General features: G+C 51.3%; 2 protein-coding genes across 5 annotated transcripts in view; both read right to left on the bottom strand.

Moving 5' to 3' along the window:
- ZBP1 (Z-DNA binding protein 1) overlaps positions 1-7560 on the bottom strand; it is a 9796-nt gene extending 2236 nt beyond the window's left edge. The window contains exons 1-6 of one of the 3 annotated variants that reach the window (XM_043884918.1): positions 7339-7560; positions 4834-5043; positions 4014-4079; positions 3437-3610; positions 2116-2274; positions 774-977 (exon numbers count right to left, since the gene is read on the bottom strand). In XM_043884918.1, the coding sequence (XP_043740853.1) occupies positions 774-977; positions 2116-2274; positions 3437-3610; positions 4014-4079; positions 4834-5043; positions 7339-7372 (847 nt within the window). In that variant the 5' untranslated portion in view covers positions 7373-7560. Of the gene's footprint in view, positions 1-773; positions 978-2115; positions 2278-3436; positions 3611-4013; positions 4080-4833; positions 5044-5445; positions 5742-7338 lie in introns of those variants that run through there. The other 2 variants (XM_043884917.1, XM_043884919.1) reach the window with 2 other exon arrangements.
- Positions 7561-26068: 18508 nt separating this feature from the next.
- On the bottom strand, positions 26069-83379 carry PMEPA1 (prostate transmembrane protein, androgen induced 1). Of its 2 annotated transcripts, none has more exons than XM_043884915.1 (4): positions 82783-83379; positions 33717-33871; positions 30750-30803; positions 26069-30258 (listed from the first exon to the last, which is right to left on the bottom strand). In XM_043884915.1, the coding sequence occupies exons 1-4, from the start codon at positions 82874-82876 to the stop codon at positions 29710-29712; spliced, it is 852 nt and encodes a 283-aa protein (XP_043740850.1). In that variant the 5' UTR covers positions 82877-83379; the 3' UTR covers positions 26069-29709. The 2 variants fall into 2 exon arrangements, with proteins under 2 accessions (XP_043740850.1, XP_043740849.1); XM_043884914.1 differs by having other exon boundaries at positions 82823-83377.
- Positions 83380-142635: the final 59256 nt, after the last annotated feature.

Genomic DNA, 142635 nt, shown 5'->3' with positions numbered 1-142635 from the left:
CCTCCTGCTGCCCATCCCCGCTGACCTGGTCCTCTGTGCCTCCCCGGGGACTCACCCACTGCCCCCGCGGACCCCTGCTCCCTGTCTCTCTGTGGCTGCCTCTGGCAGCTCTGGAACACCATCTCCATCTTCACTTAGAATCTTCACGTGGCCCCGGTCCAGTCCCCAGCTCCTGCCATCTTGCTGCTGCCTCCCCTGCCAAACTTCAGAAGAGAGCTGTCCACACTCTGTCTCACCTCCTTCCACTGCCTTGCCCCTTCTGTCCCCTCAGGTCACCGCAGATCCCTTGCTGCCAGACCCCGTGACCCTCCCTTGATCTCACAGCCTCTTCTCTTCTGGACACTTGTACCCTGGCATCCCCAGGGCTCCTCCTCTCCCAGGCCTCTCTGCTGCCTCTCCTCCAGCCTGTCTCTGGATGCCCAGTGCCAGGGAGGACATCGCCTCAGCCCTCTGGTCAACCGCACCTAGGTGGCTCCTTAGATGCCTTTCCAGTCCAGCCATCTCCTTTGTCTCTGCCTCATTTGGCCCAGGAAATGATCCCTGCCCATTGTAGAGATGAGGACATCGAGGTTTCCTAGGTGGGTAGTAGGAATGGGAACCCTCATGCTGACTTTGCCAGACCCCCTTGCTCTACTCTGTGGACAGCCTCCTGGTGGGATGGAAAGAATTTCCCATCATGCCTCTCTCCCCACAAGGACTGGCTCAAGTCCCATGTATTGAGGAGGCCAGATGGGGTGGGGTGGGGGCAGGATGGCAGCCTACTGTCCCGTTACCTGGGGGACTGTCACAGGCGCCGTGGGCAGAGCCCTTGGCTGGGTTGCTGTGAAGTCTCATCTCATTGCCGTGTCCCATCTGAACTCGTCTGAGCACAGACTTCTCCATCCGGATGTCCTGGGGCCCCCAGGATCCAGCCAGGGAATCCAGAGTTGAGGGATCAGCAGGAGCCATTGGAGAGAGGCAGCAGGGAGCCGTGGAGCCTGGTAGAGGACATGGAAACATGACCCTTAAACCCCACCCTCTGATACTGCTCTTCCCACCCCCTCCTCACCACGCACACAGATAAATCCTAGCCAGACAGAGGAGACAGGACTCTGAATTCTTTCTGGACACCAGCAGACTAGGAGTGACTACTTTAGGCTCTGGATTGAAGAGCAGGAGGATCGGCAGAACAATTAGCGTGGGTTTCCAGGGTTTTATAACTGGAATGCCTGGGGTGTCAATGGGGCATTGCAGACCCAAATACTGAGCATGCCCTCTGTTTCCCAGCCATTCTCACCCCTCTGGGCCCATTGGGAAATAGTCTCCTTGGGGGTTAACTTGGTGTTGACCCAGAGCCCTCTGAGACTCTGGCATTGTTTTATTTTCTCAGCATTTCTTTTCATGGTGACATTTGTGGTTTTCAAGGTAATGCTGTAAAAGTTTACTTTAAAATGAATTTGAGTAGAGTCAAAGGTAAACCATTTAGCAACACTGAGTAAACAGTCAGCCAGGGACTCGGCCAAAATTATGGAGGTGGAGCTCAGAGGACTGAAGGTTGGGAAAGGTTGATTTAGATTCTAGAACAAAGTTCTTCCTTTCACAATTAGGGAAACTGTGGCCCAGAGCGGGGTAGGGCTCTCTCGAGGGTCACAGGGGGTGTCCCAAATTTGGGGTCAATGCGTTCACTCAAGTCTCATAGCTGGACTGAGAGGTGGCCCTGTCCCCTCTCCCCACAGTGCCTGGCGTGGAGGAGGCACTCATTTGCTTCCTGTTATTTCATCAAAGCTAAGATGCACCCAGTAAGAGGGATCCCAGTTTATGAAATGTTAACATGAGGGAAGAAATAGTGTCTTGGAACAAACACAATGTTACAATGACACCTTGTGACATCTTAGTGAGAGAGAATGAATGAAGTTATTTCTTGTAGAAAATGTGGCAAAAGATGGCAGGGTAAAAGGAATGCAGGAGGGGTTTGATCCAGGCACAAGGAGAGACAGCCTCATTTTTGGGAAAGCCAGAAAGGAGCTTGGAAATCTGATAGCTGCCCTTTCTCCCTGGAGAAATATCCCCCCGCCCCCACTCTTTACCCCACCCAGATGGACAGGTCCCCTTTCCTAGGCATCTCAGAGGACTCACCGTTTTCCCCAGAGCCCATTTGTCTCACTAGGAGATTCCCGTGTCCAATCTGGATATCTTCACAGTGCTGGATGGAAATGTGGCTGTTTGGTCCCTTCTGACAGATCATGTTGACTGGATTGTGCTGGTAAATAACTGGGGTGGACTGATTTCTAGAACCTTCTGCAAAATAATATTCTACTCAATCCCTTTGTGCCTCTCAAGGGGTTGGAAGTTCCAAATACTAGTCCACAGCACCAGAATCTCCTGGCGGGGGGGGGGGGGCTGGTTAAAACACGAATTCCTGGGGGCCCACCCTGGGGTTCTGAGTCAGTAGGCCCAGGTGGGCCCCAGGAGCCAGAGTGTTTACCAAATGCTGCAGGTAAACTTGCACTTTGCCCTGCAGGCCACCCTACCCGTGTGTCCTCTGCCTCCGAGGGAAGGCGGCAGGTGCCTCGCTGCTTGCACCCTCTGCCCCCTCCCACTGCGAGAAAACCACAGTCCTAACCCCTGCTTTCCTTTAGGGACCTTTCCTCTCTCCTTTTAGGGAGCTGTCCACGGGCTGCTTCTAACCATGGGGAAAGCTTTGTTTGGTTCACAAGGCATTTTAAAGAATTTGGAGTAGTGACCACTGTTTAACGTCCAGCATTTAAGATGCTGAGGCCCTCCTTTGGTGCCATAAGCAGGGGTATCAGCTCCACATGGGCTCCACACAAAGGGCCACATTCCCAACTTCGTGGGCCCTTGGCTCTTGTGTCTTTGTGAGCCCCCAACTCCATAAAAACTATTTAAAATGGCATTTTATGACTGTGTTGGGATAAAGACAAATATAATCTCAGCTGAAATCATTATTAGATATTCATTCTTACTATGATATCCATTTTTTTCTTCCAATTTAAAGAGAAATTGGAGCATTTGGTGACCCCCTAAAAGTAGTGGAGGCTCTAGGCCTTGGGCCTGCTGTTTATAATGCCTGAGTCAGTTCTGGGACTCCACCTGTGGGTATGTAAGCCCAGCCAAGCTGACTCCTTCAGCAACTTTACAACTCCAAGTTGGGCAAAGTGCTTACAGAAAACTGTTAGCAAACTCAGATTGAGACCTGTGTCCCAGGGCTGATACAGTCAGGGATGGACCCCACCTCCAGGAAGCCCTCCCTGGTTACTCCCACCAACATTCCCCTCCCTCCTGGAATCCCATGTCAGAGACAGGTCAGCAAGACTCCAGCTTCTGACAAGGTTTGGCATCCAGAGTACTTAGTAGGAGCCCAGCAAGGACCAGGGCTTGAGTGTTACAATTTCTCTTCACAGCTCTGCCCTCTGCCCTGTTCAGAGTAAGGGCCTACCTGATCGATAAATTGTCCAAGAGTTTGATTTCTGGTCAAAGTCCAAGAGGTGCTTGTCCCTCATCGCATACAAGTCTGGGTTGACTTCCTTTGCTGTCTTCATCCCCAGGGCCTTGGCGATCATCAGGGCTTTATGGGGCCCGTGGGCTTCCAAAAACTGATAGATCTCTTCCTCTGGGAGGCGAGAGGCCAGTGGTTAAACAGGACCCTGGAGGGCTGGATCTGCTCCCCTGCTTACCAGCCCCTGTGCCTATCTTCCTCATCTGTGAAATGGACACATTAATAATACTGCACCACAGAGGTTGTTCTGGGAGTTGGGAATTCTCATCAGGGGCTCCGAACAGTGCCTGCCCATGCTAGGTGCACAACAAATGCTAACCATTAATCAGACAAATGATTTCTCAGTCCCTTAGTCTCTTTCCCCAAGAGACAAAGCCTTGCCTCTGAACACTGTGTGTTCAGTGTGGGGACCTTTCAGTGGGTGGGGTGGTTGTCCCTGGCCACGTATAGCTTCCTGAGTGACCATGAGAGTCTGGAGACAGAGGGAACCGGTGCTGAACAAAACCAGGATGCTTACGCTGTCCACTGAGCTCGGAGCCAGGCTTCTTCGGAACTGCAACTGCGTCTTGCTGGGGCCTCTCCGCTGGAGAAAGAAAGATGGTCAGGGGCTGAAGGGACAGGAGAGGGGACGCGGATTCTACCAGACAAAGGCGGGCTGCTTTGTAGAGGCCCCAGCACACGGATCTCCAGATTCGGATTCTAGAGTTAAAGGAACTTAGCTTCAAATCCTGCTCCACCCGCTTCTGGGCTTCCCTGGTGGCTCAGACTGTAAATTTGGGAGACCTGGGTTCAGTCCCTAGGTTGGGAAGATCCCCTCGAGAAGGGAACAGCTACCCGCTCCAGTATTTTTGCCTGGAGAATTCCATGGACAGGGGAGCCTGGTGGGCTACAGTCCATGGTGTGGCAGAGTTGGACACGACTGAGTGACTAACACTTTCACTTTCAGCCCCCCTCCCCCAACCCTGGTCCTGCAATGGCTTTTTGTAAGTACTTGACACATGTCAGCTATTTAGGTCCACGGGCTGCAGAACCAGAGAAGTGGATCTCGTGTGATGCTAAGGCTGTTCGATTATTACCGTATCATTGGTACTGTCATAATCATCATTAAAGTTTTGCTGAGCATCTACTATGTGCTGGCATGGGCTTAGCCCTTTGCATCAAATCCTCTCACCTCCACTGGCCAGAGAAAGAAATCAGGATGCAGTGAGAAGACGGCATGCACCCTCAAGGGCAGAGCCTGCACTTGAACCCAGGTCCAAACCTGGGCTTGGCCGCTGCCAGGACCGCTCATGCTGGGTCCCGCACCCCCACCTCCCCGACCCGGGGTGACAGGTTACCCCGCTCTGCGAGAACCACTTCTTTGGTCCTGCTGTCGCCCAAGCACCACGTCGCAGGGCCTGCGAGCGTGACTCCTTTAGACTCCTCTTTCATCTTGTGGAGAACCTGGTTGAGCTTCTTCTTGGGCACTTGGCATTTCTTTAACAGCTGGGCGGTCTTCACAGGGGAGCCAGCATCCCTCAGCACCTCCAGAATCCTCTGCTCAAGGTCTGGGAGAGGGAGACAGGGGCAGAGGCAGAACTGAGGTACCCACGACCCAGCCTGGGCCAGCGGGCTCCCCCAGAGAGGGGTCCAGGGCAGAGGGAGGAAGAGAGGTCAAAGCAGACATCCATCAGTGTCTGTTCAGGGAGGGGCGCATGGGCTGCTCAGAAATGACCCGGGCCGGACAGCCTGGTGGCCAGAGGAGCTGCCAGGCCTTCCGAGTGTCTCCCGCCTGTGTGAGCACTGGAGGACAGGTGGGAACAGTCAGCTCTCAGGTGTCCTCAGAGCAGAGGAGGCGGCAGGATGCAGGAGGGTAAGGGCAGAGCAGAGGAGTGGGGGAGTGAGGCCTGTCCCTGGTGCTCTCCATCCCCCATCCACCCCTCCCTGTGGAATCTGCTCCTGGGGCTCACCATCCACAGGGGGCAATGTCACTGTTCATCCCCGCCAGAAACCCAGCAGGCCTTCAGAAACGGAGGTGTCACCCGGATGCCCAAACACAGAGTCCTGATGGTACCGCTCCAGACTCTCTCAACCCCTTCTTCTCCTTTTCTCTGCCTCCACTCCCCACTCCTTGTCAGCATCCCCTCGATGACAGCAGTTCCACCAGTTCCAGGTTCCTTCCAGTCCACCTTCCCCTTCGCCAGCGGAACGGGTTCTGCCAGCCTCACTTTTACCCAACCTCAACTGGCACCTTCAGGTGCCAACCTGTTTGAATTCCTTTCAGCCGCGCTCACCCCCGGGCCTTTGCACATGCCGTTCCCTTTGTCAGGCAGGGTCTTCCCCCGTTCCACCTGTCCAGTGTCAGTTCTCACTCAGACGCCAATGCTGGGGGGCTGTCCTGAGTGTCCTGAGCAGGTGGGCAGCTGGTCCTGTGTGGGTCCCCTGCAGAGTGTCCCCAGGGATCCCCTGCTGTGATTGACAGGTTCACTGTAGTGGTTCTGTGTCTAGCCGTGGGCCAGGCACACAGTAGGGTCTCAGGAAATATTAACAGCATTTGAATGGAGGAGGGACTGGATGAAAGAATGAGTGTCCGCTACTGGGTAGGTGTCTGCTCAGATGACCTGGGCAGGGGATGGGCACTCCTCCAAGGCCTCTGTTTCCACCTCCCCTCTGCCAGAGTTAATGGTCCTAAGCAGGATGTCTCGAGGCTCAAGGAGGAACTTTCCAAGTGGCCCCTACTCCTCCCAGGCAGGCTCCCATAAACCCAAGCCAGCTGCCCTGCGGGGAGTGAGAGACCTGGTAGATGCAGAGTCAGCAGTGCATGGAGCTGGGAGGGAAAGTGTCTGTCCCCGAGGACCCTGTGGGAATGCAAAGCAGGGCCTTTCTTGGGAAGACCAGGTGACCCTTCCAGGGTAGCAGCCCAACCCTTTGACTTCTGGGTTCTTCCTGGATTCCGAGTGGGCAGCACTAGGGAATGACCTGTTTACCAGCTCTGTGCTGGGCACTGTGGCCTGCTCTTGTGGGTGGAATGTTTGCATCCTGCTGGGGGCAGGTGATATGCATTATAACCCCTGGGGTCACCCAACCCTTCACTCACTAAACACTATCCCTGAAACTGTCATACCCATTCAACCCACTGATGCTTTGCCTAGCCTTGAAAAGTTTTTTGATTCCCGAAAAACCTGCTCTTGGGTGAGCCTCTCTCTCTTCCTTCTCCTGCAGTCCCCTGACCCCAAAGAGGAAATGGGGTCCGTGCAGTGAAAGCTAGGCTGGCCACACCCACTGAGTCTTCTGGCTGGTGAACCAGAAATTGCAAAATGGGATGAGGTGTAAATGATACATCAGGTAAAAGGAAAACCCGCTGGGGAACAAGTTAAATTCAGTTACCCAACGCTCCTGACGTGTCTGCTTGGGAAAGTACAACAGGAACCTGGGAACCAACCAGCCTGGGATCCTGGGCCTCCCCCAGTTAACCACACCACCCCCCTCCCTCCCGACACAGCGTACTTTCCTGGGTTTGAGCCAAAGCTCTGCCACCTACCAGCTGTGTGACCTCTCTGGGTCTCCATTTCCCCATCTTTGAAATGGTGATATTCATGATTACTTCAGATCGTGGTGAGGTTCAGATAGTTACAGATCACAGAACAAAGACAGACAAAAAATGCCTCAGCCCCCAGCCCACATGCTTTCAGTGGGGACCCTAGAAAACAGCTCTGTTCAGTATCAGTTAAGTTTCTTTCTTGTTACGGTGGTGCCTTCAGATATTAGCCTATCGCGGTTGTCATCTGAACCAAGAAAGGAACTAGAAGAAAAGCTAAGTCCCACCCAGGCACTCCCATGGGTCCTTAGAAGGAAATAAGTACCTGTGTCTCCCGGGTCGGCAGGGAGCTCAGCCATGCTGACAGCAGCTGCAGGAAGCCTGGGAGACTTGGAGTCAGCAGCAGGCTCTGACCCTGGGGCCTGCAGAAGGTGGGTCTGGTCAAGGCTGGGTGTACTCTTGTGGGCCAGGCTGGTGCTTCTAGCAGCTGTGAAGACACTCTAGCTTCATCCGGACAACTGTCAGCTGTCAGCTGTTCACACTCCGGAAATGGGGCCCTAGGCAGTCTCTGGAGAAAACGAAAATGAAACTTCCTTGTGTGGTTTTTGAGAGAAACAAAATCGAAAGCTGAATTGAGCAAGACACAGGTCTTCCACTAGATATTGGTAGGGAGCTGCTGAGATGGAGGAGACCAGAAGTCCTTCTGGGGCTGGGGGGTTTCCCACTGCTGTCTACCTTGACTCCCCCAGCCACAGGCCAAGATATCCGGGTGGGTGGGTGGCTGAATGCCTGTGATCATCAAAACCACATATGTGTGTGCATATCAAACCGATGACAGTGTTGATGTATGGCAGAGACCACGACATTGAAAAGCAATTATCCTCCAATTAAAAAAAAAAAAAAAAGAGGACTCTCTTTAATGAGTACCTACCATGTGCTTTCCAATCTCATATGTCCCTGACTCATCTACAGGTTAGGGTCTATTTAGGGTCTCTTTTCTCAGGAAACTGGGGCTTGGATCAATGAGGCCACTTGTCCAAGGTCACAGAGATGCTCAGGTTCTAACTCAGCCCCACCATTTACTGGCTGCGGGATCTTGGGCAGGTTATTTTACCTATTTATGTCTTAGTTTTCTCATCTATGAGATGGGCTAATAAAAGGAGTGACCTCAAGAGGTGGTGGTGAGGACTAAAAGGGTTAATTCAGGCACCTCTACAGCTATGAACACAGTTGGGCACCCACTGACCTGGTTCTGGGAAAAGGACCCATCGCTTCTGAAAATTCTTACAGGGGCCATTGACCTCCCCAAACAGTTCAGAGACACTGCTCAGTCCAGGTGACGGAAGGGGAAACTGAGGCCAACAGAGGTGAAGGGCTTTGTGTGAGGCAGCCCAGAGGGTCAAGGGCTCGGGTCTCAGCTGAGGTCAAGGAGTGGGTGCCAGTCCCGGGCTCCCAGGGGGACACTATCCCCAGCATCTCTACAAAGGGAGGCACTTGGGAACAAGTACAACCATGGAAGGGCCCCGAAGGCTTATCTCAAAGTTGTCTTTGTGTTCCCGAGTCCAAGTTCTACTGGCTCACTGCACAACAGTGATGCCAATGAATCAGAGACGAGGTGTTGAGGCAAGAAATACAACTTTATTTGGAGAGCCAGCTGACCGAGAAGATGACATACTATTGTCTTAAAATAACCATCTTATGGGGTCTGGATGCCAGATTCTTTCACAGATCAGAGGTGGAGGGAGATGAGGAAACAAAGTAAAAAGGCCATTAGTCTTGCAAACATCTCCTAGAATGGCAAGCCTCAGGCAGGGGATGTGTTCATTTCTTCCTTCCTGCCATCTACAGGTGGACAGGGTTCTGAACAAAGGCACTTGAGTTTAACAGTCAGACTGGGGGCAGGATTCTCTGAGGCAGGCCATTATGTGTGATTATAATAACAAAAGCAACAGAGAGGAAATTAAAGAAATAGTTCCAACATGGAGCCAGAATTAGTTTATCCCTGCAACATTTGCAGAGCAAGCAGGAAAAATCCCGATGCCCTGTCCACTCTCAGACCAATTAAGTCCCCATCGTGGGAGGCAGAGCTGAGAGTCCTAGAGGACTTCACTTGAACCAGAGGTGAAGTGTTGGACAACTCAATAAAAACAGGAAGCCGCAATGATGCTTCTGCTCCTTTTTAATGTAAAAAGAAGAATAGTGTGTCTCTATGTGCGTTGACAACGTTAATTTTAAATGAGGGTTAATTGGGTGTATTGGGAGAGATTGCCAGGTGTCTTCTGGGCTCAGGCTCAGGCTGAGTGACTGTGGGCGGCTGGGAGGCGCCATGCCGTGACTGGCCACTAGGTGGCGCCCGCTCACCAACCTGAGTCCTGGCTCCCCTTGCCCAGTTCCTCTGATTTAGCGGGGGTGGCTCTCACCCGTCCCCCATTCTAGGATAACCCCAACTCCATCTGACCATATTCTGGCTTCTCAGCCATGTTGATCTTAGTGTGGACACTCCGACTTGGGCCTAGACCTGGGTGCTTGGTGGGTTTGCAGGTCACACTAGAGTCTGATCTGAGGGTCAACTGCTTCTGGTCAGTGTCTGTATGCACATGTGTCCCCATTACCCACCTCTGAGCTGCAACCCTTCTTCTCCCTAACAGTGAGTCACTTCCTCTCTATAAAACAGAAATAACAGATAAGAACAAGCATGTTTTTCTGACACTTAGTAGGTGTTTACAAAATTTGCATTATTTAGAAAATGCCATGTGATTCATAGAGCTCCATAACATAACTTTAGACACTGCTGTGCTTAATTGCTCAGTCGTGTTTGACTCTTTGTAACCCAATAGACTGTAGGCTGCCAGGTTCCTCTGTCCATGGAATTCTCCAGGAAAGAATACTGGCGTGAGTTGCCACGCCGTCCTCCAGGGGATCTTCCCAACCCAGGGATCGAACCCAGGTTTCCTGCACTGCAGGCGGATTCTTTACTGTCTGAGCCGCCAGGGAAGCCCAAGGATACTAGAGTGGTTGGCCTATCCCTTCTCCCAGGGAACTTTCTGGCCCAGGAATTGAACCGGGCTCTCCTGCATTGTAGGCAGATTCTTTGTGAGCTGAGATGCCAGGAAAGCCCAAGTTTAGACACTAGGCAGAAAAAAAAAAAAGCAAGTGAGAAAGAGGGAGGAAAAAAACAATTTAATGTGAGTGGGTTCCACCTTCCTTAGCATTCTGTGGTACACCTGGAATTCATGGGAACCATGAACCTGCTGTGAACATCTTACCACATTGAATGGGATTCTTACTTTTAAAGTTTTAATTAGCTTACATTTCCTCTCCTCTACTTAAGAGACTTTCAAGGTTATTTTGACTATAAGGATAGTCTTTCACTGAAATATCAGTGACTTACACTATACAGAAACTTCTTTCTTTCTCCTATAACAGTCTGGTAGGTAGCCCAACACCATAGTGTTGGGACCCAGGCCCCTTCTATTTTGTTGCTCTGCCATTTGTGGGCTTTATGTTCTAAGATAGCTGCTCAAGCTCCAGCCATTGCAACTCCATTCCTTACAGGAGGAAGGAAGCAAGAGAAGAAGAATAAGTATCTCTCCTTTAAGAACACTCAAGAGTTGCACAGACATTCCCCTGACATCCCTCAGTCTCAGAGCCCAGAAGGGAGGCTGGGAAAGAAGGTCTTTATTCTGGGTCACCATGCTACCTAGCTAAAATTGGGGGATTGATTAACTTCCAAATAGGGGATAAGATATTGGAAGATACTTAGCTGCCCCTGCCATTTTGAAGTTGTTTTCACCCCCAAGAAAGGAGCAGTGAAACCTCCTCTATGCTTTGAAGTATATCTGTTCAGCAGAGCTTCAGCAGAGCTTCAGCAGAGCAGGTCTGAGGCCGAGTTCACAGGTAGTTCCCACATTCTCAGAGACTCCCCTCCAGTGTGGAAGACAAAAGGGGAGAGGATGCTCGGGGCTCCCTACTCTCCCTGGGAAGGAACTCAAAGGCCACAGGAGTTTCAAAATGGCGCCACTGCCTGCTGGAGCCCAGGTCTTTTTTTGCCTTGAAAAGCACACGCCTTTTTCATTGCTTGTGTTTTTCTGGAAACTATTAGAACTCTCCGCCCCAACCAGATGATAATTACATGTTACTGATCTTGAGTCTTTAAATTTCTCTCTCTTTCTCCCTTTTAAAAGAGAGATATTTTTGCTGCACATTGTGTTGGCAAAACCCAGTCTCCTTTCTACCAGGCAGCCTGAATGTTATGATCATGGTTCCTCTGTGAATTCACCTCAGGGGGTGGGAGTGGAAAGGTCTGAAGGCACCAAGGGGGGACAATAATTATTGCCTTTGTCCAGGGGCAAAGGTCAGAGAAACAGAGGTGGCCAGAGGGAGACAGAGATTACACAAGATCTCAAGAGCTATGGTAAAAAAAAAAAAAAGGTGAAAACTATGGCAAGAAACAAAGATCAGACCAGGGACTATGGGAGGCAGCAGGTTCTCTGTGCAGCTTCCAAAGGTTCTGCCCCTAAAAGCATCTCCCTCAGGCTCCATTCACTGCCCTTCAAGGAACAGGTCAGGGAGGCTCCTTGGGCCATCACTGTCTCCTGGAGTTGGACAGACTTGGGATTCTGATCTGGGGTCCTGAGCTCGTGGCTCTGTGCCTTGAACCCCTTACTACTTTTCTGAGCCTCGATTTCTCCCTTGGAGAAAGGGGATCGTAGCAGCTGTGCCAGGGGTCTTTGCAAGCTTCCCTGAGATGGTGCTCTGGAAGGTCCCAGCAGAGCCCTGGGAGCAAAGTGTGTGCTCCATGAGCAGGCACTGTTGTGTCTTCATAATGTGACCTCCATCTGTTCCTCTCTGAGTGACAAAGCAGTCCCATTCACTCATCTGGTTTTGCACCAAGCAATTCCTTGGGCCTCCTTTATCCCAGACTGCGTGCTGGGTGCTGGAGGCGGTGGGGAGTCGGGGGTGAAAGTGAGTCCTCCCCTTGCTGGTTCCTGGTTCCACTTCCCATTTCGACTGCAGAAAAAGCCAATCTGCTCAGTTGAGGCACTGATGGGTGACCCAGGCCAAGTCCTGAATCCCCCACCACTCCTGGAAGTGTTGGCTGGTAAGAGGAGTTGAGCAGCGCAGTTCAGTTCAGTTCAATGGCTCAGTTGTGCCCGACTCTTTGTGACCTCATGGGATGCAGCACGCCAGGCCTCCCTGTCCGCTCCTGTCCCAGAGTTTACTCAAACCCATGTCCATTGAGTCGGTGATGTCATCCAACCATCTCATCCTCTGTCGTCCTCTTCTTCTCCGGCCTTCAATCTTTCCCAGCATCAGGGGCTTTTCAAATGAGAAAGTTCTTCGCGTCAGGTGGTCAAAGTATTGGAGTTTCAGCTTCAGCAGCAGTCCTTCCAATGAATATTCAGGACTGATTTCCTTTAGGATGGACTGGTTGGATCTCCTTGCTGTCCAGGGAACTCTCAAGAGCCTTCTCTAACACCACAGTTCAAAAGTATCAATTCTTCGGCACTCAGCTTTCTTTATAGTCCAATTCTCACATCCATTCATGACTATTGGAAAAACCATAGCTTTGACTAGACGGATCTTTGTTGGCAAAGTAATGTCTCTGCTTTTTAAGAAGTTGTCTAGGTTGGTCATAACTTTTCTTCCAAGGGCTTTCCTTGCAGCTCAGTCGGTAAAAAATCTACCTGCAGTGTAGGAGACCTGGGTTCGATCCCTGGGTTGAGAAGATCCCCTGGAGAAGGAAATGGCAACCCATTCCAGTATCCTTCCCTGGAAAATCTCATGGACAGAGGATCCTGGTGGGCTGCAGTCCATGGGGTCGCAAAGAGTTGGGCATGGCTGAGCGACATTTACTTACTTTCTTCCAAGGAGCAAGCATCTTTTAATTTCATGGCTGCAATCACCATCTGCAGTGATTTTGGAGCCCAAAATATAAAGTCTGTCACTGTTTCCACTGTTTCCCCATCTATTTGCCACGAAGTGATGGGACCAGATGTCATGATCTTAGTTTTCTGAATGTTGAGTTTTAAGCCAACTTTTTCACTCTCCTCTTTCACTTTCATCAAGAGGTTCTTTAGTTCTTCTTCGCTCTCTGCCATAAAGGTGGTGTCATCTGCATATCTGAGGTTATTGATACTTCTCCCGGCAATCTTGATTCCAGCTTGTGCTTCATCCAGTCCACTATTTCGCATGATGTATTCTGTATATAAGTTAAATAAGCAGGGTGACAATATACAGCCTTGATGTACTCCTTTTCCGATTTGGAACGAGTCTGCTGTTCCACGTCCAGTTCTAAATGTTGCTTCTTGACCTGCATACAGATTTCTCAGGAAGCAGGTCAGGTGGTCTGGTATTCCCATCTCTTTAAGAATTTTCCACAGTTTGTTGTGATCCACACAAAGGCTTTGGCATAGTCAATGAAGCAGAAGTAGATTTTTTTCTGGAACTCTCTAGCTTTTTCAATGATGCAATGGATGTTGGCAATTTTGTCTCTGGTTCCTCTGCCTTTTCTAAATCCAGCTTGAGCATCTGGAATTTCACGGTTCACGTACTGTTGAAGCCTGACTTGGAGAATTTTGAGCATTACTTTGCTAGCATGGGAGGTGAGTGCAATTGTGCAGTAGTTTGAGCATTCTTTGGCATTGTCTTTCTTTGGGATTGGAATGAAAACTGACCCTTTCCAGTCCTGTGGCCACTGCAGAGTTTTCCAAATTTGCTGGCATATTGAGTGTAGCACTTTCACAGCATCATCTTTCAGGATGTGAAATAGCTCAACTGGAATTCCATCACATCCACTAGCTTTGTTTATAGTGATGCTTCTTAAGGCCCACTTGACTTTGCGTTCCAGAATGTCTGGCTCTAGGTGAGTGATCACACCATCATGATTATCTGGGTCATGTAGAACTTTTTTGTATAGTTCTTCTGTGTATTCTTGCCATCTCTTCTTAATATCTTCTGCTTCTGTTAGGTCCATACCATTTCTGTCCTTTATTGTGCCCATCTTTGCATGAAATGTTGCCTTAGTATCTCTAATTTTCTTGAAGAGATCTCTAGTCTTTCCCATTCTGTTGTTTTCCTTTATTTCTTTGCATTGATCACTGAGGAAGTCTTTCTTATCTCTCCTTGCTATTCTTTGGAACTCTGCATTCAGATAGGTATATCTTTCCTTTTCTCCTTTGCCTTTCCCTTCCCTTCTTTTCTCCGCTATTTGTAAGGCCTCCTCAGACAACCATTTTGCCTTTTTACATTTCTTTTTCTTAGGGATGGTCTTGATCACTGCCTCCTGTACGATGTCCTAAACCTTCACCCATAGTTCTTCAGGCACTCTGTCTATCAGATCTAGTCCCTTGAATCTATTTCTCACTTCTATTGTATAATCGTAAGGGATTTGATTTAGGTCCTACCTGAACGGTCTAGTGGTTTTCCGTACTTTCTTCAATTTAAGTCTGAATTTGGCAATAAGGAGTTCATGATCTGAGCCACAGTCAGCTCCCAGTCTTGTTTTTGCTGACTGCATAGAGCTTTTCCATCTTTGGCTGCAAAGCGTATAATCAATCTGATTTCAGTATTGACCATCTGGTGATGTCCATGTGTAGAGTCTTCTCTTGTGTTGTTGGAAGAGGGTGTTTGCTATGACCAGTGCATTCTCTTGTCAAAACTCTGTTAACCTTTGCCCTCTTCATTCTGTACTCCAAGGCCAAATTTGCTCGTTACTCCAAATATTTCTTGACTTCCTACTTTTGCATTCCAGTCCCCTATAATGAAAAAGATATCTTTTTTGGGCGTTAGTTCTAGAAAGTCTTGTAGGTCTTCATAGAACCATTCAACTTCAGCTTCTTCAGCATTATTGGCCGGGGCATAGACTTAGATTACTGTGATATTGAATGGTTTGCCTTGGAACTGAACAGAGATCATTCTGTCATTTTTCAGATTGCATTCAAGTACTGCATTTCGGACTCTTGAGCAGGAGGACACAAGTCACGCGATGGGCAGGGATCAGGGCATTGAAGGCTGTGATTTGCAACTTTCCCTGAAGGCAGAAGAAGCCCCACTGAAAGGTGTTCATCCAAGGTGAGCTGGGGATTTGGAGAGGTTGCTGGGATGCCGGAGAGTGTTGGCAGGAGGTCAGCAGGGGAGGGGGCTGCCACCTTAATTGAGGCTGTGTGAGTCCAGGTGAGGGGGCTTAGCCAGCATCAGGATGTTCTCAAACCCTTCCTCCCTGTGCCCATGACTCTTTTTAGAAAGTCCTTCCCCACATCTCCCCCAAAATAGATTGAAATGAATTCACATCTAACTCATATATAATCATCTAACTTGTTTATAATCAAAAGATTTTTTGATAATGCTTCTAAAACGCTTTGCCTACAAGAAATTCATTTAATTATAATTGGCCACAACTCCTCCACCAAGGGTTCGGTATTCTTGGGCATTCTGGCACAATGAAGAGATCTCACCGATAAATTTGTTTCAGACATAATGAAGTATCCTGAAATTTTTATGGTGACTAAATGGAGCAATTAATGAACCTGACACAATGTTATGTCTTCTAGATGTTTAATTAAACATTTACTGATTCTGATTTTGCAAGGTTTTCCCCCCTTATTCTGGAGCTCAAACATTTTCATGGGCTCTTGAAGCATCCATAGGCCTGAGGTGCTAAGACTTCTACACCCACAAGATAAAATGTGGAAGTGTGGGGACTTCCCTGGTGGCCCGGGTGGCTAAGATTCCATGCTACCAATGTAGATGGACCTGGATTCAGTCCTTGTTGGGGGCAGCTAAGGTCCCACATGCCACGGTAAGACCTGGCACAGCCAAATAAATGAATACATTTTTTAAAAAAGGGCTTCACCTTTGAAAAATAAAATAAAATGAGGAAATTCAGAGATAGACCGTGAGGGCCAGGGTTCCTGGTCTTTGGGGGATCATGGCCCCAGGTGAGTTGTGCCCTGGGGTGTTGTCAAGTATGAGATAGAAGATGGGGCAACAGCAGAATCCTTTTACATGTTAATTTGTGACTTCTTTTCATTGAAAAAAAAATGGGAGGAGTATGTGGGAAATTTATGCAGGTAGAATTTTGTTTTTTAAAGAATGACTAATTTAAAATGTGCTGTTTTAAAGTAGGGCTTAGTTGAAATTCCCAGGTGGCTCAAGAATCCACCCTGCGGTAAAGAATCCACCTGCCAATGCAGGAGTGGCACGTTCCATCCTTGGGTTGGGAAGATCCCCTGGAGGAGGAAATGGCAACCTACTCCAGTATTCTTGCCTGGAAAATCCCATAGACAAAGAATTCTTAACAGACTATAGTCCATGGGGTCATGAGTCAACATGACTTAGTAACTAAACCACACCCTACAATTTTGACCCAAAGATGTTTCTTAAAAGACTTAGCAACTGGATAGCAACTGATTTATTTAGTGCTTATCATGGACCTTACTTCCAGTGTTTTACATTATTTTTTTCAATTCTTCTAGCAATCCTATTGTTGTATTTGTTCAGGCACTAAGTCGTGTCCAACTCTATGACCCCATGGTCTGTAGCATGCCGGGCTTCCCTGTCCTTCGCTGTCTCCCTGAGTTTGCCTAAACTCATGGTCATTAAATCAGTGATGCCATCCAACCATCTCATCTTCTGTCGCCTCCTTCTCCTCCTACCTTTAATCTTTTCCAGCATTCCATGAAAAAGTGAAGTGTTAGTCACTCAGTCATGTCTGACTCTTTGCAAGCCGATGGACTGTAGCCCACCAGGCCTCTGTCCATGGGATTCTCCAGACAAGAATACTGGAGTGGGTTGTCATTTCCTCCTCCAGGGGATCTTCCTGAACCAGGTATTGAACCTGGGTCTCCTGCAGTTCAGGCAGATTCTTTACCATCTGAGCCACCAGGGAAGCCTGGTTCTTAGATGCTGTCTTCTCAATGTGCCCTCAGCAGGTGGGGGTGAGGTGGAGCAAGCTCTCCTGTGATTCTGTTACAAAGACACTAGTCTCAGGATTTCCCTGGTGGTCCAGTAGTTAAGATGCTGCCTTCCATGGCAGGGGTCAGGGCATGAGTTCAATCCCTTGTGGGGAGCTAAGATCCTGCATGCCACACAGAGAGGTCAAAAAAATAAATAAAATGAAATAGCTTTTTTTTTTTAAAGACGTTTATCCTATCATGGGGGCTCCCCCCTCATGACCTCATTTAATCCTAATTACCTCCAAAAGGCCCCACCGCTTAACACCATCACGTTGTGGGGTAGGGTTCCACAAATGAATTTATTGAGGGGACCCAAATATTTCAGTTCCCAGTAGTGTCCATATGAGCAGAGCACTGTCCTAAGTCCTCAGGGGCAGAATCCTGACACGTTAGTAGGAAAGAGTCTGATATTTAAGACTGTTGTTCTCATTAACAATTTTTACATTCTTTCTGTGTTGAAATGGTATTTTGGAGATATCTGGTTGAAAACAAAACTTGGTGACTGTATGTCCACACCTGAGCAGACACACACAGCCCTGAACACAGACACACACACACACATACACACACAGAGGTCCGTCCATGCCTTCCTCACAGGGGACCCTTCTCTTCAAGGTGCTCTGACCTCACGTTATAGTTTGGTGTCTTTGCCAGCACTTTACAGTTTGTTGTCTGAGCCTGGGAGCCCCAGAAGCACACCCTGAGGCACAGAGTTGAATGCAAGTGATTGTTTGGGAGGTGATGCCAAGAAACCTGGGAGGGCAGTGGGAACCTGGCGCCAGGGAACAATGGACCAATCACCAACAAGCAAGCCGCCTGGGTACTCTTGGGGGTGTTGGGAATGCTGGGGACATGGGGTGCATCTTCTTGGGGTTCCCCACAGAGGGTGGGGAAGCTGGTGTGCTCACCCTCCACTCCCATCCCTGGAGGAGGCTGCTCACAACCGTGTCAGTCCCCCAGGCTATCTGGACTGCAGCATGGTAGGCAGAGAAGCTTTTGGACCAGAGAAAGCCTCAGGCACCAGGGCAGAGGTGTGTTGGCTGGAAGCTGGACCCACGTGGACAGACATGGAACTGGTGAAGCAGTTTTCCATACAATGGGGAAACCAGTGGCATTTGCTACAGTTCTCTGGACAAGTCACTTTTCTTGGGACTGAGGCCCCAAGGGGTTAACCAGCTGGACAGGGACAAGGGCAGATCAGATGATTACAGAGCCAGACCCTGACCCCATCCTTCGCAGCTTCCCCTGTCTTTGCTCACGCCCAAAAAGAGCAGGCAGCAGTCTAACTCCATGAATTTTAAAAATTCATTTTTGCATTTGCTCACTCGATCAAGTTAGATGCTTTTAAAGACAAATTTAATTATTTTGAGCTCAATAAAAGCCTTTTAATAAGCTGAACATCATAGTTTCAGCCTTCTGCTTTCAGGGTTATCAGTCACGGCAAGGAGAGGGCACGAAGAGGGGGAGAGAGGTGGTGGAGGGATGTGGAGAGGGAGAGGGGCAAATCACACACGTGGGCATGAGCACACACACACACCATTCACACATACACACACGGAGGGATATTTATTTTAAAATTTTATTTGCACATGTAAACCCATAATTTGTTCTAAATCATTTGATTGTATAGCTTTTATAATATTTTGTTTTATTTTTAGAAAAAGTTCTTTTACTTCGGGACAACTGAACAAAGTGTTAAAGAAAATGCGATGCTGGTTTGGCACAGACTTCTTGTGTGTTCTGTCTCCCCCGTTGGCTCACACATTCTTCCTCACTCTGAACGTTCCGTCTATGCCTGCGACTAAGACAGGAAGCCAGACACACATGCTGAAATAATTTCAACAAATATCAACTCTAAACCAACTTCAAGCAGTCAAAATGGCAGGGCTGGTTCAGGCACTGCTGCCTTCCCCAGCTTGGTGCAAAGGAGACGGCATGGACCACACAAGGCAAGAATGTTGCCGTGTTCATAAAAAGCTTTCTTTTTTCATTATTAATGCATATACTTGTCCATCCAGTGTAATGGCACCTGCTGGTTTTGACTGCCCAGCACCCAACCCTCTTCTTCTGACACAATCACTCCAGGTTTCCTTTGGTGAACTCCCTCACTCCCATCTCATCCACAATAGATGGGAGTAAGTTGACCTCAGCTCCAGGTCCAGAGCAGGGCATACAAACCAGGCCAATCAGAGCACTCTCTTCTTGTGACTGCAGTGATTGGCTGAGAGATGCGGACATGACCTGAGCCAGCCAATAGGATTCTATTCTGGGACTTATGATGGAAGACTGGGAGCAAATTTCTTCTCACTTGACTTAGAGCTGTCAGGAAATGAATTTGGAGAAAAGTCAGTGAGAGGATAATCTGCCTGAAAGAGAAATCGAGAGAGAGGATGACCAGTTTGATGGAGCCAAACACTTTCCTAACATCATGGTGAGTACATCTGGACCTGGTCTAGCCCTGCTCCCAGCCAGTTACAAGAGTCACCAATTCCGTCTTCTGCTGAACACAGTGGCAGTTGGTTTGGGCCACTTGTTTCTGGCCACCTGCATGGCATGCAGGATCTTAGTTCCCAGACCAGGGACTGAATCTATCTACCCTGTGTGGAAGGGCAGAGTTTTAACCTCTGACCCAGGGACTTCCCTGGGTCACTTATTATATAAAGAATTAATGAGAACATACATTATTATCAGACAGAAAACTAAACTACTGGAGGACCTGATTCAAGGCCACTTGGTGGACATCCCTAGATGTCCACCATTTTTGAAGGAGGATAGACAGGACAAGAACCCTTTTGCCACATGCTTGGTATATGGCCTCAGCTTTTTCACCCTCAGTTTGGAACACTCTGTTCTGTAATAACATTAATATTAGGTGCTTCTTTCTTTTATCCTGATGAGATAATATTACCTATTGTATGCATGAACTATTCATCACAATTTAGTTTACAAAGCTGTTGCTGTTCAGTTGCTCAGTTGTGTCTGACTCTTTGTGACCCCATGGACTGCAGCACCCCAGGCTTCCCTGTCCTTCACTATCTCCCAGAGCTTGCTCAAACTCATGTCCATTGAGTTAGTGATGCCATCCAACCATCTCATCCTCTGTCGCCCCCTTCTCTTCCTGCCCTCAGCCTTTCCCAGCATCAGGGTCTTTTCCAATGAGTCGGCTCTTTGCATCAGGCGGCCAAAGTATTGGAGCTTCAGCTTCAGTCATTCCAAAGAATATTCAGGGTTGATTTCCTTTAGGATTGACTGGTTTGATCTCCTTGCAGTCATATATATATATATATATATATATATATATATATATATATATATGAAGGAATTATAAACCTAGATGTCCAACCAAAGGGGACCAGTTAATTTGGAAATCTGTACAATAGATGTTCTGGACGTATGAAAAAATGTGATATATAGAACTGATTTATGGAGAAAAGTGTTCATATTATATTAAAGAAAGATGTTTATAAAACTAGAGTGTGATTCCATTTTTAAATACATGTGATTGCGTATAACACAGAAAAGTGCCTAGAGAGAGTATGGATTATCTTTTAGCAAAACATAGGTGATTTGTATTCCATATTTTCTAATTTTTTTCTACAATAAATGTGGATTGCTTGTATGTCTTGTTCTCTGGGGCTGCCATAACAAAATATACAAAGGAATGGTGGAGAGGAGGTGCTTAAAGAACTGAAATTTGTTTTCTCACAGTGCTGGAGGCTGGAAGTCTGAGATTAGTGTGCCGACCTGGTTGTGTTCTGGTGAGAACTCTCTGCTTGGCTGACGCATGACTGCTTTCCAACTCTGTCCTTGGAAGATTGAATGAGAGAGAAAGAAGTAGAGAGAACAGGAGGTGGGAGCTTGAGGGAGTTCTCTGGTGTCTCTTCTTGGGCTTCCCTGGTGGCTCAGAGGGTAAAGCATCTGCTTGCAATGTGGGAGACCGGGGTTTGATCCCTGGGTCGGGAAGATCCCCTGGAGAAGGGAATGGCTCTTCTCACAAGGACACTAATCTCATCCTGGGAGATCCACAGTCACCATCTCACCTAAACCTAACTGCATCTCAAAGGCCTCATCTCGGGGTTGGTTTTGTTCAGTCGCTCAGTTGTGTCTGACTCTTTGTGACCCCATGGACTGCAGCACACCAGGCTTCCCTGTCCCTCACCATCTCCTGGAGTTTGTTCAAGTTGATGTCCATTGAGTCGGTGACACCATCCAACCTTCTCATCTTCTGTTGTCCCCTTCTCCTCCTGCCCTCAATCTTTCCCAGCATCAGGGTCTTTTCCAATGAGTCAGCTCTTCGCATCAGGTGGCCAAAGTATTGGAGTTTCAGCTTCAAAATCAGTCCTACTAGGGGCTCAATATTTGAATTTGGAGGTGAGGGACAAAATTTAGTCCATAGCTCTTTGTAATAAAAAATAACAAAACAGTTCTTTTTACTGAATGAGACTTTGCAACACAATGAGCAATATACACGTAGTCACAACAATGTAAAGAGCATTTACTGAGTTTCAGTTTTAGGATCAGCTCACAGATAAAGCACAGAGGACTGAATTATGATAGAGGGCAGAATAGAAATGTCACTTGTCTTGATAAGTTGGAGGTAAAAATGGAGAGAAGTCAGGGAGAAAGGAGGTGAAAGAAGATTGGGAAGAGGGCGTGAGCTAAAGACCAGGCCAGCGGCAGCACAGTCTCAACTTGCCAGGTGGGGCGTCCAGAGACCCTGTCCCCTTAGAGGGAGCACAAAATAGTGTAGATAACAGTAGTTCAAGTCACAAAGACAATCATAAAAGGAACCCAAAATGAGAACATTTCTTTATTGCGAAATGGGGAGATGTGTCCATGTGTTAGATCCTCGTCTGTCAAAGCAAGAAGCCAGGAGGCAATGTCTAGACTTTGGAAAATCACAGACTCAGAGGTAGAAGATTATTGTTTTGATGATGAAGTGGTCATTCTCAGAAGGAAGAGGTCTAAGGACTGTCATCACCTCCAAGAACTGGGCTGTGAGTTTGGGAAAGATGGAGCATGGGCCATCGCTTTGGACTTGTTGCTTTCCTTTGATTAAAACTGTAAAATATACACAATTTAAAAGAACTATAACTTCACCTGTTACAGATGATAAGGGGGGTTCTCAGTGAGGGGACAGGACTCACTGACTCACTGCCCAGGCCTGTTTCCCAGAGGAAACTAGGATTCAGGTTCATAAAACAACCCATGTCTGCAGGACCTTGGGGGGTGGGTGGTGGAACAGGTCAAAGAAGCCTAGGGGAATTTTTCAATACAGTGAATCTCTTGTGTATGATACTGTACTGGTGGATACATGACACCATGCATGTATCAAAACTTGACAATAATAGAAAGAATGAATCTTGAGGTACGTGAATTAAAAAAGCATTTAGGAGGTCAGAGGATCTCAGGATGGAAGAATGCAGCAAGACAATGTAACTATCTGAAAATGTGTGTCACAGCTTCAGGGAAATGGGTTTGGGGAAATGGTGCTGACCTGAGTATCTTTGGAAATGTGTGACCAAGGGGTTGGGGGAAATGGTGCTGACCTAAGTACCATTTCTTTGAAAATGTGCGACCCTTGATAGGATGTGATGAGAAGGGCACTTTACCTCTGGAGTCTTCCTCCCCCCAAAAAACCATCACCCCAGTCTAAACCATGAGAAAAACATCAGTCAAATTCTGATACATCAGACATCCTACAAAATACCTGACTAGCACTCCAAACTGACAAGGTCCTCAAAAACAAGGACAGTCTGAGGCACTGTCACAGCCACGAGGAGCCTGAGGAGACATGATGAGTAAAAGTCATGCGGTGCCCCGGGTGGAATCCTGGACCAGGAAAAGCATGGTATGGAAAAGCTAAGGAAATCTGAATGAAGTTTAGACTTTAGTTAATGATAGTATATCAACATTCATTAATAACTGTAGCAAATATACCACGTTGGAACAAGATGTTAATAATAGGTGAAGCTGGATGTATGGAAACTCTACTATTTTATCAGTTTTTCCATCAACATAAAAGTGTTATAAAAATAAGGCTCATGTTTAGCTTTATGTTTTTTAATAAGATGCAAAGAAGAATGGGATTCTCTTTTACCTTTGAGTGTGATGCCTGGAGCTGCAGCCATGTGATGTTCTAAAGCAGAGACTGAAAACTTTCCTGTAATGGGCCAAATAGTAAATATTTTAGGCACTGTGGACCATTTAGTCTCTGTAGCAACTCGTCAATTTTTTCATTATTGCACAAAAGCAGCCATAGATGATACATAACTAGACTGATATGACTGTGTGCCAATAAAATGTTATTACAAAACCAGGCAGATGGGGATTTGATCCATGGATCATAGTAGGGTAGAAGGCACTGGCTTTGGGTTATGCGGCTTCCCTGGTGGCTCAGAGGGTAAAGTGTCTGCCTGCAATGCGGGAGATCTGGGTTTGATCCCTGGGTCAGGAAGATCCCCTGGAGAAGGAAACGGCAACCCACTCCAGTATTCTTGCCTGGACCATCCCATGGACAGAGGAGCCTGGTGAGCTACAGTCCATGGGGTCGCAAAGAGTCAGACACGACTGAGCGACTTTGCTTTTTGGGTCATGAGGATGGTGGGTGATGAGGTGACCAGTTGACTTGATTTTTAGGTAACTGCTAAGGCTCCAGTCTCCAGGAGGGCCCATTGCCTGGCCCCGCCCCATCCCAAGTCAATGTGAGACCTGCTGGAGGCCAGGGAGGGGCTCCTCCTGTTTCTTGCAGCACACACCAGCCTTGGGGCTGCAGAGGGCAGGATGTGTCTTGTCACCCAGTGTCCCTGGCTCACGGAAGGTGTGAAATATCTGCTAATCAGATTGTCTCTGAATGAAACTTTCACGCCTCTCTTGGTCACGTGGTCCACCTGGTGTTGCTAACCCTGCCGGATTTCTCTGTGCCCCCACTTCCACCCTGCCCCTGCTCAGCCTCCCCCCTTCCAAGGCGTCACGTTGCCTGGTGAATCCCCTTGCTGCCTCTGTTCATGCCGTCACCTGGTTTGGTCCCTACCATCCTGGGCTTCCTTTCTCATGTCCCTAAACTCCAAATCCAGCCTTCATAAACCTCTCCTGGCTCCAGACAGCCCAGTCTTCTTGTCCTCACTGTACTGAGCCATCCCAGGCTGTGACTCTGTCTCACTGAGTTCAGGGTTGGGTCTGATGCACTGGCAGGCCCCAGCAGGGCTCAGAAAATGCTTTTTTTTTTTTTCTTTTTCTTTTTGCAGGGGCCGAAGGGCAATGAGTGCAAGGTGGAACTGCCCCCTTCACTCAGATCTTAGCATCATGCTTGGCAGCTTGTAGATGCTCAGTAAGTATTGTTGTGTCCGATTCTTTTGTGACACCATAGGCTGTAGACCTATTCTTTTGTCCATGGGTCTCTCCAGGCAAGAATATTGGAGTGGGTTGCCATTTCTTTCTCCAGGGGATCTTCCTGACCCAGGGATCGAATCCAGGTCTCCTGCGTGGCAGGCAGATTCTTTACCACTGAGCCACCTGGGAAGCCCTTCGGTAAGGAACAGTTATAGTGGTTTCAGCCATTATTGGGCCAATACAACAATGTCTGCTTTAGCTAAACTCAAAGTGGGGAGAGGTGTCATCTTTTTGGTTAGAACTCATGACTCCCCTCTCAGGCGGGGGACAAGCTCTCCTCTGACACTACGGCTTGGGGAGGTGGTGTTGTCTGTGTGCTTGGGACCTGAAAACTAATCCAGAAACTTCAAGGGATATTAAGTATTATGAAAACTGTCCCAGAGAGCCTGTTATTAATAAGTGGCTAATACTTAACGTCTGCCAGGCACCCTTTGGCATTATCCAATCAGACCCCGCCTTACAAGCACTGCTGTTAACCCATTCTGCAGACCAGGTGACCGAGGGTCAGCAAGGGGAGTGGCCACCAGTGAGAGGCACTTGGGTTCCAGAGCTGGGCTGGGCACAGCACCGTGGTCCCCACTCTCACCAGCCGAGAGTAATGAGCTCTCTTGGTGTCTCCCCAGTTCTTTATAATCTGAGGCTTATCTTCACTAGATAAGGGGAACAGGTAAGGCAGAGGTGTGTTCTGATCATAGGGCTCTATGGCCCAGAAGATTACAAAACCCTGGAATGAGGCCAAAGTGTTCATCCCTGGAGATCAACTCAGTTTTGGCAGATTAGAAAAAAAGAAAAACAACTTTGACCAGACATGAAAAGTGTTAGTTGCTCAGTTGTGTCTGACTCTTTGCAACCCCATGGACTATAGCGCGCCAGGCTCCTCTGTCCATGGAATTTTCCAGGCAAGAATACTGGAGCATGTTGCCATTCCCTTCTCCAGGGAATCGAACCTGGGTCCACCCACATTGTGGGCAGATTCTTTACCATCTGCACCACCAGGGAAGTATAAGAACAGTAAGTGTAGTGGGCACTGCCTCACCCAGACCCTCTGGCATGTCATCCCTGCTTCCACGAGTGGCTGCTAAGGGTCTGCACCTGGAAACGTCTTCAGGGGGCCACCCTGGGACCTGGGGGACCCCTTTCTGCCCCCTCTCTTAGGCAGGAAGAACCAGGGCATCTGAGAGACTGCCTCTCCTGGGGGGAGGGGGCATGGATACACATCTCAGAGCTTCCCACAGATTCCCTGGAGATCAGCCTGAGGCTGGGGCTTTGCCTAAAACAGTCCTCCTTGCACAACTTCTCCCTCTGCCCTTTTCCTGACTCCCTTCATTGTCTCCCTTGGGAGCACAACCTTGATACGTATCTTCACACAAGTACACACCTCTGGGAAGAGCCCCACCTGAGACAGTTTCTTGCATCCCTTATCAGTTTTCATCACTTCCTGGCAGATGATACCCCAAGAGGAAATATACAATGTTTTGCAAACTCTTTACCCCCATGAGACCCAATGCCTGCCTGTGCAAGTGCTTTCACTGAGCGCCCTGAATGCTGCCTGAACTAAAACAGAGAGGTTGATGGAATTGCTCAAGGCCACACAACAGCTCCGAGGAATGTGCTTCCTGCCCTCGAAAGGCACCCAGGATTTGGTGCTGAGGGCAGCAGAGGGGACAGGGGAAAGCATCGCAGTTCAAGAAAGCAGAAGAGCCTGGCTCCAAAGAATTGTAAAATTTATTGTATAAGTATTGCAGCTTTTCAGAATGTCATCATTGCCACTAATGATTACTGATACACAACAAGCGATTTCATCAGGCCTGTGGATTGGCATCCAAATACAGAGTCTTACGCAGCAGCAACGTGGGCACTGCACCCAGCGTGCCACGGAGTTTACACACATGTAACTTGAACAGAACTCGGGAAACGGGGCTGTAAAAGAGAGCGGTTCCAACACCAAGGGAGCAACGTAAAAGCGTCGCCATCAGCACAACCACCGTGGAATCAGGCAGGCAAATGAGGGCGCAGCGGGTCCTTCTGAGCTCTATAGTACAGCAAAATTTGAAGTGCAGTTTCCGGAAAACCAAACTGAACAAAATATTTTTCTCTCCTTTATCACCGGGATGTTTTATGGATCTGGAAGCTTGGTGTTGCATGTAGGGAAAAAAAAAAATTCTCTGAAACGTACAACTCACAGAGCAGACAGACAAGGAGGGGAATGGGTTCGGTCCTCAGCCTGCCCCGGTGTTCGCTAGACGTGGAGGGGAGTCACTTTCAGCTCCTGGCAAAAACGTGAGGACGCGGACGGCTCTGAGTGCACTCTGCTAAGGCCGTCTGTGTAGACCTGGGCTTTGCGGGGGAAAGTTTTCCTCCAGAGGAAACGTGATGATGGACAAACAGGGAAATAACGCGAGTAGAAAAAGCTGAGCTCCGCCACCTTCTCTGAGCCCAGCCTGGTCCCCCTCCAACCAGCCACTGCCGAGCACCCCTCCCCTTCCACCTTCTCCTGGAAAAGGGGGCCCTCCCAAGGGATGCTCAAAGGCTTTTCAAGAATAAGAGCATGACTGCCAACACCAAGAGGAAGGATGTATCCTCAGGGCTCCGGGTTCGGCAGGGAAACCAAGAGCTCTGCAGAAACACACCCGTAGTCTTCTTGGGAGGTGCCCTGGCCCCGACAAGTTGCTCCACCGTGAACTTCTGCAACTGTCGTCTGCTGGGCACGGAGCCCAGGCATGATGCTGTGGCATTGAGGACTGGACTGCAATACTGGGGCACAAGGAGGGGGATGCTCTGCCCTCAAGCCAGCTGAAGTCAGTAACCCCCTCCCCTGCTTCCTTTTCTAATTCATCAACCATCTGGCAAATGCAGACCACACCTCCCCCGCCCCCAACCCCAGCAACAAGATGCAAGTTTTGGCTCAAGAGGAAGGACCTCAGGGGGACCTTGGGGACACCTCGGTCTGGCCTTCATCTAACGCTAATAACAAGGTCCGCATCTAGGTTTTTTGACCCAGATGGGAGTTAAGTACAGACAGGAGGCTGGAGGGGTGGCCTGCCCAAGGGAGGCACAGCCAGGGTGGAGGGAGGGCGGGTGGGACACGCACGAGGGTGATGGGTGTGTTTTTAAAGCAGTCACCTCTGTCGCCCACGAGTGGGAAGGCAGGCCCAGGTGAGTAGGGGCACTGTCCAGGAACGCTGCTGCCTGAGGACAGGAGGGTCAACCGCTTCCTCAGTAAGGCACTAGGGAGATGCTTCACATAAAGGAAAGATACGTTTTTTTAAAAAACTTTATAAATGTGTCCCTGTACCTTTCAGGACAAACTCTAGGGATGTCTCTGCATGAGTGACCTTTACAAAGAATCTTTGAGAGAGAGAGGCAGAGGTTAGGCTGAAGACCCCACAGAGAGGCAGGTTTTATTTTCAAGGGACCAGAACTTTCTGACAGGCTGGTGAGCAGGCACTCAGACACCTCGGTCACCTATTGGTCACCATGTTCTTAAAAGGTACATGATAGAAATAGTTCAAATGGTCAGAACTTCAAAACTGTTCTCAAGTTTTTCAAGTAATAAAAAAGGTTGTTTAAAACAATAGTTATTGCCTCTTATCCTTTTCTGTCAACCGGCTAGTTGGGATTCTGTTGAAAATGAAGAGACACCTCTGCAGGACGGGCGGGCGGGGTGGGGGGCTACTCTCTTGCCGGGGGCGTCACCCCATGGAATATGAGCCCGTCCTTGGTGGCAAGAAGGACTCTCATTTGCTCAACTCTCTCCCCATCATCTCCATCTGCACACACGCACGCCACCAGCGAGGGGTCCCACCAATATCTAAGCGGTAAAATCCTGGTAAACAAGAGTTGTGTCTGACAAAGACGCTTGTGAAAACACAGACACACAAAGACACCAAAAACGATGGTTTCCATGGGGAAGGGAATGAAATGCGAAAAGAGAGGAGAAGGGGAAGAATTCTGCTTCTACATCCTAAAGCTTGAGTCTGTGTTGGTTTGACGGTTATTCTCGTTTTCACCCTTTCGCAGTGTCCTGGGAGAAACCTGGGCATACCGCTCTTTCGTCTCTGGTCTTCTGGTTATGGGCCTGTTACGTGAGAACCGATATAAAGACAGGGGTGAGGTCACGCGGCTAGTCCTTTGGGCCTTTCCTACATGCCAGCAGGCTGCACCCACCTCAGCTGGCGCAGTGTGGGGCCACTGAACTGCCAAAGTATCCGGCATGCCTGAGCCACCTAACTGCCTCTGGCAGGGCCCTGGCGATGCAGGCAGGGAGCACCTTGGCGAGCCCCTTCCTATGGGGACCTTCATGGTTCAAAAAAGAAGAGAGAAAAAAAACAAACAAACTAAGATTCCTTCAGTAACAGTTAATCTTCATTTCGGGAAGAGCAAAGCCCACCTTCCTGGAACTTGGGGCCTGAAGTTAACTTTTCCTATTTCATTTGCGATCCAAAGGCTGTCGTGGCCCAGAGGAGGGCTAAACACGTCTCCTTCAGGAGGGAATGTAGACCGAGGTAATAACCTATCACTAGATGAAAGCTTCCACTGTGCAGGAGGTCAGCCCTGGGAAGCCTCTCTCCAGCCCAGCGTGGAGCCCACGCTCTGCCTGAAGTCGACTGGGAAATCCCGACATTTCTCCCTTAAAACTCTTGACACACGTGGATAGAAGTTTCCATCGAACAAGCACTGACATATTTATATTAAAAAATAGTGCAAAAGCTCAACATTTATATAAATAACTCTAAACCCCTGCTTTGTAGTTTTTTTTTTCTTTACAAGGTAATACACACTTTCTCAGTTGGCACTCAAAAATTGCCATTTTTTTTTCTCTCCTAGTTCAGAAAACAACTTTTTTTTTGTAATAGGCCTCTTCTAATACAAAAATACTCCTGCCCTCGCACATACAGTTTCTCTTATTTTATATATATTTATATATATAATATTGCAGATCTTTAAACAAAGGTTTTGTGCAAATATGTCTTTAAAGTTAAGTGAAATCATCATAAACAAACAAAAGAAAGTAAGCATTCACGCACGCAGCTCAACTAGAAACAGAAAAGACTAGTGTAGAATATTTTTTTTTCTTTTGCCTTCAAGACACAGCTCAACAAAGAAACGTGGGGTGTGTTTTTTTTTTTTTGCTTTTTTTTTTTTTTTTGCAAGCTTTCTTAGCTTGTGCATTCAGACCAGACAGAACACGTAAATATTTATACACAGAGAGGTGGGGGAGGGGGGAGGAGGATGGTTACGCGTCGCATTTTCTGTGTGTCGCCCCGGCCTCCTCTCTCTTTTCTTTCAAGAAGTGCGGAGTGATTTGCGGTTTTACCTACTGCGGCCCCGGCCCGCCCTCGGGACTCCTAGAGGGGGTGTCCCTTCTGTTTATCCTTCTCTTTGCTCCAGGCCGCTGTGCTCTCCAGGGGGGCGATGTGTGCGGGGTGCAGTCGGGTGCCCTCCAGCAAGGAGGCCGGCCCGCTGCTCTGCTGGTGCTGGAAGGTGGAGGCGCCGGGGTAGTGGCCGATGACCTCGCTGTAGGTGGGGGGCGGTCCCTCCATGCGCCCACCGCCCCCGTAGCACGTGGCGCTGATGCCCGAGTTACTGCTGGGGGGGCAGGGGCCGCCCAGCATGGCACTTTCCATCAGGTCGCTGTCGAAGATGGTTCTGTTCGGGGGTGCGCGCACCGACTCCCGGTTCAGCTCCAGCTGCTGCTCGGGGTCCCGCAGCTGGAGCGTGCAGGGGCCCTGGTAGGGCGGGGGCTCCTCCCCGTCCGACAGCGAGATGGTGGGCGGCAGATCGATCTCGTGCTGCAGGTACGGGTAGGTGGGCTGGAAGCGGTGGAAACGGTCCCGCTGGGCGAAGGCGGGCACGGCCAGGCGGTCGGTGGCCCGGGGCGGGGCATACACCTGCGGCTGGAGGGCAAGAGCCAAGTGAGGGTCCCTCCCCCAAGCGCAGCAGGGCCCAGCCGGGGGTGGGGTGGGGGTGTTGTGGTGTTGGTGGGGGTGCTGCCTATGACTCTGCTCTCTGAGGAGTGAGGATGGGGGTAGGGAGCGGAGCCCGGAGTCCAGCGCCTGATGCCTGGAGAGCCCTGAAGTGTCACACAGTGGCGAGACGGGCAGCCCAAGTCCTTCGGTGTAGCAGATACTGAGGCTGCTTGCTGGGGGTGGGGAGCGCACAATGTCCCAGCGGGGACCATCCCAGCTGCCCAGGAGGATTCTTCAGAGAAGAGTAGGAGTGGGCCTCGAGCAGCCACTCTACTAACAGGGGAGGTGCCTCCGGCCTGGGGAAGGGGAGCTACCGGGCAGAGGGCCGTCCACGACAGCAGCCTTGGGGGCAGGGGACGAAGGGAGTCCCCTTCCATCACTTGCGGGAGTGATGGAGGGTAGGCAGCGCTAGGACTCACCTCTGGAATTCCATTGCCTGACACCGTGCTCTCTGAGGGCCAGAGGCATCCTTCCTGTATGGGTAGAAGGCCACAATCAAGATAATGAACATATCCATCACCCCAAAGTTTCCTTGGGGACCTGTTTTCTTGAGGGTCCCCAGGTCAGTCGGTTATCACCTGCAGTCTTGGGGGATGGGGAGCGGGGGAAGCTGCCTGGAAGAGTGCAATTTCTTATGTGGCCGCTAGGCGGCTCTGTGAGTCTCAAAACCGTCCCATCAGGAAAGCAGTTAGCCGACACAGACTCTCTGGGGTGTAGTTTATTCCCGGTGTGTGGATACAGAGGGCAGACACATACCATTACTGTTAATATGGTCACCCAGGCCGTTTCGGTACTGATGTTAGGGATGCCTTGGTGCCAGACACTGTGCTCAGCTCTTTAACGCACTAACTCAACTCTCGTGACAAAACACGGTGTAGCTGAATGCCATCAGCCCAGCTGGTAAGAGGCAGGGTTGGGATCCAAACTTTTTCTGCTGCCTCCAGACTCATTCAGACTCAAGCCGGCCCTAGCAGGCTCTGTGGCCCCGGGTGGACCCCTGGCACAGCCCAGGGGCATCAAGAAAACAGAGGAAGCACACCCACCTGCTCCCCATTCAAGTTGGGAGCCCTGGAGAGCCGTGCAAGCAGCCAAGGTCAGCTTGGATCAATGTGAACTCGCCTAAAACCCCTCTGTGAGGCCCTCCATCCCAGGTTCAAACCATCTCTGCCCACCCACTAGCCCAGGGAGTCTCCACCAGGGAGCTTAGGAATACACCAGTCAATGCTGGGAGGCCCCACTGCAAACCCCAGAATCACCGCCATCCTTGTCACCTGACTAACCCCAACTTGTGCACTTGGAGGTCACCTCCTCCTCCAGGGAGGCCTCCAAGGACCACCCACCCACCAGAGGCCCCTCCCCAGGCTCCCACAGCATCTCTGCTCCTGTGCCAGCCCGGCCCCGCTGTGAGTAACCCAGCATCAGCTTGCTGCCCTGCACCTGCCCACCGGCTGAGTCTTAACTTACCCTGTTCCCTGACTCAGTGAATGGCCCTGACACCTTTCCAGGTACCAGTGCCAGACCCACATGCTGCTTCTGGCAGCTCCTTCTTTTGCCCCCTCCACTCCCCAACACTTCCTTCTCTTCCTAAAAGCATCCCTGGAAAGCCTGTCCAGCCTGCCCATGGCTTCCCCATCTAGATCAGGGGTCCGAAAGCCGACTCCATCAAGGGCCAGGGGGTCTGTCACGCCACTAACAAGCCTGCTGCTGGGTGAACGCAGCCACAGTAAGAGTCCATGGGGATGAGCCAAGAGAACCTGATAGAGCGGGCAGCTGGCCCAGGTCTATCTATACCCAGGTGACCCCCGACCTGCCCTCAACTGCAGACTTCAAGCTGCAGTCTGTCACTGCAGTGGCTGGCATCTCCGTTGTCATCATCATGCGGTATTTTCTAGCTTCTCTGGTGCAGCGCCAGCTGGGACATGCAGTCTCAGGGCACAGGGCTTACCTGAACATGAACCCCACCCTCTGACAGATGAGGAAATGAACTCCCAGGGGTCACCCTGAAAAGAGGCCACAGCAGGACGGCCATGTCAGGGGTGGGCCCTGCGCCAAGCAGACAACGGCTGTCTCTGGGTTCCTCTGGGAGGTCACGGGGCCCCAAGACTCTGCAGATGTGCCCTGTCTAGCAGGGGCCCCAGGGGAGCCGCCACACCTACTTCAGGTCTAACAAGCCGTTGTGTTTACCCAGCCGGGCATCCCCAGGGGCCCATGCAGGTGGCTGGTAGATGTCGAGGGGTACTTTCTTTTAGCCTCAGATGTTCAGGAACCAGACAGAACCTGGATCCTGGCCTCCATCTGGGCACGAAGTCCCAGTGCTGCCCACACAACTGTCCCCTTTCCATGGTGACCAGGATCCCTCACACGGGAACCTCTGCCATCTCCCCAGCTCTCACCACTAACATCACCCTTCCTATGACCGTGTGGGGGGCGGGGTGCAGGAGAGAGGCGAGCCCCTCCCATTTTACAGATGTGCACATTGAGGCTCGGAAGCGGTGAGATGCTGCCCTGGAGCACAGCTCGGGCTGCGGTCTTCCCGTTTGTCCAAAGTGCCCTCTTTTGCACCAGGATCTGGCAGGGGTAAAAGAGGCCTCAAGCTGTCGCTTAGAAGCTGTGTGGCCTCAGGCAAGTGTTCCCACCTCTCTGAGCCCCAATTTCTCCTCTGTAAGATGTGGCAGTGCAGCTGCTGGCACCATCACTTGGGCAACAGCAAATAAACCCACAGGTGAGCCTTAGATGCTTCCAAGCAGTAGCAGAGCGCCCTCCGGGCACACGGGGCCTCGGGGTCGGTGCACCCCGTGTTCCCGCTCGAGGGACCTGAGCAAACACGCTCCTCGCCCTGGCAGCCTGGTGACGCACGGAAGCCTGACACAGGCGGAGATGCCCGAACCTGCCAGGAACAGGCCTGCCAGCCCGACGCGGCTCAGTCCCACAGACTCTGGGCACCAGAGGTGTCCCTCAGAGCTGAGAGGCCACACTGGCCGCCCAGGCCTGATTCTCTCACTTTCCCCCAGCGCCCGGCCAACACAGGCTCAGTGACGTGCTCCCCGCAGAGCCCCCGGGCTGCCCTCTCTGTGATCCGCAGCCTGCCGGTCACAGCTGCTCCTGTCCAGGTTGTTACACTCCGCCTCACAGGTGTGGAGATGGAAACTGTTTAGTAATGGACTCTGCACCGCCTCCTGGTGCAGCTGCTGAGGAACACCCACCGGCGGGCAGGGGCGGCCCAAAGGCGCAGGCGAATGACGGGGGCCGTGGGTGCTGAGATCTGGGGGAGGGCGAGGTCCCACCCTGCTGGGAGCCGCTGCGTCTGCCCCAGTTGTGAGCAGTCAACCCCAACGCCACGCACACTTGATGGGGGCGTCCAGGCCCCTGGAAGCTCAGGCACTCACCGAGGACAGGGCATCTTCCCTCCTCCTGCCCTGGCTGTGCCGGCCAATGAAGGAGCGAGCGGACAGCTTGTAGTGGCTCAGCAGACACGTGATCACCACCACCATCACCATGACCACCACCACGATGATGGTGATCTCAACGAACTCCAGCTCCGCTGCAAGACCAAGGGCACACGTGAGACCCTGGGGACCCCAGAGCAGGCAGGGGCTCGGGGCAGTTTTCCTGAGCACCCACCCACCCCAACACACACACACCCCAACATCCCTGTACACCCCAACACTCCGACACACCCATACACACAAACACAGATAACACACCCACGCATAGACATATTTATCATACACACAAGACGCACAGAGACACCACCCTCGACCAGGACCGGAGGGTATGAGGGCCACCCCCACCTCCAGGAAGAGGCCTCAGAAAAACCACATTCTGGGAGGTTGCAAACACTGCAACTCTCATTTCTTTTTTTTCGGGTTGTTTTGTTTTTTCCCCCCCAGAAAGCGGAAAAACCCTCAAGTGCTGGAAAAGGAAAGAGGTTATTTTGATCCTGCCAGAGTCGGGCCGGTTTCTGCTGACTCGAGCGGGTCTGTGTCGGGGCCGATTGGCAGCTGGCCATGCGCCATGCCAGCAGAGCCCCCAGCAGTGGTGGGTGAGAGGCTGGGGGCCTGGGCAGTGACCTGGCTGCGGGGGGGGGGCCGGGGGCACAGCCAGCCTCCCCTGGTCCAAGGCTGCCCATGGACGAGCCAGGAAATGTGCCTCCCCAGATCCCAGAGGGCAGGCAGGAAGACCCTCCCCCTGCCCCGGCACTGACAGGCAATTAGCCGAGGTCTCCCCAGGGGTACAGGTTCAAGTTCGGGGCCACTGACTCAGCGCTTCCTCTTAGACAGACACACGGAAGTTGGAGGAGTGGGGGCGGGCGAAGGTGGGGCCTGGAAAGCAGGCAGTGAGGTGCGCTGTGTCACCATGTGCCATGTGCCACTCACCCGGGGGCCCGGCCAGAGCCTGCGAGGGCAGCCCCTTCTGTCACCAGCCTCCGCTTCCAGTGGGAGATCGACGCGTCCCGGGTGGACATTCCTGCTGGTTCAGTAGAACCCCTCCGCACGCAGCCCGCCCACAGCCCTCTCTGGAGCCCTGGGCACCCCTTCTTCCTACCCAGGCTCTGCAGGACACCCACCTTCTCCCACCATGTTAAACCTTTTTGCCCAGACGTGCCAAAGTCTGCCTGATGCTGTTAGTTGAGTGGGTCTGCCCCCTAGGGGACACGTGGCAATGTCTGAGGACACTAGTGGCTCAGACTGGTGATACTAGTGACAACCAAGGGTGCTCCCAAAATCTAGAGGGTGAGAGTCAAGGTGCTGCTTAATATCCTACAGTCCATAGGACTATAGGGAAAGAATGTGCCAGAGCTGAGCATCTCTGTGCAGGGCTGAGCGTATATACGGGTGCTTTTTCATCATCCCGTCTCACAGGTGAGGGGACCCAGGTTCAGGTCATGTGACAGGCTCCTCGCTGCTGACTCCCTCACTGGATGTCCACCGCTGCACCCAGAATTCCATCTGGAGCCTGGGCCCTGGCTCCAACCTGGGGGGTGGGGGTGGGAGCCACATCCTTATCTTGCCCTGGGAGGGACCAGGAGGGACAATGAAGTAGCCAGGGACTTTGGTGAGTCCTTCCTGATGCTTGAGAAGGCTGGGCCCCGCCTGGCGGGAAATAGGACAAGCCTCAAACCCTCAGAAGGACTCGTTCCCTTTCCCGCCAGGAGGGTGCGGGGCCTGAGCTGGCAAAGGCCAGGACGTTGGCCTGAGCCCAGTGGCTGTGGCCACACCTCCTGCCTCCCCAGACAGGCTGGTCCGGGGCCTGTGCGCTAGGGCCTGGGATAAAGCTGCCCATTCAGGGGACACACAGGCTGGCTTTGTGCAACACCCACGCCCCCTCCTCAGAGGGGCCTGCAACCCCTCCCCCAACAGCGTGCACTCTTCACCCCGGCCCGGGCCTGGGGGTAGGCACCCTTGCCCTCCTCCGCCCATCTCCAGGGGCCCTGCCCACGCCTGACTTGAAGCAAGGGAGGTGTCTGTGTCTCCGTCCCAGGCCTTGTGGCCTGAAGGCTCCCAGCCAGGCCGCTGCCCTCCTCCAGGTGACATCTGGTGGTGAAGGCAACTGGGCTGGAGGCGCCCAAATGGGGCAACAGATGAGGCCCCATGGGCTGAGTGGGCGTGAATACAGCCCACAGCTCTCCCGACCCCCAAAGAGCGGGAGGACCTGATTTTTGGGGTGCAGTGTCAGAGAATCACCCCCAGAAAGGAGCCCAGGGTGCTGAAGGCACTAACGCGACCACACTGGTTCCTGGGCCACAGCCGCACACAAATCCACATGGGGGACGATGGGGCGAAATTCTCAGGAGACCACGAAGCGCTTCCAGGCTCTATTCTGGAAGCCAGAGGCCTGGAGTCGTGGCCAGAAGGGAGGGGAGACTCCTAAGGGTTGCAGAGTCCCTGAGGCGGGTCCGGGGCCGGCACAGCACTCCATGGGGATGCCCAGGCTGGCTCTGTGACCCTCACTCACTCTGAGTCCATACCGGTTTCCCCACGTGGAAGGGGGAGGCTGTGTGGGGGCCCACATGGCCAGCACTCAGGGAACCATGAGTTGAACCAAGGTGACCGTGGTTAGTAGGGGCTCCCTAGCACACCAGCCAAAGCAAACAAGGGCAGTCCAAACCCACATGTCTGAAGAGAGAGGGTCAAGCAGGACCCAGCTGGATATTCCAGGGTGTGCAAAGACACAGGGTCTTCCTAGGTGGTGTTAGTGGTAAAGACTCCACCTGCCCATGCAGGAGCCATAAGTGATGGGTTCGACCCCTGGATCAGGAAGATCCTCTGGAGGAAGGCATGGCAACCCACTCCAGTATTCTTGCCTTAAGAATCCCATGGACAGAGAGCCTGGCAGGCTACAGTCCCTGGGGTCACACAGAGTTGGACACAGGTGAGCCACTGAGCATGCACAAAGACACGGAAGCACGGGGACGGGGGGATTGAGGGGGTCAGGAGAGGCCCCCCAGCCAGCAGGTGATTCATCCAACCCATAAGGCAAAAATAAGCCTAGGCTGGGTGTCTTGACCTTGGCCATAGGGTGAGGGGGCTCTGGTCCCCTGGATAGCACAGTGAACTTTCATACCCTGAGTGTGAAAGTCTGAGTCTCCTTCCTGGAGACTCTGCCTTCAGGGGACATGAACCCACCTCTCTGGGACATGCATCAGAAAGTTATCTGCTGGAATACGGGGCAAATGGGGGGCCTAAGGGCATTTGCATCCATAGTCCCGTCCCATCCAAAGTAACAAACAGAGCTGTGGGTGGCCCTCTTAACACGGGCTGTGCTGTCCACTTGCCCCAAGCTCCACCTGGGCCATAGTTCTGCTTGACCTCACCTGCCTGGCCCCTGTGGATCTTTATGCCCAGTTCCTCACTCCTGCTCCACTGCAGGCATCATTAATCGAGCAAGAGCTCCTCCTCATCAGGTCCACAGAGTGCTCCAGACATGCACTGCTAGCTGAAACCCCAGCAGACCAGACAGTCCCAGGCAGGCTGGGCCAGTGCAGCCAAAACTGCCAATCTCTCCAGAACCTAGAAACTGTTGGTGAAGCCGCCTGGCCTTTAACGCTGGCAGCATAGTCAAAGAGTTTTAAAAGCAACAAGCAGCCAAAGTCTGCAGGATGGGTGGCTTCTAGACTTCCAGCCAAGAGAGGAGCCCCCAAGACACGGAGCCACACAGATCCTGCCTCAGCGTCCTCGATCTCATAGGCTTCCCTTTACCTGGACATGGGGCCAAGTGCCCAGCACACTGGCGGAAGAGATAGGTCCAACCGCTGCCCCCCACTCAGTTCAAGTCTCCTGTGACCACGGGGCTCACAGCAAAGCCTGGTCACAAATAAAGGGGAATCAGAGCAGGAGGGGGTGGCGGGCTGGTTCCCAGCCCAAACTCCCTGTTGTCATAGCAACCACTCACTGGGACTACAGTCAGGATGCTAACATGTACAACACGTGCACCGCCCTGCGCTGAGCCCACCTCTCACACATCACCATGCTACTGTGCAGACGAGCCAACCAAGGCACAGACAGAAGTCCCTCCAGATCAAACGGCAGGGCCGATCCCAAATCCAGAGCCTCCTTGAGGGAACGAGAGGGGAAAAGGCCTTTATCTCCTGCTAAATGCTCCCAGCTTTCCCGAAGTATCTGTCAGTTCCCCCTCCTATGGGGGAACACCTCAGAAGATGCCTGCATCTGCCAGCTGCTGGCCGTGTGACCCTGGGCATATGCACCCCCGAGAGCTCCAGGAAAGATGAAAAAGTGCGTGTCAAGGGCTCAGAACAGGGCAGGAGTCAGTGGGTGATCCACTGTTAGCCTCGTCACAACCCTCTACATGCCTCTGGGACAGCAGGCACCCCTCATCCAGGCTGATGCCCTGGAAACACTGAGCATGCTTTCACGGGCCTCTGTCCCAGGGTCAGGCAGAAAAGGTCACCCAGGGTGGTGGCTGGACTTACGGGCACCGGTCCCTGCTTCGAGGACCTGCGCAGAGAACAGGAGCCTTTGGGGAGGAAACATCACACTTCCCTCATTCTGTTCAGGGCGTCAGGCCTGCTTACCGTGGGGGAGCGGTCCTGTCCTTTTTCTTGCTAATTTCCCCCTTGGGGTCGGTGATGGATGCGGCAAGTTCTCTGGGGGTGGCCAAGCCCATCTTCCACATGCAAAGTAAGGTCACTCTAATTTAATTGAGCGTCTTCTTTCCTCGTGAATAACTTCAAATTAACAGATTCGTCCGCCTCATTGGAGCAGCCAGACTCCGCTTTTGTGTCTCCTCCTCCAGAGACGGATGCAGTCACTTTGAGGTGTGCATACGGGCGTCTCTGGTCCTTTCCCAGCTCGCCTGACACCAGTGAGGGGTAGCGTCTGGGAGCCCCCTCAGGGCCAGGTGTGGCCCGAATCTCTTTGGGTATCATCGTATTGAACCCTCAGCGGCATTCTGTGAGATAGACACCAATATGACCCCTGCCGCCAACTTTACAGATGAGGAAACTGAGGCTGCGAGCAGGGAGATAACTGGCCAAAGGCCACACAGTTCAAGACCCCAGACCCCCAAGCCTGTGCTTTCAGGGATGGGTTAGGGCGACAGCCCCACACCCAATGGTCCTGGGTACCATAGTCCCAGAATGTCAGGAACAGTGTTGGTTCAAGTCAGGCGCTCGTGTGGAATGGGACTGGTTGCCAGGGTAGATCAACACTGCCTAGAGTATCACTTGCCATGTGGTCCATGAAGCCAGTATCTTGGCCAGTGGTCCCCACCTCCCCACCAGCACAGAGGAAAGTCACAGGATGGTTGTTAGATAGGCCTCGTGCCATGCATTTGGGGGAGCTCTGGGCACCTCCCACGAAACTGCATAAAGACACAGCTGCCTTCTCCTCTGTCTCTATCTGAGTGATAAGCACCTGCCCAGGACAGGACATCCCTCCCCACTTAGTCCCCACAAACTCCCGAGGGGCAGTTTCGGCTCTGTCAGGCCAGGAGTCAGAGTGCAGTCCTGACCCCATGGCTTCCTTCCCCAGCAGCTGGGGGAGCCAGGATGAGCTCTCAGAATGCACATTTTAAAATAAAATTAAACTGAATAAAAATTCATATGAGGCTTTAAAAGGAACCCAATTCTATCAAAATATAGTTCTCAAACTCTGAACCAGACTTTCGATATAGGAAGAACATAACAGGATCACACAAGTGACCTGGGATACTATCACATTAAATGCGACCCAGCAGGTTTCCATGAATAGGAAGTCTGTGGTTTCTACCGGCGACCAGACTGCAAGTAGCTGCTGATGCCCTGTGGTTTGGTACCTATGTTCCTGTTAGGGGTGGTTAAGGTAAAGAGGCAATTCTTTTGCAACCAAGTTTATGGCCCCCTGTTCTGAGTGATGGAGCCAGACTTAAACCAAACGCAGGAGCCTCAGTTCAAACCCCTGGCTGGCTGCTTCTCGGCTGTAAATGGGGAGAGGGCTGGTGCAGAATTTGCCATGCACCGTGTGGGCACAACCGTCACTGTGTTTTCAGTTAATCGTCAGAGAAGCAGCCGGATGCGGGAGATCTTTTCTCTTTCCCTGGCTGGAGAGCTGGGCCAGAGTCCACCCAGCTCCTGCCAGCCCACAGGAGGTTTCCAGACCAGACGACCCCCCCCCCACCCCCCCGCCCTGTGTCTGCTCCGGGCGGAGGAGCAGCCGGCGCGCTCCCTGGTTAACAAGCAGTCCGTGCAGGCGGCCCTGTCTGGCCTCCTGGCCGCACACTGAGGAATTAGGAATTGGCACTGTCTGAAATTTATGAAAATCTAATCTCGTTAGGCCTGCCTGGATGAGACTGGCCGGGGCAGGCCTCATTGTCATTCTGAGGAGCCCCAGCCAGCCTGGGGTTCCTGCCACTTCATTTACTGCCCCTCCCCCCCCCACTGTATTTGAATAAGAACCCAGCTCCTTCCCCCCCACCTGGAATTTCAAATAAAATTGAACCAGACGTCAAAGGAATAACTTTCTGATCACTCCTGGTGCCATTTCAAACACCCCTGACGGCACATTGATTTTCTTAGGGTAAGACCGTTTGTAAGTAAAAGAACGGATCTTTCTCTTAAGGTTCGGGAGGTGGGCAGAAATCTAGGCCAGTTTTCTCATTTTTAAAGACAGACTGTACGCTTACCCAGCCCCTACTCTGTGCCAAGCATGCAGCTGGGCGCCAGGCGCCTGATAGCGGAGCACATAACCATGAGATACTGTCCATGACGCTGTCCAGTGTTGTGTGTGGGGGGGCCGGGGCAAGCCTTGCACTGGGGCCCGGGGCTCCACGCATTGCTGCCCATGGCAGAATTCAGGGCACTGATTCAGAACACGAAGTGTGCCCCCAAGATTCCTGGGTTCGAATCCCAACTTTGCCACTTTAACTGTGACCTCAGGCACATCACTTAGTGTCCTCATTTCGGGGCGAGAACAAGGAGGGCTGACCCATTCCCCGTCCCATGTGGCTGTGGTGAGAACTGTGTGGGTCAGTTTGTAGCCACAGACTCAGGCTGACAGAACCTCTGCAAGGAGAACACCCGGGAAGCCTCATTATGTGGAACCCAGAACCCCAGGCCCTGGGCCACACCTGTCCTGAGCTGGGCGGTGGAATCACAGTGGCTGGAGAAGACCCAGCAAGGTGGGTCCTTCTGCCAGCACCATAGCTGATAGACAGTGCAAGCTGGGAGCATCTCCGAAAAGCAAAGTAACAATCTCTCAAAACTTTGAAGTGAGAACCCCTGACCAGACAAACCACCTCCTGGGTATTTATCTCCACATGCAGGTTTCCTGGGATTCTCTGCCGTTAGCTCTCTCTGCTCTAATGAGAATTTTGTTCTGTGCTCTCTGAAAAAAAGTGAAAGTGTGAGTCGCTCAGTTGTGTCCGACTCTTTGCGACCCCAAGGACTGTTGCCCACCAGGCTCCTCTGTCCATGGGATTCTCCAGGCAAGAGTACTGGAGTGGGTTGCCATTCCCTTCCTCAGAGGACCTTCCCCACCGGGGATGGAACGAGCATCTCTTGCGTTGCAGGCAGATTCTGCACTGTCTGAGCTACCAGGCAGGGAGGGAAGCCCCTGTGCTCTGTAAGGGGCCCAAACACAGCCTACCCCAGGGCCTTTGCATGAGCCCCTCCTTCTGTCTGGAATGGTCTTACCCACAAGCCTGTGCTTGCTCCTTCCTGGTCTCCATTCCAGTGTCACTTACTCAGGAAGCATGCTCACAGGAAGCATCCTGTCTGCATCAGTGTCTGCCCTGGTCCCTGGGACCCATGCCCCAAGCCTGCTTCACGGTTCTCTGTAGCTCTCATTAGGGGCTTGCACCTCTCCCTCCCAGAACGCCAGTGGTCCATCGCTCATTCTCTGTATCCCCAGCACCTTCCCCAGAGCAGGCACACAAGAAATGCATGGCATAAAGGATCACAGCGTTCTCAAGTATAAAGAGGCATGCAGGAAGGCCCACTGCAGGTGAAAAGGCAAAATCCCTGGAAACCACTTAAACGTCCCCCCTCCAAGGGGCTGACACAACCAAGGAAGGCACTGCCAGCAGATTTGTGTGCAATGACAAATTGTACACAGATCTGTGCTTCTCCCTGAGCAAGAGAAGCTATCCAATGAGACAGGACCATCCTTGTTTAAAAGCACAGACGTGTATATTTTAAAATAAAAGTGATTCGGGTGATGCATACATACTTCTGTGAGTGACTACATGCACCTACATGGCCCAAGGGCCAGGCATGGTTACCCTGGGAGTGCCGGAGAGGGGACGGCTCCTTCCTTGTAATACACACTCCTGCACACTCACCTTCAAGCACGTGCGATTACATTGACAGTAAGAGACAAAGCGTCTGTCGGTCTCCAAACCAGGCGGCTGATCCCCGGAATGGGGCTTCCCAGAGGTCCTGGCAAAGATGCTGTCATCTTGGGTCTGGCAGCACTTCTCAGGGGATGAGGGGAGGCTGGGTCAAGCCCCTCAGCGTGGGATTGAGGGCAGTAGAACCCTGGCCTCGGGTGCCTCTGATGGGCCCTGGGAGTTTAGGTGCTGAGCTAGGGTTGCTCTTTGTGGGGCAGGCGAGGGCCTGACCGCCCCTCCATGGTGCCCTGGCTGAGGAGCCCAAGGTGATACCCAGGTGCCAGGTGGTCATCCAGTCCCCTCGCCTGGAAAGGGGACACAAGTGTGGCTGAACACAAAGCTGCCCTGTGAGACTGTCTCCTGTCTCTCTCCAGCACAGGCTGAACTGACGGCCACTCTGGGGATGAAAGTGTTGTATGGTAGAGCAAACGGGACGACAGAAGATGGGCCACAGTCACACCACTCCTTCCGTCCACCTGAGCCACCTCCAGCTTTTCCTTGCCTGGCTGACTGCTTCCCTCCCTTCCCTCTTCCCCCGCTGGACTGCACCTGCATACAAGAGTATGCATGAACACACACACACTTTCCTGCTGGGCTTCCCCCTGATCCCTCCCTGAGCTCCCCAGCATGCAGGCATCACCCTCTCAACTCTTGTCTACCCAACTCTGCTCAAGAGCATCTCAGGATGGGAGCACCAGATCTCAGCTCTGTAGCCTGTCCAGCAGAGCCTAACAGAGAAGGCTCCACACTGGTCTGTCCCAGTGTCGGTGGAAGCATTCGGAAGCCCAGGGGACCAGACAGTCAAGGTGCACTAATTAGCCAACAAATACAGGGCCAGGTTTAAAGGATGTGAACGATAAGTCATCAGTCCCACATACCCTTCTGTGCTGTGCATCTCCTTTAACTAGTAAGATGCCTAGTCCTGCATGTAGGCAAACTGCCTTCTTGAACCCAAGTGGCAAAGTGTGCAGCACTTCACTCATTTTTGGGCTTCAGCCCACACATCCCGAGGTCACCTTGCAGGAGGTCACCTGAGAGAGGGCTGCAGCTGGGTGATGGGTGAGCCCTGAGTCTCAAAGTGTGTGTGGGAATGGGGAGGTAAAATCAACTCCAGGGCGAGCAGAGGGCCTGTGTAATCATTTTAGAGCCTCGTGATTAAACGCTCCTTCAATAAGGAAAGACAAAGCCGTGCCTTTTATCTTTCTTGCTATTACCCAAATGGAAAGAACTAATGGGATTTTTTTTCCTGTTGTCACCGACATCGAACATCTTTAAACACCCACTGTCAGCAAAATATCAATCACCGTTCGAGAGTTATTGGCGGAATGGAGTGAATTTGCGGTGAGAGAGAGCGGTGTCTGTCAATGGACACGGAGGTGCAACGGAAAGTTATTTAAAATAAATCAAATGCGCTTTGTTAATTGAGGAGAGGAGGCGTGGGTGAGTGAGCTGTCTGCGGTGGCAGTGTCAATGACCGTAATCAGCTTGGAGGGCGGCGTGGCAGGACCTATCAAAATCTAAAAGGCACGCTACCTTTCCAGCTTGCAATTTTAACTTCCAAGATTGTATCCAACAGAAAAATCCGCAGAAGGACCTGAGAGCATACACGTATGAGGACACTTCTGCAGGGTTTTTTGTGACTGTGAACAACCAGAGACCATCTAAATTCCACTCAACTAACCGTCGTATATACGTATCTCACTGTCTTGCCATTATGTGACCCAAAAATCCCATTCTTGGGCATGTATCCAGAGAAAACCATAGTTCAAAAAGATGCATGCACCCCAATGTTCACTGCAGCACTGTTTACAACAGCCACGACATAGAGGCATGTCCACTGACAGAGAAATAGATAAAAAAGACATGATACCTACATACAATGGAATACCACTCAGCCATAAAAAGGAACAATATAGTGCCATTTGCAGAGACTTAGATGAACCTAGAGACTGTCATACAAAGTGAGATTAAGTCAGAAAGAGAAAAAGAAATATCACTTATGCATGCTCAATCATGTCTGACTCTTTGCGAACCCATGGACTGTAGCCTGCCAGGCTCCTCTGTCCAAGGAATTTTCCCGGCAAGAAGACTGGAGTGGATTGCGATTTCCTCCTCCAGGGGATCTTCCCAAGCCCAGGATCAAACCCGTGTTTCTTGCGTCTCCTGCATTGGCAGGTGGATTCTTTGCCCCCGTGCCGCCTGGGAAGCCCATATCACTTTCATGTCAAATATAGAAAAATGATACAGATGAACGTACTGGCAAAGCAGAAACACAGTCACAGCCGTAGAGAACAAACCTATGTGTACCAAGGTGGGAAGAAGAGTGGGATGAATTGGGAGACTGGGATGGACATATATACACTATGTATAAAACAGATAACTAAGGAGAACCTACTGTTTAGCACAGGGAACTCTACTCAATGATCTGTGGTGACCTCCATGGGAAGGAAATCTAAAAAAGAGTGGATATATGTATCGGTATAACTGATTCCCTTTACTGTATAATAGAAACTAACAACATTGTAAAGCAACTAAACTCCAATGAAAATTACACACACACAAAAAGACAGGTAAATCTGACAGTGGGGTTTCCCAGCCTTGGTGCTACTGAGATTTTGGGGCTGGATAATTCTCTGCGGTGGGGCCTGTGCACTGTAGAATGTTTAGCAACATCCCTGGCCTCTGCCCACTAGAAACCAGTAGCACCATCACGGTCAAGTTGTGACAACCAGAGGTGTCTGCCGACATTGCCCAGTGTCTCCTGGGGAACACAGAACCATGCGTGGCTGAGAACAGCTGACCTATATAGGTTTGAGGAGGGATGGCTATTTTTGCAATTATTGCCAAGCAGAAATAATGAAACTGGAACAGTATCTATAATATGCACCCATTTTTATAGCAAAAACAAGGATAAAAATCAAATTGTTCATGATGATGACTACTGACAGAAGTCATCTACCCTTTATACTTTTTGTATTTCTACATTGTTTGCATTTTTTATAACAAATATGGACAGCTTTAGTTTCACCAATCCTAATTTACATACCAAAGAGACTGGGGCGCGTGCGCTTGTGTGTGTGTGTGTGAGTTTCCAAACGTGGTGACAAGGTGACTCTGGTTTGCCCTCGCCACTCGGGAGTCACCGTGTGCTCCTTGGAAACCAGCAGTGTTTCTCTCAATTACTGATTTTCAAGAGCCTGGTGTTTCCCAACATGAGCTCGGAGGGGCTTGGGGGCAGCACCAGAAGAGGGGAAGTGAAGGGGGCTCAGTCTCCAAGCCTCTCTGACAAAGAGCTCAGCTCTGAATCGGCCCACAATGCAGCCGGGATTGAGCCACTGCTCAATAGCTCCTCCGTCAAAACGGCGGCCACATGCTGGGGGCCTTCGGGGTCGGTGGGATCGGTTTGGTCAGGAGGGGTCTCAGCGCCAGCCGGGGGTGCCCCTTTCCGTTAGGACCACGAGGGGCCCAGCTATTCTAGGTCTCACCCAGGGCAGAGGCAGGAGATGCAGTGATGGTCAAGGTCACATGGCAGGAGAGGCCGGAGAAACTGTGAGAGCAGAATGGGTTCTCCTGAACCCCTGGGCTCTCTGGAACTGAATCGGATTCAGCAAACACCAGGAGCAGGGTGAGCAGAAGCCCTGGAGCTGGCTGCCTGGACCCAAACCCCAGATCTACCCATGGCCAGATGTGTGACCTAAGGACATGGCTAAATTCCTTATCAAGCGCCCAGTACATGTCAAGTAGCCCATAAGCATCAGCTGTTATTCACAAGGACTAGCGTGACCCTCTCCTGGGACCCTGGCCTCCCACTTTTCACGCCTCCTGGTCCTCTCGGCCCGGCAGCATCTCAGGTGCCCTCTGAGCAGAACCTCAGCTTCCCTCTGGCGGGGCCTTTGCCCAGGCTGATCCACCTGCCTGGGACGCCCTCTCGCCTCCTCTTCCTCCTAATTCAGCTCCTGACCCCAGCTCCAACTGCCCCTGCGGCCACTTCCTTCTCTGGCTTTCTCTGGCAGTTGTAAGCTCTCTCACATAACACCCAGGTTATCTGCTATGACTTCCAAGAAAATGCATGTGTCATGACTTGGTCTGTGTCTTACTGTCACTGTCCGTCTGCCCATCAGCATGAGGTCTCCTTGTCCTGCAGCTTCCCCAGAGCCAGCATGAGACTGGCAAGCAGGAGCCTTTCTGCCCAGTCTTTGAAGGATTCCTCTTCAACCCTCAAAGTCCAGCTATGGTTGCTCCAGAGCAACTTTTACATCCTATTACAGCGCCAAACCCTGGCCATCGCCATGTGGGACTCCCAGCTCCAAGGAAGAAGGCATCCCCTTTACTGGTCTCTCCCTGGTATCTCGCCTATCCTGGGGCTCAGGCAGCAAAGAAACTTGCATTGGTCAACACACAGTCAGGCAAGCAGCCAGGAGCCTGGAACCTCCAGAGCAGTGCAGGGGCTCGAGATGTAGACCTACAGTGGGGGGCTGGTGCTAAGATCAACCAACAAGGAGTGGCAGTTCTTACCTGCCTTCCCAAATCCTCTGCTTGGAGCAGAAGGGTACTTTGTATTATGAACTGAATCTGTGTCCCCCCCAAAATAATACATTGAAGCCATAACTCCCAAGTGTGGCTGTATTTGGAGATGGGGCCTCCAAGTGATGAAGAATAACTGGGGTCACAAGGGTGGAGTCCTGGTCTTATAGGATTAGTGTCCTTATGAAAAGGGACATCAAAGGGAATTCACTGGTGGTTCAGTGGTTAGGACTCAGAGCTTTCACTGCTGGGGCCTGGGTTTAATCCCTGAGTTTGAGCAAGCTCCGGGAATTAGTGATGAACAAGGAAGCCTGGTGTGCTGCAGTCCGTGGGGTTGCAAAGGGTCAGACACGACTGAGCGACTGAACTGTGAACTGCACCCGGGAACTAAGATCCTGCAAGTTGCACAGTGTGGCCAACAGAAAAAACAAAAAGGAAGAGAGATCACAGAACTCACTTCCTCTGCACACATGCCAAGGAAAGCCCATCTGAGGACACAGCAAGAAGGTGGCCGTGTATGCCTGAGGAAGAGCCCTCAACGCGCACCCTGAACTTAGACATGAGCTCACTAGCACATCTTGAAATGTAGGAGCTGATGCAGGGAGACTGGCTGGCTGCAAGCTGTGGAAGGAGGGGACCTGCCCTGGGCGGGGGTGCAGATGGCAGGGGAGGGGGGATGGGTCTATGGAGACACAAGTGCACCTGTGGGGACAGCAGCAGTCTGCTCACAACCCCATGCACAACGCCCAGGGCCTGTGTGATCTTATTTTCCATGAGGGATGTTCTTTTCTGTGGTCCACCCTGCTATCCCACACGATCATTCCAGCAGCACATTCACCAAGCATCTGCTATGTGTTGGGCCCAGACTCTGGGAACTGAGGTTTCTCAGGGTGATAAATAAACCCTACTCTCCACAGCAAAAGGGTTCAGGTCTGTGCTGCCAGAAACCTGGCTAAATTTATTTCTGGGACAGACGACTGATGGTCTGGACTCTCCCAAGGCCATTCATTCTAACAACACACCTACATCAGGCATGGCCCCAGCTCCTAGGACTTCCCAGGTCTGAGCTGTCACCTCACGGACCTTTCCCAGCAGCTCCAGGGTTGGGGGGGCTTAGTCTTATGGCACCCTTGTTACACGGACAGGGAACCTGAGATTTGGAACTCACACAGACCTCTACGTGGGGCCTGGTATCCTAACTGCTGTCCTCTGGACCAGAAACTCAACACAAAGCCACAGCACAAACCACCGCCTCCCGGCAGCCCCAGCTGAAGAGGTCCCTCACTCTGGCTCACTTCCTCTTGTCTCGTAGCAAGAGCAGCAGCTGGCAAAGGCCGATCCACCAGGGGCCAGACTGCAAGGTGACACATCCATGCTGGCCAGGGAGGTAGGATGGCTCATCACCTGGATGTGGGATGCAGGTCCAAGGAGAGTCCGGACCCAGGAGAGTTTATTTACAGGCTTGGGGGGTTGGGTGGGGGCTCTAGGAACCAAGGAGGGATACACTGACAGGAGGCCACTGCATGGACCCCTGGCTGGGAGGAGCTCAGGTGGGGGGGTGACCTCACCCCTGCAGAACCCCGCCCCCCACACCCCAGCAGGTGGGAGCATCAGCGTCCGTCTCTGCCTCTCTCCAAGGATCCGCAGGTCAGGGTCTGTCTGAGGGTGTCTGTGCATCTGTCTCCCACTGTTGACTTCCTGTGTCTGTATGTCCTTCTCTTTGGGCTGTCTGTCTTTCTGAGGGTCTCCTGTGGGTGCACGTATGCACATGTGTTTGTGTGTGTGTTTGAGACTGTCTGGTGTCTAAATCTGTCCAATCTTTCCCTGTGGTGCTCATGAATCCCTTCCTCTTTCCTTTTCGGATGATGAACGAAACAAATCCCAGAGGGCAAGTGACAAGCCTCCCAGACGCCAGACGCCTCCCCGAAAGCGGTTTGCCGCTCCACGGTCTCCACCCCGTGGGTGAGGCTACTCCAGCCCTTGTATCATTTCCTCTTGAACATCTTCCAGGAGCAGAGAAGTCCCAAACAATGAAACAAGAACAAGGTTCTCTGAGGGACGCAGAGGCTCATGGTAGGACTGAGATGTGGACCAGCAGGGCCGTGGGAGGCAAGAGGCCTGGTTTCAGACTTGAGTCCAGACGTCCCACTTCCTGTATGTGTGACCTTGGCCCCCTGCTCTGCTTCCGTAACGTAAAAAGCATGATCAGTAACAGCATCACCTGCCAGGATGACTGAGGATTACCTCAGCCAGTGTTCACGGGGTTCTCAAGGCAAGCATACTGAAGCAGTCTGCCATTCCCTTCTCCAGTGGACCATGTTTTGTCAGCAAATCCTGACATTTTGAGCAAACTCCAGGAGATGGTGAAGGACAGGGAAATCTCCTGTGCTGCAGTCCATGGGGTCTCAAAGGGTTAGACACAACTTAGCGACTGAACAACAACACCTCTACCACCTCAGAGAGGCCTCCTAGTGGCCCCATCCCAAACATACCCACGCCTTACCTCACTCTGCATCTCCCGACGGCCAGCCTTGGCCATGAGGGGCAACGCAGTGTTAAGTTAGGAGCCTGGATTGTCTGCTCTTTCCCACAGGGCTTTCCCAGGTGGCTCAGTGGTAAAAAAAATCTGCCTGCCAATGCAGGAGACACGGGTTCGATCCCTGGGTCAGGAGGATCCCCTGAAGAAGGGAATGGAAACCCACCCCAGTATTCTTGCCTGGAGAATCCCATGGACAGGGGAGTATGGCGGGCTACAGTCCATCTGACTGCAACCCCATGGACTGTAGCCCGCCACACTCCCCTGTCCATGGGATTGCAGAGTCGGATATGACTGGTTACACACGCATGCACCATGGCTCTAGGGGCAAAGGGCAGTCCCTCCGTGGTCTGCTCGAGGACAGTAATGTACCTGAAGCGTGCCCGGTGTGAAGGACAGCGCCTGATACGAGTAACTGTCTTTATTGACGTGCCTGCCTGCTGACTGCTGATCTCACCTCAGCAGCAGGAAAGCTCCATGCAAAGACCCTTGTTTATCTCATTCTCACTGAATCCCTGGAGGGCAACACCATGCTTGGCACAATATGCTACCGTCAATTAATGATTGAAGGAGGAAGGAATTCACATCCAAGGTCCACTCTCCAGGACTCACATCTCTCCCCCAGAGGCCAGGGGATAGATGGGTGTTGATGAAACGTGGAGGGTCTTTTCACAAAACGAAATCTGCAACTACCATACGACCCAGCAATTACGCTTCCGGGCTTGTAGCCCAGAGAAACGAAAACTTATGTTCACACAAAAACCTGTGCGTGAATGTTCACAGGGTCTTTATTTGTCTCAGCCCCAAACTGGAAGCAGCCCAGATGCTCTAGGGCAGGTGAGTGGTCAAACTTACCGTGGGTGTCTCCGTGGCATAGAAACAACAGAAAGGAATGAACTATTGATACATCAAATGACCTGGGTGGATCTTTATAGAGTCATGCCAAGTAGGAAAAAAACCCCATCTCAAAAGGTTACATACAGTATGATTCCATTTATATAACAGTCTCAAAATGACAAAATTATAGAGATGAACAGATTACTGGTTGCCAGTGGTTCATCTGATAAAATTGCATAGAACTAAGCATGCACACAGGCACACACAAATGCACGCACACACATGCTCACTCATTCAGATGAATGCATGTCAACAGGGGAAACTGGAACAAGGTCAGTGCATGTCAATTTCTGGTTGGGATACTGAACTATTACTATGGAAGACGTCAGCACCGGGAGAAGCCGGAGGATACATATAAGAGTTCTCCCTGTATCATTACTCACAACTGCATGTGAATCTACAATTATCTCAAAATAAAAAGTTTAAAAAGAAAAGTGAGGAGTATGGGGGCCCCGTCTGGTAGAGGGCAATACTAGCTACTTCAAGTGACCCTCGGGGTGTGCACAGTCCAGGACTGGTGCTGGGTGAGTGGTTTACTCATGGGTGGGGGGTAGGAGCTGAAACAGAAGCCGCTCCCCCCACCCCGCCAGCCTCCCTCCGTCTCCCGCTCACAGCATCTGCCATCTGGCTGTTGCAGCCAGCCAAACGAAACCATCTCTCGGCTGTCATCTTTCAACTTGCAGGTCTGGCTCCCAGGTTTGAAGATTAAATTCTAAACATGCCATTTAAAATTTAGAAACGAAGAAAGAAGATTTTAAGTAACCTCTAAGCCCTGTCTTCCCACCAGCGAAGAGAAAAGCATCTCCTACTTCCTTCCCAAAGGGAGGGAGAGCAGCTGGGGTTCCCCAAAGTGTCACCACATCTCCACTACAACCCAGGACCCCAGTTCTGCAGGTCAAAGTGTCACGTGTCCCCAAAGTAAAGCATCACTGCTAAGTGTCAATGTGTCGCCAATGACGAAGTGCCTGCACGCTCTGCTGCCAGTCACCACCTCAGGCACAGAAGAGTCAGGAACTGCAGGGGTCTGTGAGCAACACGGGCATCTTGGGAGACACCTGAGTGTCCTCTCAAATACTGTTTACCTGTCTTCTCCAGAACCTTGACTGGATCTGGAGTTGACCTGTCATGAGCGCTGGTCCCTCTTCACCTGGGGTTCAGCCCAGCCCTGTGGTAGTTCTGGAGAAGCTAGAACCCTCCAGTAGTCTCATCTGGAAATTTCCATGGACAGAGGATTCTGGCGGGTTATAGTCCATGGGTCTGAGTACACAATATTTAAACTAATTATGATGACAGGGACAGGAAGGGGTGGACACCTAGGTGGTTCAGAGAACCTTGCAGCGAAGGGGGTCATGAATGAGGCTGGCTGAAAACAAGCCTATGAGATGCTGGGCCTCTGGGGGAGGCAGCAGCTTGGAAATCCCCAATATGGTCAGACACAGAAACAACGGACCGCAGAGGGAGGAGGGTTGCTCAGAGTCACATAGCTACCTGGGCAAGGCTGGGGGTGGGGCCAGCACAGGCCTCCCAGTCCCTTAGATACCAGCTGCCCACACTGGCATACATGGCCGGGGTTTGCACAATGCACCACTCCAGAGAATAAGGGACATGACCCTGCCTGTCCTTTCACGAGCCTGCCTCATAGTCACTGAAAGCCCCAAGGAAGCCTGGTGTGATGAATTAATGGCAGGCATGACTTCTGCCCAACAGACACACCAGTGGGGAGCGTTGTAGCTTCTATGACTTGGCTGGGCTGTGCTTAAGCTTTAAGTGAGAGCTATCTATCTTCATCTATCTACTTACCTGTCAATTACCTATATGTATCTATTGTTCATCGATCATCTATCTGTATCTATCATTCATCTATCTATCATGTCTATATATCTATCATTCATCTATCATCCATCTGACTATCTGCCAATCAAGGCTCCCAACCAGCCACATGTTCTCTGTCATCGCCTACCTGGACAGATGCAGAGACCGCCAGCCTGCCCACACTCACGCACTACCTTGAGGACAGGCTCTGAGGGTAAAGGCAGCGGTTCTCACTGGGGACGATTCTGCCGCTGAGGGACCTCTGGCGATGCCTGCAGACATTCTGATCATCCCATCTGGAAGGGGTACTGCTAGCATCACGGGGGGAAAGGGGCCGGGGATGCTGCTGAGTACCCCACAGCACACAGGACAGCCCCTCAGAGAGGCATTATCTTGCCCAATGCTGCTAGTGCCGAGGTCCAGAGACTCTGGAGTCACAGTGCCTGGTACATAAAACCTGCTCCGTAAATAGCAGTCAGGCAGCACGCAAGTCCTCGTTTAGGCTCAACACGGAGACAGTGGCAAGGACGTGAGTTACACGTGGCTGGTTTAAGGACTAACAACAGCTCAGTCTGTAAATCTGATGTGAAAATAGACAAATGACGGAAAAAGCCCTTGCTCAATGAACACCCGGATTATACGTTTCTGAGGGTTAGAGATGGAGCAACTCCCTCTTGTCCTAGGCACACACAGTAGGTGCTTCATAAATGCTTGTGAAAGATGCACATGTGCTCAGTCGCGTCCGACTCTTTGTGATCCCATGGGGTTCTCCAGGCAAGAATACTGGAGGGGGTTGCCATGTCCTCCTCCAGGGATTGAACCCACATCACCGGCATTGGCAGGCAGATTCTTTACCACTGAGCCACCTGGGAAGCCCTGTGAAAGGGTACATGAGTGAGAATGAGAGCAAGCAGCCTGTGTTGTTTCCAGGCTCTTCTCTGGAGGATGGAGAATGAACCGACCATGTGTGGGGCCCATATAAGTGATAAAGAAGATCTTTAGATGAGACGTTAACCGTAGGAAAACCAGGGTTTCTGACAATGTCCGGCTTCCTCCTTTTACGCAAACAGCAGTCACTATCTGAGAGCCCTTTAACCCAAACACAGAGAGACTGTAAGCCCTGGTGCCTCTAAGAAACCCAGTGTCTTCATTCAGCCTTGACAGAGAGTTGCAATGCCCCGGGTGGCCCGGGGTATAGCCTTCAGATGTAAAGCAGGGCCCTCTGATGGCTGGGGAACTCGGCATGGCCATCTTCCTGGCCAGTTCTCCTGAGTCTTGAGCTCCTACTCACCCCAGGTTCTACCACTGATAGGGTGAGGCTGTGTCCAGGCCTACAACAAAGTGTGCTGTGATCAATTAGTGATGTCTGCCCCAGGTGCCAGCAGGACACACAAGAGACACGTGTGGTTCCAACTTCTGGTGGTTACAAGAAACCCTGCCTCATTGGGATCTACTATGCCCTCCAAACCGGCTGCCTCCCTGAGACCCAAAGGGCACCCTGACCCTGGCGTGGGTCTCCTTCCTGCCAGGGCAGTAAGGGGCAGTGGGCAAGCTGCCCTGAGCCTCTAATTCTAAACTCTACAATTTGCAGGTGAACTTAAGTTTTTTTTGTTTTTTTTTTCTTCTTGAGCCACAGTGATAAGGACACTCAGGGACCTGCAGCAGGGTGGTCCCAGCAATGAGAAGGGAAGGGGTCCTCCCAGGCCTTTCTTTTTAGGACAAAATTTTTATTCTGAGGATAACCGCAGATTTACATCCTATAACGAGATCTCCCTACACCCTTAGTCCAGGTGTCCTCAATGGTCGTTGTTGTTCTGTTGCTAAGTCATGTCCAACTCTTTGCAACCCCATGGACTGCAGCACCCAAGGCTCTTCTGTCCTCCACTATCTCCCAGTTTTCCAGGTTCCTATGCAATATCGTTCTTTACAGCATCAGACTTTACTTTTACCACCAGACATATCCACAACACAGCGTCATTTCTGCTTTGGCTCAGCCGCTTCATTCTTTCTGGAGCTATTAGTAATTGCCCTCCGCTCTTCCCAGTAACATATTGGACACCTTACGACCTGGGCGGGGGGAATGGTTCATCTTCCAGTGCCGTATCGTTTTGCCTTTTAGTAGCATCCTATAAAACTGCATCATTTGTGGCTTTCCCAGGTGAATCAGAAACTTCCCTAACTTTTAGTCAATCCTTGCTTTACAGACCAAGGGCTAAAATCTGATTCCTCCCCGATCCAGGTTTCACAGCCAGAAGATCACCCACGCCCTCACCATCACCCCTTCCCTGAGATTCTTTGCTCCACGTCTTTCCACTGCTGGCTGGGTCCCACCCTTCAAGTCCCAGCATGCATGTCAGCCCCTCTGAGAGGCCTCTCAACTCCCATCCAGCACAACCTCTGGCATGGCCATGTGACCCTGTTTTAGTTCCTCCCTGGCATTACCACTGTCTGAAATGACTACTTTCTGCTCTCCCACTAGAGCCTGAGCTCCGCTGAGGATCGGCACAGATGCTTTTCAGCCACCACTGTCCATCTACAGCTGCCTCAGGGGCACACACAGTAGGAGCTCGACCATCTGATGGATGCACACACAGTGTTTAGTTCCCCAGACACTGGGGTTGCCCCCCACTTCCCTCCACAAGCCACATGGACACAGGCACCAGGCTATGTTTAGCTGGGAGTATTGGTATGTGGAAGGCTGAAGTTGGGAATGAATGCTTGAGTAGAGTCTGAACAATCTGGGTCATTTCTGGAACCAGCCCCAGAGCCAGGGGACCAGCTCCACCATCAATTTACCACCTGACCTTGGGCAGGCTGCATCTCTCTGAGCCTCAGTGTTCTCATCCATAAAATGGGGAGTGAACACCCATGTTCCCTTGCAAACCTAAGCATGAACTCCCCACTGGTATGCGGTCCAGGTCCTAGGTCTTCATATTAATGCCAGTTGCTTGCCCAGAGGGATCCCCCAAGACCAGCCTCCAACTGCCCTTTCTGACAGAGGTGCAAACAGCAACAGCAAAGTGGGGCTCCTTAGCAAACAGCCCACTCTGAGAAGACCCGATGATGGGGTGAAGCACGGCTGCTCTGCCACGCTGGCACCCCCCATCCTGCATTAAAAAAAAAAAATCCCTACCAAGTACCCACTGCCTGCAAGAGTCAGTGTTGCCAGTCGCCAGGAGAAACCAACTTCTGGAGGAAGAAAAGTTCAATTGACGAGCTATAAATATTTCTGTTCAATTCTGCCGGGGAGCTGGGCTCTCTGGCTGAGCAGGCCCCACTGAAAAGGAAGGCGGCCCACCAGATTTGTTTCAAATTATGAAAATAGATGTTGTCTCCCAGCCACATCTGTTTTGCCTGACAAATGAGCAGCGATTCGCCTCCTAAATAAAGTCGCACACCAAGGCAGTCTTGAAACTCCAGCTTCCCTAAGAAAAGGAAAAAAAAAAAAAAAAAAGGCCAGGCCTCCCAGATTTGAGACTCCGACACGAGACTCTTTTCAATCTCGTCTCTCAAGCTGCAGGCTCTTGGGGCGTCTGAGCCACGCGCACATCCTTAAACTCGGCTTTCAAAGCTCACATCTCCCAGTGTGAACAGAAGCTGCTTATATTAGAGGGAATGGGGTTCCTGCTGTTCTTTAAAAAGAAAAAGAAGACCAGGAGACATATGATCAAGTATAAAAATGCAACAAAAAAAGTCCCCCCAAACTCAAGCCAAGAGTGCATTTTTGATGTGCTGAAAAAGGCCAATTTTTGGAGCGCACATCAATAGCAGTGGCACTCGTTTCTCTATGACACGCTGGCTTGGTGACTGGGTTAATATCATCATTTTGCTTTAATTACTCCAAGACAGACCCAATTAAGTCCATGTCTGCCAGCCCAAGGATCCGATATTTAATAGCCCATCCTTCTTTAAGGACCATCCCTGCTCAGGAGCTTGGTAAGGGGAGTGGGGCCAGCAGTGTGCTCGGGCGCAGTACACACTTGGTGATGCTGTTCTGGGCTCTCCCTCTTATTTTTAAAAGAGGCCCCTGACCTTCCTTTTGGGTCCTTCTCCTTCAAGATGGATGTTATAGTAATGTGGAGGCACGTAGAGACCCCAGTGACTGTATAACTCTAAATATTACAATTCAGTCGCAAATCAGAACTTACAGATCAGGACTCAGAGACTTTCAGGCTGAGGTGACAAAGAGGACAGACCGCCCTCTTGTTCTCCTTCGGCACTGTGTTCACCTGCCCCCACAAAGCCGGTAATAAACCAGTGCCAGGCACAATGGGAGATACCGTGTCACGGGCCACTCCTGCCTGTGGGTTTTGTCTGTATGGGGGAAGAAATAAAAGGATTGGGCCAAGAAGCCAGATCTCCCATCTCTTGCAGATGAAATGTCCAAGCCCACCCACCGCCCCCTCCCCAACCCGCCCAAAGAAGTAGATTGATGTGCTGGATCTGCTTGGCCTGGCAAAAATGAGATGCAGTTTAGGGATCCCAGGAGACATCTGGTCGGCTGGCCGCCCCCAACCCCCTCCTTTTGTGCCCCCTACATGTAAAACCCAAAGGGCAGATTGATGAGTGCGGGGTGGAGGGTGAAAATTTACAGCTTGGCAGCCAGGTCAACAGTGATGACAATGGTTCTGGAGGTGGGGGCAGTTGGGTTTGGATGGGGGAGGAGCGGGAGGCAGGGCAGCGGGCCCTCCTTCCTGCAGCTCCCACTCTAGAGGGGAGCTCTGGAGTCTGCCTCCCTCCCAGCCTTCCAGCTGGATGGCAGTTCCACTCAACTCCTGGACCTTGTGGCTGCCCCAAAGGAGAGGAGAGTTTGAGAAGAGTCCCCCAAACACACCCCAACTCGCACTACAGGGTTAGGAAACCAGAGCGGCCACTTGCAAATCACTGGCAGGACAATGTCTATTTGTAGGTTCAGGTCCTACAGGGCTGGCGATTGGCGTCTGGGGGCCAAAGACCCTCCAGCCTCACACTTCACCGAGGCAACAATCACCTAGTCACTATGGCAACGAGGTTAATACATGCATCTATTTCAAATAACTAAAACCCGGTACCCCATTAAGTTGCCCTGATATTAATGTTTTCATCCTCAAAAAGCTAACCTCTGGTGTTTCATTAATCTATATGTGCCACCAAAAAAAAAAAAAGAATGCAAAAGAGTGATAAGAAGTGGGGGAAGTTGTAGGGAGGGGGTGGGAGGGGTCTCCGCTCACTCTTCAGAGAGGAGAAAACCTGGATGTCACTTTCTCTCTTTTTTCGGTGATGGTATAAAATTAGCACAGTCAAGTAAATGTGTTATAAACACAAAGACGCTGCCAGAAGGCGAAGTGCCTTAATTTAAGAGAGGGAAGATGGCGGAAGAAGAAGGTTCTGGGCAGGGGGGGTGGAGGGGGTAGGGGGGAGAAGGGCGGTCAGATGGTGGGAGGGGGTGGCGTCTACAACCTTCCTACTCAGCGTCCCGTAACCAGAGGGAAAAGCCATTCCCCCCGGGAGTGCACATCTGCAGGGCGTCTAGACGGTCATAAAGAGGACAATTAAAGAAAGAAAAAAGCTGCAAGCCCCAGTCACCCCTCGCCTCCTCCTCTCCAGGGCACCCGACTGCAGCCCGCTCACTGCCCAAACAGGCGAAAAATTATAAAAACAAGAAAAGCCAGCGTGGGCGAGGGGGAGGCCAGGGCGAGTGGGGGGGGGGGGGGAGTCTGGGTCGAAAACAGTTTATGAGCAAGTGTTTTGAAATTCTGCTTTAAATAAGCCGGTAAATGAATTCAACCTTGTCAGATCTCTCTCCCTCACGCAGACCAAATATCCCGCTGGCGTGCTGTCTAGACACAGATAACAAAGGACTTTTTACGGCGCCCAGAGACGCGCTGACAAAGTCGCCATTTAAAGATGCAGTGTTGCTTTCTCCGTCGAAACCATTTGTCAGATGGACTTCAATGGAAATGCTAAGTTAACGGTCTGGTTCGGGGTCTGCGGGTGGACGGGGCGGGGAGCGGGGTCAGGCTGCCCCAGGAGAAATAGAAAACGCATCCTGTCTGATTGGGCCGTCCTCCAGGTTGCGCAGAAAAGAGGACTGTTTGACTGTCCGCGGCCCACTGGCAAACGATTCTCGATCTTCTTGTTTGAAGGAGCCGTCTGCTGAAATGTGTCTAACACCCAGGCTGGGCAGATTCTGTGCGCTTGAAGGGGTGGCAGAAAGGGTAACGGGGGAAATGCCGGGGGCGGGGCTGGGGGGCCGGGGCGGTGGGATGAGAACCTGTCTCCACCCGCCTCTGGGGGGCACTGAGAAGGGGGAGGGGGGAGCTGGAGTACTTCTGACTGCGCTGTGCAGGTGCGCCCCTGCCCCGCCGCAGAGTCGGCAGGAAACAGGCAAAGGCAAAACGTCCTCCCTTCCCATGCTGAGACGGGATGGGAGTAGGCTAGCCACAGGGGCGCGTGCCTGGCACAGAGGGTACTCCAAACACGACCAGAAACCAGGAGACGTGTCTACTCGGCCAGGCCGCGTCAGAGGGAGGAGACACCGCACCTGAGGTCTTGGGCCCCTGCCCAGGGTGTGGGCAGGACCTGGGGGGCCAGATGTGGGGTGGGGGGTGGGGGGGTCCCTGACATGGGGTCTCTCGTCTCTTCCATTCAGATTTGCCAACTTCTAGAGGAAGGCCTGGCACCCGCTGGGTGCCCAACAAAGAGTCATTCTTTCCATCAACCTTCACTGCCTTCTCTGCCAGGGTGCTGGGGTTCTGGTCTCTCTGAGCCTCAGTCTCCCCACCTCTGAAAGGGGGTCCTGGCCACCTGACCCAAAGGGTCATTCTGAGTACTAAATGCCCCTGCTACCAGCCCCACACCCTGCAGGCCCACTCCCCGGTCTGGGTCTTGCTGCCCTCACCTGGGAAGTGGGTACAGCCTTGCTCATAGGCAGAGAGGGGGAGGAAGTGGGAACAATCAGAATACCACCAGGATTTGGGGTCCCAGAGTCTACACCATCCACTGGGGAGGACAGTGTATGGATGACAAAAAGCCTCAGTGGCCTCCCCTGCTGGCCCTTACAGGGATCCTAATCCACTCAAATAAAGGGGGGGTTGACTGTGGGCTACATGTCAGAGGACTCATGACAAGAACTTCCCCCTGTTCTGTTTTTGGTTTCCAGACTCATCTTTAATAACTGCTTTTAAGAGGCTGCTTCTAATCTCTGCTCCTCCCACAGCGAACAGCCCACGGGCTCCGCCGTCTGTGGGCAGAACCCCTGGTTTCACCCAGACACACGGATGTGAAGGTTCTGGAAGACACCCACTGCTGTGGGGGATACAACGCTGGGGTTTAGAACAGTGCTCTCTCTGGTCAAGGGTTCAACTGGAGCAATGGGAAATGGGAGCCCATGGTCTCCTGTGCCTGGGGCAGGGCCAGCGCTTGGTCAGCACTGCTAACAGCTGGACTCCAAGGCTACTGGCGATGCGACTTGGCCTGGTGACCTATCCAGGACTAGAGCGAACCCAGATGCTTCCTGCACTTGAGTTCCTCCTACACACACCTGCTGCCAGTCTCATCCAGCAACCACAGCAGACATTACTAATCAATGACTGCACTACCCCCCCCCCCCCCCGGCCACCGCCCCCCACCAGCCCAGCTCAGGCCTCGGGGAGATTCCTGTCCCCAGAGTCCCAGGAAGTTAAGTGAAGCATTTTTTCTGCAAACTTTTCTCCAAACATAGACGTGGGGAGTCTTTGAAAGGAAACGATAAAATATGGGGAGTAACTAGGAGAAGTCCTGAAGGACAAGGTCTAGGGAAGCTGGGAGGACCACTGATGGACTGACCCCAGAGATTATCACAAACACCCAGACACATCTCTCTGCACCTTCGCCCACACAGGCTCCTGTTCTGCCTGCCTCTCCATCCTGTTCCGCTTTCCCAGATACATCTCAGACCCTCAGGGCCTCCCAGATGCCTCCTGAGAAGTGGGAGCAGGTCTTCCCATGAGTGGAGGAAAGTGTCCAAGGGACGAAAGCCCAGTTCCCCTCACCACGGCCTCTGACCCTGACCATCCCAGGTCCTCTGTCCCTGTCTTGCTCTCAGCTGTGACCACCTTGAGGTCAAGCTGGTGGTCCAGGGCCTTCACCATAACCTTGACCCTGCCCTCCCTCCCCTTACACCAGGTCCAACTGCCATCCCTGGTACTCTGGAACATGGCAGGACCACCTCTGCCCTGTCTCAAGCCCATTCTCCATGCTGCAGCTGGAGATGGGTGTCCCCTGGACCCTGTTACCCCTCCCCCTCCAGCTCTAAACCCTTGCAGGGCTCCCCAGTACCCCAGCATCAACTCTAAACTCCCCTGAAACCTGGTGAGATCAGGCCCCATCCTCTGAGCTCTAAGAGCCCCCGCTTCACCCCTCAGCTCCAGCCATCCTGATGGCTTTGAAGGTCCCAAAGGCAACGCACAGTTTCTCTGACCTCTGCGGGAACTCTTCATCCCTGGGATGAAATCTTGCTTCTACTTCCCCAAGGCTGCACCAACAGGTACTGTGGCCTTAATGGGTGATGGGTACCATAAGGCACCCCAATTCTAGTAGCTTCTCCCCAGCACAGCAGAGCTGGGAGGGGTCATTCAGAGCAAGCGACTGGCTGCATCACAAGTCCTTGGCAGGGCCCAGCCCCACTGGGCTGATTCTCATCCTGGGCACATCACCCCCAACCCAGCCCCGCTTCCCCAGCTGCCCCCACCTCCCGATGCCATCCTGCAGCCTAAGATGCTTCTCTTCCTGAGTGCCATGGCCTCTGCTCAGGTTGTCTCCTGGTCTTGAATTCACCAGGCGGGGTGGGGGGCTCTATCCCAAGACGAACAATGTCACAATTACCAACGTCAAGAGGGATGCCACTCAGGGAGTGTGGGTTAGCTCATGTCTGTCCCAATTTACAGATGAGGCAGCTGAGGCTCTTAGTGCCTACAGACCTCACTAGTTAAGAACCAGGCCTAGAATTGGAGCTTCCAACTGTCTCTCGCCTTGGTTAGCGCCAGCTCCCAGGCAGAGACGCCCTGAGCTTCCTGTCACCAACGGTCACAGACAAGGCATCTTAGGGACATTTTGGTCTACCCCACCCCGGATGAAGCACCCAGACATGGGGAAAATACGGGGTGGACAGAGGCTGGAGGCTGGGGGATGTGGTACAGCCGTGTCTCTTCCCACGGGGTTTCTTGGGCTCGGGCCGGGCCAAGCGCTACCCTTGGGATCCGGCTGGCAGCCTGGCCCAGATCTCCTGGCACGGGCTGTGGGGTTTTATTTAGATGGTGTCTACTGGGCAGCTCCGGGCACACAGGCCCAAGTGGGCGTAGCTCCATTGGGTTTCACGGCGCGTCTCCGCTGGGAGCGGCCTCCAGCATTACAAATCAGTGCGTGTTTTGCTGGGAGGCTGGTCACTGGCCGAGGAGGGGAGACAATGGGCTGCCTCCTTTGAAACGGGTGTCCCTTCACCCTTCCCCTCTCCTTTCTTCTCTGGGGGAAGATCTCTTCCTGCCTCGGCCCAAGTCCCTCTCTCTGGGGCCTCTCTCCAACCCCTGACCCTCCAGAACAAAAGGGAGCGTGAGCGTCTAGACCGCCAGTCTGAACGTGAGAAGAGGGCATTGTATAACCAGGATGGAGCCCTGGCCTCCCCGGTGGAAAGGTCGGGGCACAGCAGTGGCCGGGAGGGGTGTGTGAGGGCCCAACATCTCTGGGGTCCCAGGCACTGCCTGCCCTCCTGGGGGACAGGGATGTGACCAGAGCCCAGCCTCAAGGATCCGGCTTGGGTGGCTGCCAAGTTGGACGTGCCATCTCCAAATGAAATGCAGGGAATCCCTCGGCCCGTCGCTAAAAACTAATTCACTCACAGGAAGCCCTAGGAGCAGCGCCTGAATGCAGGCGTGTACAGAAATGTCAGAGGCTTCCCAGGTGGTTCAGTGGGTAAAGAATCCGCCTGCCAATGCAGGAGACACAAGCAGGCACAAGTTCAATCCCTGGGTCAGGAAGATCCTCTGGAGGAAGGCATGGCACCCACTGCAGTATTCTCACCTGGAAAATCCCATGGACAGAGGAGCCCGGTGGGCTACTGCCTATAGGGTTGCAGAGTCAGACATGACCAAAGTGACTGAACATGTACACGCACGCAGATAAAATAAGTCAGCTGTTTATCATGACCAGTTTAGAAGCTTCAAGTGTGTTCTGGGCTGAGGTGGCCAGGCTGGGGAGTCCCGAGCAGGGACCCTGGAGGTGAGGAGTGTCTTCATGCATCTGGAAGACCTTGCTTCGAGTAGCAGAGGGGATGTGTTCTTGGACATCTGGGCAGCAAACGCTGGCTGTGTGACTCCACCTTCCTACTCACCCTCTCTGGGCCTCTAGGACACCTTTGTAAAAAGAGGCTAGAGTAAGATCTGTGGTTTCTCAGACTATGTTTTACCAGGAAGACCTTTGATTTAATGGAAGTCTGACTCAGGAGCATTGATCTATCAAATGGATACAGAAGCAGCACTGCTTGGCCAATGTGAGGGAGGGCTGGAGGTGAGAGACTGCACAACCACCCCCCACAGCAGCCGAGGTCCAGCAGACACCTGCTTCGTTCTGGGCACTGGCCCGGCCTCTCCAATGGGCATCAGCTCGTTTGAGACGTAAAGGCACAGGCTGCTACCCAAGCAGCCAGGATGAGCAGGAAGTCCCCAGGCCAGCCTCAGACCCCACGTCTCACGGAGGAGACAGGGCACAGGCCACCTGGAGGGGATGTCTCCCTCCCTCTCCCCAAAACTGCTGGGGCGTGGTGGGAGCCCTGCACCCATCTCTCCAACCACTGCTATCCCCCCTTTATCAGCCTGCATTGCAGGTGCCTGGAGACAGGCCTGTGGAACGAACTAATCTCCATGTGATGGGGCTGTGAGCATTCAGACGTTTGTCTCTGTCATTTATCAAATTCTTTGAATTTTTCTTAAATAAGGAGCATGTATCACTTTTTTCTATCAGAACAATCAGGCTATGTTCACTGTGAAATTATCATTATCTCTTTAGGGTGGGTAAACATTGCTTTGGGCATTCCAAGAGGTCTTCATGGAAAAGGCAGAAGCCTGAAAAGCAAGCGCACGGGCTAGCCAGTGACTCCTCTGCTGGGCCTCTGTCCTAGGAAACGCTTGGTGAGGGCACAAGGGCTTCAAGGCCAGTCCTGACCCACCACAACCCCTGGGTGGGAGGGGGCCCTGGACGCCAGCATTGCTGGGGATCCTGCTTATCAGAATCCAGGACCGTGGGGTCTCGAACCTGTATCTCCTACAAGAAAACATAAAAATGCTGACTCCTGGCACACCCCCAGTTTCCAGATCAGCACCCCAGTGGGCAAGTCCAGAAGTTTCTCTTTTTCAGTTCCACGTCTTAGTTAAGAACCCATGCATCTGATAAAACGGGTTGCACTGGTCCCACGGGACATCCCCGTTTACAAGGTTGATGGAACCTTTACAAGCAGAGGAAACAGAGAAAGCCAGCCCTGGCCTCCAGGCCCGCCTCTCCCATCTCTTCCTGTGGGACTTGGGGAAAGCTGTTTCATGTTCACTGGTTTCCTTACTTCTTGTCTGCCCCACTCAAGTGGGGCTGCCTTTCTCGTGGCTGTGACCTTCCAGAGCATTAGGCCCAACACACAGTAGGTGCTCAGTGTGGTCCCCTGTGCGTGCTCAGTCACATCCGACTCTCTGCGACTCCACAGACCGTAGCCCGCCAGGCTCCTCTGTCCATGGGATTTTTCAGGCAAGCATACTGGAGTGGGTAGCTGTTCCCCTCTCCAGGGGATCTTCCGGAACCAGAGATTGAACCCAGGTCTCCTGCCTTAGCAGGCAGTTTCCTTACCAGCTGAGCCACGTGGGAAGTAAATGTAATCAGTAAATGTGTTGAACTCACGAATGAAATACTGAGGCAAACTACCCATTAGTGAGGTTCCTACATGAGCACAAAATAATAGATGACACATCCACCCCAGCCTTCCAGCACACCCGTTAGTTAGGATGGGCTGAGGGCTCCTTTCCTGCATCCACAGAAGGGCTTTGAGTGGGGGGGTGGGCACGGGCCTGGGGCAGGCTCTGAAGGGGGAGGGGCAGATTCACGGGAGTCAAGGTCCCCTGCCGTGCTGCAGGGCTGGGTCACCAGGGTCTCTTGGGAAGGATGAGACAAGGGTGAAGGAGGTGCCCGGGGAGCCCAAGGAAGCAGGCCCACGGGCAGGGTCTGCAGGGGGGCCCCCTGTTAGGCAGCAGCTCCCATTCCTCAGAACTCTTCTCCTGGCCCCTGGGGGGAGAGAAAAGGGAACTTTCCCCCAAAGAAAGCACTCCTCTGCGGTGGAAAATGAAACGGGTCAGGGTGGAGACTGGTAGATGCCAGCACCCTCATCCCTCCCTGAGCAGGGAAGACACTGGCCTGAGGCTAGAAAGCAGGCTGAGGCTAGGTCCACAACTCCCGGTCTAGGTCTCGTCCATGATACACCTACAACAGGTGGCTCAGACCACCTCGCTGGTACCCACAACCTCAGTTCTAATGCCACCCCCACTGTGCCTCTACTTCCTGTGGACAATGGGGTGAAGAGAACCCTGAATGTGCCTGGGAGGGGCTGGTACCTCTAACCTCACAGGAGAAAACTTTCCCTGGGTAGAACTCCTACGCATGCCTCAAAGCCTTGTCTAACTTTCCCCACTGGAGCCAAGGGGTCCCACGCCACTCTTTCCTCCCTTCTCATGGGCAGGTCCTAGGATTCCCAAAGCCATCTCTCCCTCAATACTGGCCACGTCTTAACCATAGGAGAGGCTGCACTGGTGGAGCATCTACGAGGCACCCGTCACTCAGTTGAGCAGTCGTCTCTCCCGCAGTCCTCACTATGACCCCATAACGTGGGTGGCTCTCACCACCCCCATTTTGCAGAGGAGGAAACAGAAGCTCAGAGAGCAGAGGCAGCTGCCCCAAGGACAGTCTCCTAAGCTTCAGAGGTCGGAGCCTGGATTTCTTCTCCTTGGATCTGGGTCCGCTGCCTGCTCAGTCCCCACACGCCAGGCCTGGCCTCAACAAGGACTCTGAAGGCTGCTCCCCTTCAATGCACATCAGATGTGCCCCTGGAACCACAGGGCGGGGCTGATACCCACAGGGCAGCCAGGAGCAAGGGCCTGGCCCCTCCCCCAGAAGCCCCCCTCTTCTGCTCCTTCAGGGAAGCTGGGTGTCCATGTGGCCTGAGGCCGGCAAGGGATGGACACGGCCACTCCTAGTCGCAGAAGAATTCCTCGAGGGCCGAGGTTGCCAGATGGAGAAGAGGCAGGACGGCTCTCCCACGCCGGCTGGCACTGCTGGCTTGAAACCCACTGATGGGGTGACCCATGGAAGCTGCAACCAGTCAGCCTGGAGTTTGGGGCCCCTCTGTCCACTGCCACCTCACCTGGACACTCTTCAGAGTCGAGAGAAAGGGCAGAGCTCTGCGACCCCAGGCCACCCTGGGCTGGCCAGGCTGGTCCCTCCTGGCGCTGAATGGCAAGGCTGATCAGATCCACAAGGACCATAACCACTCCCTGGCCAAGCCTGTAGCCCACACAGATAAGTGTGGGAGCCAGACTGCTGGGGTGCAGGGCCCGGCCCACCGCTCACCAGCCATGAGCCCTCAGGCAGCGCCCTCCCAGCCTCAGCGTGTGCGTGTCTATACAAGGGACCTAGTGATCACAGTCCTGCCGGGGGCGCCGGGAAGACTCCACATTACAGGCAGAGTCCTGGCCCTTGTTCTCTGAGACACAGTGCGGCTGCCTAAGAGCTCTTACTCTTAGGACTAGTTTCCTGGCTTTCACACCTGATCACAATCAGCTCCTGATTCAGCCCCTGGCTTGGGTTAAGGTCTCGGGAGAAGTGGTCAGACCAAAATCTACCCAGAATCAAGGAGGTGGGACCAGGGGTGCAAAGGCCAGATGGGCCCCCGGGCAGTGGAACTGCGTTGGCCCAGCTCACCGGTGAGCAGGCCAGGGGCTGCTGAGCCTGCATTCCCACCCAGGGGCCAGGACCCATGGGTCTGACTCCTGCCACACGCCCAGGATCTTCCACATTCCAGCTGAGCTGCAATGCCTCTGTGGGCTGCAATAAAAATTCCTAGACAGGTAGTCAGGGAGGCGGCAGGCCCGGATGAGCGGAGGGCAGGGGAGCCGAGGCTGTGTGCTCCCACAAGTAAGGCCAGTGGGTTGAAAGAGCGGCCTCTTTGCCCTTTCCTCTCAGATCTTTCGGGCTGGCCCCAGGCCTGGGATCTGAGACTGGGGGTGCAGGGGCAGGAAGGTCCGAGTCTGAGGCTCTTTGGAAGGAAGCCCAGTTATCCCCATCAGACCAGCCTCTCCAGTGGGGCCCACCAGGGAGCTGTGACACCCGCCGAGACGCTCAATGCCAGCCTCAGAAGGGGTCTTCAAACAGCTCCCTCCACCGTCTGTCACATGCTTTGACTGTTTTGAAAATAGTCGAAATAAACACAGCTCTGCCAACCCCCAAGTCAGACAGGTGGCAGGACTTCCCCCAATGCAGGGGCGTATCCCAGACATAATCAGGGGATGGTGGGGGCAGTGCAGCAGATAGCCGGTCAGGAGCCCATGCCCCACTGTGAGACCTAGGATGGAGCTGGGACCCATGGGACTCTGTAATTCCCTTATGCCTGCCTCTCCCCAAAGCCAAAAAAGTGCATTAGGCGCCTACACAATAAATCAGGTCTATTCTGCAAAATATCACATCATTCCAAGCACTGGAGGGCAATTAAACTACGGAGATTTTTTTTTTCTTTTACAAAGAAAGAACACAGAACTCTTGATTCCAACACATACAGAGATCGGAGGATACACAGCTGTGCGGAGCAGGTCACGGATGCCAGGGCAATGGGTTGGCTTCTCCCCACCTTCCTGAGCATAAAGCCAGAGCCTGTCACCTGCAGGAAGCTGCTTGGAGCTGTGTGTCTAGGGGAAGGACGGGGGCGTCCCCCTGCATCCGTAACTCCCTGCCCATGAACTATCCCCTTGGCTTCCCACCTCTGACATGACCCTGAGACCTTGATCTCATTAGAACTGAGTTGACCCCGACCTTTAAACGGCCGGCTGACCCTAGAGGGGCAAAGAGCAAAGTGCTGTGAGCCTATAATTGCTTATTAAAGACCCCCGAGGACTCCTTGGTAAGTGCACCTTAAACATCACTTCAACCAGCCTTCCTGAGCTTTGCCATTTCCAAATACCCTGTTACAGGAATTTAAATTTCTTGATACTTAAAAAAAGTAAATATTCAATCCCTTTGACTACGTAGCCTTGTTTTAAGCAACACTCATGAAATCAATGATGCACTTTGCTTGTCCCATCCTTCCTAATTTACATTCAACATCTTTTAACCTAAGAACATAACTATTAAATCTAAAATGCCCGTCCACATGCCATCTAAGGTTTTCTCACGGGCTGCCAGTCGGTTTGGGGTCTGTCAACTTCTCTGAACTTACAAGGTCAGGAGGTTATGACTCAAGTGGTGTCAAGGGGTCCCAGATCTTACTCAGCCAATTATCCTCGTGTGCCCTTGGGCAAGTGACTCCTGTCCTCTGAGCCTTGGTCTGTCTGCCCATCTGAAAAACACGTCTAGTAACAGCAGCTCCTGCAAAGCTGCATGTAGCATGGTGCCTGGCATTCAGTAAATACCTGCAAGTGAGCTGTGTGTTGTCCCATGCAGCCCAGAGAGTCAGCACACTTACTAGCATCCCCATTTTACAGATGAAGAACTGAGGCCTGGGGAGTGACAGAGCTGTGATTCTAAACTGGCATTCTGTCTCTAAAGCCACTCTGCGAGGGTCCTTTCCTTCTTCAGGCAACACTTGAGTCCAAGTGTCAAGGACCCCTTCTGCCAGCTCCACACTCTCCAATGAGGCATGCCCAACCCCCAGGACACACAGCTCCAACCCAAGGTCCGAACTGTCTGTCGGTGTCAGCCAGCAGGAACTCAGCCTCAGTGCTCTCTGCCTCTGAGTAACCACCTCCCCAGACATGATTCACACCTGTCTGGGGTCACCCACATCCTCATTCCTTGCAGAGGAATGCGGGCCAGGTGAGGCAGGCTGGAGTACTGGCCTCTGCGGCTGGTGCAGTCGTGCCAGGCAGCAGCAGAAGTATGGCCCGCTAAGTTTCCAATGCCCCTGCCACCATCCTGAGCCCCCCATGCTGGAGCCGGACAGACACCCAGGTCCTCGATGCCTGTTTACGGGGCTCAGATTCAGGTTATTAAACCTCTTCCCCATGAAGGCTCCTGGAATTCCACCGTTAAACAGTCATTCCTTTGGGTTCATGTGCCCCTTTGACGAGGCTTTCCCCTGTGTGAACGGCAGCCCATGGTTCATCCATACAATGGAGAGCTGCTCAGAAATAAAGAGGAACCACAACCGAGACACACAACACGGACGGATCTCAAAGTCAGGAGGCTGACTAAAAGAAAGCAAACAAAAAGAACATACGGTGGGACTCCATTTATGCAAAGCTTTCCACTCGGAACATTTAATCTCTGGTGATGGAATCTGCAGTGACTGCCTCGGGGGGCAGGTGCAGAGGGGCAAGGGGCAGAGGGGCTTGTGGGGAGCCGGAAGGACCTTCCTCTCGACCTGGATGGTTGTCAGAGACATAGACACTTGCCCAAACTCATCACAGTGTACACTTAACGTCTGTGCACTTTGTGTCTATAAATTATACCTCAATAAACACATCACAGCAGCGGAAAACAGATTTCAAGAGGAAGTTTAACAACTGAAGAGAAGAGAAGGGGCAGCTGGTGAGATCTGACTGGGCCTTTGCAGTGTCTTCCTTCTCACAAGAACCCTGGGTTTCAATTAAGCCTGTTTTACAGGAACAAAATTAAGAAGGGAGGAGATGGGGAGAGACGGTAGGGGACAGAGGTTATGAGCAGGGCTCATCGGGGGTGGGGGGGCTTCAGTGATGGGAAAACCTTATGTCTGGAATATTCTGCGTTCGGCTACAAGCCCACCAGTGCCCTGTTCCCGCCTCTGTGTGATGCCCCTTCAAGAAGCAAGGTGCCACCCCCAGTGAAGCAGAAAGCCACACAGAGGTAAACCAAGAATGCAGGAGGTAAAAGGAGGGGGCAGATCCAGTCAAAGGCCAGGTTTCAGGCCGTGTCTGGCAGCCACAGGGAGCAGAAGAGGAAGCCAGGACACTGGGTGCTCGTCCTCATCCTGGCAAAACCAGGCGCCCCACCGTTACCCAACAGACAGTAACATACAGGCCCTGGCTACCACTCCTGCCACCAGGCCCCAGACCACCCCCCTGCAACATGGCGGGCAGAGGCCTCAGGTGTTGCTTGGCTGTTCAAGCACCTGGCCCGGAACGCCAGACGGGTGCTGGAAGGCAAGGCCCGGGCCCCATGGGCCCGTCTGCCCGACTCACGGTGCAGCTTGCAAGCGTTGCTCCAGCCTGGCTCGCATGGAGTCCCGCCAGCCCGCTGTCCTCACGGTGATGACATTATTAGTGGCAGTGCTCCCATCAGCCACAGAAGGGTTTCATGCCCAGGTTTCCGGTACTTCCTCAACTGTATCTCAGTTCCTCTATCTGTAAGCACTGCCGAGTAGGGGCCAGCCCAGTGGGGTTTAACCCTAGCTGCACCCTGGAATTCCCTGGGGAGTTTTAAGAAGCCCTGCTCCCACCCTGGGGTGCGTCTGAGGGTCAGGGTTGCAGAGGCACTGTGGCTGTGGCTTCCACAGTCAGCAGAATGGAGAAGAGCAGGGTTGAGAAGGGGACTGGAGAGGGTCCTTGGTGGGAATGGTCTCTGGACCCTCTTCTCACCCTTCTGCCAAGGGCCCGGCACCCCACAGGTCATCATGACCCCTTTCTCCTGTCAGCGGCAATCCGACCCAGGATAGAGCCCTGCTCCCGCTGGCCCCAAGCCCCGGGATGGCTGCCCATGACCATTCCAAGAAGGAGAGTGTGTGGAGGAGGGAGGAACAGGACGCCAGGCCAGCTGCAAAAGCCGGAGGGCAAAGGCAGGAGGCCTGGAGTCGGCCACACCAGCACACGGGTGACAGGTGGTTATAAAGCTGGGGGGGAGACACTCTGGAGCCCCGCGGCCCAAGATCAAGCCCTGCTCTGCTCCTGGCTGGCGATCTCCACATCCTGGCAAGTGCCCCGGCTCCGCCTCCTCCATGCCAACAAGGCTGCCACAAGGGCGTGCACGATGCTCAGTGAGCATCCGAGACCATCAGCAGGACTAGCTGGGGTTCGAAAAGCCACTAAGGCGATCGCCAAGAAAATAAAACAAACCAAGTCACTGGGGGCTCAGTCCCCAGATACTGACTGCCTAGCTTCTCTCCTCTCCTGCTCTTTTTTCTGAATCCCATCCCCATCTCCTGAGTCTATTCCAGAGAAGGATCCAGAGCTCATTCTCACTAGAGTGTAAAGGAACTCCACAACGCACACTCAAGGTGAAAACAGAGGTTTCTGTGATGTTTGAGTTGGTGACCCCAACTGTAAAGAAAGACAACTGAAGTACTGTCTGGGGGGGTGAGAGTATCATGGGTAGGGGTCTTATTCCAGATCTCACCAGGAACAAGTCCAGAGAACTGTGAGGAACCCAGGCCTGACAGCTGAAGCTGGGATTTGGGTCACATCGAGGTGGCGGCACAGCCTTAGATCTGACAGTAGGGACGGTTCCTGACTTGTCAGGAACCCAAAGGCAGCAACCCTTGTCAGCAGCCCAAGGGCCTCCGTGTAACATGCCGAGCAGACGGGGAGTATCGGTGGCTGTGTGCAGGAGTGATTCCACCTCTTCCAGGATTTCCGCAGCCCTTGCTGCTCCCCCATGCTGGGATAGATTAGCAATGTCTGTCACGGGCAACAAGGGGAGTGCTGGCTCAAATGCCATGTACTCATTCTTGATCCACACTGTGAAAGTCACAAAGCAGCTCACGAAGTACCAGCTGGATTCTCTTCTAACTATGTTAAAGACATAGAGGAGCTGGGAATCCACAGATACCTGAGCTGATGCAGAGGACAGGAAACAATGGAACAAGTCACACAGACAAAATAAACTGGACAAGAGGACATCGGGAGAAAGGGCCGCAGGAAGGAATATTCCTTATCTCAACACACCAACTTCTGGATTATGCACTAGCAGGCAGGGCCTAGATTTATGTGGACGATTGGAGGTTGGAATCATAATTGTACCTCTAGGCCACATAGCAGGTGACTCTAATCACACTCCGGATGGGAGGACAGTGACATTTTTATTTAGGGCCAAAAGTAACTAATAAAACTAGACACAATAGCAGCTCCACGTGTAAGTCTCCACATACTAAAGGTTAATGCAAAGTCTTGACAACTGCAAACATCTAATAACTATCCTCGTTAGAGAAATGGCGGGGGGATAGGAGTGGCCCCTGGCCCTTGCATGTGTATTGTGTGTATTCAGTCACTAAGTCGTGTCTGACTCTTTGCGACCCCATGGACTGTAGCCTGTCAGGCTCCTCTGTCCATGGGATTCTCCAGGCAAGAATACTGGAGTGGGTTACCATTTCCTTCTCCAGGGGCTCTTCCTGACCCAGGGATCGAGCTTGCCTCTCTTACGTTGGCAGGCAGATTCTTTACCACTTGAGCCACCTAGGAAGCCCCTTAAGCCTGGATATTTAAACTGTTCCATGGTGGACCCAGTGCAGAGACTTTTTAAAAAGGCAACATTCAATCGCTTCTCTGCCTTTTGGCTAAGATCAAGTGTAAAAAGGCAACGTTCTCTGCCTTTGTGGCTTTTGGGTTGAAACCCTGCTCAAGGCTTGGTGGGGGTGTCCTTACGTGTCAGCCTGCTCAGAGATCGGCATCCATAAATGTGGGAGAGATATACCCGAGATAGGAGTGCATTTAGCTGTGGTCCATCAAGGACCATCAACAGTGGCAAATGTAGGGATGCTCAAAGGGCTGGCCGGTGTTATTTAATCGGTTATACTCACCAATGTAATTGACACCCTCCCCATCACCTCAATACAGCCACCTCCCTCTCCCATACCATAAACAGATTAGGAAAAATCGTTTCCCTATGGCCGTGACCCCCGTCGGCTGCTCAGTTCAGCCCCTTATGAATCACCCTGGGCTCACCGCGACGGCATTCTGAAATGACTGCACGATAACGGGGCAGCACAGACACCAATAAATGAATCATGCCTTCCCCAGGACCAAACCTTTGGCTTTTACAGACACCAATTACAAAGGAGAAAGAAAAGAACAAAGAAATTACTCAGGGTGTTTGCGCAAAGTTGATTCATAGGTTTACAGAATTATTACCGACTAAACTGTTTTCAGGAAGGCAATTAGACCTATGACCAACCTGAATTCTCAGACTTGGGAATCTGCAAAACGGGGGCCCTGGCAGTCACCAAATTCCTGCAGGGCTCCCCAGGCTGAAAGGAGCCTCCCTGCCCCCGCTTCACTTTCTACTTTCTTTTGGACAGTTGTTTAAGATCTTAAAATGTATAGCCACATGATCGATGTCTGGAAGTAAGCACGTATGCACTGAGTCTTACCAAATGTCTTGGTATTAACATTTATTTCATTTATCTAAGTGTAGCAGCCACAACAGACCATACAGATTCTCCTTTCCCTGGTCAGGGTTTTGAAACACATGACCTACAGTCACCCAACTCTTCTGTCACTTCTCAACTGACATCCACTGGAGGAATATCAGCTACTCTACCTGGTATAAAATTTGGGTTGATTCAGAAACAGCTTGTGGTGGCCACATGCAAATTCTGAGCTTCCCCAGTGGACGTGTAGCCTCTGGGACCGATCACCCCACAAGGGCTTGGGTTAATGCTTATTGACCAGGCATCTGAACCTTATGGGGCAGCTTTTATTATTGTTGTACTTTAGTTGCTAAGTCGTGTCTGACTTTTTTTCGACCCCATGGACTGTGGCTCCCTGCCATGCTCCTCTGTCCATGGGATTCTCCAGGCAAGAATACTGGAGTGGGTGGCCATTTCCTTCTCCAGGGGACCTTCCTGACCCAGGGATTGAACCCGTGACTTGATGCTTGTGGGCCAGGCATCTGAACCTTATGGGGCAGCTTGAGCACAGCAGAAAGCATCCCCCTCAGCAATGCCTGACTCTGGTGGGCAAAGTCCCATGAGTGAGAATAAACCTGAGCTCACCCCTGGCTGATACTCTTGGGCGGCAGCCCGTCTTACCAGCAGCTGCCTGGACCATCTCGGGCAATGCAGGTAAGGGGGCAGCGGGGTCATCCTGCAAAATCCACTCTGGATGAGCAGTTGGCAACCAGGTACCCAAGATGAGTGGGGCTGAGAAAACCTCTTTAGAGAAAGGACAGTTTCTTTGCCGCACATGTGCAGGAAAACAGACTCAGCGACCACTTCTATTGCTTCCGAGGACAGAGCCTGAGAGGCCTGATTTCGTCTCCGAGGGAGCCCAGGGCAAAGCCAAGGAAAGCCTCAGGTTCAGTCCTGAGCACACCTGCAGGGAGAGGTGGGGAGGTCCCCCCACGGCCTTGAGTAGAGGGACCTCAGAGATGTCTCCTAGTCTTGGGTGGAATGCACCCATCTTAAAATTTTCTGCATGTTTTATCCTATAAATATATGTATGTGTATTTCTTATATCCAATGATACATGGTTTTATGGGCTTCCCTGGTGGCTCATTGGTAAAGAATCCGCCTACAATGAGAGAGACATAGGAGATGTGGGTTCGATCCCTGGATCAGGAAAATTCCCTGGAGGAGGGCATGGCAACCAACTCCAGTATTCTTGCCTGGAGAATCCCACGGACAGAGGAGCCTGGATGGCTACTGTCCACAGGGCCAAAAAGCATCGGAAACAACTGAAGCAACTGAGCAAACATGCATAAACATGGTTTTATATATTAAAGCATGTATTTCTGTATCCTTAACCACAGACACCCAAACAGATTCATGGCTGAATGTGTCACTTCGGTCCCCACCTGCAAAGCCAGGAATGGAAACACCAGCTCCTGTAGACCTTAAGGACCAACAGAGACTCTCCTGTTCCTAAAGCCTGACGTGACCTGCACGTGTTCCCCCATCTGTATGGTCAAGGTTGGCAGGCAGGTCAAGGGCCAGGAGTTTACAGAACCTCACTGTGGGCTCCCAGTGGCCCTGGGGGAAATGAAGGAACACCATAATCTACTCTTTCACCCACTGTTTCACTATTTATTGAACATCTACTCTGTGCCAATATCATGCAGAAGTGGTATCCATCCCAAGTAGAATGTGGCACTGCTGCCAGCCCCCATCACCACCAAAGTCCGTATCAGGGACAAAAGATACGGGACCACTTCTCCAAACATCGAAGGGAGGCTGGTGCCTCAAATCCACATGGCTGCTTCATGGTTCAGTTGTACCTGTCCAGCCCCGGGGAGCCGAGCACTGCTGCCACGCGTGGAGCACCAGGAGGTGTTTCTAGAGGACGGTGGACAGTGGGACATTAAGAGCTGGATTGTGGAGGTCAGAGTCACTCAGATTTTACACTCATTACCAAATAAGTAAAGCTCTCTTTTCTGCCAGGAGAGCCGTTTCCCAAGCCCACTGATACAACAGTACATTGACTATGTACTATGTATTATGAATATATCTGAGGGCTTCCCTAGCGGCTTAGATGGTAAAAAATCTGCCTGCAGTGCAGGAGACCCAGATTTGATCCCTGGGTCAGGAAGACATCCTGGAGAAGGGAATGGTAACCTACTTCAGCATTCTTGCCTGGAGAATCCCATGGACAGAGGAGCCTGGTGGGCTACAGTGCATGGGGTCACAAAAGAGTCAGACATGACCGAGTGACAAACACTTTCACTTTTTCTTTCCATAAATACATCTGAAGGGAAAGAAGAGAAGATCAGACTCCACATTTCCCGATGCTTTCAACATCGGAGCAAGTGTACTGCAGAGGCTCCGACAATAAGATGGAGACTTACCCCTTCTTCCTTCCACCCCTACCCCAATGAAAAACAAATACATTATCAGACTCTGCGGGAAAATTAGGAAGATCCAGTCACTACCTGGAACCTCACAGTAGCTGCCTCCCCCCTTCCAATCTACGGGTCTCACAGTCACGTTGGAGCCAACGCCAAACGGAAAGGGCAACCGAAAAACACCCCAAGTCTGAAGCAAGTGTGTGCAGAAAAGAGTTGCCCTGGAAATCCTCCTTCTGGGGATGTGGGGCAGGTCCTGGTGATGTGCCTTTGTCACTTCTAAGCTCTTGCGTGTGTGCTCAGTCGTGTCCAATTCTTTTGTGACCCCATGAACTGTAGCCCGCCAGGCTCCTCTGTTCATGGGATTCTCCCAGGCAAGAATACTGGAGTGGGTTGCCATTTCCTTCTCCAGGGGATCTTCCTGACCCAAGGATTGAACTTGAGTCTCCTGCACTGGCAGGCGGATTCTTTACCACTGCACCACCTGGGAAGCCTAGTAGCACTAAAGTGACACCGGGAGACCCCCAACCTCCCTGGGCAGGGGCGTGTCTGCGTAGGCTTCTGCACCTGCCCCCACGTGCGGCTCTGAGGTCTTCAGGAGAGATGGTGGGAGGAGGATGGGAGGGGGCACAGCTTCCTGCCCCAAACAGTGGAAATCTCTCTAGTATTCAAAACGGCATTTTGTGCCAGAGGTACTTTTGATTGCTGGGCGACTGTCTTGACAATTTCTGAAGTGGGTGTTAACCTGCCTTCTGTTCTGCAGAGGGGCAAGTGGAGGCCCAGGATGGAACCCCAAGAGGATGGTCTTGCAGATCAACATCCTGACCACATCCTGTCCTGCCTGGAATCTTTTAGGAGTCTGCCTGTCCGGCCCCACTCCCTTCCATCCACCCTCATACACAAAGTACCAACCTGTTCAGGATATAATGAACAAAACCGATACTATCTCCAACCTCTTGGCACTTGGTAGCCAGAAGAGAGAGAGATGACACAACTCATTACACAACATTCAACAATACGGACAGGTCTGGAAGGAGAGATCCACGGAGCCCAAACAGGAATGACTAGTCTGGGATGCCCTGCTCCACGCAGGTCCCCTGTAAAGTCTAGATACTCATCATTTCACCCTGGCCAGAAGGCTGGCATGCCCAGACCCCGGACGACCTGGAAATCCTGGAAAAGTAGATATGGCCCCTCCAGGGACAGTCCTGGGTGACTTTCCAAGCCCCTGACACCAGATCGGATGGTGGTAGTTTGGAGGTGGGGGAAGGAGCTGGAGACAGCGACAGCTTGATGCAAGACACGTGTTTCATGCAGACCTTTCCAATGAACAGTCAGCCAGGGCACTGTTAAGAGTGAAAAGGACACAACTATGTGCCCTGAGATTTGTTGGTGCTTCTCCCTAATGAATGGGAGTTGGTGTGGTGTCATGGGGAAGAAATCACGGGAGCATGGGCTCCAGGGACAGGGAACTGAGATGTGAATCCCAGCAAAACATCAGTTCCTGGCTGTGTGACCTGGAGCAAGTGTCTTACCCTCTCTGATCCCCACTATTTGCATCTGCAAATTGGTGACAGCAACAGCTCTCACAGAGTTGTTTTGAAGATGGAGAAAAATGCGTCACTAGTGCCTGGCACATAATAAGCTCTCCATATCCAGCTAGGAAAGGGAGTGGAAACAAAAATCCATCAGTCACCCTGGAAACAGAAGACAGAAGCTGCTCTGTGGCTCTGGGAAAGCCTGGGGATGCCCCAAACCTTTCTCAGCCTCTCCCGGGGTGCTGAAGCCCCAGCTCCTGTTGGCCAGCCACTCCAGGCCAATTCCCAGCTTGCCGACAGACACCTCACGGGTGCCTGAGGAGGCCCTGGCGAGATCCCACGGTGTCAGGGTTTGGTTTCGTGCTGTCACCCAAAAGAAAGAGAAGTTGACGCGACTTCAGACACAGGTGGCTCAGAGGCTGAGACGTGAGGATCTGCCTCCCCGCCCCGAAAAGAAGATTGGAGTATCTTTATGATGGACACCCCCCGGCCCCCGTACAGTCACTTGCTAAAAGTGGAAATGAATTTTCAAAACAAGAGCCTCACATCATTTTGAGTCTCTGGGCTGTGAGCTCCCATCTTAAAGAATGGATCCAGTGGGTATTTGAGGTCAGGGTGGTGCTGACTTCAGGGCCTCACACAGCCCCAGAGGCCAGCTTCTGCCTCCAAAGTGGGCTGTGGGCTCCACGAACCCAGCAGGGGACCCTAAGAGATGTCTGGAGCTTCTAGACCAAGGGCGGATGTGCTGGGGGTTTGCCAGCCAGGGACTATGACACACACAAATATTCAGTCACCTCCACTCTCAAGGTCATGGTCCCGCGAGAGCCTGTTCATTCCAACATTCCTAGCCAATTCTGGCACCCCAGGCTCAGAGTGGGGAAACCCTCTTCTGAAGGTCTTCTCAACAGGTGAAGGGCCAGAGTGTGACCGCTGGGGACAGGACGAGTAGGTCATTGGGCCAAGTCCACCACTGTCACTGCCGACCCCCAGGAACACAGGATGCAAACAGCAGGCCAGACTCCTCGAGAATTCTCACAACACCCCAGCACATGGGAGCTGTTGTCACCTAGCCTGACAGATGGGCCGAGGGACAAGGGACATAGCCAGCATGCTGATACGGGGGCGGAGCTTCCATCCCTCTGGCTCTGAACCCACTGCAGTCCTCTGGCTGGAAAGGGTCTGCGAGCAGGTGAGAAAACAAGGAATTGCTTGTACTTAAAATCCAGGAGTTTCACAACAAAATCTAGCTCAGTCCCCTGAAACTGGGAGATCTGGCCTCACGGGGTCCATGTCCCTTTCGGCGGCACTTCTGTCCTTGGTTCTCTGCAGCTCCCCCTCCCCTGCCCCAAGAACAAGTTTGTCACCCTGAGCCGTCCTCTTCGGGCCTCGGGAAGCCTCCAAGCAGCAGGTACATCCTTTCTGCTCCACAGGCACACAAAGACGAAGGGGCATGCAGCACACACAGCACCCAGCCCTACCCCAACCAAGGGTGCCTCACATGCACACACAGGCACACGTGCATACAACACCTTTTAAAAAGCACAGAATGGGTCCTCAGCCTTGATCTGCTACTCAGCACATGCGCCACACAAGAGCCCAAGGCCGGCAGGAATACAGCCTGCAACACTCAACCTGTCAGAGCTCCTCTTTGTTCAGGATCCCAGGTGCCCAGCTGCCTGCCAACTTCTCTCTGGGTGATAACACGGGAGGAGACAATGCCACGCGGGCCCTCCTGGTGGGGGTCCACCACCAGCACCCTCCTCTCCAACATTTTCCTATGATTTGACAATTGCCGGAGCCATAAGCATTTAAAAACCCTGGCCCTGGGCTAGATGAGGTGGGGCAGGTACATGAAGGCGGGTACCTAGGCACACCTGAGCTGGTTGCTCTGGGATTACTGCGGTGCACATGGATCTTTCACATCTTGCAGTCCCAAACATAAGAAATGCCCCCCCACTCCCTGCTGCCAGCCTCCTCTCCCCTGCAGCCTCACCCACAGTTCCGTCTCCCTTCTCTTTTGAAGGGAGAGTGCATATATTTGCACAACTCATCGGGGAGGAAGTGTGTGTGCACTTTTTTCCTTTTTATTTTTCTCACATGCCCAGAAGAAGCTGTAACCATTCCCAACCCCAAGAGAAGCTGGCAGGAAAGGCAGAAAGGGGTAGCAGCTGACTATGTGAACCCATATGTGTGTGTGTGTGTTTGCATGCCGAGGGGTGTGTGTGCACATGCACGTGTGTGCCTGTGTAAGCATGTGTGCACAAAAGCCACTAGTTATTCTGTGTTTTGACAAACACTAAGCTCACCCCTGACCTCAGGTCACCCTGGGCAACGTAGCTGGCTTGACCCAGGCCTCCTGGGAAGCCACGGCCCAGGGCCTGACCTGAGATCCAGTCAAAATTCAGCCTCTTACAGCACCTCAGCCTAAAACCCAGACAGAAAACATGTGGGTTAAAAGTCCCAACTGAGAGGACCCATGGGTATAAAAGCTGGTGTTGAATCAATAGTTTAACCTGAAACCTGAAATATCTGTTTTCACGGCTGCCTGCGTCTTTCCTGGTGGTAAAAGCAAATTCAAGGTGAAAACCGGAAATTTCATCAAGAAGGAGCCCCAATCTTCCCCGTGTGGCACACAACAAGCCCTCAATAAAGGCTACGTGGATGAGGGGCAAATGCCAACTTGGGCTTCATGGGGACTGGTTTCGGAAGGAAATTGATGATCATCTCTGCCCTCCTCCCCAACCCAGTCCCCTTGGAAAAGCCAGTAACTGATTAAAACAGTGATCGTCAGCCAGGGATAATGTGCCTCTCAGAGGGCACCTGCCAAAGTCTGGAGACATTCTTGGTTGTTACAACTTGGTGGGGGGAGGACAATCCTATTCCTGATCTCTAGAGGGTATAGGCTAGGATGCTGGGTGACACGCCAACACCCAAGACAACCATCCCTTTCGTCCCAGCAAGGAACTGTCTGGCCCAGGCATCCTAGAGCCCGGGTTAACATTCCCCGGGATTCAAGTGTTACACATGCACAGCACACGTGCCACACAAACTGCCAGAAAACTGGGTTGTCCTATGAGTTTCTGAGTCTCTAGTGCCCAAGAAGATTTTCGGGATCGGAGGAAAGGTCAGAGAAGAGGAATCAGAGGCTCATGATGCCAGTGTTTAAAAAATAAAAGCTCCCACATTAGACACTGCTGCAGAGGTGTAGGGCACAGCCAGGGCAGGGGCACCTCCCAGGATCCTCCTGAAATACTGCCACCAGAACCAACAGCTGGTTATTGTCTGGCCCCACAATTCAGCCTGTCCAGAAAGCAGAGTGAGCACCTGTCTGCCCCCAAAAGTCTCAAGCAGAAGCTGGAGGAGAAAGGGGGTGATTTCTAACAGACACAGAAGAACTAAAAAAAGGTCAAAGAATGCCAAGAAAAATGCAAACGTGTGCCAGGAGGAATACTTTCCTCAAAAGTCAGTGCATCTGACTCCTCAGCGATCACCTCTAGTGGGCTGTCACTCGAGCTGACTGTGTCTGATTCCAAGACCCCTGGCTCCTTTACAAAACGGGTGTATTTTTTCAAGGGGTGTGTTCTGGGAACAGTGAATTCCCATCAGACTGCAGCCCTCCTTGAGGCTCAGAAAAGATGTGGGCCCCTGGAGAGTCTGGGCAGTGTCTTGTCAAAGTCAAGATGATCCTCAGAGCCCACCCAGTTCCCAGTCTCCCAGAGGCAAAGGAGATGCTGCTGATCTCCAGCCCGCAAGGTGAAGGTGGGTGGGCTGCTACTCTGGGGCCCCCATTCCATATTCAAGATGGAGTGTGCATTCCACGAGTACCTACGTCTAAGCATTGACTGCGGGCCTGGGCAAAGTTTTTCTCATTGTCACTTCCCTGCATCTCTGAATTGAGGGTATGAACCCTGAGTGTGAAATCTGGTGCCACTGAAGTCCACACCAGGGCCCAGCACTATTCAAGCCAGACTTTGGAGCGGAGAGGTCTCATCATGAAAGATGGTAGAGTTTGTTTTTTTTTTTTCAACCATCACGGTGTCCTTTTTCCGATGAGAGAGCTGAGGCTCAGAGGACTTAAGGGCCATCTCTTCTTCTCTAGAAGCGGAGCCACCTGGACACTGCCCTTCAGCCCACCTCCAAATCCAACTCTGACCTACTTGAACCCCCAACTGAGACCACGGGAAATGCACAGTGGCCACTGTCCATTTCTTTCCTTCCTTTCATCCTTCCTTCCTCCTTTTTGTATAAAGAAACTCCAGGCCTTAAAGGCTTCCTCATCAGACCATTTCCGGGAAACCTGATTAGCACTTGCAACAAACTGTTATACCTGTGCCTTACAGACCGCTTCCCTCCCTGCCCTGGGCTTTCTTCCAGGAAGCAGGGGCCGTGTGTAAAAAATACACGGAACATGGTGACTAATGGGCCACCTCGGGGCCAGCTGGAGCAGGCCTGGGCTCCAGGCGCTAACCTCAAGGGTCCCTCTCGGATGCCGACGAGCAGAAGTCACAACAGGCAACAGACTTAACAGCCCTTCCGTGTCAGCCAAGATACCGTCAGGGCTAGTTAGCCCAAGAAGGCACAGAAGTAAAAATGAATTTTCTAAAAAGTCCTGAACACAAAGGAAGAAGAATGGAATGTCTGACTGTGCCCAGCCCTCATAATGGATAAGTTCTGGCTGCCAATGCCGACCTCTGGTGGGGCAGGGGGAGCTCCCTAAGGCAGCTTTACAGGAGGGGGAGAAATAAGGCACCACTGAGGGACGAGGTTCTCCAAACGTGTGCAAACATATTTTAATAATATCCTCGTGCATTTCATTAGCCTCCTGAGTTCACAAAGGGCCTTTGGAAGCAATCTGGTATAGTGCAACTCAATTCTGCAAACGCTGGCTCTGGGCAGGTTCTCCTGGCATCTCACTGGCCTGGCGCGGGGCAGCTGGGAGGGGTGGGGTGGGGGGGAGCAAGGCTTTCAATTCCTGGACTGGAGGGCGGGGAAGGTGGGGGGGGGGGTGGGGGGGGGGAACCGGCAGATGGAAGGACCCACCACCAAAGCCAGCCAGCCTGCCCCAGCCTGGCCGGTCACGGGTTATTTTTACCTCTTGCGCTTCACTGTACAGGCTCAGGGGCCGAAAACTGTGGCAGCCGCCTGCGGAAACTGGCTTATGAGTCACCCAGTGACTGCCCTCGCCTTGGTGGCGGCTGCCTCTGGACTCCTGGTCCCAGCTGGAAGGCTGGCCCTTGCGGGGAAGGGCTGTGTGCCACCCCCGCCTGGGGTGACTGGGAGCAAAGACTGGGAATGTGAAGCTCAGAGAGGCAAGAGGTCCCCAAAAGGATGGGCGGACGAAGGGGGCATAGGCTAGAAGGCAGTCCCCTGGGGGGTGGCAGTCAATTCATCACCCAGACCAAAGCCCACCTAGGTGGGCTACGGATGTTGGGACTCCAGGCTTATTCCCCGCTCAACTTCTCCGAGTGCAGGGCGAGTCAACACCAAGCTTCAAACACTCCCCTCCCCACCCTAAGTCTACCTCCCCCTTTCGGAGCAAGGCAGTCCCAAATACAGACAGCCCCAAACTTTGACTCATTTGTAACCACCGTCCCAGCCAGACTGAGCCAAGCTGTCCAGACAGAGGCTATTTATAGGTGCGTCGGGGACACAGACACTCACACAATGACACACACTCAGGATCCACGTCTCGCCAGCGCTGAGCCCTGGACTCAGAAACCTGGACACAAATAGTCCCCAGACCCTCAGAGAGACGCACACACTCAAAAGAGGTACCCAGACCCGGACACCGAGGGACCCAGAGACCAAGAAGGCTCGGGCACACACTCCTGGGGCAGCCAGACACAGAGAGGGAAGCCGAGACCCAGACAGAGACACACAGTCACAGCACACTCCACGGACGGCACGGAAACCCACTCACATAGACCGAGACCCACAGCGCCACGCACACTCCAGACACACACCCGGAGCTCCAGACACCGCGCAGGCCAGACAGTGTCTCACACGCCCGACTCCCCCCCCCCCCGCCCCCAAGCCAAAGTTGATAAAGAGCCGGCCTAATTGCTCCGTTGCGACTGCCCCTTAGGGAAATAAAATGGAAACTTCACGGATCCACCCGCCCCAGCCCTCCCGCGCACGGCGCCCTGCCGCCCTCTGCGCCGCTCGGCCCCGGGTCCGAGTCCCGGCGGGCGGGGCGCGGGCAGCGGGGGCCGTGCCAGGCTCTCAGCGCCGCGGGACAAAGCCGGGCCGGCCGCCAGCTGCCGCGAGCCGGGAGGGCGCGCCCGGGGCGCGGCGGGCGCAGCCGGGGCGCAGGGCGCACAGCCCGAGGGGGCGCGCACGGCCCGGGCCCCCGCCCGCATCTGCATCTCGATTCGGGGTCCGAACCTGACGGGGCCTCCGGGGAGGGGGGCGCGGGGTCACTCACTGATCTCCATGCTCTGGAACAAAGAGCGTTTGCAGTTGCACGTGCAGGAGACATTGGGCTGCCCGGCGGCGGCGGCGGCGGCGGCGGTGCTGTTGACCCCCATCAAGCGGTGCATGGACGGCGCGGCGGCGCGGCGCGGGGCGCAGGGGGCTCGGGGGCGGCCGGGGGGGGCTCCGGCCGGCGCCCGGCGCTCGGGCCCCGCATGCAGGAGGCGCGCGGCGGGGAAGGCGCGCCCCGGCTCGCCGGGCTCCGGGCGCTGCCAAGTTACCGGGGCGCAGCGGGACTCAGTGCTCGGGGCCGCGCTCCTCTGCGCCCCCCCGGCTGCCCCTCCGCAGCCCCGGGGGCGTCCGCAGTGCCCGCGGGTGGCGTCCGGGAAATGGGCTGGCAGCCGGGGCGCGCGCGCTGCCGGCGGGGCTGAGCCTCTGCTGCTAGCTTCCCCCAGCCGAGCGCCTCCGCCGCCGCCGCCTCCTCCTCCTCATTCAAGTCCAAGGAGATCGGGTTTCGCTCCGAGACCGCGGTCGGAGGCAGGCAGACGGTCTGACGTCAGCGCTAGACGGGGCTGCCGGTTCCCACCGCGCGGGGGCCGGGGAGGGGGCGCGCGCTGCGCCAATCCCCGCCGAGGTTCTCCCGCACCCCCTCCCCGGGCCGCGGGGCGGGGTGACGGGGAAGGGGGCGGGCTCTTAAAGGGCCAGAGCAAAGCGGTCCGCGTAGACCCGGGACCCGCGCGGCGAAAGAAGGGTGCAGCGTCCCCTCCCAAACGGCGGTCAGTTTGGGAGCTCTGCCCCGCACAGGCCAGGCCCGGGAGAGCGGGATTGGGTCCCAGCCTTTGTGGGTGCGTTCCCCCCAACCCGGGATCCTTGACCGAGGCTTTGGGGGGAAGCTTGTCCCCCTTCAAAGAAGCACGAGGTCCCTCGGACTCGGGGCAGGGGAAATTAGGGAAAAGCGGAGAGTCCTTCAGGTCATCCGTTACCTGATTTCGCAGTCAACTCCCCGATTCCAGATCTGCAGCTCCAAGAGGCCCCAAGCCCACTGCGTCCCCCGCGCAATTTGTCTCGACCTAGAGGAGGTCGACTGGGGAAAACTAGAACTCCTGTAGACAACCCCGGACTGCTCCGAGAAACGCCCAGGAACCCTTGTCATGTAAATACGTGTCGGGGACTTGTACTGTCCCGGCCAGCGAGGCTCGGGGCGAATCCACACCCTAGGTCTGCTGCCCAAAGGGCCACTGGCCTGCGGTGGGCGAGGTGGGGAGAAGCGGCTCCGGAGTTCTAAAGACGCGGGAGGAAGTGCGGGGGTGTACTTTTATTTCAAGTTTTGATTACACAAGTGTACAAGAACACATTCTCCTGGAATTAAAAAGATATTAAAATATTATGTAAGAGGCCCCCCTCCCTGGCACATCTCCATCCTCTCAACAATTCGGTGTGTCCTCTCCTAGACCCTGCCCTGAATCTCTATTTATTTAACAAGTACTTACTGCCTTGTGCCAGAAACTTACCAAACTAGAAGGCCATCTGACACCTACTTTGGGGGGGCAGGTATATTATTATTCCCATTTTACAGACACGGAAACTGGCGGGGTGGGGGTGTCACACAATGGAGGAGTTCTAAGCTGAACCCAGGTCAGACCCCCTGCCCCAAATATTTTTAGTTCTTGAAATATCCTCTGCACATCCCTGAACTGCCTGGAATTTTCTTAATAGGCAGAGACAACTTTTGCATGGGGGGGGGGGGCGGGGGCGGGTGGGGAGGGGGCGGGCAGCGGTGGTGGGGGGAGGCTTAAAAGTTGTGGAACCATAGCTGTATCTGGCAGAACTCAGAGAAAGCCAGCCCAGGAAGTGGTGAGGTCTCTTCTGCAACTGGGCACAGTGATGCCTCTTGCTTTCTTAGCACAAGCCGGAAGCTTTTTCTGGAGGGTTCAAGCTCAGGGTGACTTGCTGGTGAGGAAGCCAAGCCCAGGGCCCCGGAAGGGAGGGCCTGCTCAGGACCTACCATGGAGGGGACCCCTGTCACAGACTCAAGGCAGTCTCAGCCCCTCCCTTAAAGAAGAGGCAGGTCTCACCAACATGCCTACGGAAGGAGGGGGAAGGTCTTGCTGCAGTTTAACTTCAGCAGCTTGGAGGAAAAGCAGGAGAGTCTTGAGCATTCCTTGAGGACAGGGCTGGGGGTGCGGGGGTGGAGTGAGAATGGTGTCGGGGCCTGGGAATGACCTTGAGCCCCATTCACGTGTCAGGCCACAGGGGATCACCAGCATTTCCCCTCCTTTCAGCCATTCCTCCAGTCATTCAAACAACAGACATTCCCTGAGCTGTAGGGAGCCCTGAGTGCCAGGAATTGGCTGAGGCCAGGAGCGGCTGTCTCTACCCTCCTGAAGTCTCTTGCAGCTGATCTGGCCTGTCTGGCCACAAGAATCACACAGGTTGATTGTCTTGGAAATGGGGCAGCATTTTATACAATCCAGGTTAAACCACTGGCCGGCAAAAATAACCAGTTAATTCAGTGGATGAAAAAAACAAACCCACAATATCAACCTCTGGTTGATCTGTCTGGGGCAACAGCACGGGAACATTTAATGAGCACCTACACTGTGATCACACTGTTTTGATGGTGTCACCGGGGATGAGTTATTGGTTTCCACCCTGGCTCCAAAGTGAGTTTTGCCTGGAGGCCTAATGCAGGGTGTCAGTGTGGTGGTGGCAACTGCACCTCCAAAGATGAGCGGGACACAGTCATGTGACTTCAGTGAGTACCTTCATCTCTCCGACCTCAGTTTCCTTCTCTTTAAAATGGGAATGCTAATAGTGCCTTTGCCTGGGGTGATCCAAAGAGGTGAAGGAGGAAGTGGCTTGGAAGTAGGTAAGAAGAAGGTTGAATATATATTAGCGTGCATGCATGCTCAGTCACTTCAGTCGTGTCCGACTCTTTGCAACCCCATGGACTGTAGCCCACCAGGCTCCTCTGTCCATGGGATTCTACAGGCAAGAATACTAGAGTGGGTAGCCATTTCCTTCTCCAGGGGGTCTTTCCAATCCATGAATTGAACCCAGGTCTCCTGCATTGCAGGCAGATTCTTTACTGTCTGAGCCGCCAGCAATCTATATATTAGCAGTTAGGCTAGTTAATCCTCATAGAGTCTTGGGAGCGGAGGAACTGGTATGATATTATTTTCTCTTTTACAGATGAGGGCATTGACAACTGGAAAGTCTTCCCACGATGACAGGGCCCCTGGCTGAGTCAGAAGCAGGAAAAGACAGAGGTGCTCTGGAAGAAGCATGCACCTGACTACCCAGACTCATGGAAGTTCATGAGTGCGTGGGGCTGCCAGATCAATGTGAATGTCAGACAAACCATGAACAGCTTGTTGTATAAGTGTATCTTGTGCAGTATTTGGGACATACTTACACTAAACATTTATGTGTTGCTTATCTGAAATTTAAATTTAACTGGATGGCTTGTGTTTTATTTGCTAAATCTGGCAACCCTATGTGTGCCAGGCACAGCCCTATGTGATGCTGGGAATTCAGTGATGAGGAAGGGCAGAGCCCACTGCCGGACCAGGCAGGGAATGAGGTGATGTGGGCGGGGTGGGAGAATTTGCCCTCTTGGAAGCAGGAGGTGGCCCACCTCTGTGGGACCAGCCTAAGTCCGCGGGAAGGAGACTGAAAGCTGGGGAAAGAATTTCCTACCTTTGTGCCCCTCTTCAGTGCCAGGCACTGTGCTGGGTCTAGTAGACATAAGGCAGCAACCCAAACAAACTCCTGGGGCTTCCCAGGTGACTTGTGGGTAAAGACTCCACCTTGCAATGCAAGGGACTCTGGTTCAGTCCCTGGTCTGGGAAGATTCCACATGCCATGGAGCAACTGAGCCCGAGCACCACAATTATTGAGCCTGTGCTCTAAAGCCTGGGAGCCAAAACTATTGAGCCCACTTACCCTTGAGGCTGTGCTCCATAACAAGAGAAGCCACCGCAATGAGAAGCCTGCACACCGCAACCCGCTTGCCGCAACTAGAGAAAAGTCCACACAGCAACAAAGACCCAGTACAGCCATAAATAAATAAATAGAAAAACAAACTCCCCACCCTCATGTGACATCCTGGGGGGTGGGCAAGACAGACTAGACAGGCATGCAAACCCATAGCTAAACTAAGTTACATCAGACATGGTAACATTGAGATAGAGGTTGAGTTAGTAATCAGGGTAGTCCACTCAGAGGAGGTGGAGTTTCATTCAACTCATCTTTATGGAGCATCTTCCTAGGGGCCTTCTGAGGCTCAGATGCTTGCAGGTGAGGCAGACAACAGATTTGTAAACATGTAAGTCCAGGCGATGGTTTCAGAGGGACAAGAGTTGGAAAGGAACAAAGGGACTCAGCCTGGATGCAGCTGGATCCCATGGGGTTAGGTGGCCCCTCTGCAGAATGGGATAGCAGGGAAGGAGCCCCAGGCTGGGGGCAGCAGGTGCCCAGGCCAAAGTCCTTAGTGGAAGAGGAACTAAAGGAAATCTGGGACTTAGAACACATTTCCCAACCGAGTTACAGGTGGTGGGATTGTGAAATGGGTGTGTGTCTCCAGACAGCCGCTGGGCACAGGTGTTTCAGGGCCTCCAAACAGCACATGCTGCTATCTGCCCTGAGAAGGGGCTGGATCCACCACAAGGAGGTTTTCAGATAGAAACTGTGTGGTCCAGGCCAGTAAGGAGGCCTCGCTCCCACTGCAGGGCTGGGCTCCATGCACACAGCTTCGCGGGTGTGCAACCCAGCCAGGTGCCAGCATCTCATGCTCAGAAGGGCCCCGTGCTTGGTTTGATGTTTTATTGTCACCATCTTGAAATTCTTCATAATTGATCATTTTTGAACAAAGGGCCCGGCAAATCCTGCAGACGTCCTGCTTAGGTGCCAGGCCCTGGTTGGCAGCCAGTCGGGGACCAAGGAAGCCAGCGTGGGTTTTGGCTGTGGCTGAGGGTGGCTGGCTGTGTCCTGACTGTGCCTGCCGGGGCCTGCTTTGACAGCGGACAGAGGGGACAAGGCAGATCTCAGCCTCTGCGGTCCAGCTCTGCCCTCTCACCTCCTGCCACCCCCAGGCCTGTGGGACAGAGCTGCTTTTCAGAAGCAGTCTCTGACAGCCTGAAGTGGTTTAACCACTTCTACTCCCAACTCACCACCTTTGGAAACCCCTTCCAGGCTGAGTCACTTTTTCCCCTATCTCCCTACCCCCTAGTCCTGCTGGTGGTTTAAGGGGCCTGTTGATGTTCCCAAGTTAGCATTTTGGGACTTTGTATTTTTATGATTTTTTTTTGGTCTTGTTTTGCTTTTAAACACTAATAAGAGCATTTATTGGACACTGCCTGTGTGCCAGGACCTCTTCTGGCCACTTCATATTTGTCCATTTAATCACTCTACAAATATGCATCAGGATCCTACAGGGAGCCAGGGCTCAGTTCTCTGGATCCCCACAGCAGTCCCGTGAAGTATAAGCTAATGGCATTCCCATTGGGCGGGTGGGGACACTGAGGCTCGTGGACTCAGGAGGAAGGTGGAGTGAAATGTGAATTCAGGGACTTTGGCCCCAGAGCCTGGGGACTGACCTCAGCAGGTGGTGTTTCTGCTCCCCTGCCCCATCCTCATTATCTCTGCTTGGGTCTGCCCTGCCTTTCCCACTGGACTGGGTCACTACGGTTCCCTGGGCTTCATATAGGCTTCCTTTGCCTGCTGCCGAAATACCACTTGGATGAACTTTGCAGCCCACATCTCCTCACTGAAGGCACATTTCATCTGCCCCTAAGCGGGGAAGGAACAGGATTTCATAGGATAGGGGTCCAGGGAGTGTTTCAAGGCCTCAGCACAGTGACCAGCAGCATTGGACACGTGTTTGCATGTTCACTGTCTGGCAACTGTCCACTGTTCACTGTTCCCTGCAATGCCACACGGGCCGGACTGTGGCTTGTCCCCCATGTGACTCCGGTGAGTCCATCGGTCAGGATCTGGCATGCAGTGGGCAGCTGGCAAACCTCTGCAGAGTAAATGAGCAGTATCTACACCTGTGGGGCTTCCCAGGTGGCACTAGGTAAAGAATCCACTTGCCAATGCAGGAGACTAGACTCGGGTTTGATCCCCGAGTCAGGAAGGTCCCCCGGAGGAAGGCATGGCATCCCACTCTGGTATTTTTGCCTGGAGAATCCCATGAGACAGAGGAGCTTGGAGGGCCACAGTCCATAGGGTGACAAAGAGTCGGACATGACTGAATCGACTTAGCTCGCATGCATGCACCTGCATATGTAAACAGATAAGTCACACTTGAGGCCCCCTTCCTGACAGGCTGTCTCCTCAGCTTGCTCACATGCTCTACTCCCAGTCTCCTTTTGCCCACCTACTGACAAGCTTCTAACTTAGTATACGGAAGCCGGAAACCTGGTCTGTGTCTACCAAGAAAGAGTGCTTGCCTGGTACCAGAGCCAGATGTGGTAACCAGAAAGATGTGAAGGGACTTCCTTGGTGGTCCAGCGGTTAAAGGGGCACGGGTTTGATCCCTGGTTGGGAAACTAAGACCCCACACTCCACAAGGTAACTAAGCCTGAGTGTCATAACAACTGAGTCTGCATGCTCTGGAGCCTTTGCACTACAACTAGAGACAAGCACCAGGTCTCAACGAAGATCCTGCATGCCACAACTAAGACTTGATACAGTCAAATAAAAAAATAAAGATTAAAAAAAAAAAGATGTGAGGAGCAAGTGTGTGTGTCTGTGTGGTGTGTGTGGTGTGTGTGTTTGTATTTGTTGCACATGTCACACAGGGGTGCATCCCTGTGCATACTCGTGCTAGGAGGCGTATGTGTGTGTTGTATGTTTTGTTGGTTGTGGTTTACGTGCTTAGCTGCTGATACAGGAGTTCAGCTCCTGGACAGATGTCACATCATTGAGCTCTCAAACAACAAGCCAAAGGAGCCCTGCAAAATTGGTCACCAATGCAACTAGAGGGGTCACTTCTTTCTCTCCTGTCCAGTTTCTCATTTCCCACAGGGAACTAGTTTCCATAGAGAAGGCAGGGCTTTGGGGCCAAGGCAAGGAGATGAGGTGTGGTCTTGAAGGAAAGGACAGAAGGAAACATTTGAGTTAAGTTGTGTCTTCTGATAGGTGGGTAAACTGAGGCCCAGGCAGGGACATGACTTGGCTAAGGGCAAGCTATTGGAGCAAGGCCAGGTTGAGCCAGCATCCTGCTCCCAGCTCCCGGCCCTGCAGAACCTTTGGTTACCTTAAATAGCTTAGTATACAGACTTCCCTGCCGCAGGCTGTGCCTGAGAGGGGTTTGGAAGATTCCAGATGTTCAACTCATGTCTGAAACACTTCCAGAAAGAACTGTTTGTCATTCAAGTTGATTTCATGGGCCAGAAATACCGGAGCAGAAATGTTCTGTGTCTCTGTTCTCAAGAGCGATACATTTTACTGTTGTCAGGAGTGATTAATAATGTAAACCTGTGATGCCTGGTGGCATAAAAGGCCTTTGTGCCAGGTTGGGTGGTGGCACTCTGCTGCTGGGTTTGGGGGGTGGGGGCTGGTGAAGAAGGAAGCAGGTATGAGGGTATCGGCCAGGCTAGTTGCAGAGGGTGCCGGGAAGACTGTGTCTGCCTGGCTGGGCTGGGCTGATGATGGGCACCCTACCTGGCACACAGGGACCATGCCACAAGGTGCCCATGGCAAGCCAGGCTCTGCCTGGGCAGAGTTACCCTCTGGGGGCTCAATCATTCAGTGATTCATTCCCCAAGGACTGGACTCTGCATGCCCAAAACTGGGGTCACATTAAGTATAGGCCACCACTGCTAACTGCAAGGCCTTGATTGGGAACATTACTTAATGCATCCAGGCCTCAGTTTCCTCACCTTTAAAACGGAGACCATCAAGGAACTTATAGCACTATCGGGAGGATTAAATACGAAAACTCCCAGGCTTGGCTGGGAAGAGGCTCTTGAAAAAATTTAATTATTATTATTTTTTTAATGTAGACCATTTTTTTGTCTTTATTGAGAATTTCTTACAATACTGCTTCTGTTTTATGATTTGGGGGGGGATTGGCCACGAGGCATGTGGGATCTTAGCTCCCCAACCAGGAATCATACCCATACCCCTTGCATTGGAAGGCAAAGTCAACCTCTGGACTGCCAGGGAAGTCCCCCAAAGTTAATCGTTGTTATTACTTCATGCTCTGTGCTGCAGGAACTCCCTGTTCCATACAAAACCCCAGTGAACCCAATAACACCCTCCTTCCCTTTGGAGAAGTTAGCCCAAGTTGTAATTTTTAAATGAATTTGTGAGTTGCTTTGTTCAGTGTCTCTCGCTGGACTGTCCCTGCATGTCCCCCAGGTTTGGTCCCAGGAAGGGATGCTCAGAGGTCCCTAAGACCTCCGGAACACCTGATAGGATAGGAACTGTTGGAATACAGAGGAATGGGGCATCATGATACCCCAACAGCCCTCCACCACCCAAGGATGTGGCACCCAGAAAATGCTCTAAGCCTTCCATTTGCAGACACTATGCTGGAGCTGGAGACAGAACCTCTTCCCCTCTGCACAGGGAGCCCTAGGCTCAGACACATGGTTTACAAACACAGTGCTGGCTTCAGAGGTGATGAAACTGGCACAGTACTTTTGAAAGAGGTGTGGGTTACACATGTCTTGTTCTTTGCTGTATCCACAGCAGGAACTGGCAGGTATAATGGCTCAGTACATACCTGCTGAATGTATATGCAAGACAATTTTGCAATATGCATCAGGCCTTCAAGGATGAATGTCCTCACCCTCTAGTTCGATTTCTACAACATATTTTAAGGAAATAATCAGAGAACTTGATTCTATTTATTTTCATTTGGAAAAGCAAAATTCAATGAAATTAAGAAAAAAATATACGGGATTGGTTGACTCAGGAAGGTCAAATATAACACAACTGTTTAAAACATGTTTTCAAAGATTATTTGACAATATAGAAAGAAGTCCTTCATAAAATAAATTTTAAAATGGGCTTCAGAACTGATCCCAGTTTTGTACAAATAAAATTATATTTTTAGAAAAAAAGACTACATGATACATGCCAAAATGTTAACAGCAGCTAGTTTTATGTAATGGATTAAGTGAAATTAACATTTCTCCTATATGGTTTGCTGTGTTTTTTACAATGAACATTATTTTTTAAAAAACATTTAAAGATTACTTGTAAGTGCTTCTGAAGCAACTTGCACGTCTTCTCCCGTGCGGCTCCTTTAACTCCAGTTAAGACGCGGAAGAGGCGGGGGCGCCAGACACCGCTGACGTCAGAAACAACCCGAAATGACACAGCGGACGAGCCAATCCCAAGTTTGCATTCTGGGAGCAGCTATTCGATTGGACACAAGTGCGCGCAGCCTTGCCCAATGGCGGAAGAGGGGCAGGAGCCGGGTGGCCGCATGGGTTTTAAATCCACGTGGTGGCAGAAGGGAAGGGCGGTGGCGGCGACTGCGCCTTAGGGGAGAGAGCTCTCTACCCTGGAGGGTGTGCATGGGTGCCACCCTCCACGCCTCCTGCGAAGTGGGCCAGGTGCTCAGCCTCACCGCAGCTGTTTGTATCAGCAGGTACCTTATAGGATCTTGTGAGTATCCAGTGGCGTTCGTTCAGTGGGCTGATGTTTGCTACCATCTACCGTGTTGCCAGGCAGGGCCCATGAGAGACACCCAGAGAATCCACGCTTCTGTGTAACTTCCAGCAAGTGGTTTATCGCTACCTCCATGCTGCTCTTCTCCATAGCGTTTACTCTGCTCCTCTAAGATGTGAGCTTCACGGGACAGTGAGTGATAAGAGGAGATCTTGTGAAGGGTCCGCCCCACGTTCATGTTCAATATGTACTTGTGGAGTAATTAGTTCAAAGACCAGTTTTTAGCACAGTGCTTGCCACATAGTAGGTTTGACAAATGGTAGCTATTTGTGGAATAAAGAACAATTGATTTTAGCATTGATTAAATGACTATTAAATGCATTCTGGGCATTAGCTGTGTATTACTTCATTTAATGGTTACAAAATGACATGTCTTATGTAACTTAATAGTCACAAAAAAGTAGGTTAAGTACTATTATTATTCCCATTTTACAGATATGGAAAACCAAAGCAGTGGGAGGCCAGGTATTTTCTAAGATCCTATAGCTAGGAGGTGATAGGGTTAGATTCAAGAGGCCCTGATCTTAACCACTGTGCCATCCCAATATTTATCCAGTACTTGTCTTTCTTTCCTAAGAAAATTCTCATAAATCATCCCTGTGCTCCTGGGAATCCAGAGAAAAGGGAGGAAGTAGGAATCCTGTGGGCATGGCATAGGCAGGTGAGCTGGCATCCTGCCATGCACAGAATTGCCCAGCTTTGCTGTGTAGCAGAGGTCAGAGAGGGGTGAACAGAGAGGCTGCCTTTGGGGCATGTCAGGCCCTGTGCTGGGCTGGGCCACGGGTACATTGATGAACATGACAGACCCTCATGGGGCTGGTAGTCTGAACCAGCAACCACTCACTGGTGACCTGTGGACAGCCTGCAGAAGTGCTTTAGGTTTTGCCTGCCTAATGTTTGTTACAATTTTTCTAAAATTTTCTAAATTGCCATGGTGTCCACCCCTCTTTATTGTGTCACACATGTCTGCCTTTCTAACATGTCCCTACCAGCACCTGAGTATCTCTCGCCCCTTGTTTAACCGTGAAGGCAGGCCCCAGGTGAGGCCTGGCACCTGAAGACCAGCCTCCTTGGGCTGGCACTCAGGTGAGAATTTCCACCTTGAGCCCTGAAGTTCTGCACCTCCCAAAGCTAAAAGGCCCTCCACTGGCTCCTGAGGTTGTGCAGCCCTCAGCTGGAATTTCTGAAAACTCTGGCGGTGGATGCCGATGCTGGCTTAGTTAACCCTGGATTTGAATCCCAGCTTCACTGCCAGCCAGCTGAGTGATGCTCGGCCATAACAACCTGCTTCTGTTTCCTCTTCTGCAAAATGGGGATAACAACAGTCCCTGGTCACAGGTTATTGTGAAGAGTCAGATGATGCAGGGAAGATGCTTGGCACTCACTAGGTGCTCATCAAACAGGCTGCTGATCTTTCTTTAGGAGACACTGGCACTGGCAGGAGGTTCTTCCTTACATCAAGCTGAGTCTCAGTTGCTCTATAACTTCCTTGACTTCATGCTCCTGACACCAAATGTGTGCTTCTCTTGCCATGGAACAGGCTTTCAGAAATCAAGGACCCAGATACACATCACAGCTTCCCATTCAAGATGTGCTACATAATTTGTGGAGCCCAGTGAAAACTAAAAATGTAGGGCCCCTGGTTCAAAAATTAGTAAGAATGTCAAAGGGATGACTACAGAGTTCAAAAACTCCTTCTCACTGCACTCCTTCACACCCCATGGAGTGGGCCCTGCTCCCATGGGTGGTCCCCAGTCCTGTAATGTCCTGCAGATCTGCATATTGCAATAGGAGGTCTGCCTGGACCAGGGCAGAGTGAGGAGAGTTTCCAGCTGTGCCCAGAGGAAGGCACCCACAGGCATGGTCTATATTTCCTTGGAAGTCCTGGTTCACAGATCCTACCCAGCTACCTGCCCTACATCTATCTGCTGGCTCTCCACACTTGACTTTTTGTGTGTTATGATAGAACATATAGCTAGAGCAAAGTGCACAGATCCAAAGTCTATAGTTGAATGACCTTTTATGTTGGCTTCCCCAGTGGCCCAGTGGCCAAGAATCTGTGAGATGGGAGTTCAACCCCTGATCTGAGATGATCCCTTGGAGGAGGGCATGGCAACCCATGCATGGCAACCCACTCTAGTATTTTTGCCTGGGAAATTCCGTGGACGGAAGAGCCTGGTGGGCTACAATCCAAGGGGTCACAAGGAGTTGGACTGGACTTAGAGGCTGATCATGCACACTCATGTAACCACCATCCACCAGTCCAGAAAGTTCCCTTCAGTCCCATCCCGGTTCCCAGCCACCACCCCCGGTTGCAGAGGTAGCGGTCAATCTGCCTTCTTCCTCTGAAGATATGCTTCAGTTGTTTTCAGACATCATATAAACAGGATCCTACAGTACACACTCTTTTGTGTCTGACCTTTTCACTCACCATTAAGTCTGGGAGCCTCATCCTCATTGGTGTAATCATGGTTTGTTCCTTTTCATTGCTCTGTAGCAGTTTTAACACACCACAGTTCTCACGTTGATTCTCCTGTTCATTTTGCTTGTTTTCAGCTGTTGGCATTACAGGCAGGGCTGCTGTGGGGAACTGGAACTGTCTTGGTGTGCTCACTGCACACGTGCACTCATTAACCTGGGGTCATTGCCAGGACTGGGGATGTGGGTCAGAGGTGGGCCTGTGTTTATTGCCAAACAGTCTCCTGAGCTGGTTGTACCAATGTGTACTCCCAGCAGCAGTCACGTGAGTCTTGCCGACACTCCACATTGCCCCTGTTTTAATTGCACTCTCCTAGTGACGTCACCCTTGACTTTTGGAACTGACCTAAGGAAGTTGAGTGCCAGAACTCACAGTTGCTGTTCCTTTCTGACCACTGACATTGAACCCTGGACGTTCACACACCTGCCTCAGAGCTCCCCTCCCCCTTGGGATCACTTGCAGATTTCACAAGCATGAACTTCATCTGAGTGACTGTTGAGACTCGGAATAGGACAGATCTCAGAGCAGGGAAAACCCCAGCTTCTTCCTGGGCACTCCTCTCCCCAACTGGGTTTTAAGTCCTTGATCTCTCCCAACATGATCTTCATTTCCACATCTTGCACAGGAAGGTATTGGATCTTTTTAAAGTCACACAAACTATTGAAGAACATCTTTGAGGGGGTGGTGGGATTCAGATCAGATGTTAAATGGACACAGTGATTGTAGGTTGCAGCCAAATGTGTGAATGATTGTGTGTGTGCCCAGTTGCTCACTTGTGTCCTACTCTTTGCCACACGCTGGACTGTAGCCCGCCAGGCTCCACTGTCCATGGGATTTCCCAGGCAAGAACACTGGAGCGAGTTGCCATTTCCTCCTCCAGGGGATCTTCCTGACCCAGGGTATGAATGATTAAAATATGCCAATCTCTGCTGTCTTCAGGTGGCCTTTTTTTTTGTTTGTTTTGCCATGCCAATCTCTGCTGTCTTTAGGTGGCCTTCTTCTTTTTTTTTTTTTTAAGAATTTTAAAAAATGTTGTCTGAGTATTTATTTATTTGCTGTTCAGGGATCAAACCTGTGCCCACTGCAGTGGATGTGGGGAGCCTTAACCACTGGACCACAAGGGAAGTCCCAAAGTGACCTTATAAGGACACCTGTCATCTGATTTAGGACTCACCCTAACCTGGGTTGGGAAGATCCCCTGGAGGAGGTAATGGCAACCCACTCCAGTATTCTTGCCTGGAGAATCCCGTGGGCAGAGAAGCCTGGCGGGCTACAGTACATGGGGTCACAAAGAGTCAGACACAACTCAGCTCATAATCTTTCCTAATCCAGTAGGACTTCATCTTAGCTAATAAGATCTGAAAAGACCATATTTCCAAATATGGTCACATTCTGAGATTGTAGGTGGACATGAACTTGGGGCCACCATTCAACCCAATACCACCCAGTTCTCTTAAGAGATCCAGCCCTCGGTTTCTGGAATGGAACACAAGTTGCAGTGGCTATGCACTGTCACACAGGGCTCCCTTTCCTGGAGAAGGTGTTCTTGGATCCATGGCGTGTAGCTCGCTCCCTGGGAAAGCCTCTGTGAGTTTGTTTTGAAGACCACCCGCACGGCCACAGCAGACACCAGAATCCACTCTTCCTCCATTCGTTTGTTCATCCGTGTTCAGGTCTCTGCTGATTTGGTTCTGAATGGAGCAGATGCAGTCTCTGACCTCATGCAACCTATGGTCCAGCGATCAGAAAGGACTCCTGAGTTCCCCCAACTCTGCTCATGCCTCCAAGAGCAGATGTTGTCAGGGAAACAGACAGAAACACAAATGCCTGTTCTGGACCAGATTTCAAATCTTACACCCTTTCCTCCTCACCCAAAGCCTGACAATGCAATCAGATTCCAAACGCATTGCCTGTGGATGAGAAGATCACCTTTCTCCCACCCCAGGTTGAATCTTGGAGACAGATGCAGCCTCCTGTCCACCAGGGGCCTCCAGGAGCACCAGGTGAGGAGTCACCTGGGAGAGGCCGCTGCAGTGTTTAGACACTTCCTCTTGCATTTCTACAAAGTCTGCATCCGGAGCTGGGCACTTGAGCTGCCCGTGACCTGCCCTGTCTGGTTTCCTCCTGCTGCTTCTTGCTGAGTATCCAAAGCTACATGACCTTGGACATGACCCCCAAACGCCCACCCCAACCCAAGGTGTTGGCTCTTGTGTTCCCTTTGATGAGCATGGCCTTCTCATGGCCAGCCCCTTCCTGTCATTCAGGGGTTCAGCTCAAACATCACCTCCTCTTGGAAGCCTTCCCCCGGCCTCCTGTTATGTCCTACCCCATCACCCTGTTTCCCTTGGGCCACCAGCAAGAACCCCTGAGTGTTGGTGTGTGTATTTGTTTGCTGTTCATATCTTTACCTCACACCATTAGCCCACTGTAAGGGACCTGTCAGACTTGTTTGCTGCATGATCCCAACTTCCTGCCGGGCACGGAGAAGGCCCAGAAGAGCTGCCAAATGACTGTGTGTCAGCTGAACTTGGGAGGAGGCAAACTGGCCTCGGAGAGGATGTCTGAAGCCTGCCGCCTTCTCCCATGGGGATGGGTCATCCTGTTTGGAATGCCATTTGCTGTGGCCACTTTGGTGAGGTCTCAGGGTTCAAAGTGACCGGGGAGGATTGTGTAGGGGGATGGGAAACACCTGTCTGAGGTCAGCAAGGAACCAGCCTTGCCCATTAGTCCTGGAAGGCTTCTGAGTCTAGAATCCAACCAGCAGACAAACTGCTTCTTGGTTTGACAACTGGGGGCTTTTTTTTTCCTTTGGTTCTGCACAGGCAGGTGGCCGGGGCTTCCTTTTCCTGGAGGGTCTGGTTCCTTTTGGGGAAGGTCTCAGTTGGTCAGTGTAGAAGCTGTACTGTGTCTGCCCACAGAGCCAGTCAGTGCTCCTTGGTTCATGGCCAAGGACAGCCTATGGCTCCGGCCTGTGGGTCCTGACATCCTTTGGTCACATGGACTTGGGAGGGAGGGAGAGAGAAGGGCAGATGGCATCGTGGAAAGAGTGTGGGGTCTGCAGTTGGACAGGCTGGCTTATAGTCACAACAATATCAACTGTGAATTCAGTCTGTGTTCCTGCTATGTGCTGAGCACTATTCTCAGGTCTCTACCTGAGTTATTGCACAAATAATTGTGACCAGCACCAGCTGCCCAGGAGAGTCTGGGCCCTGGGGCAGCAGGGGAGGGCAGGCCCATCTAAGGGGCAGCTCCCTTGGCTCCAGCCAGGGTGGGCATGGGGGTGTGCTGGCTCAGGATGTGTCTCCTTGGCTGGCCAACAGCATGTCTAATGGTGCCCAATCTGTGTGCTGGCCGCCAATGCCTGAATACCCTGGAGATGATGCAAGCAGTTTCTAGATTTGGGGCCTCCCTCTGTGCCAACGCCCCATGCCACCTTATGAGGCATCTTCCCTTTTGCTGAGCAGAGAAGGTAACTTCTCAGGGGCTTAGGGAGGTCAGATAGTGCACTTAAAAACTGTCCTGGGGTCAGGATTGGAATTCCGACCCGTCCAGCCTCGTTAGCTGCTGCACTGTCCTGCCATCAGAACAAAGAGAGAATGAGGCACTTGTCTGTCCCGGGAGCCTGGGGTGTCATGTCTTTTAAGATGACGAGTGATCCTGACAGCAGCAGGGGCAGTGACAATGTCCCGTGGCTTCTTTCTCGCAAATCTTTTATTTTTGGCCTGAGACAGCTAATGCGTGGCCAACGTATCCAAGGAAACCAGGATGCTTGGAGCAAGCTGTACCAAATCTCCATGCTAAAACCATCAGATGGCTAATTCGGGCCTCTCCAGTTATTTATTTATTTTTAGACCCCTGTGTATCATGTTACACACTCTCCTGACAAGCTTGACCGGCAGACACACACGTTCAGGGCACGTGACAATGTGCCTGTTCTTTTGGGGTTGAGGGGGCAGGTGTGCTCTTTTCCTGGCTTGTGAGCTTCCCAGGAGAGGCACGCGCTGACCCAGGTCTCCCTCTGCTGTCTCTTCTCACCCCAAAGGGGCAGATTCAGAATTTCAACCCCCAGGGGACTCCCCAGGTGGCGCTGGTGGTAAAGAACCTGCCTGCCAATGCATGAGACATAAAAGACATGGGTTTGATCCCAGGGTCAGGAAGATCCCCTGGAGGAGGGCATGGAAACCCACTCCAGTATTCTTGCCTGGAGAATCCCATGGAGAGAGGAGCCTGGCGGGCTACAGTCCATGGGGTCGCAAAGAGTCAGACATGACTGAAGTGACTTAGCAGTCACACACACACACACAGAAGTCTACCTCTAGACTGGGGTCTGTCACTGTTGACATTTGGGGCCAGAAAACTGTTTGTCCTGGGGAGCTTCACCTCCCCCATTCCAGATCCACGAGTCTGGGGTCACTCTGATACCTCCTTCTCGTCCCTTATCCCCATATCCAGACTATGGGAAATCCTGGGTTTTTACCTCTATTCTAAAAAGTAATTTTACTGAGTCGTTGTTGACAAACAATACACCCCAAGTATTTGAAATGTGCAGCGTGACCCATTTTGACCCAGGGACCCCCCGCTGGTGATACCATCATCACAGTCATGAGACCAGACATCTCTGTCCCCCTGAGAAGTTCTTGGTCATCTCTCTCACGCCCTTCCTGCTCTGCAGCCACTGATCTGCTTCTACCACCATAGATTACTTTGCATTTTTCTAGAGTTTTATATAAATGGAATCATACAGTATGTGCTTTTTTGGGTCTGGCTTTTTTCACTCAACAGAATTAGCCTGAGATTCAGGCATGTCGCTGTGTGGAGCGATAGTTCACTGCTTTTGCTTTCTGGGTATGTATTCCATCATGTGGACAGACTGAGCTCCATTCACCTGCTGATCAACCTATGTCTTTTCTTACAATGTGATTATTTATGGACATATAACATATATATGGGGCTTCTCAGATGTTTCAGTGGGTAAAGAACCTGCCTGCAATGTAGGAGATGCCAGAGATACGGGTTCAATTCCTGGGTTGGGAAGATCCCCTGGAGGAGGCACAGCAACCCACTCCACTATTCTTGCCTGGAGAATCCCATGGACAGAGGAACCTAGCAGGCTGTGGTCCATAGGTCGCAAAGAGTCAGACACCACTGAAGTGACCCAGCACAGCACAGCACAAAATACATACAGAAAAGTGTACACATCCTACTTGACCAGATGAGTGAATTTTCACAGTGAACACGCCTGTGCAGCTAACACCCAGATGGAGAAGCAGGAGAGGAGCAGCAGCCTGGAAGACCCCTGCCCCCCACCCAGGGGGTCCCAGCCTGTTCCTGACACAGAGATAAGCTGAAGTTCCTGGAGCTTCATGTGAATGGATCCGACAAGATGTTCTTTTCTGTGTCTCTGGCTTTCTCAGTCGACATTGTGATCAAAGCCTCCGTCCTTGTCTTGTGTCAGCAGTTTGCTCCTTCTGTTGCTGAGTAGCCCTCCAGCGTGTGAATACACCGCAGTGTGTGTCCCATCTCTTGTGAAGCACGCTGGGCTGTTTCCAGCAATCAGCCATTATGAACGATACATCTGCGTCCAGCTTTGCTTATGTGAATCCCTTTCCTCCCTCCTTCCCTTCCTGCCCCCTTCCTCCTCTCTTTCCCTGCCTCCTTTTTTCTCTCTTCCTCTCTGCCTCTTAGGCCACAACCCCCTTGAGGGGTAGGACTATATCTTACTTACCTTTGTAACAAACCCTCAGTCACGTTACATGGGGGGTCGGGCTATCCCCACTGCCCGGGAGGGCATTGCATGTGAAACACCAGCCCTCATGGTTGTGGCTGGGAGCCCTGGAGGTATGTTCCAGGTATGTTCTGGCTGGAGCGAACTGACATGCAGACACACAGGGGTGCTTCACTTTAGGAACAGCGATGTGATGTTGAACATCTGGGGTTACAAAAGAGGAGCTTGGGGTTAGGTCCTTGTCTTTACCTGTCTGACCTTTCAGGGCTGTTCTCAGAGTGTTCTGGGTTTGCTGTGCAGACCTTTCCAGAAGATAAGAGTATACACACAGCTCTCCACTGCTGGGGTCTGTGGTAGGTGCGCCAGATAAAAGAAAGGACATTCAGCAAATCTGCATTTCAGTTCAACAGTGAATAATTTATTAGTGTACATCTACCCCCAGCATGACAGAAGAGAAACTCATAGCACAAAATTCTTCATTGTTTAACTGAAATCCAAACTTGACTGGGCATCCCATGTTTTGTTTGCTAAAATCAGACAACCCTGTCTAGCAGAGCTGAGTGGGGTGAATGAATTACCCGGTTTGTTTTAGTTCTCTTTTACCGCATAACATTTCGCCATAAACAGCAGCACAGAACAATTCACATTCACACTACCATGTATAAAATAGACACATAACAAGGATACACTGTCCAGCACAGGGAATGACAGCCATCATCTTGCAAGAATGTTTACTGGAGTATAATCTGTAAAAATACTGAAGCGCAATGTTGTACACCTGAAACTAATTAATAAACTATTGTAAATCAGCTATACTTTAAAAAATAATCCTCATTCATCATCTCACAGTTTCTCTGGGTCAGCAGTCGGGTATGGTTTAGCAGGACTCTGTCAGGATCTCACCTGACTGAGATCAAGGTATTGACTGGGGCTGTGGTCTCACCTGAAATCAAGGGTTGAGACTGGGAAAGAATCAGCCTCGGGGCTCCTTCAGGCTATTGGTGGAACCGATTCCCTTGTGACTGTGGTACCCAGAGCTGTTTGCTTCTTCAGAGACAGTGAGGGAACCAAGCATTAGGAGGGAGTCTGGTATTATAGCAAGACTGTGCTCAGAGCACCATGTAAGCATGGCAGCAACACGCTCTCAGCTTTGCCATGTACCATCACAGGGCTGACACCCCATCCACTGACTGTCCCTATGGGAAGGGTTGAGTAAGTAGCAGTCCCTCCATACTCCAGAGCAAATGCAGCAATCATAAAGAAGACTTTCATTTCTATCTGTGGGTCCAGAGAGGTGCCCACACGATTTCTCTTGAAGTACAGAAAGCAAGTTGTACATTTTTCCAAATGAAAAAGAGCTAAATCAGGTTTTACATCTCCGCCCGCCCCCAATTATAAAAGCAATACATGCTCATGGCAGAAAATAGAGAAAACAGAAAATTATAAGGAGAAAGAAAGTGGAAAGAGTCCAGAATCTTACTGCCCAGAAACACTACTTTGAACGTTTTGATACATTTTCTTCCAATCTCATTTCTATGCATATTTGCACACACAGATATATATGTATATATATATATATATTTAATATATACTTAAATATATATTGAAGCAAAAATAGACTCACACTACGAGTGCTCTTGAGTGGCTTGCTTTTTTCTACTTAGCTGTCACAGCTTTCCATGCTAATGAACATAGATTTCTCATCATCTTTCATGGCAGCAGAGCATCCAGGCTTGGGTGCATTATATGTGATTTGAGCAATCCCCAGTGGATGGACATTTAAGTTGCTTCTGTTTTTTGTTGTTTTTTTTTTTATTACTGTGTACTTGATGCTGCAGAAAACACTGTCCTCTGTGTAGTTATCTGATTCTTGTCTCAGGATAACTCCCCACCCATGAAATTGCTGCCTCAAAGAGTATTGAGAAATTCAGTTCAGTTCAGTTCAGTTGCTCAGTCGTGTCCGACTCTTTGTGACCCCATGGACTGTAGTACGCCAGGCTTCCCTGTCCATCACCAACTCCTGGAGTTTATTCAAACTCATGTCCATTGAGTTGGTGATGCCATCCGACCAACTCATCCTCTTTCATCCTGTTCTCCTCCAGCCTTCAATCTTTCCCAGCATCAGGGTCTTTTCAAATGAATCAATTCTTCGCATCAGGTGGCCAAAGTATTGGAGTTTCAGTTTCTGCATCAGTCCTTCCAATGAATATTCAGGACTGATCTCCTTTAGGATGGACTGGTTGGATCTCCTTGCAGTCCAAGGGACTCTCAAGAGTCTTCTCCAACACCACAGTTCAAAAGCATCAATTCTTCGGCACTCAGCCCTCTTTATAGTCCAACTCGCACATCCATACATGACTACTGGAAAAAACCATAGCTTTGACTAGAAGGACCTTTGTTGGCAAAGTAATGTCTCTGCTTTTTAAGAGGATATCTAGCTTGGTCATAACTTTTCCTCCAAGGAGCAAGCATCTTTTAATTTCATGGCTGCAATCACCATCTGCAGTGATCTTGGAGCCCCTAAAAATAAAGCCTGTCACTGCTTTCATTGTTTCCCCATCTATTTGCCATGAAGTGATGGGACCAGATGCCATGATCTTAGTTTTCTCAATGTTGAGTTTTAAGCAAATTTTTCACACTCCTCTTTCACTTTTATCAAGAGGCTCTTTAGTTCTTCTTTGCTTTCTGCCATAAGTGTGGTGTCATCTGCATATCTGAGGTTATTGATATTTCTCCTGGCAATCTTGATTCCAGCTTGTGTTTCATCCAGTCCAGCATTTCTCATGATGTACTCTGCATATAAGTTAAATAAGTAGGGTAACAATATACAGCCTTGACATACTCCTTTTCTGATTTGGAACGAGTCTGTTTTTCCATGTTGAGTTCTAACTGTTGCTTCTTGACCTGCATACAGATTTCTCAGGAGGCAGGTCAGGTGGTCTGGTATTCCCATCTCTTTAAGAATTTTCCACAGTTTGTTGTGATCCACACAGTCAAAGGCTTTGGCATAGTCAATAAAGCAGAAGTAGATGTTTTTCTGGAACTCTCTAGCATTTTCGATGATCCAACAGATGTTGACAATTTGATCTCTGGTTCCTCTGCCTTTTCTAAATCGAGCTTGAACATCTGAAAGTTCATGGTCCACATACTGTTGAAGTCTGGCTTGGAGAATTTTGAGCATTACTTTGCTAGCGTGTGAGATGAGTGCCACTGTGTGGTAGTTTGAGCATTCTTTGGCATTGTCTTTCTTTGGGATTGGAATGAAAACTGATCTTTTCTAGTCCTGTGTCCACTGATGAGTTTTCCAAAAATTGCTGGCATATTGAGTGCAGCACTTTCACAGCATCATCTTTTAGGATTTGAAATAGCTCAACTAGAATTCCATCACCTCTACTAGCTTTGTCCATAGTGATGCTTCCTAAGGCCTACTTGACTTTGCATTCCAGGATGTCTGGTTCTAGGTGAATGATCATACCATCGTGGTTATCTGGGTCAAGAAGATCTTTTTTGTATAGTTCTTCTGTGTATTCTTGCCACCTCTTCTTAATATCTTCTGCTTCTGTTAGGTCCATACCATTTCTGTCCTTTATTGTGCCCATCTTTGCATGAAATGTTCCCTTGGTATCTCTAATTTTCTTGAAGAGATCCCTAGTCTTTCCCGTCCTATTGTTTTCCTCTATTTCTTTGCATTGGTCACTGAGGAAGTCTTTCTTATCTCTCCTTGCTATTCTCTGGAACTCTGCATTCAGATGGGTGTAGCTTTCCTTTTCTCCTTTGCCTTTCGCTTCTCTTCTTTTCTCCGCTATTTGTAAGGCCTCCTCAGACAACCATTTTGCCTTTTTGCATTTCCTTTTCTTGGGGATGGTCTTGATCACTGCCTCCTGTACAATGTCATGAACCTTCACCCATAGTTCTTCAGGTACTCTGTCTATCAGATCTAATCTCTTGAATCTATTTCTCACTTCCACTGTATAATCATAAAGGATTTGATTTAGGTCCTACCTGAATGGTCTAGTGGTTTTCCGTACTTTCTTCAATTTAAGTCTGAATTTGGCAATAAGGAGTTCATGTTCTGAGCCACAGACAGCTCCTGGTCTTGTTTTTGCTGACTATATAGAGCTTCTCCATCTTTGGCTGCAAAAAATAAAATCAGTCTGATTTCAGTTTTGACCATCTGGTGATGTCCATGTGTAGAGTCTTCTCTTGTGTTGTTGAAAGAGGGTGTTTGTATTCAGGAGAGGGAGTGCCTTGTGTATGTATGATTATAACAATGGGTCCTGGAATCGAGGGCATATGGGTAAATCTGCACTCTTTCCCTCACCAACCATTTTATCTGGATCATGTTCCTTAACCTCTCGGTGCCTCTGTCTCCTCATCTCTAAAATGGGAATTATAACTGAATGTTATAACTTTCAAACTGTGATGCTGGAGAAGACTCTTGAGAGTCCCTTGGACTGCAAGGAAATCAAACCAGTCAATTTTAAAGGAAATCAACCCTGAATATTCATTGGAAGGACTGACGCTGAAGCTGAAGCTCCAATACTTTGGCCACCTGATGTGAAGAGCCGACTCATAGGAAAAGACCCTGATGCTGGGAAAGATTGAGAGTGGGAGGGGAAGGCAGTGACAGAGGATGAGATTGTTGGATGGCATCACCGACTCAATGGACATGAATTTGAGCAAAGTCTGGGATATAGTGAAAGACAGGGAAGTCTGGCATGCTGCAGGCAATGGAGTAGCAAAGAGGCATGACTGAATAACAGCTGAAGCTGCTGGAGCTGCTGGGGGGTCCATGAGTTGGAGAGTACTGAGGACTTGTGTTGGCTGGCCCCTCGGGGAAGCCAGGACCACCTTGGATTTGCCCTTGGAAAGGTGCTCTGGGGACGTTGGCACCTTCCTAGAAGTGGAGAATCATAGTGCGATAGTGACAGCTGACACTGTGGGTGTTCCCTGCACAGCTCACTGTTCGAACCTCCTTACGAACTCATCTCATGCCCAGAGGAGCCCAGGACCTGGGTGCCAGCATCCATTGACAGCCGGGGGAAGATGAACTAACTAGGACTCCACAGTGGCGTGGTTCTGGAGCCTCCATCACTACCCTGATGCTGGAGGGGCGTGCTTGGGATTAGAAAGGAGAACTGCTGTGGTAGGCAGAACCTGGGTTCAAATCCCGACTCTGTGCTGAGTGGCTGAATGAGTGTTCATCCAAAGGGTGGGGGACATGGGAGGAGACAGGGAGTAAAGGGGCAAACAAGTGAATGACCCTGAATGATGGCAGATTCCGGTGCTCCTGGGGGAATGAGAAGGGAGCAGGAGGAGCCAGGGGCCTGCTTTGGATCTGCAGGTCTGGGAGGGCCTCCCTGGGGATGAGACCTCTGTGCTGAGGTCAGAAAGACCAGATAAGAAGGAGTTCCCTTTGGAAAGAGGCTGGGGTTACCAGGAACCCTCGGGCCCATGTAAAGGCAAGACCTTGGTGAGTTTGAGAAACTGGAGAGGGCTGCTCTGGAGCAATAGGAGGGAGGAAACACATGCTCTTAGCAGACGACACCAGTTCCTACCTTGCAGGATTCTTAGAGGTCAGTCATAATTATCTGAGTGAGAGCTCCAGAAGGGGGCTGTGTGTAGCAGCCCAGGCCATTCCCTCTCACGAAAGGTGGTTCCTATCATCTAACTCCCCATCATCTTGCTTGGTGACCTTGAAGAAGCCATGTTTTTAGAATAGCCCTAGTTTTGTTCAGAAAACAACAGAATGGGAACAATTGATCCCTTGTTGTGCTTGCAGTCCAAGGGTGTGCTTCATGCATTTAAAATGCTACCTGTACTTGGTAACATTCAAGGAACGCCTCCTGCATCACCCAGAATTCCCAGTGGGAGGAAGGCAGCCTCCAGCTAAGGGTGCCCCAGGGATCTGGGAGTGAGACTTGGAGCATCGTTTGAAACGTCAGACTTGGAAATGACCTAAATTCCCTATAAAAGGAAACTGAGTAGGTAACAGTACAGCCACTCTGGGATACCTGGATACTGTGGGGAGCTATCATCAAGGGTGGGGCAGAAGCCAGGCTCTGCTCATTACAGCCCTAGGGCCAAGGGTGGTGAACTTCCTGTTGTTGTAAATAAAGTTTTATTGGAACACACCATTTATTTACATATTGTCTATGACAGCTTTCAAGCTGTAATAGTGGAGTTGAGTAGTTGCCATGGAGACCACATGGCCTGCAAAACCTACGATATTTACTATTTGACCATTTTTCAGAAAAACTTTGCTAGATAAAAAACAAAACAAAACAAAAAGAGGGTGGAAGTCTCTCCAGGACTTACTATCATGTGAGAAAAATACCTAAACTGAGATGTATGCATTTGTGCATGCTAAGTCACTTCAGTCATACCCTACTCTTTGTGACTCTATGGACTGTAGCCCTCCAGGCTCCTCTGTCTATAGGATTCTCCAGGCAAGAATATTGGAGTGGATTGCCATGCCCTCCTCCAGGGGATCGTCCTGACCCAAGGATGGAACCCGCATCTCTTATATCTCCTGCTTTGGCAGGTGGGTTCTTTGCCACTAGGACCACCTGGGAAGCCCTGAACTGAGATGCACCACAGCATAAATAGAATGATTTTAGTTCTGTAAAGAAGAGTGAAAGAACAATGAAACAACAAAACTTATAGAAACATGCATGCATATGTGGGCTTCCCTGGTGGCTCAGACGGTAAATAATCGACCTGCAATGTGGGAGACCTGGGTTCAATCCCTGGGTTGGGAAGATCCCCTGGAGGAGGGCATGGCAACCCACTCCAGTATTCTTGCCTGGAGAATCCCCATGGACAGAGGAGCCTGGCGGGCTACAGTCCTTGGGGTCGCAGAGAGTTGGAGACGACTGAGCAGAGCACAGGGCAGGGCATGCATAAGGTGCACAAAAGTCTGAAAGGAGAGATCCCAATCTACTGACAATGTTACCTCTGGAACTTAAGAGGTTGTGTACTTTATTGAGTGTTAACTAGGTGCTAAGCACTATACTGAAGGCATAGAGTCTCTCACTTAATCTTACAACCAGACTTGGAGGTAGGGGCTATCCTGATGCCCTTTTTACAGGTGAGAAAATGAAGGCACAGAGAGGTGAAGTTGCTTGCCCAAGGTCACAGAGCTCTCGAGTAGCATGCTTAGTCGCTCAGTCGTGTCCAACTCTTTGTGACTCCATGGACTGTAGCCCACCAGGGTCCTCTGTCCGTGGGACTTCCCAGGCAGGAATACTGGAATGGGTTGCCATTTCCTCCTCCAGGGGATCTTCCTGACCCAGGGATTAAACCCTTGTTTCCTGCATTGCAGGTGGTTCCTTTACCACTGGCCATCAGGCACTTGAGTAGCAGAGCTGGGATTCAAGTGTGGGGGAGAAGGACAAACACTTTTGCAAGCAGGGAAAAGATAAAAAAATGTGACTTAATTCACACAATTCCTATCAGGTACCCTCTGCATCTCAGGCTCTCTCATAGCTCCCAGGGTGTTCTTCTGAGTGGGGCTCACGGATGACTGCCGGAGAGGTCTCTGGGAAGGATCCCAGGCCTGCTCGCGAGCTGGGGGGAAAGACTGGGAAGCAGATGGGCTGGGGACTGATTCTAAGTGCCTGAGTAGCAGGGGCACCCCCGTTTAGCTTGGGGCCTACCAAGCTGAAGATGCAGTTCACAGGCAAGCCGAGCACTCACCTATTCTGCCCAGATTTCCCACGGCATTGTGTTTCAGGAGTGTTATCAAATGGTGATATTTCGGAGAGCAAGTCGTGGGGTTGTTGTTAATACTGATTTAACGGTGCTAAAATGATTAAGCATGGCAGGGTTTTAAACAATGAGGTTCATAAAAGGTGTTAATAACCTCTTAAGTGCCTGAATAATCTTCCTGCCTATCATAAACTGCTCCCAATTAAGCCTCTTCATTTCCCTTTAACCAAGGAATGAGCAGGTTTCCCTGGTGGCTCAGACAGTGAAAAATCTACCTGCAATGCAGGAGACCCAGGTTCAATATCTGGGTTGGGAAGATCCCCTGGAAAACGGAATAACAGCCCACTCCAGTATTCTTGCCTGGAGAATTCCTCAGACAGAGGAGCCTGGTGGGCTACAGTTCATGAGGGTCACAAAATGTTGAACACAACTGCACGACAAACACTTTCCATTTACACACTTCCAAGGAGTGACCCACAAGTTGGCTGGATGGCCTCTCCTGCTTTTGTCTGTTGGGCTCATGGTCTCTGCTCTGTGAGATCCTTCTGGGCTGACTTGCAGAGCCCAGAGCTGCTCAGGGTCTGGCTGGCTCTGCTGAGGGGGTGTACCCTCCCCGGGGCAAGGCTCTGGGTGGCCCAGACAGCCTGTTCCCCTCGAGCTTTGAGCCGAGGTCCTCTGGGTGGGGCCTGCAGCGTGGCCTGTGAATGCCCTCGGCACAGAGCCCCGCCACACGCCCCGTCCCTGGGCCAGGCCTGTTTGCTTCTAATGCGTTTGGATTTCCAGATGGGATCATTTTAGCAATATTGCACTTTTATATTGTTGAAAGGGAAAGATAAAAAAAAGGCAGTGCTTTGCTTCCTGCCCTTTCTCTCAAGATCTGCAGATGACATTAGACCACCAGCCTCACCAGGAGCCCAGGAGTCTGCAGCCAGAAGGAGAAAGTCCTGGGAGAGGGGGAGGAGTACACCCCCTGTCCCCATTTCCTGGGAAGGAAAATAAACTTGTACACATTAGAAACAAGTCACGTGCCAGTGTTCTGCACGCCTTGCTCATTTGCTCTTCCTGGTCATAGTTTTCGTCATTTCTTAGTGCTGCTGCTGCTAAGTCCGACTCTGTGCGACCCCACAGACGGCAGCCCACCAGGCTCCTCTGTCCCTGGGATTCTCCAGGCAAGAATACTGGAGTGGGTTGCCATTTCCTTCTCCAGTGCGTGAAAGTGAAGTCTCTCAGTCGTGTCGCTTCGTGACCCCATGGACTGTAGCCTACCAGGCTCATCCATCCATGGGATTTTCCAGGCAGAAGTACTGAGTGCATGCCAAATTGCTTCAGTTGTGTCCTACTCTTTGCAACCTTACAGACTGTAGCCCACCAGGCTCCTCTGTCCATGGGATTCTCCAGGCAATACTGGAGTGGGTTGCCATGCCCTCCTCCAGGGGGTCTTTCCCACCCAGGGATTGAACCCACGTCTCAAGTCTCCTGAACTGGCAGGGGTGTTCTTTACCACTACTGCCACCTAGGAAGTCCCATCTCTGGGTACCTGTTATTTAACTTCTTCTTTAAAACAACTTAGTTAAAAACATTTTTTATATAGTATTAAAAAATCATTTGTATTTGTGGAAAATTTTAAATACTTATAAAAGGAGCCTGAATAACATTGTATAAGATACCCATAATATATAATGCATAAAACATAAACTATATGTAACATAACATATTATATAGAATGAATACAGTTATATACCTGGAAAATGAAATGGCTATGCAGTCCAGTATTCTTGCCTGGAGAATCTCATGAACAGAGGAGCCTGGCAGGCTGTAGTCCATGGGATCACAAAGAGTCTGATGTAACTGAAGTGACTTGGTACAGTTATATAATACAATTATTAATTATATAATCAATAAAATAACTCAATGCTTTATATATAATTTATAATGTACTATATTAGTATATATTACATAATTTTATATGTTATAATAAATATATTAGCATACTATAAATATTATATTATATTACTATAAATGCTGGAGTGAGTTGTCTATCCCTTCTCCAGGCGATCTTCCCAACCCAGGAATCCAACCGGGGTCTCCTGCATTGCTGGCAGTTTCTTTATTAACTGAGCTATCAGGGAAGCCTAAGATAGCATATTAACTTTTTAATAAATTTTATCTAAAATTATATATAAAACATATTTAGAATTATAGTTAATATACTATCCTACCCATTAGCTTAGCGTCACAAAACTTCAGCTCATGGCCAATCTTTATGTACCTTTACTCAGAGTCTACCCTCACGCCCAGTTATTTTGAAGCGAATCCCAGACATCATGTCATTTGATCCATAAATATTTCAGTATCTGTCTCTAAAACACTGGACTTGCTTTCAAAACTGAGTTTATCTTAAAAGCGAACTTTAGTATCAAGACCTTAAGAGGAAATTTTGGGTCTCTCTCTGTAAAGATGGAAAAAGAAACCCAAAGAAAACAAAGTGTCATAAACATCTCGGGGGTGCTAGCCTGCTCTCTTGGTCCGGGAGGGAGCCTAGTAAGGGCTGGGTGGGGGTGGTATTCAGGACAAGCCACAAACTAACACTCCACGGAGCCTGTTCCGTGACAGATCTCACTAGAAAAGATGAGAGACGATGGAAAGGGAAGAGCTCTGTCTGTGTAGCCTTTTACTTGATGCTGGGTCCGGGGACCCCTGACAGCCTCACTGGGGATGAGCTACTCTTGACCCCCTTCTACTAATGAAGAAACTGAGGCCTGGGGGTTTGTCCCATGTCCAAGGTCACGCGTTTGGGAAAAGGTACGCAAGGACTGGAACTCAGGTGAGGCTCAGGCGTGGCCCAGGCCCTTCACGTCTCAGCAGCAGCATCTCCTGGACAGTCGTCAGCCTCTGGTGGTCCTTGGCCTACAGCAGTGCCCTCTGGGCTGGGGCTGCATCACTCAGGGTAGGAGTGAGATGCTGCTGCTGAGACGTGAAGGGCCTGGGCCACGCCTGAGGCTCACCTGGGTTCCAATCCTTGGGTACCTTTTCCTGAGTGTGTGACCGACTTTGGACATGGGACAAACTCCCAGGCCTCAGTTTCTTCATCAGGAGAAGGGGGTCAGGAGTAGCTCATCTCCCCACAAGGTTGTCACAAGGCTCAGATCAGATATTTCAGGCTAAGTGTTTAGAACAGTGATGGGCAGGGTGAAATCTCAATAAACAGGAGCTGTTATTATTATTCTTGTTACTGATTTTGTTATATTTAGCAGGTAAGTTTGCCACCCCCATCAATTCCTAAGTTGAGCCCAACCAGGGTGAGGGTATCCCTGATGGTGGAATCTCACCCCTTGCCCCCCAGGCATCTGGCTCCTGAGTGCCCGAAACCTCATGCGACATCTGGGGCTCTCCTGAACCCCCGAGCCCAGCCTGCAAGCCTGTGAGTCACTGCTGTCTACTGGGGAAAACCAAGCAGCCCAGAAAACATCCAGACTCCCATGGGTGTCCCCAGCTGCCTGCTCCTGGCATGAGCCGCACCGCCCCCCACCCCCGTCCCTGCCAGACAGTTGGGCAGACTGCCAGGCCCGCGATTCACACCCGGGATGGCAGCAGACAGCCCCCACCGGGATGGGCTGCGGGCTTGTGTGTTGCTTTCTCTCCCCTCTCCTCGGCTGGGTTGTTTTGCTCTGGGTTGCAAATTCATTTTTAGATCCCAGCCTCCTCCCTCCCCCAGCCCCGCTTCTATTCTTAGAAAGCAAACTGGGATGTGCTTGGGCTTCGCAGTGAAGTCAGACAGAAGTTTGCCCACGTGCTCCGGCCGCCTGAGATATGGAGCTAATTAAAAAGGGGGCTTTGAGTGGCAGGTTCACTGGCCGGAAACGCAGCTGCTGGCGCTGACTCTGTGGGCGGGGATGGCTGTTCTGGCCACCCCGGTCTCCCAAGGCCCAGCGAGGGTGATGCTCCTGGGATGGGACTGCCCTGCCCAGACAGGTTGGGTTAACTGTGTGTGTTGGTTAAATATGAAATCTTCCAGTGTGTTGGGCTGCTGAGAGGTTTTTAATTAGATAAATAAATTTTAAAGAGTTTAGAAGGTGCCTTCAGCAACCTGAGCTGGCTGAAATGCACTGTGTCTGTGAAGGAAGCTGACCTTCCTCAAGGCCACCCTGGCTGCAGAAATGAGGAAGGGGAGATGGGGGCAGAGGAAAGGAGAGAGGGAGAAACCTACTGGATGAAGAGGGACTTGGGGGCTACTGGGGGGCAGAGAGAGCACCCGAAAGGCCAGGCAGCCCAGTGAGAGGATAAGGGTCTGGACTGAGGAGCCAGACTTTGAAAGTTCAGAATCCCAGTTCTGCCACTTTCCAGCTGTGTGACCTTGGGCAAGTCACTTGACCCCTCTGTGCCTCCATTTTCCTATCTGTAAAATTGGAACACTGATCATAATAGTACTCCTCTCTAAGTTAAGACAAAGTGTTTCAGCAATAACTGGCTCAAAGTGGTGATTATTAATTAATTGATCTGAGTTTAAAATTTAGGGAAAAGAGAGAAAAGAGAAGCAGGGGCTCCCACACTTGTAGTTATTCTGTCTTGGACCAGCACATGCTCATGGCATTGAACAGAGGAGGGTGAGGCAGGTCCTACCAGGACTTATTCCTCTTGGATTAAGCAGGTGAGACCAAGAAGAAACCAAGAAGAAGGTGAGACCAAGAAGCAGCTGAGACCAAGAAGAGGGGCTCTCTCTAGGACTGTTCCTCCATTGACTCAGGGAGAGACAATAGGCTCTGAGAGCTCAGATGCCTCCTTCTCCAGGAAGCCTTCCCTGACTGCCAGATCCTTTTAGCTGCCCTCCTGTATCCTTCTACTGTTCTTGGCTCCCTTCTCCACATATATCATGCTGTATGGTGATGTCTCTTGTCTAAAGTTGTCAACTTTACTTAGAACATCTTCATAAATAGTTTTCAAACATTCTTATTATAAAAGATAAAAGAAATCCAGAAGCAAAGGGAGTAAAAAGAGGCAGTCTTACCCCCACCTAATCCTATGTCTCTCCTTCCAGTTTCATACGTGCTTTCCTGACCTTCATGAGGGTGATTGTAAGTGTGTATATGTGTATCCTTTTGTTTTGTCTATAAATGTGATTGTACTATGCATATGAAGCAAAACAAGTGAATTTCAAAACAATGCCTTGGCATCTTTCCACAGCAGTGCTTGTCCAACTTATTCCTTTATTTTCAATTTTTATAAATATTTCCCTTGAACTGGTGATATAGACACATAGTAAAAAAAAATTGTGCAAAATGATAGAAAGTGAAATGATATGTCTCCATTTCCTGACAGTGTCCCCAGTCCCTGTTTCGCCTCCCCAGAAACAAGCCTGTTACTAATTTCCTGTGCATCCTCACAGACAGTCTGTGTGTATAAGCCGTTACTATAACCACATTCCCCTTTTCTTTGCACTCTTCTCTACCCCTTGCCTATTTTCACTCAAATCTGTACCTCAAATGAGCATCCTTATCAGTGCATCATGCAGCTGCCACATTCTTTCTGACAGGTGCTTAGTATTCCATTATATGGTGGTGGTGGTTTAGTTGCTAAGTCGTGTTTGACTCTTGCGATCCCTTGGACTGTAGCCCACCAGGTTCCTCTGTCCATGGGATTTCGTAGGCAAGAATACTGGAATGGGTTGCCATTTCCTTCTCCAGATGATCTTCCCGACCCAGGGATTGAACCTGGGTCTACTGAATTGCAAGTGGGTTCTTTACCAACTGAGCCACCAGGGAAGCCAGATTTCCTTACATAGATGAGCATGAGTTATTTAACGCCCTAGTGATGGGTGTGGAGATTTCAATGCACATCCCTAAATTCTCTGCCATTCCTCCCACTGAGAGACAAGGTCTATGTTCCCTCCCTCGAAGGTGGGTGGGTTTGTAACTGCCTCAACCAATAGCGTATGGCAGGAGTGATTCTATCTGACAACATTGTGGGTTAAAAGTGTCTAGAGTGTTTCTGCCTGGTTTGCCCAGGCTCTGAGGGAGCCATGCTGGGAGGAAGCCCAAGTCACATAGAATGGTCCAGTGATGGTGTTCTGGGTCCCTGCTGAGCACAACCTACAAATCACTCTGGCCTGCGTGCCAGACTTCCCAAATGGCTCAGTGGTAAAAAATCCACCTGCCAATGCAGAAGCTGCAGGAGACATGGGTTTGATCCCTGGGTTGGAAAGATCCCCTGGAGAAGGAAATGACAAACTACTCCAGCCTTCTTGCCTGGAGAATCCCATGAACAGAGGAGGCTGGTGTGCTACAGTCCATGAAGTCACAAAGAGCCGGACAGGACTGGGTGAGTATGCACACACAGGTCCCAGACAGGTGCTTCAAGAGGCATCCAGAAGACTCTCTGGCTGTCTGAGTCTTCTCGGCAGACTCCCAGGACATAGTAGAGCAGAGACCATTAATCTCTGCCGTGCCCTGTCCACGTTTCTGACCCATAAATTGATAGCAAAGTAAAGTGGGTTGAAGTCTCTGGATTTTGGAGAATTTGTTATTCAGCAATAAATAATCAGAATAATGTGCCTTTATGTGTCCTTGCCTTCCAAATAGTGGACCTCCTCTAGGATTTCTCAGAACAAGGATTATCTCATTGATTTTTAAAAACAGAGGCAAAATAGACATAATATAATATTAACCATTTTAATCCTACAAGTCAGCAGCATTTCATACATTCCCAATGTTGTACAATCACCGCCTCTAATACATTCCCAGATATTCTCATCACTCCCAAATGAAGGCACTCACTCCCCATTTCTCCCTCTCCCTGCCCCAGCCCTTGGCCACCACCAATCTACTTTCTGTCACTATGGATTTGTCAGTTTGGGGCATTTCATATCAATGGAAGGCTTCCCTGGTGGCTCAGATGGTAAAGAATCTGCCTGCAATGTGGGACACCTGGGTTCGATTCCAGGGCTGGGAAGATCCCCACTCCAGTATCCTTGCTTGGAGAATCCCCACGGACAGCGGAGCCTGGTAGGCTACAGTCCACTGGGTCACAAAGAGTTGGACATGACTGAGTGACTGAACACAAGGACATATCCATGGAATCACACGACATGGTCTTTAGTAGCTGGCTTTTTGACTTGGCATAATGTGTTTGCTGCTGCTGCTGCTGCTAAGTTGCTTAAGTCATGTCCAACTCTGTGTGACCCCACAGACAGCAGCCCACCAGGCTACCCCGTCCCTGGGATTCCTCAGGCAAGAACATTGGAGTGGGTTGCCATTTCCTTTGCCAATGTATGAAAGTGAAAAGTGAAAATGAAGTCGCTCAGTCATGTCTGACTCTTCGTGACCCCATGGACTGCAGCCCACCAGGCTCCTCCATCCATGGGATTCTCCAGGCAAGAGTACTGGATTGGGGTGCCATCGCCTTCTCCGAAAATGTGCTTGAGGACCTTCCATATGTAGCCTGGGTCGGTGCTTCATAGCTTTTCTGTGGCTGAAGAATATTCCATTGTGTATATTCACCACGTTTTGCTTCTCTGTTCTTCTGATGGACATTTAGGTTATTTCCACCCTTTGACTATCATGAATAATGCAGTTATAAACGTCAGTGTACACATCTGTGTTTGAGTCCCTGTTTCAATTCTTTTGGATACATACTTAGGAGTGGAGTTCCTGGATCCTGTGGCAATCCTATGTCTAACTTTTTAAGGAATTGCCTCGCTGTTTTTCATACCAGTTGAACTATTTTCCATTCCCACCAGTGCTGCATATGAGTTCTGATTTCTCCACATGGTCAGTAACACATATTCTTGTCCATTTTTCTGATTTTAGCCATCCTAGTGGGATTAAAGTGGTATTTCACTGTGGTTTTGATTTGCATTAACCTAATGACAAATGACTCGGAGCATCTTTTCATGTGCTCACTGGCTATTTGCATCCCGACCTTGGAGAGGTTCCTGATTTTGCATTCACAGCACCTCCTACGGAGACTGGTATGGACTCAGACTCCACGCCTCTCAGCTGAATGAAGTGTGTGTGCGTGCTAAGTCACTCAGTGACGTCCCCCTCTTTGTGACCCCGTGGACTGTAGCCCTCCAGGCTCCTCTGTCTATGACATTTTCCATGCAAGGAATACTGGAGTGGGTTGCCATTTCCTCCTCCAGCGGAGCTTCTAGACCCAGGGATCAACCCAAGGATTGAACCTACACCTCGTATATCTCCTGCACTGGCAGGCGTATCTTTATTCTTTATCACTGAGCCACCAAGGAAGCCCAGATGATGGGAGTGTAAACTGGAGCTCTTCTTGGTACTCTGTCCACGCCAGGCTCCTTGTGGATACACATCTTCCTGTGGCTCCAGGTGTCCAAGTGCAGTGGTTGGATCCCTTCACGTTCCAGGGAGGGTGAGTCTTGTTACAGAGCCATCTGCCCTTCATCCCAGACTCTGCGACAGGACCTTAAACAAAGGACCCATCTTGCTTGCCAACCCCCAGGCCACAGCTTGGAGCTCTGCCAACACTGCTGGATCCCACCAGGGTCAGAGTCAGCTGTGGACTGGTCTGGAACTATGAAATGAGAGGAGAAATTCCTCTTGAACATGTTGATTCAAAGTAGCATTTGCAACACTACATGCAAACACAAAACATCTCCAAAGCGTTGTGTTGAGTAAAAAAAGGAAAGAAAAAACCCTAGACATGAAAAAGGAGGGCAGATTGGAACTGGAGGCCCAAGGTGGGCTGTATAGAGATTGTTAGGTTCTTGGGAGAGAATTGCAGCCTGAGTTGCAAGGCAAGTGGACCAGAGAGTGGTCCACCTCTGCTGTGAGACCCGTGTCTCACAGACCCGTGTCAGGGCTCCCAAGCCCTGAGCTGCTGTGTCTGGAAGGAGATGGGAGTGAGGAAGGGGGAGAGGAGGAGCAGCAGAGAGGAGTGATGGTGGTGATGCCTGGGTTTTCTGCCAGGGGACGGACTTGGGAAGGGCAAGGAGGCCCCAGGAGACAGATAGATGGCTGGGGCTGCCTCATCTATTTTTTAAGTACTTTCCAGTTGAGATCTAACAAACCTAGAGTAAACTTAATTACTCTTATTTGTAAGCTTGATGAATTTTTACATGTGTGTCCACTGTATAAGCAGCTCCCAGAACCCATCTGGCAGCAACCTCTCCCCAGATAACCACTGCTCTGATGGGATCACCATGGGTTAATTTCGCCTGTTTTTAAACTTCATGTGTGTGGAACCACATGCGTTCTGGGCACTTTTTTGTGTGTCTAGCTTTTTTTTTTTTAATTTTTTTTACTCAACACAACACTTTGGAGATGTGTTTTGTGTTTGAATGTAGTATTGCACCTTCTCCCTCCCTTCTGAGCTTCCTTCCTTCCTTCTTCTTACTGTCTACAACAGTGCTTCTCCACGAGGGGTGGTTTGGCCTCCAGGGGACGTTGGACAACGTCCGGAGACAGTTTTGATCGTCACAACTGAATAGAGGACACTACTGGCAACAAGTGGGGAGAGGGGAAATCTACGAGATTTGAACGTGTTGATTTGAAGTAACGGTATATTTCTAATTTGGGGGGATTGGGAGGGGATGTGCGGAGGCCATGTGTGGAGCATCTGCCTTATTTAAACAATATCGACAACAGTGACTGTTCAAGGGCTTGCGTTGCACAAGGCGCTGAGACCATTTTCCCTGCATCATCTCATCTCATCATCCTCACAGGGGTTTCTAGAACCACTCCCTCTCCCCCATTGGAGAAGTAGAAACTGAACCTCAAAGGCTTCAGATGATCAGCCCACGGTATCATGGCTGCTGACCTGTGTCTGGCTTGCCTTGGACCCCGGCCCTGGGCTTCTACCCATGCCACTGGATACAGATCAGCAAACACTGAGACTCCAGCTCTTGGCCCGTCATCCGTCAGCTGGAGCTGTGACTGGGTGATGATTGACAGCATCAGCAGGATATAGATGGGGTGGGGGCCGATCACTTGCTTGTCAGTTTGCGGGTGTGCACTTGAGCAGTTCACAGGCAACAAGAAAGAGGTTGCCTTCATTCACCGCATTTATATTAATGATGTGACTGACAGACTGAAGGGGGAAATGATACATCTTTCCTGCTGGTTCTCCATGGAGCATCTGGTGGTCTCTTTTATCTTGGTGACAAGCAGGAGTTCCAAGCTCACACAGAGAGAAAGGTGTGCTGTGGATGGACCGGGCGTTCGGAATGACCAGGGACAACCAGTGCTTTGCTGTGCACATTTGGGAACTCAGGCTGTCTCTTTGGCTTCATTCTCCATCTACAGATCCCGCTGACCACCCCCTCCCCGCTCCCAGCCATGACATCGTTCCTGAGTGCTAGACTGATGCTGCCCAATAGAGCCTTCTGACAGTGAAACCCTTCTTTCTTCTCTGACACTCTCGCTACCAGCCAGGGGGTGCTATTGAGGGCTTGCAGTAGTGCAGCTGGGGGTTTCCCTGGTGGCTCAGATGGTAAAGAATCCATCTGCAAGGCAAGAGACCTGGGTTCAATCCCTGGTTTGGGAAGATCCCCTGTAGAAGGAAATGGCTATCCACTCTAGTGTTCTTGCCTGGAGAATCCTACGGACAGAGGAGACTAGCCAGCTATAGCCCATAAGGTCTCAGAGAGTCGGACACAACTGAATAGCTAACACACACACACACACACACACACACACACACACAGTAGTACAGCTGAGAACCCAAGATTTAGTTTCATGCAATGCTGAGTCATTTATAGGTAAGCGTGAATAGCCACATGTGTCTAGTGATGGCTGCATTGCAGAGGGAGGTTCTTGACCTTTCATTTTGACTTACCTGAGTTTAGGTGGAAGGGGTACATGTGAACGTGATTTATTAGGAAAGTGCTCCCAGGAGGGACTGTGATGAGTGGGGACAGCAGGACAGGCAGGAGGAGAAGCTGAGCAAGGTGTGAATGTACAGCCTCACGGGAGGACCAGCCCCCTGATGCTCAGGAGGCTGCAGTGTAGACCGTGCCTCTGGGTTTGTCCTGTTTGGAGGTGCAGAGCTGGGCTCTGGTCCCTGGCACCAGGTTGAAAGTCGGGGTCCTTTCTCTTCTACCCGCTTCCTGGAAGAGAGGATGTTTCCAGCACTGGATTCTCACCAGTTCTCAGACTTCCTAGCTTCATGTCTCAGGGGGTTTCCTCATCTGTGAGCCCTACACTACAGGACCATTGGATAAATGAGAAAACAGGTGTTTTTACAGTGCCATGGCCAAGGTCATTCTCGTGGTTATTTTCAGAAGCATCTCTCTGTTGCTCTTGAAGAAGAACACAAAGTTGGCTCTGGCCAGTTTTTCAAGCCCCGTCAGTTCCTCCAAATTAACTCTGGGAAAGGCATCTTTCTTTCCTGCCAGAAAAAGAAAACTTAAAAATGATGCATTGCAGTAATTCGTAATTTGTTGTAATTCAGAATTTTCACCTTCTATTTCCCCAAACCAGTTCTGCTACGTAGACACTTGCTGCCCCAGAGATACTGTCCACACAAAGAAGGGGTGCTGGGCTGCCTGCTGGCATAAAACCGTGGCGCCTGTGTGGGATGAGGTGACAACAGAATCTGACACTGAACCTGGGGGGGCTTTCACTTGACCTCCCCCACCTGGTTCATTTGTGTTTTGCACACTTTTCACTGAGTGTCTGTCACTATACCAGATGCCAGGGTGATTGCCGGAAACAAGACCAACGTGATCCTGTCTGTACAGATGGACATCTAGTCAGAGATCTGGGCATGAGTTCAAGTATCACATCCCCATGTATAAAGCACAGATGTGCGAAGGATGTGGATGGGCTGCAGAGCTGTGTGTGTGCAGAAGACAGGGACTTGATTTGCTTGGGAAGGTCGGTGGACGGCTCTGGGGAAGTAACATTTCAGCTGAAGTCTGAAGGATGAGTGGAATTTAACAAGAGTGAAGCCAAGTGGGAGGAGGCTGAACCAGCCTGTGCACAGGTGGTGGGCGGAGCGTGGTAAGTTCCAGAACAGATATGGGGTTGGGGTGGGGAGAGATGCTGCTGGGGTTTGGGAGGGTTTGTTAGAGATGTGTGCAATATGGCTGAGACTTAGCAAGTAAAACTAGAAGATGCACAGATACCTTTGAATTTTGGATAAATGCCAAATACATTTAAAAAATATAAGTATATCCCCAGTATTGTATGGGACATGATATAGTGCAGGCTAAGTTGCTTCAGTTGTGTCTTACTCTTTGCGACCCTATGATTCTTCAGGCAAGAATACTGGAGTGGGTTGCCATACCATTCTCCAGGGGATCTTACTGACCTGGGGATCAAATCTGTGTCTCTTACGTCTCCTGCACTGGCAGGTGAGTTCTCTACCAATAGCGTCACCTGGGAAGCCCCATTGTGTGGGACAAGCTTATACTAAAAAAAATATTCATTATTTATCTGAAATTCTAATTAAATAGGACATCTGGTATTTTATCTAGCAACCCTATGTGTAGAGCCTTGCAGACTACACAAGGAATTTATTCTCAGACCCTGGGGTAGAAGCTGGGAGCAGCATGACCCAGGCCCAGGAGCAGCATGTTGGGAAGATCAGGTGGCCGCCGTGGGCATGCAATTGGAGTGGACCAGGGCAGCAGGAAGCCAGGTGGAGACTCTCCCTCGTTGGCCAAGGCTCGCCGTGTCGAGGAGCTTCTCACAGCCAGCTTTGCTCCAGGGACCAGAAAACCCTGGAAAAGAAACCTCTCTGGCTGTCTGGGTGGGAGGGAAGTGGTACCTGAGTGGCAGGGTGCAGGGGGACAGAGCAGCCAGGTCAGGACCCTTGCCTCAGGTTCCAAGAGCATCATCCTCTTCTTGCCCTGCCCCTCCCCCAGGGTGCTGCTGGACCCAGACAAACACCTTACACCCAATCTGTTTTCGTGATTAAAAAATGAGTCATCCACCCCAGGCAAGAGTTTGCAGAGGGCCTGTCCCCAGGCTGGGAGAGTGGGGTGGGGTGTCTCTCCCTGAGGCTCCTGAAGTGAAAGTCAGCCTCCTGTCACCATGATCTGCTCAGTCAAGTGAGAGAACCTTAAAGGTTTTCCAGCCAGAGGGTCCTGTGCTCAGATCCTGACTCTTGAGACTCACTTTCCTCATTTATAAAATGAGGATAACAGTAGTGCCTCCTCCATGAAACTGTGTGGGGATTAAAGCATTGATGAAAGTCTCTGGGTACAGTAGGTCCTCAGTCACTACCCTTTGCCTCTTTCCTTCCCTCATCAGAGGACTGGGAAGGTGTGGGTATGCAGCAGGGGATCAGCCATCACTTTCCAGTGTAAGCCAGACAGTGACTATTTAGGCTTCATGGGTCGCTTGGTCTCAGCTGGTTAGCGGGCCTTCTCTGCTGGCTGCACCTGATAGCACAGCCACAGAGATGGGCAGGCAGCAGAAACAGAGGCTTCTTCCAAGCCTGAGGACTCCCATTCTGGGACATGCTTTGTGAGATGATAAGCGTCCATCTTCCATTGAGTTTGTTTCAGGCCCAGGTTCCAGAAGCAGGTCCTGAGATAGGGCTTGGGCTGCTCTCTGAGGAAAGGGGGAGAGTGCTGTAGAATGGCGGGGAAGTTGGTGAGCATGGGTGTGGTCTCAGGTTGAGTCCATCCTCAGCTGGATACCTCGGGGAACCTGGAGTGTATTGCATGACAAGCCTGGCTCTCCTGAGGCAAGGGAGTGGTGTTGATCAGGTTTTGGTTGCAGATTTCTGGCCCTTTTGAAAGGTGTCACTTCAAAAATAGGAGTTAACTGGGAACCATTAAGAGCCAGCACCTACACACAGAAGCAGGGGGTGGATGCCCCTAGTCAGTGATGGGGGTCAGGGCAGAGGAATAGGCACCACACTGAAACTCCCATCATCATCATTGTTACGACCAGCATCACCACCTTCACCGTCATCACCATCACCTCCACCACCACCATCACCATCATCATCACTACCACCACCATCACTGCCATCATCACCTCTACCACCTCTGTCACCACCACCATCATCACTATTACCACCACCACCACCATCATCACCATCATCACCACTCCCACCATCACCATCATCACCACCACCACCACTATCACCACTGCCATCATCACTACCATCATATCACCACCACCACCACCATCATCACCACTACCACCACCATCACGTCCACTACCACCATCACAGTCACCACCACTATCACCATCATCACCACCATCATCACCACTCCATCACCATCACCACCATTACCACCAACACAACCACCACTACCATCATCATCACCACCACCACCGTCACCACCACCGTCACCACCACCACTGCCATCATCACTACCATCACCATCACCACAACCACCACTACCATCATCATCACCACCACCTCCACCATCATCACCACTACCATCACCATCAAGTCCACTACCACCATCACAATCACCACCATCACCACCACTATCACCACCATCATCACCACTACCACCACTGTCACCACCACCATCATCACCACCCCATCACCATAACCACCATCATCACCACCATCAGTAGCAGCAGCAGCACCACCATCATCACCACCATCATCAGCATCACCACTATCATTATCATCATCCAGTGTTTCATTTGAGCCTCTCAGAGCCCACAAAGCAGCTGAAGAACTGGAGTTATTACTGAACTGAACATGGAACAGAAATGGCCTTCAGAATTTATGATGAGCTGAAAGTCCTATGGGTCAGTGAAGAAGAGGCTGGAAAAGATAAAAATGCCCAAATCTTCAGCCCACCATCCCAGCTGCAAACTGAAGTCCTTGGAGCCTGGCTGACTCATCTCTGGCTCATCTGGGACCCTAGTTGTGGGGGGTGGATGTGCAGAGCCTAGGGGGAGAGTGGTCTCCATCCTGGGTTGGCACAGCTCAGATTCTGGCTCTTGGAGACTCACACCGTGTTGCATCTAGGCTTGTGACCTTCCAGTGGCTTAACTTGGGGGTAAATGCAAATTCCTCCTTGCAGCTTGGGAGGTTTGTGTGATTGGTCCCCGTGGACCTTCTCTCAAACAGCACATTCCCCACTCATCACTCATGTTCCCCCATGCTGGCCTTCTTCCCTTCGCTCAGCAGGTTGGGCCCACCCACCCCAGGGCCTTTGCACTCACTGCCCTCTCTGCCTGGAGTGCTCTCTGTCTGTTGCCTTCTCATAGTCTGGGCCTCAAATCTCCCCTCACCCCAGGGTCTCCTTCTTGGAAGACTCCCTCCTCTTACAACTAACCAGGCCTCTTCATCATCAGCCATCCTCTTGCTCAACCTTGGACAGAGAGGGTGAGGGCAGGGAGCCACCTTCCTGATTCTGCCTGCCTGCCCCCGCCCGCTCTTCATGGTGCCAGGTTCTTGGTCAGCACTGGCCAAGCTCATCTCCAGAGTTCAGGGCTGTGGGCATGGGGCCTGCAGGGTGCTGGGCCGAGCTGAACTCGGGGGCCTGGCTTCTGCTCTGCTCACGCTGTCTGACTCCAGCCAGACTGGACCTAATCCCTCTGGACCTGTGGTGATAGGAACTCAGCTCTCCTGACCTCCAGGGCTGGTGGTAGAAATAATCTGACTAATTAAAAGAAACTGAAGTCTGCAGAGAGGACCAGGGTCACTGGGAGAAGAGGGACTTTCACCACGTCTACGGTGCCTGCTGTAATTAGGATTTCTCTTCCCTGGACCATCATGCCCTCTTCCCGGCTTCACCCTCCCTCCTTGAGGGCATTGTCCTGCCACTTCACTGAGACCACAGGCCCCAGGAGCCCCGTCCGATGGGGGACATGTCACTCCTCTCCTTCCCTTCCTTTCTCCAAGAGGCTGTCGGTCCAGGAAGAATAAACATCTGCAGGTACCTTCCAGAGTGACGTCCAATCCATACTGACAAGTGCAACATGGGCACCGGCTGGGGGCAGGCAAGCGGCAGAGGTTATGACTCCCATGACCCGGGAGGCTCAGCGAGGTAAGGGGGCCCGCTCCACCTCACACAGCCTGGGGGGTGGATTTCAACCCAGTCTGTCTGACTCCAGGCCGGACACCTGCCTCTGCGCAGGCCTGTCTGTGGGGAGACAAAAAGGGAAATGAGACACAGGCTGGTCTTTAAGGAGTTCCTGGCCAGAGGGGTGTTTGGAAAACTTCAGATCCTCTGAATGTGAGCTGGCTTTTGTGGCTCAGACGTGGAACCGGTCAGAGCGGGTGGTGGAGGGGATGCCAGGAAAGGACAGAGTTGCTCTGTCAGGATGTTGCCCCAGAGAAGAGACTGCTTTTCTGGAAAGTTCCATACTGGCCCTACAAACTCCCTCCGCTTGGTAGCCTGCAACAGAAGATGAGAGAGGCTGTGCCTCCCCTCTGCACAGCTGTGAGAACTGGGGTGGTTTCTGTACTCCCCTGACCCCAGTTCCTCATTTGCCAAGTGGGCATCATCATGCAAGAACCTCCCAGAGTGAGGGCAGCATGCCGAGGGTAAGGCTTCCGGGGAACAGAGCAGGGCTCAGTGAGTGCAGGCCGTGTGAGGATGGAGTGGAGTCAGAGCCTGATGAACAGTGACTCAGCCCTTGGTCAGTGGAGAAGGAAGGAAGAGACGCACTAAAAAGGAAACAGAAACCATGGGGCCCCCGGAGCTGGTGATGGGAGGCGAGACCCCCTGTCTGAATCGCAGAGCAGGGAGGTGATGATTCGACTCTGAGGCAGGAGGCCCAGGGCCCATTTGACTCCAGGCCCAGCTGGTCCACACATACGATTTCAGGCACCAGTCCGGCGTGCCAGGGCCTGAGGAAAGAGGAAAGACGGAACAGAGGAGGGGCCTGAGGAAAGATGCTTGGGGACTTGCTGCCATCAGGTGGGTCACGGTGGATGGGAAGTGGAGGGGGCTTCTCTTCTTTCCCCGAGGCTCCCAGTGCAGCCCCTCAAAGCCTGGCTGAGGTGGGGAGCATGCGCCCTGCCACCTCAATTTCTCCTCGTTAAAGTCAAGGTTTTCTAGAAAGCCCACCCCTTGGAGACAGGTGAGTTGACACCCTGGACCGGCTCTGACTGCATGTCCAACAGTAACTCACACCTTTGTCATTCTCTCTTTGTTTCTGGTAGTCCATGCTCCCAACAATGTTGATGTGTGTCCTTTGCTGTTCTGTGTGTATGTTTTATTTCATGGAGATGACAGAAGCCTTATAGGTCCCACAGTTTCTTTTCTTTCTCACCATCCTGTTTTAAAGCTCATCCGTGTTGTTATGTGTGCATCCGGGCTGCTAAATGTTTCCTATCCGTTCGTGGCCTTCATCCTTCAAGAAGGATGTCAGCTGGTCAGCAGGGTCCCCGCACTGACCCAGTGATGAGAAACCCATTCTCTGACTTTGGTGGGCATGTCTTTGGTGTTTACATCCAGAATTGCTGAAATGCCAGCAAGTGTATCAGACACTCCATGCCCCAGGGCCTCCCTGTGTGCCCCTCCAACCCTTGGCTGTCTGGTAAATTCTCTTCAGACCTTGCTTTCATCTGCAGAGCTCTCATAGCTAATGAACTTAAATATCTCTTCCTGTGTTTATCAGCTTTTGAATCTCCTTTTCTGTAAATTGCCTGTTCACCTCTTTTGTCCATTTTCCCATCAGAATTTTTTTCTTTATTTTTGTTGATTTGCTGGAACTCCTCATATTACTCCTGGTTTGTTCACCTTTGGAGACTGAACACTCACAGGGCGGGACTCTCGTCTTGTCTGCTCTGCTCACCGCTATGTTCTCGGCACCAGGCAGGCAGGCTGGGAGCACAACTGATGCTTCGTGAAGGCTTGGTGACAAGAGGAACAAATGACTCTACAAAGGTGCGGACGTGTGGCGGGCCAGCGCACAGCAGATGTAAATGCTTCCTGCCTGTCCTCCAGCCCCCAAGTGTCCCTCATGTGTAATGTCCCTCCTCCCTCCCTGGGCTGCAGTGAGATGCAGCTGAGTTGACAGGGATAGCAGATTGGAAAGGGCATACTGCTGAGCACACGCATGGCACTGTTCTGGGGCTCCAAGTGCTTTCTCGGAGGCAGCAAAGCCTCTCTCCTGGGGTACCTGTGGGTACCACCTGTGGATCCATGACTCTTGAGTGTAATGCCACAAAGAGGGGGAATGCCAGCCTCGTCCCCCCTAGTACTCTTGCAGCTGACATAAGCTTGAAGAAAGTGACCAAGCGCAGGAGATCAGATGCATAAAATGCAAAACAGAAGCCAAGGTTTCAATTGTAACAGGAAAGAGAAAAACCTCAACGTTTTTGCAAAGATGAGAATAAAACCTAGGAGAAAGTGTTCACACTGAGGCATAACTCAGCTGACAAGCTAGCTTCACTCACAGCTTCCCAAAGAGACCTTCACAGCCCTAAGTCACATCCATGGGGTCACAAAAGAGTCGGACATGACCGAGCGCTTAGGAGGGGAAAACCATCTCTGTTTCTGGCCTGAGAGAAGTGAGAACCAGTAACTCGGGGATGGCCTCGAAGGGCCTGGAGGGCCTGACAGTGCTGCTCTCTGCCCGGCTCCAGCAGGGAAGCCCAGAGGCGGCCCTTCCCAGCCGAGCTGTCTGGGGCTCGGCCCAGGCAAGAGAAAGGCTCCTGGAGGAGATACTGACCTTAAATCACAGCTAGGAAACAATGAGGGTAGAAGCATGTCCTGGCAAGAGCAGGGCTGCAGTGAGGCGGGGAGGGAGCTTGGGCTGCTACCGAGGGCCGGGAGACGTCTGTGTGACTGTCCTGGGCTCAGAGGTGCCCAGCTCCTCCAGTGAAAGTCAAGTCCAGAAAGGGGCAGCCAGTATCCACTCAGGTGCCCCTGCCCCTCCCCGGATCCACCCAACTGCCCATCCAACCACACTCTGGGGAGAGGGGGGTGAGGATGTTTGATACAGAAACAGGGGACACTGGCGTGGAATCTAGTCACTGGCTCAAAGCAGGAGAGCCCAAGGGACACTGAGGTCTGGAGATGGGACCCAATCTCTCCTGGCCTCCTGACTCTTTCCTAAACACTGAGACCCTCTGTTCACTCATTCAACCTTCATTCATTCATTGGGCACCTGCTGCCGCCTGGGCACTGTGCTGGGCCTCAGGGGCATGGAGTGAGGCTGATACCCTGCCCTGACCTCATGGACTTACCGTCTAGCAGACAAGACCAAGAAACAGGCCAAGCACATGCATTCATTGCAGGTTGAGCTAAGTGCTTTGCAGGAAACAAATAAGCAAACATGTTGATGGGGCCAGGGGAGTCATCATTAGAGAGGGTGTTTGGGAAAGGCTTCCCCAAGGAGGTGAGGATGAATTTCTCAGAGCATCTGGAGACAGAGTGCTGTATCTATGTGAACAGCACATGCAAAGGCCCTGGGGTGGGAAGGTGCTTGGGACACACAGGAGCAGAGAGAGGGCCTTGCAGGCAATGTGTGCTCAGCCAGGGTCAGGGCATAGACCCCACAGTGGTGCCTGCAGCCATCATTGTCCAGGGAGCCCTCCCCTCTTCTCTGCCCTCCACATGGAGACATTTTCTCCTTGGGAGCATTGCTTAAAGGTTTCCCAAAACATCATTAACATTCAGCAAAGGGAACCGCCAGGCAGTCTGTGCAGGAAGATCCTGGACAGCTTGCTAGTTATCAACTGGAGATAATTAAATCATGCGTTTACAGCAGACCCCTCAGGACCAGGCATGCTTCTCTCTTCCCTCCTGTTTTGTGGCCTGTGATGTGGAGAGGGAAGTGGGTTTGCCCCCAGGAGAGAGAAGGGAAAGTGAAATATTCCTCAGCAGAGAAAAACAGAAGAATCCTAATGAGTAAGGAGCCACCTGGAGCCTTGACTTGATCTTTTCTATCAGCGGGGAAAGTGCTGTCAGTCATCAGGGATGTGGTGTGTCACATTCCCTTTTTGAGAAACTTTGCCCCCGACAGCTCCTATGAGAATAATGTGGCTCCCACGGCCCAGGGGGCACTTGCATAGTGTTGAATGATCAGAATTTGGTAGACAGGAGCTGAGAGCTTTGTTTATAATCTTTTCATCTCCCCAAAGGATCCATGAGGGAAGATGGAGTGAATTTTATAGATGAGGAAGCTGAGGCTCCCAAGCCACAGACTTAAGTCTAAAGCCAAAGTGCAAACCCTGATTATGCCAGCTTCAGACCCAGCCTCTGGCCTTCTCTGCAATTCTCCCCTGTGCTCCTCAAATAAAGGCATGAGCCCTGGGCTCTGGGTTGAGCTTGAGGCTGAGCCCAGCATGTCCCAGCCAGCACGATGAGTTACTCATCTGTCCCTGCCAGCTTCGTTTGTGAGAGCCTGGGAGCAATTTTTCTGAGGAATAAGACGGGAGCCTCCTAGGGCATAACTTGTGTGAGTGGGAGTTCAGGAATGGCTTGATCAGGCTTCCTGGGATTGCCTCCCCACTCTCGCTGGACTCCTTTTCTAATTCCTGCACTGTGTGTTCTGTTTTTTAATTTTCAGTATCTCATCAGGAATGCTGATTGTGTGATGGAATACAAACAGAACCCGAAATCCTGTTGTATTTGAACCAGACCTAAGTTCCAATCTTGCCTGCTACCTCTTGGGCCTTGTGACCTTGGGCAAGTTACTCACCCCTCCTAGACTCCGTTTCCTGACCTCTAAGTAGGGATACCATCTATCCCAGAGATGTTCTGAGAAGGCAGCAACTGATTTTATAGAACTATTGGCACAGGGCCTGGTAGGTGGTGAGTCCAATAGACGGAAGTTGTTATGACCTGGTCAGAGGCAGAGATCATTATTACTGTGGCTGTTCCCCACACAGATAGGAATGGAGGTCTTTCCCACTGTGGACAACTTGTCACACCTACAGCTACTGAGTTTGCAGAGCCCAGTGCAAAATGAAGCAGTGGGGGCCTTGCTCGAAAATTATTTAGAACCTCAAGACAGTAGCAGCTGAGCATTAAACCAAGTGCGTCAAGTGTGTGGGTCCCTATCTTGGGGCCCTGTGTGACTGCATGATGGGTGTCCCAGAAGTTAGTTCCCTGTTCCACAGAAGGGAAGAGGGGCTGTTAACTCTGGTCAATTGTGTATCTTCCCTGGTGAAGCATGTGTCCAAATATTGTGCCCATTTTCTCCCAAATTGGTTGACTTTTTCTTACTGGCTCAATTTCTTTATATGCATTCTGGATAGCAGTCCTTTGATGAAAAGGGTTTCTTTTTCTAATACAGTCTCAAAACAGATAAGCAAAAGGAACAGCCACGGGAAATTGTGACAACAGGATTTTAGGACTTTTCAAGTCAGGAAAAGTAGGAGCAGCGTGTGGTGTAGAAAAGAAAGTGGATCCGTGCTCCTCTGTTGATGCGGAGCAGAGACACGAGGGGTTGGAGAGAGCGGCTCAGAGCCTCCCGTCACCACTTCCTGGCTGTGAGCTTCTAGACCGGACTTTACCCTCTGGATCTTGGCTCCCCACTCTGTTGAGTAGAAACAGAATCTGTGTCCACGGGAGCTCGTTGTGGAGGTGAATGGCTGAGGCAGGACCAGTTTATCATATTCACCCCAGAGGGCAGCCGCAGGAGTGGCGGCGGGGGGTGCCATGGGGTTGGGAGTGAGCACTCCCAACTATGGACTTGGGGGTCCGTAGCCAGTTTGCTGGGCACAGCCTACCGAGGGTATAACCTCTCTGGGCTTGTTTCCTAGGAGCTCACGCCTCAGCCCCGTTCCTCTTCTGAGCTGGGTGATACATGGGAGGGGTCCAGGCAGATGGGGGAGGTACAGGGGGCCCTAAGATTCATCCTGCAGGCTCTGCTCCTTCCCCAGACAAGGGCAGCAGGAGTCCCTGCGGAGCTAGCAGAGGGCAGGGTGTGAGCTTCCCTGAAGGCTCAGCAGGTAAAGAATTCGTTTGCAATGCAGAAGACACAGGAGATGTGAGTTTGATCCCTGGGTTAGGAAGATCCCCTGGAGGAGGAAATGGCAACCCACTCCAGTATTCTTGCCTAAAAAAGTCCCAATGGACAGAGGAGCCTGACAGGCCGTATAGTCCAAAAGGTCACAAAAATTCAGACATGACTGAGCAACTAAACATACACAACACAGGGCTGAGGTTCCACGTCTTTAAGCCTCTCACCCACATACAGGAGGTGCAGGAGAAAAGGAGATGCAAAGCCAGGCCTGGAGGAGTGAACCCAGTAAACATGAGTCAGTGGGTCCCTGGGGACAGGATGGCTGAGGCCCCTTGTGGTATCGCTCTGTTCCCTCCCCTTAGCCCCACCAGATCCTGAAGAAGGAAGGAAGCAAGAGAAGGAGGATGTGGGGGAGAGAGGGAAGGAGGAGGCACATCTTCCGACCTCAGGCCTTTCAAGATGGCACCTCAGATGTGAAGAAGGGGGTCAGGGGAGTACAGCGGGGCCTCTGGACACATGTGGTTCTGGTTCAGTTTCTATCCCTCTTGAGTGAGTCAAAGTCGCTCAGTCATGTCCGACTCTTTTCCGACCCCATGGACGATAACCTGCCAGGCTCCTCAGTCCCTGGGGATTCTCCAGGCAAGACTACTGGAGTGGGTTGCCATTTCCTTCTCCAGGGTTGCCATTTCCCAACCCAGGGATCGAACTCATGTCTCCTGCATTACAGGCGGATTCTTTACCACTGAGCCACCAGGGAAACCCATCCCTCTTGAAAGTGGGGCCTTAAGGAAGACAACCTGAGGGGTCTTTGTTTGTTCATCTGTAAATTGGGAATAGTGATTACACCCACCTTGGCCCCAGAGCCTGGCCCTTGGAACAAGCATCGAGGCCCTTCAAAGCCCTGGAGTCTGAGGCTTTTGCTCAAGGAGGGGGGCTTCACGGGTGGGGGCCCCTTGTGATCACCCCCTGGATCAATGCTCTGCTGTCGTTGCCATCTCGACTTGTGGAATCATTTAATCTTTGAACTTGTGTTTTATAAGTGAAGTCTGTGGGGCAATGGAGAGTGTGGGTGAGCAGAGGGGACACACACGGTACATGAGTCCTTAGTCCCTGAGGTCTGGTCCACACGGAGCCTTCATGATGCCCCCCCCCACAGGGCAGAATTCTGGGGGCCTAGGATGCAGGGGGACTCAGCGGGACTCAGCAAGTTCAAGGGGGGCAAGCTCTGTCCACAGCAAAGCTGTCTCTCTGAACCGGGAGCTACTCCTGACACAGAGAGAAGGCAACGTGGTTCTGAAAGCCACCAACAACCCATCACAGCCTTTCTCCCGCTGCTTCCCTGTGCCAGCCAGACCCATAGGCTCTCTGAAACTGCACTACAGAGAGAAAGGGAGAGAGCAGGCAACTCCAGCTCCCTTCTCATCAGCGAGCCAAAGACAAGGTGTCTGCAGAATGCACACATACCGAGAAGTAAAACAAAAACAGTTGAGTTCGTTGTGTGGGGTGTTTCTCCCATTGTGTGTGGTATTTCTCCTGTTCTGTTAAGAGCAAAACACGTGCGCCGTACAAACTACAAAATACCAATTGTGTCATGTCAATGATGCCGCCTGTAAGTTAAACATTCTTATATTTGTATTTAAAACTGACATTGTGTAATACAAAGGTAAATGATAAAATTCATGCTGACATTCTTGCCTGGAGAATTCCATGGACAGAGGAGCCTGGTGGGCTACAGTCCATGGGTTGCAAAGAACTGGACACGACTGAGCAACTAACACAGGCTGACATTTTAACATTTTTTTCTTAGAATGACTTTGAACGGCAGCTGGAAAATACTACGACCAGTCAAGAGACAGCAGAGGGAAGGGAAAAGGATGATAGCTTAATAATTTTAGTGGCGTTTCCCCCTGCTTTTTGCGCAAGGGGTCCCATGTTTTTCTTTGCTGCAAGTTTAGTTGTTCAGTCATATCTGACTCTTTGTGACCCCATGGACTATAGCCCGCCAGGGTCCTCTGTCCATGGGATTCTCCAGGCAAAAATACTGGAGTGGGTAGCCGTTTCCTTCTCCAGGGGATCTTCTCAACCCAAGGATGAAACGTGGGTCTCCTGTGTTTCCTGCATGGCAGGTGGATTATTTACCGGCTCCCACAAATTCTGTAGCTGCTCTGCTCCAGGTGAGAAACAGGTCCCTGGTTTTATGGCCCCCGATCTGCTTGTTGTCGGAAACTAGACAATAGGATGTGATGATGACAAGATCCAGTGTGGCTGCTCTTCCCAGTGCCCTGCTACAGTTTAACATGAATCACTTCATTTAATCCTCCCAACAACCCTAGGAAGCAGGTACTGCTACTATCCCCAATTTGCAGATGAAGAAACTGAGGCTCAAGAAATGGGGAGCTGTGTGCAAGCTGGAATGTGGCCAAGCTGATACTGGGTTGCAGATCTCTGTCTTTAATCCCACAATCTCCCTACCACCCCATGCTCTCATTTTGCAGACTTGTACTCAAAATCATTTCTCTTGGGCTCTTTAGCATCTCAAGATACAGTTCCTCTCAAACATTGAATCTAAACATCCTTGGAATCATCTCACCGTTTCCTTCCCTTCTCAGACAAGTTTCCATGTAAAATCTCGGAGAGAGACAGGATAGGGAGGAGAAACTGAAAAAAGGCAATGGATTTTTAATGTTTTATTGATTGTTCACTGTTCAGAGTTTCCCCGTTCAAGGCTGGTTGGAATCCCATTTGCCTTGGCTCCGCAAATCAGAGCGTCAGCAGCCACCTCCCCGAGACCCGGAGTGTCAGTTTAGGTGTTAATTATGTTTTCCTATCTGCCTATAAACTCCTGTTTGGGGGAGCCCAGGCGTTCTTAAAATAAATGGCAATATAAAATTGAAAACAGCTAGCGCTCCCGAATCAATTTTCACATCTTCTGACTTTGCAGCATAATTCACGTCTCCTTCCTGCGCCTGCGTGGCCGTGGGGACAGCTTCACACTTAGCGTATAATTTCATGAGGAGCAAATCAGTTCATAATCGGTAGTGTCTTCGTGTCTCCCTGCCCCCTGGAGCCCTGAAGTAAAAGCAAGAAGTGCCAAGTCTCCCCACTTGATTAAACCATGTGGGCAAAGAGAGTGCAGAAAAGATGTATAATTTATTTTGTAAACTGGAGAGACAACTGCAAAGAATTCAACCTATAATTGTGAGGATAATCGCTCCCATTACTCGAGTCGTGCTTGTCGGCTGCACCGGGAGGAATGCGGGAGCCGAGCTTGCACGTGTCAGAAGTGTGACATCAAGCACAGCCGTGGCGGAGAAGCCCGCCTTAGCTGCCGTGTTACTCAGAATAGGGTTTTCTTTAAATACACACGTATTTAAATGGTGGTTTCATATACATACAGCAAAGTGCTCAAGTCTTACCAAACACACTGCTCAACACATTCTTGCACCTATTACATAGCCACTTTGAATTTTTGCACACATGCATGCCTGTCTCACCTCTACGATGACCAAGACATAGAACACCTTCAAACCTATTCTTGCTTCCTACTAAGATAAAGGTTGGTTCACCTACAGCTATCCCTGTAGATAACCTTGTCTTATTTTTCCTGTCTTTGTATTAATGGAACCACACAGTGCATCATGACCTTTGGTGCCATCCTTTTCACTCATCATGACTTGTCTGCACTTTGTCCACGTTTTCATGCATGATGGGAGTTTGTCCTTTTTCACGGCTGCATAGTAGTCCACTGTATGATTCATCTATTCTGTTGTGGGTGGGCATTTGAGTTGTTCCCAGTTTTTTGACTGTTACAAACCAAATGTGCTACCATCAACATTAGAAGGAGTTTGTCTTGCTTGTGTTAAAAACTGGACCCATAAATCCTGCACACACACCTGAGTCTTGACCTGCACATCTTTTAGTTATTTTCTCCTTCTCAGTTTTGGCTGAATCAGGAGCCAAGAGGGCAAGCACCCTCAGGACTGGACAGAGAACTTGCTTCTTTCAGGAAGAGAATCCATGATTTCTAAACCACCAGTTCCTTATTTTGCAGCAACTCTGAAGTCTGCGAGTTCCCGGGAGACTGCCTTTCCCTTGCTGGTTCCGGCTGCACGTTGCCTTTATTCTGAGTTAACTACTAGACCTAATTAAACAGCACCATCTCCTCCGAGTGGCTGGTTCTCTTCCCGTCTGAATACAAATTAAACTCCCATGCTGTTAACATTCAGGTCAGTTGATCAGAATCAACCTCTTTCAAAACTCTAAGGCCAAAGTGATTCCAATGTCAGTCACTGGGAGGGGCCGGAGTGCAATGCTTTCCAGCCGACTCCACTTGGGAACAGGCTGAGGAGGAGGGCTTATTCACAACCGAGGGGGCTGGGGCTGGGCTTGCCTGGGAGGGGGGTGGGGATCCACGGCCATTGGAGCCCACGGTATGGCCTAATTTATTGGCTACTGCACTCACTCCCTGCTACATGGAGATTTGAAAACCTCTTTATTTTGTTTCTCTATTAATAGTTCATTGAGCAAATATTGATCCTGCTATGTGCTGGGCCCAGGAGATGATTGGGTGCACAGAACACACACGTGTGGGGGGCAACAAAAAGGAATCAGCACTGGGATGTGGGGTCTGTGGTTCCAACAGCACAGTGTGCTGAGAAACAGCAAGGCTGTGAAAAGTACTGGGGCTCTGATATAGGCTCAAGTGTGGAGGAGCAGAGACTCACTCCATATCCCAGCCTCCTTCCAGAGATGGTGGGTCCCAGAATCCTTCCAGGCCTGACCAGAGGCAAGCTTCTGATTCAGGACGTCTGCAGTGGGTCCTGAGAATTTGTGTTTTCTGACAAATTCCCAGGTGATGCTGACGCTGCTGGCTCAAACACTGGGACCCAAAGGCCTGAACAGCACAGGGGTCTCTAGGGATCAGTGGCCAGGAGGTATGGGCGCCGGGGTGGGACACAAGTGCCTGGATGTCTGGACTTGCATTCTGCATGTGCAGCAGAGGCTCAGCGCGGTGAGCTGAGGTGAAGGCTCTTGGGTAGCAGCTCTGCAGTTCACATTTGAATTTGTGCAGCTGTAGTTGTGGGCTTTTCTAGTTTGTGCCTCTGGCTGCCTCTCTACTCCCCCAGGTTCTGTCCCAGTGGGACACCCTTGGAGCTCAGGGTGGGTCTTAGGAGGGTCTCAACTTCATGTGTTCATGATCCACCTGGCCAGTTGGTGACAAAGAACTGTTCAAATCTGCTTTAGGGCTTTGCTGCCTTCTCTGATGGAGGGACAGACTCAGGTATTGAGTTTGAAGGGCCAAGAGGGGCAGACAGAACAGGACAAGTTTCTCGGCCTTCCACCATGGGCCAGTGGCCATGACACTGGGTCGGGTGGGTGAATGATGCCATTCTAAAAGTCCCATCTCCTCTGGCTTCAGTGTGGTCCATTCACTTGTCCGTTGGTGACCCGTTTCTCAGACCAGGGAGGCAAGGTGAACTCCAGTCTTTTGCTCTCAAGGAAGTTGCCTGCTTGTTGGGTGATTGAATTCCAGTGTATCTATGGTGGACAGGACAATGAGCTGTCCAAAGAGTTTTCCCTTCAGGAAAAGAAAAAAAGGGAACACTCAAAGCTGCTGGGCCCTGCCAAAGAGAAACAGAGGCTGACCCTACTTAAAAGTGGTAAAGACAGATTTTCTTCAGTACTGTTGCAATAGGGGAAGGGAGTATAAAACGGAGTGATCTCAATTCCAAATACATCCCAGGGTGCTGTGTGCACCTGTGCAATGAACTGGTCTTGTCATCTCCATTTTATAGAGGAAGGACCTGGGACCAGCAAGGGGGGATAATGTGGCAGGTGGGTAGGGTCCTTGGGTAAGACAGTCCTGGGTTTACCTCTTTGCCTTAGGAACCAGTAACTCTGAGACCTTGAGCAAGCTTTGTAAATTATCTTCATGCCATTTTTCCTTCCCCAGGACAGTGGGGCCAGTGTGGATCAGTGGTGGCACCAGGGATGTGGATCAAATGGACAAAGGCCAAATTCTGGCTACACTGTTCAGCTGTTGTGTGACCTTGGGCAAGTTTCTTAAGTTCTCTGTCCCTAGCTTGCTTACCTATACATTAAGAACAATCATGGTTGTTCAGATTAGAAGCATTATCCTATTTTAAAATACCAGACTAGTTCTGGCACATATTAAGTACCATATTCATGTTGTCTCCTACTGGTTTTTGAAAAATCAGGATTCTAATACAATTTACTTATTTGTGGTAAGGATTAGATGAGACAGATAACCAGACATCTCTCTATGTCTCTCCCTTTGACTCCATCTATGATGGTTGAGTCTTGAGGGGAAGCTGCTCTTCACTTTGACCTAGAAAAGTTGTTTTCCTATTTTTAAAGTAAGCTGCCATTGTGATTAGTTTCTGGAACACAGCTGTCACGGTTTTGGACTTGATTTTGCTTTCTGTCTGGAGGAGATCACTCCCTATTTATTTTGCAGGCCTGTGGCCATATCGTCTGGCTCTCCCTCTCCACCCTGTGTTCTGTGAAATGGTTCTGGCTTTGTCCCTGGGTGTGGGAGCCCCCAGCTGTTTGCTGGGTCTTGTTCAAATCCTGTGAATAAATAAATAGAACTGAAATAGAGAGCTGACGGGGTCAGGAAATAAACCTATGAGAATGTGTGTGTGTGTGTGTGTGTGTGTGTGTGCGTGCGTTAGTGTGTGTGTTGAGGGGAGGGTTTGATGACCTGATTTGGGTGAGGGGGCTTGGGAAATAGATGAGAAACAAAAGCAAATGTAGCTATTTTTGTAATTTTATTTTGGAATGGCAATGTCTGAAAAGCTGGTTTTTTTGTGAGCACGCTGCACCACGTGGCATGTGGGATCATAGCTCCCTGACCAGGGACTGAACCTGTGCCACCTGTGTTGGAAGCATGGAGTCTTAACAATTGGACCTCCAAGGAAGCCCCTGAAAAGCTTTTCGATATGAAAATAAGGTATGCTCATCTTTAAAAGAAACAAACAAAACAAAACAGACATTTAAAAAGCCATAAAGAAGAACATGAAAACTACCAGGAATCTTATTAATTGGAAACAACCACTGACATAATTTTAGCCTCTGTTTCCAACTAGCTTAAACAAGAAAGGGGATTTACTCCTATAAAGTGGCTTATCTAGCTAGATTAAGCTTCAGGAGTGGTTGCATCAAGGGCCTTAAACAATGTGACTATGACTCAGCCTCTCTCACTATCTCTGCTCTTCTCTTTGTTGGTCTCAGTCACAGTCCAGCTTTCTCCTCCTGGTGACAAGAAGGCTGCCTGAAACTTGAGGATTTCCTCTGATTCACATAATGGTTTAAGCGAAAAGTTCAGTTCAGTTCAGTTCAGTCGCTCAGTCGTGCCGGACTGTTTGTGACCTCACGAATCCCAGCAGGCCAGGCCCCCCTGTCCATCACCAACTCCTGGAGTTTACTCAAACCCATGTCCATCGAGTCGGTGATGCCATCTAGCCATCTCATCCTCTGTCATCCCCTTCTCCTCCTGCCCCCAATCCCTCCCAGCATCAGGGTCTTTTCCAATGAGTCAGCTATTCGTATCAGGTGGCCAAAGTATTGGAGTTTCAGCTTCAGCATCAGTCCTTCCAATGAACACCCAGGACTGATCTCCTTCAGGATGGACTGGTTGATCTCCTTGCAGTCCAAGGGACTCTCAAGAGTCTTCTCCAACACCACAGTTCAAAAGCATCGATTCTCCGGCGCTCAGCTTTCTTCACAGTCCAACTCTCACATCCATACATGACCACTGGAAAAACCATAACCTTGACTAGACGGACCTTTGTTGGCAAAGTAATGTCTCTGCTTTTTGAACACCTCTATTCTAGGGATTCTGGCGGAAGTCCCAGAGAAGCCTCTCATTGGCCTCTTTTGAGTGATGGGCACATCCCTGAGCCAGTCACTGTGGCTGGAGGTAGCCGGTGTTCTGATTGGCCAGATCTGCGTCAGGCACCACTCTTAGACTCACAAGTGGTATTAGCTCTACTTCCCAGAGGAGAAATACGGTGCCGTTCCCAGAGGAGAAGGGACAGTGCTGGACAGACAAAAAGACACATGCCCACTGCCCTTTCAGTCTGTGGATGGACTGGGCGACAATGGTTGAGTGGAGGGTGCCCACACGCCGGCCAGCAGGAAGTAGCGGGGCAGACACACCCTCGGATGCTCGGGCGGAGACCACCGACTCATCCTAAACTCCCGGCTTAAAACGTGATTTATATTTAGCACGAGGAAAGCTGTCAAGCTCTTAAATATGTATGGGATTGGGAGAGCCGGGAGGGAGAGAAAGTGCAGATTCTGCATGTGCCAGCGAGGAATTAATTAGAAATAAGCCGTGTACGAGAAGCTGTCTGAATTCTGTGCTGCTTTTGATCCGGCTGCCAACAGATGACTTTGGGAATTCTCCGCCAAGGAGTGGGCCCTGGGTCTCTCGGGAGGCTGGTGCCCCGGCCTGAAACACCCGTGAAAGGTGGGGAAAGCTGGCGGCCACCTTCCTCGGCCTGGCCCCATTGTTGGCTCTCAGCTTGTGGGTGACTCCTTCCCGTGGCAGGGGTGCCGCGTGGATCAAGATGCCACAGTTGTGCCTGTCCCCGGGAGGTGGGATTATTTATGGACCTGGGTGGGGGGCGGGTAGACAGGGCCTGGGTGCTCGTGGGTGGACCATTGGCTAGAGATTCCTCCTGGGAGCTGAGTCACTGACCCTCTGCCGGGACTTGTGGGGGCCCTGGACACTCACATTCCCCTTTGCACTGACCGTTATTGATGTCCAGTCTCACCAACAAGATGCCAGATGGGTCAGAGGCTGGGCCTCTCCTGGGTCTGACCACACCTAGCTCTGGCTGGACACACAGTAGACACTTAACAAATACCAGTTAGTATTGCAGCCTGTGGGCAGGAAGGGACCTGGAGCCAGGATGATCTTTTTTTTTTTTCATTTATTTAAGATTTATTTATTTCTTTTTGACTGCCCTGGGTCTTCATTGCTGCTTACTGACCTTCTTCAGTTGCGGTGAGCAGGGACTACTCTCTAGTTGCGGTGTGTGGACTTCTCAGTGCCGTGGTTTCCCTGTTGTAGAGCACCGGCTCTAGGCACTTGGGCTTCAGCAGTCATGGCACATCAGCTTGGTAGTTGTGGCACATGGGCTTAGCTGTCCCTCGGCATGAGGAATCTTCCTGGACTGGGGATCGAACCTGTGTCCCCTGCATTGGCAAGTAGACTCTTTACCACTGAACCACCAGGGAAGCCCCCAGAATGATCTTCTAAAAGCTCACCATGTCACACCCCTACCCAGAACACTCTGGGGACGCCTCACATCACCAGAGACAAAGGCCACTGACCCACCTGTGCTATGTGGGTCCCTCAGCTCTGTCTGGGTCCAGCCCCCACCGCCTTCCTCCTATACAGGTTCTTCTTTACCCCAGTGTTTACTGACCTCCAACGGGCTGGCTTATTCCTACCTCACAATCCACGCCCTGCAGTTTCCTCTTTTCTGGAATCTTCTGGCCCCGATCTTCTCAGGTTGGATTTTTCCTGTGGTGTAGATCACGTATCAAGGCCCCCAGTCCGTGGTATCTTGTTGTGGCAGCCCACTGTCTAATGTGGTGCTTAATGTATATTTTTTGGATAAACGTTTGAATCTTTGGAATAAATGAGTGCTTGAAAGCTTTCAAAGGTTATCCACTTCAGGGGGAGTCTTCATTTTAAAACATGTTTATGTATTTTTTTTCCGAGCTCATTATAGATCCAAATGCAACTGTAAGAAACAACCCAGAGAAATCTTTCGTGCATTTTTGGCAGGGTATAGGCATCACAACCAAGATGAACCCATCATGCTTTCTTTTTAAAAATAATTTATTTTTATTTATTTAACTTATTTAGCTACACAGGGTCTTAGTTGCGGCACATGAAATCTTTTAGCTGTGGCATGTGGGGTCTTGTTCCCTGACCAGGGATCGAACCTGGGCCCCCTGCATTGAGAGCTCATAATCTTAGCCACTGGACCAGCAGGGAAGTCGCAAACTCATGGTGCTTCCTGGTTTCCACACTCTCCTTGTATGTGTCGATGTCATCCTGACCCCTGTGCACAATCCTAAATGCACCAGCTCAGCCCAGACACCAAGCCCCCTCAACACCACAAAGTACCCTGAGTTGTCCTGTTATTCCCTCCTTCGTACCATTTTTTAAAGCAAAATTTTCCAGTTGATTTTATGCAAAACTCCAAGTGGGTCAGGAGCAAGTGGGCTCATGGGGCTGTGGCAGTTTCTGCAGCCCCTGCAGGCCTTGCCCAGCTTTTTGGTCAGACATCCCACCCCCAAAAAACATACTGGGGATCATGAAATATGACACAGAGCAGCTGGGATCTGGGGAATTCACTGTGGAAGTGACTGGACTCCATGTCCAGGGCTCACTTCTGGGTGTGAGCTGGAGGTGGAGTGGGGTGGGGGGAGGTGTCCCAGAACCTGTAGTTAGAGACTGGGATGAGCCAGGGGTCCAGGGCCCAGCTCTGACAGCCCAGGGTGTGAGTTTGAGGTCCTGGGTGCTTCCTTGGGAGCCCAAGAGGTGAGCAGGGTGGAGGCTGGGAGTGGTCCTGGGTCCAGCCCCAAGAATTCAGGATGGGAGCAGAGGTCCTGGTCCAGTGCTGGCAGCCAAAAGCACTGGCCTCATTTGGCAGGTTCCCTCACCACCCCACCTCCCACTCGCCTAACCCCACCCCGATCTGTCCCACCTCCTTTGGAGCCCACATCTCCTTCCACCTGAGTGGTCCTGCAAGTTCTGCGAGTCCCTGGGCTCCTATGGACAAGCTCCTTCTCTGCTGAGTTTAGCATCAGTATCTGCTGCTGCTCCTTGGAGCTCCCACTTCTCTGTCACGTGGCCCCCCATCTCTGTGCAGAGCTCAGAGGGGCTTTGGCCTTGCAAGGGGGCTCCGGGGCTCAGACTGGAAGCCCAAATCAAGGTCCAGGTGCTACTCATAGGCAGAACTCCATCCCTGATCTCGTTCCCCAGAGCACAGGGAGGGTGCAGTGCATGCACACCTTCTCTGGGCCAGGGACTTGCTCCCACATTCTGTCAGTGATCTCGCAGAATACCAGGCACAGGGGACCAAGTGACCTGCACACACTTAAGGTGATTCATAGGGGTCTGGCCGGGACTGAACCTGTGGCCCCTTCTCCCTCTCCCCATCCTCTAGGAAGAAAACCAGGAGGTATCCTCCCTAGAAGGGCCTCCACTGGTAGGTTCTCTTCTGTCCTTTCCAGGGACCTGTCCACCCCTCCACGCTCACCGCAGCTTCAGTCACGTGGCTCCACCCTTGCGCAAGTTTTGAGAAACCTACTCAAGATTCTGATTTTGTCCGTTTTTTAAAGTTTTTTTCTCTGTGAAGATTGGAATTCAGGGATATTTATCTCGCCGGGCATGGAAAGCTTAAATAAAATAAGCTTTATCTGTTGGAAGCTGTCAACTGATTTAAAAAAAAAAAAAGAATTAAGCATATTCCTCTTTAATGAACTCTCCAGACAGAGGCAGCTTTCTGCCCCTTGGCTTAGCTCTTCTCTGTAGAAACAGCCCTGTGCCCAGTCTGAGAACCGCCGTGGGACTCCACTCCCCGACCACCCCCCCCCCAAACTGTCTAGACATCCTGTAAACAGAGCGATTGCTGGGCGGCTGCAGCTCAGAGGTGGGAGATGTTTGTCACTTGCGGATGGCTGAATGAAGATTCATGGCCGCAGAACGTTCTCCTCGGGACAAAAGAATGCCAGCCTCTCTCCTTTCTTGGAGGTTTATTTCTGGGTCAGGGGCTCCATGCGGGAAAGTGTCATCCCCTCCAGGGAACATAGTCTCTTCCCAGGATGGCCTCCCAAGGGTGCCAGACCTTGGACCTTGGAACCTGCCCAGCTGGGGCCTTCCTGGAAAATGCAGATTCCCCAAAGTCATGCCCCAGATTCCCCAAGATCGCGCACCCCGTGGAAAAGACCCAGTCAGGAAATCCAGTCGGTTCTATTTCCCACGCCTGCCACTCCCATGGCCACCACCCCAGCAGCCTCTGAAGCCTGGACTGTGGCTGTGGCCCCCTCCCTGGTCTCTCTCCTTCTGTCGCCACCCCATATGCTCTAAATTGTAGGTCTGAGCATGACCAGCCTCTGTTCAAAACTCTGCAGTGTTTCTACTTTATTCACAGTAAAACCCTAAACTCTTAATATGGTCTCAGGAACAGAACTCGAACTATTTTCATGAAACCTGCGCCACCTGTCCTAACTCACCTCCTTCTACACCTCCCTTGCTCACCATATCCAGCCGCATCGGCTTCCTTGCAGGGGTGGGAATGCGCCAGGCACTCTGGCCTCGGGACCTTTGCTCTGGTTGTTCCCTCTGCTTGGCATGCTCTTTGTGC

This window comes from Cervus elaphus, chromosome 23, assembly GCF_910594005.1.
Source record: "Cervus elaphus chromosome 23, mCerEla1.1, whole genome shotgun sequence".
NCBI classification, from domain to species: Eukaryota; Metazoa; Chordata; class Mammalia; order Artiodactyla; family Cervidae; genus Cervus; species Cervus elaphus.
This window is presented reverse-complemented; position numbering and strand designations above follow the sequence as displayed.

Excerpts from the sequence above, each read along its gene's own strand:
- PMEPA1 (XM_043884914.1), bottom strand. The coding sequence starts at position 82,937 with ATGCACCGCTTGATGGGGGTCAACAGCACCGCCGCCGCCGCCGCCGCC. Across the intron at positions 33,872-82,822 it reads GTTCCAGAGCATGGAGATCA|CGGAGCTGGAGTTCGTTGAG; the intron begins GTGAGTGACCCC and ends TTGGTCTTGCAG. Across the intron at positions 30,259-30,749 it reads CAGGCAATGGAATTCCAGAG|CCGCAGGTGTATGCCCCGCC; the intron begins GTGAGTCCTAGC and ends CTTGCCCTCCAG.